The 144,179-nt window shown below is 38.9% G+C and overlaps 1 protein-coding gene and 1 non-coding gene across 12 annotated transcripts; one reads left to right on the top strand and one right to left on the bottom strand.

Annotated features, from left to right (window-relative positions):
• The first annotated feature begins 35,733 nt into the window (after positions 1–35,733).
• Positions 35,734–124,428, top strand: LOC121453278 (casein kinase I). 11 transcript variants are annotated; one of them, XM_041659895.1, is made up of 15 exons: positions 35,734–36,135; positions 53,562–53,621; positions 60,928–61,351; positions 69,144–69,184; positions 73,498–73,567; positions 81,759–81,907; positions 84,061–84,295; positions 96,610–96,695; positions 96,816–96,900; positions 98,930–99,078; positions 99,837–99,932; positions 103,372–103,467; positions 117,020–117,126; positions 117,622–117,645; positions 123,546–124,428. In XM_041659895.1, the coding sequence occupies exons 3-15, from the start codon at positions 61,174–61,176 to the stop codon at positions 123,598–123,600; spliced, it is 1,371 nt and encodes a 456-aa protein (XP_041515829.1). In that variant the 5' UTR covers positions 35,734–36,135; positions 53,562–53,621; positions 60,928–61,173; the 3' UTR covers positions 123,601–124,428. The 11 variants fall into 11 exon arrangements, with proteins under 11 accessions (XP_041515829.1, XP_041515832.1, XP_041515827.1 ...); XM_041659897.1 differs by lacking the exon at positions 35,734–36,135 and adding an exon at positions 36,516–36,608; XM_041659898.1 differs by lacking the exon at positions 53,562–53,621 and having other exon boundaries at positions 98,933–99,078.
• Positions 120,424–120,530, bottom strand: LOC121453723. Its single transcript, XR_005975045.1, has one exon. It is a non-coding gene; the product is annotated as a U6 spliceosomal RNA (small nuclear RNA).
• Positions 124,429–144,179: the final 19,751 nt, after the last annotated feature.

Raw genomic sequence — 144,179 nt, 5'->3', positions numbered from 1 at the left:
ATCATTTTCTTGGTCACATCAATAACACAGTAGCCATGCTTGCTGATCTGATTTACTGTGCACAACATTTCCATTTCATTTCAGTATATCAAAGACATATTGTTCATTTGATAATGTATTTATTTTAGATCTGACATTATGTTCAGATACTGAATATAAAAGGTAGCATTTGGCTGACTGTTGACATATAAACGCTTTAGATTTCAGAGAAGCTCCAGAGTGCTATGTCATGTCTTCAGCATTTCAGAACACAAGGAAATGTATTCGTTAGTTACTGGAACAGAGAGTTGGAGTAGGAGAGTCAGCCTGATGTGCTCAGGAGGTTCCTGGAGAAATACGATGCTGCAGCTAAGGGGCAGCTCTTGGGGGGGGGGGGGGACCCACAATGTGCAGATCCAGAGACATTGATCCTGGCTCTACCTTCAGGAAGGCAGATTCTGGAAAGAACCGGAATCTTGCTGTCATTTTTGATAATGAATCATTTGGTTGCAAGTAACAGAAATGACCTCAGCTGACTCAAATGAAAGAAATATACACTAGAGAAATATGAATAGTCTCAGAAGACAGGAAACACTGAAGACCCAGACTTCAGAAAGGACATGAGCTCAAAGAGAGTTGGCAACTGTATGCATGGAAGCATACACTTAGCAGTGAGGTAGCATCCGTTAGGTACCATTTCTTCTTCCGCTGTTGTTATTCAAACTCTGGGTAAGAGCAAGGGATGTAGCTAGGGTACTGGGCCTTGGGTGGGCAAGTCACTTATGTGATGTGTTAATGGGCAATGGGTCTCAGAGAAAACCTGGGAAACCAGAAGGGCAGGAAAACAGAACCAAAACAACATCAACAATAACAAAAACCCTTATATTTCCAAAAGGTGGCATTTTTCTTATCCCAACTTTTCAAGGCTGTGTCATTCATTGTTCCAATAGCACGCTCTCTTCATAGCAGCTTCATTATGGACTTGACTTCTAGAAAGAACGTCAAGCCTAGTTCAGCTTTGTTTAAACTGTGCTTCCAGGAGTCCTTAGCTTTGGTTTGGCTAACGCCTAATGGTCTGCTTCTAGCATCATTTTTAGGACACAGCCTGTTTCTTTCTTCTTTTCCAGTAAGCATCAACCCTGAACTGCTTCTAGCTAGTCTGTCATCCTAACAAGAGGCTTGGCTGCTTTCCCAAACACCAGCACCTGGCACTTTTCCCTGCTATCGAACTTCCCTGAGCTGTTAGGCACAATCCCTTCCATATTTCACAGCACTGTGCTTCTTCTACGAGAATATTTTGATTTTCCTGGTGGGTCCAGCTAATGACAACTGATTGTCTGCCAAATCTCTCTCTCTCTCTCTCTCTCTCTCTCTCTCTCTCTCTCTCTCTCTCTCTCTGTGTGTGTGTGTGTCTGTCTGTCTGTCTGTGTGTGTGTCATAAATTCAGCTCTTTACATGGTTTTGGCTCATTCATTATTCTATTTCTCTTTTAAAATTTATTTCAGTCAATATTGAGTTGTTACAAAATCCTAAAGAGAGTATATATAAGATTTTAGGAACTAGAAAATAATCAAAAGTACTGGCCAATGCTGGTGTTACAGCCAGGCACAGTCATGTCTGTGCCTAACTTTTTATATGGGTCTGGGGATTCAAACTCAGGTCCTCACTCTCGGATTACAACTGTTCTTATGTACTGAGCCCGCTCTCCCCAGTCTGTCCATCTGATGCTTTTGAACACAGGCTCTGGGCTGAGCCTGGAGTTCATCTATTTGACTAGGCTGGCCAGTGAGCTTCCAGGAAGCTTTGGGCCTCTCCTTGCAACTACCCCTGATAGGTTCATATGCCCTCACTGTGAAACTCAGCTTTGTATTTTAGTTATTTTTATTTTGGAGATTGTAATATAACTATATCATTTCCATCCTCCCTTTCTCCCTCCAAACCTTCTCAGATACCCTTCTCTATTCTATTTCAAAATCATGACCTCTTTTTTCACCAATTGTCATAACATACATATATATGCATGTATATATTTACACATCCTTTTTAAAGATTGATTTCTTTATTATGTATACAGTGTTCTGCCAGCATGTATTCCTGCATGACAGAGCTCTTTTTTTTTTTTTTTTTTTTTTTTTTTGAGACAGGGTTTCTCTGTGGCTTTGGAGCCTGTCCTGGAACTCGCTCTGTAGACCAGGCTGGTCTCCTGACAGAGCTCTTTACAGTTCCGCATGACCAGATTACATTACAGATGCTTGTGGGCTGCTATGTGGCAGCTGGGAATTGAACTCAGGACCTCTGAAAGAGCAGCCTGTGCTCTTAACCTCTGAACCATCTCTCTAGCCCTGACTTACACATTCTTAAATAGATAAATTCAACCTGCTCAGTCTGCATAATGCTACTTATAATTGTATTTTCAGGGCTGACTGTTTGGTATTGGATAATCAATTGGTGTGCTCTTCCCCTGGGAAGACTCTGGCTCTCAGTATTCCTGTTGTTCTTTGTGTGGGGTTGAGGTCTCTTGGGCTTTCCCCGGTCTGTGTAAGATGTTTGTTGTTGTTGTTGTTCTTGTTCAGGTCATTTTTAGGCAGTCATGCTGGTCAGACTTTATGGATGTATCTTCTGACAATTCTAGGAGACACAATTTCACAGCAAACTCCTTGGCCGTCTGCTTTTTTTTTCTTTCTGTTTTTTTTCCAATCTTTTTATTCCCTCTTTCACAATGTTCCATGAGCTGTTTTGTAGATGTATCCACTGGGAATGGATTCTACAAATCTGCATTTTGATTGCCTGTGGTTTTCTGGCATTGCCTCCATCTGTTGCAAAAAGCAGCTTACTTGATGAGGGATGAAGACTACTCTTATTTATAGGTATGATGACAGACCCTTAGAATGTTCTCACGAATCATGCTGGTTTAGTAAAGTGGTACTTGTAGGTTCTCTTCCAAGATACAGGCTTTTAAAAACCCTGGATAGTTGGCTCGGTTTCCAGTATCAAGCATCATTTCTTTCTTGTTGAGAAGACCTTAACTTCAATTAGAAAGCTGTTCGTTACTGACAAGGTATGGATGCCACTGCTGAACCTTAGGGTTGTCATGCCATGCTGCTATTGTTATGGTTCGTAGGAGTCATAGCTGGGTAAGACTTTAGGTTGCTTTCCTTCTTTGGAAGCTTGCGTAGTATCTTCTGGTGTCATGAAAGCTAGTCCTAAGAGAGGAGGTTTTCAAATCAGTTCTAGCTCAGGAACCTTGGGGCCTGGAGTCTGAAGTACATGGTATCTTCAGAAGTAGAGACTTAGGGGCTGGAGAGATGGCTCAGTGGTTAAGAGCATTGCCTGCTCTTCCAAAGGTCCTGAGTTCAATTCCCAGCAACCGCATGGTGGCTCACAACCATCTGTAATGAGGTCTGGTGCCCTCTTCTGACCTTCAGGAATTCACACAGACAGAACATTGCATACATAATAAATAAATAAATATTTAAAAAAAAAGAAATAGAGACTTAGCCTTCCATTTCGGGAGGGCAACCAGAGGCAATAACCTGTAATATTTTGGGAGTCTGATCAAGAACTCAAAAGAGGGCTTCTCATGCTTGGTGTTGGGGTTTTTGTAAGATGACGTTGGGCCTTTGGTGGAAGCACTATCAGCCCAGATAGGAAACTTTAATTTAAACTATATATGTATATTTGTTCACAGACTTGTATTTTTTAGGTACATAGTTAATAACATGATTTCTTGTGACTTTTTTGGACATCCTTATTGTTATTTTACTCTCCGTGCTCTTTCTTTGTGTTTATCTCCTGGCCCCTACCTAGAGCCCCCCCCACTTTCCCCATATCCCCTATCAGATCACTTGTACCCTGCGATTCCCCTCCTGATTGCCCCCACCCAGGCAATGATCCCTTTTTGCTTTCCTGGTTCTTCAATTACTCCTGAATATGTACTCACATCAGCAGATTTAGAACTGGGAGCCTCCAATGAGAAAGAACATGTGACATTTGTCTTTCTGGGTCTGGGTTCCCTGTCTCGATCTCAATATGACTTTCTTTTAGTTCTACCCATTTACCTACAGAGTTCATGATTTCATTTTTCTTCACAGTGTAATAGTATTTCTTAGTGTGTATGTACCACATTTTCACCATCTACTTGCCAGCTGGAGTACACTTAGGTTGTTTCCATTTCCTAACTTGTAAATAGCAGTAATGAACACGGCTGGGCAATCTGTAGAGTGGGATGTGTAGTCCTTTGGGCTTATCGCAAGGGGTGGTAAAGCTGGGTTTTATGGTAGATTTATTTTTAGTTTTTTGAGATTTCTTCACACTGAATTCCAGATTGGCTGGAGGAATTTGCATCCCCACCAGCAATGAAAGAAGGTTCTCTTTCCCCTGACAGCCCTGAAAATACAAGTATAAATAACATTATACAGACTGAGCAAGTTGAAATTATGTATTTAAGAATGTGTAAGCAGGGCCTGGAGAGATGGTTCAGAGGTTAAGAGCACAGGCTGCTCTTCCAGAGGTCCCGAGTTCAATTCCCCGCCACCACACAGCAGCTCATGAGCATCTGTAATGCAGTGCAATGTTGAGTAAGGTAAGATGGAATCTCAAAGTTATTTTGATTTGCATTTCCCTAATAGTTAAGGACAATAAACACTTTTTCATATATATTTTTTTTCTTCTTTGGAGAACTCTCTGTTGAGGTCCCAGCTACATTTTTTTGAACAGGACATTATTTATTTGTTTGATTTTTGACCCTTTGGTTTTTTGTTTGTTTGTTTGTTTGGTTTTTTTTTTTTTTAGTTCTTTATATAGTCAGGATTATTAATCCTCTGTTAGGTGTATGGATGGCAATGATTCTCTCTGCAGAGCTCAGGGTTCTATGAGTGCTGGAGTCCTAGCTCAGGTCACCTTGCCTATGTGTAGTAATAAGGGCGGTGGGGATGCATCCCCAGCACCCCGGCTGCCTGGCTAGCTTATGCCCGAAATAACAACACACAAACTCTATTCATTTAATCACTGCTTGGCCCATTTCTATCTAGCCTCTTCTAGGCTAATTCTCACATATTAATTTAGCCCATTTCTAATCATCTGTGTAGCACCCCTAGGTGCGCTTACCAGGAAGATTCTAGCCTATGTCCATCCTGGGTCGGAGCTTCATCGCGTGCGTCTGCCTGGGAGCTGGGAGCATGGCGTCTCTCTGAGGCGTCTGCTCCCGAGAGGAAAGCTGTGGAGTCTGAGCTCACTTCCTCTTCCTCCCAGCATTCTGTTCTGTTTACTCCTCCCACCTATCTTCTAACCAATGGGGGCCAAGCAGTTTCTTTTTATTTAACCAATGACTTTCCTCCATCACCTATGCACTCCATGGACTGAACCATCTCTCCAGCTTCATCATTCTGTCTTAAAGTACCGCTTTGTCTGATTGGCCAGAATGGGCCCAGAGAACTAAGTTGGAATCTCAGCTCTACTGTGTCCTATGTGATCTTGGATAACTGTTCTTCTTTACATGTCGACTAAAATCACCTATGTTTAATTAAGTTGATGTCACTGTTACACTGTTGAGATCAGTGGACTTCCTTTATGTGATTACTGTTAGCCAATTGTCCCCAGTACTCTGTTGGTCATGCTCAGATTCTGCTTGCTTCATTTAAAGGTAGAATGTCTACAGTACATAAATTTGAATCCTTAAATCCTCTTAAGCTAAATTGGTCTTTTGTTCCTCGAAAAGATTTTAATTACATTTCAACTTATTTTGTGTATTTGTGTGTGTGTGTGTTCTCACACATGAACAAATGTGCATGCCATAGCTGACAAGTGAAGGTCCTATGACAGACTGTGGTCCTTCCATCAAGTGGGTCCTGAGGCTCAAACTTAGCTTGGTGGAAGGTGTCTTTATCTGCTGAGTCAGTTTGTTAGCTCTTGTTCTTTTATTTTTATCTTTTTGAGAGAGGTTCTCAGGTTGCCTAGGCTGACTTTGAACTCACTTCATAACTCCTGATCCTCCTACCTCTGACCTCCAAAGTGCTGGGAATACAAGCGTACATCCCATGCCCAGCTCTAAAACTGGTCTTAAGAGCACAGTCCAGCAGGTACCTAGAGATCCTGACCATAAATAAGAAGCTTTATCCACACTCCAAAATTACATGGTCATAGCAAGACACTAGACTACTTAAACACTGCTCCCATTCCGTCTTCCCTTCAGTCTCCACATGTTCACTCCTGCCAAGTCAATCACCATATTGGATTAGTATTACCCAAAGTACATGCTTCAGTTGAACCATTTACTACGCTAGATTTTTAATCAAAACGACTTCCTTCGCAAAGCTCCTTAAATGTAAGATTCTTATCTTTTCATCTTTAGCACTATGAACATCACACAGTATGTGCTTAAAGAAATGTTTGTTTTGTAGAAGTTATAGAGACAAGATGTAGCCTAAGACTTCTTAACAAACTTTGATCTGAAAATGGCGTTTAAGGATGACTTGTCTGAAAGATCATTGCATTGCTATTTTTAAAAAGAACCATAAACCAATGATCAAACTTAAACACACAAGGCATGCAAAGATCAAATGGTGTCAGATTGCCTTTCTGTGTAAAAATTTCAATTCCTTAGCCCATGTTTGAATTCTTGTCTAATATGGTATTCTGTCATTTTTCTGGTCTCTGAATTTGACACTGTTCCAGGCTGGCCTTGTCTGTTGGCAAGTGGGCTGGAAGAATGCTTCCTATTCAGCCCTACATACTAAGCAGGACCTCCTGACAGGGTTTTTCCATCTGCACCCCTACACTCACCCCTTGTCCCCACCCCCAGATGCTGCCCTGATCTGTGTGAGGAATGTTCTGTGAGCGTTAGCAGATGAAATCTCACTCACCAGTTAACTTGTTTCAGCTGAGATGGATGTGTCCACAGGGATTGCCACCCACATCTCAAATTCTCTGGTTGTAATAGTAATGGTTTCTCTCCCTTAAAAGACATCCCATTTGACTGACAATAAAAATCACTCAGAGCTTCAACGATTGTGGCACTGTCTTGCAAAGATCACTGAGTCTTTTTAAACCAATTTAGAACAAATTCTATAATATGCAGAATGTTGCTTTTGATAAGAGAAACGAGCAGAATTTAACACACCAGATTCTAAGGAGGACATGGTAACTGCTCTAACAGTCCCTGTGTGGGGGTTGATTCTATAGTGGCCGAGTGACTCAGAGCAGCATTTCTCTCTGTGGGTGGCGGGTGGGAAGGAGTGTCTTGTGTGCAGGGAGCTAAGTGACAAACACATTTGTGGCCACCAAGCAGGAATGGCATTTGTAAAGCCCAGGAGCCCAAAACAATCGCACATAGACTGCATACACTTAGACAAGAGCAATCACATGTAGACCGTATACATTTAGACAAGAGCAATCACACATACATTGCACACATTTAGGCAAGAATCCGTAGCGTAGAGCTCACTTCACTATCTAGTTCAGTTTTCTGAACAGCCCAGCTATTCCGGTCTTACCAACCAGAACTCTATCTGGTCAAACACACACCGGCAGTGTATTTAACTTTCCTTTTCTCCCAAACACCTGGACTCTATCCAACACTATAATCATCCAGCTCCACCATTTGGCCTGTAAGCTAGACAAGTTTAGAATTCAACTGGGTGTGGCTTTAGGTAACGAAGCAGGAGCTACTTGAATAAATCTTAAATTTTCTCATTTTTTTTTAAAATTGTGTGCATCTGTGTGTATCTGTGTACATCTCTTTGTGTCTGTGTGTGTGTGTGTGTGTGTGTGTGTGTGTGTGTGTCTTGAGATGTGGATAAGTGAGTGCCTGTGCATCTAGAGTCCAGAAGAGAGCTTGGATCCCCTGAAGCTAGAGTCACAGGTCGTTGTGAGCAGTAAACAATATTTATTTAACAAATATCTAGTGAGCACCTATTGTGCCTTTATGTAGAAAATAAAGCACTAAATTTGGGGACTGCAGAGAGAAATTGGTAACATTCCACTCCTAAAGAGGTTAGATACCACTGACGATGTGATGTGGTCTCTGTTAATTTATTTAAAATCAGAATATTATGCTTATGCATATCTTTCAGATAAAACAGAAAATATAGGTTACTTCCAGCCTTCAAATATACCAATATCGACTGCAGTATAAGGCTACCATACCTAGGTTATGCTAATATTGGCAATAGTAAGTAGGGCAATAATACAATCTCTTTGTAAACTGACAATGTAGACAACGTTGGTTGGATTGTAGCCATGCTTTTTACTTTTTCATAAATTTACAACAACTGATGGGTTTTCTCTTTGCATATAAATATAAATATTCTCCTGGGATTAAAAACTAGTCTAAAAGAACAACACAATGTCTATTTAAGTATTTAATATGGATCAAAAAAGTCTGCCAACCTATCATAACCCAGAAGGTTTTTTGTTTTGTTTTGCTTTCTTTTGTGTTTGTTTGTTTTCAAGATTTCCAGTTGGATGCCTGCTACTGCTAATATTTTTTTGAGCCGGAAGGTGCTAATTTTTTTTTTTTTTATGATTTTCGAGACAGGGTTTCTCTGTAGCTTTTTGGTTCCTGTCCTGGAACTAGCTCTTGTAGACCAGGCTGGCCTCGAACTCATAGAGATCCGCCTGCCTCTGCCTCCCGAGTGCTGGGATTAAAGGCGTGTGCCACCACCGCCCAGCCGGAAGGTGCTAATTTTAAAGCCCCAAACATAATTCCTATTAAAGCATTTTTCTTAAGGATAGTAATATTACTTGGAAATTCTGTTGGCTTTTGAATCAACTTGGGTATGTTGCTTAATGGGTTCAATAACACTAACCAATCCTGTCATTATGATTCTGTTAAAAGGTAGAGAGGTGGTAATTTGTCATCCCTTAACTGGTGTTACACTGAATTGGGAAGTATAAGAATTATTGATACAATACAACTTGGTAAACTGATCAGAGTAATTTCCCTGTGCTTTGACATCCCGTGTGGTACTGAAGTGGGTTAATCCTGAAAATAAGTTAAAGATAGTAAGGGTATCAATGAGGATTCTGAAACTTGCCAATGGTGTATAACTGTGCTGATTTTAAAAATTTCAAGCCCAGGAATCAAATTTGTGTACCCTATTATTCTAGTGTATCTGTCTTAGCTAAAGGATCCAAGAAACTCAATGAATCTTAATGATAAATATTTTCTCATTTAAATGGAATTACAATGAGAAAGTTTCAATAAATAACAGCTGATTTGACCCTCACAGGCTGAAACTGGTCAATCATGATTATATGGATAGGAAAAATAATATGTCTTGTCTTTAAATGCTGATTAATAAGAAAAAGAGGAGCATAGGGCAGTTACAAGAGCAACAGTCACACACGACTCATGACTGCTCATTGCTGCTTTCAATTATTCTATAGCTCATTCAAACAAAGGTGTCTAGGACTGGAGAGAAGTCTCAGTGGTTAAGAGTATGTGTGCTCATATAGAATATCCAGGCTCGACTCCTAGTACTTACACAACGGCTTGCAACCATCTGAAACTCCAGTTCCAGTGGATCTGATAACTTCTTCTGAGTTCAATGGGCTCCTACTCACATGTAGTGTGCATACACTAGGGACCCCCCCCCCAACACACACATGCAAAATAAATAAATAATACTAAAAACTAAATGTTGGTGTCTCATTTAATAGGGAAATGTGGATTATAAAATAATCCATGCATACCATTTCAAACTGACTTTTTTTAAAAAAAAAAGTCATTTGGTTTAAATAGTATCATTACTTACTAATTTTCACAAATTTTCGAAGAACCCCATAATTAAATGTTACATAAACCTGAATTTTTATGAGCTGGCCAGAAGCTACTACAAAGAAAAGAACTTTTGCTATCATTAGTTTGTTCTTCCTCGTGGCCTTTACGCTGCATCAGCTTGAGGTCAATTCTAATGATGCATGAGTCTGTCTTCTTCCTCATCTTCATGTTAAGTTCTTGCTCGTCTATGCTGAACTGAAGTAATTTAAGAAGTCTGGGGATTGACTGAGTCCTCAGGCTTCTATGACTAAGAGTGAAGGTCACCCCCAATCTAGAAAGATGGTGTGGATCTATTTTTCTTGTTCCCTTCCACTAAACAGAGCTATGATCCCTTAAAATGATGTGAAAGATGATCAGAGAACTGTGAAATAAATATAATGAGGAGAAGACAAGGTAGTTTGGGACACCAAGATTACAGAAAGCTTATCATAGAGTATGCGCCAATAATGCGCTCTCTCCAGAGACAAGCCCGTGGCCGGCTGTCCTGTATGTCCTTACACAACAGCGGAGAACTGCCTAAACAAAAGCTGACTTTCAGTCTAGCAAAAGAAAGCAGCCCATGTACATTCGTTTCTTTCCCTGGACCACACTGGAATCTTTCTGACAGCCCTTTGTGGGACTGACAACTGCTCATAAAACAAACTGGGAACTGCCCTTGGAAATCAGTGCTTGAAGAGTCTTCTTGATCACCACTGCATCCAAGCCTCTTCTCGTTGATTAGAAATAACCCTGATGGCAAGGCAGAACTCTCAGGAGAGACTGGGACCTGGTCAGCAAAGTTTATCTGTTCCTATAGACAATCTTTTTACCCACCCAGAGACACCAAAATGGTGAGCAAAGGGGCCAATAGGGAGACACCAATAGTGGTGCTTTTAAATTGAATTAAAACTGACTCTGCACAATCTCTTCATGTAGAAGATGGAACTTTCTAACTTACTTTACAAAGGGCAGCATTGACCTTAGCAGAAAGAGCAATGCCATAAAGTAAATGACAGCAACAATGCAGAACGAAAAATACCAACAAATGCAAACATTCTGAAAAACAGTACGAAGAAAAATTCCCAAAGCAATGCGTTTAAAATGTACACTGTGACCAGGCAGCATTTATTATATAGGCAAGCAAGGCTGGTTAAATATTTTCTTTAAAAAAAGTTAATTTTGTCAGTGGGTAGAGAAATGACTCAGGGGTTAGAACTTGCCACACTTGAAGAGGATCTGAGTTCAGTTCCCAGCACCCTCATGGTGTCTCACAACCATCTATAACTCCAGTTCCAGGGTAGCCCCTGCTCCTTCTGGCCTTCAAGGGCATTGGGCATGCGCATGGTATACAGACATATATGAAGGCAAACCACACATGTAAAAGTAAACAAATCTTTATAATGTTATTTTATCTACTTCATCAATAATCTAATGAAAGATAAACCCCTTTACTTAAACAATGTTGACCTTTGCTATACAGAGCTTTGCAAAAGCATCAAGGAGTCACATTTATTAATTATTGGTCTCAAAGCCTATGCTACAGATATGCCAAAGAGTTCAAGACTATTCCTTATTTTCTCTTCAATCAGATTCAGGGTTTGGGCCTTACGTAAAAGTCTTTGGTCCATTTGGAGTTGAGTTTTGTGCACAGTGACAGATATGGATCTAGTCATATTTTTCTACATGCAGCTGTCCAATTTGAATAGCACCATTTATTGAAGATGCTCTCTTTTTTTTCCAGTGTGTATTTTGGCTCCTTTGTAAAAAATTATTAGGTGTCTGTATAATAATGAAGTTATGTTTAGGTCTTCAATTCTATTTCATTTATCAACGTGTCTATTTTTATGCCAATACTAACTATGCTGTTCTTATTACTATAGTTCTATAACACAGCTTAAAATCTGGGATAGTGATGTTTCCAGCAGTTCTTTTATTACTCAGTATTGTTTTAGCTATACTGGCTTTGTGTGCGTGTGTGGTGTTTCTGTGTGAAATTTAAGATTGTTTCTTCAAGTTCTGTGAAGGATTGTTTTGGAATTTTGATGGGGATTTCACCGAATCTGGAGTTTGCTTTTTGTAGCATAGCCGTTTGCACTTCTTTAATCCTACCAATGCACGTGCATGGGAAATCTTTCTATTTTCCTATGTCTTACTCAACTTCTTTCCTCCATGTCTCAAAGTTTTTATTATACAAGATGGAAATATCTTCCATGCTTGAGTTGCTCAGAGTCCCCCAAGATTTTATATATAAATATATATAGCCTATTATGAAAGGTATTATTTCCCTGATTTCTTTGTCTGTCATTTGTATACAGGGAAGGCTACTGATGTGTGTGTGTGTGTGTGTGTGTGTGTGTGTGTGTGTTAACTATTAACTTGAAACATCATAAAGTTAATGTAATACAAAATTATGAAACTTTTAGAAAAAGGAACAGGAGAAAGCCCTTTGGACTCTTGAGCTAAGCAAAGAGTTCCTGGATAGGCACCAAAACTTGATCTAAAGAAGGGAAAGTTGACCAATTAGACTCCATTAATATCTTAAAAGTTTTTCCTCTGAAAAAGACCCTGTCACAAAAGTGGGAAGATAATTTTGAGATTGAGAGAAAACATTGCAGACAAATATCTGACACAGGACTGGGAGGAATAACATACAATGATGCCTAGCTCTGGGGATGTGGGTCAGAGGTACCCAGTACCGCTTATCCAAGCAAGACTATAAGAATAACGTAAATTTCAGTAGTTGCTGATGATATAATCTTGTAATACCAGCATTTGGGAGTCAAAAACAGATGAATTACCACAAGTTGAAGGCTAGATGGGGTTATATCGCAATTTGAATGAATTTATGTAACATAGAGTAAGACCATGTCTGGAAACCAAAATCTCAATATCTAAAAGCCAATAATGTGATGAGACAACAATCAAAATAAAATGTAGAAGTAGTACCCTACAAAGGCTATGGAGAAAGCAATAAGAGAATGCACAGATGTTCAAACTTATTAGCTTTTAGAGAAAATGCAAGTTAAAATGAAGGTTATCGTTACATATCTATCAGAGTTGCTAAATTATAAAAACTGCGATAACTTTAAATGTTTGTGAGGATGTAGAGAAATTTAGCCTCTCATACACTGGTGATGGGAATGTAAACAGTCCATTCATGCTGGAAGATGTCTTTTGAGAAAAATGACATCTAAACAACCACATGAGTCACAACTATACTTCCAGGCATTTATGCCAGAAAAATGAAGACTCAAGTTCACATTATCCTACGCCTGGTATGTTCACAGCAGCCTTAGTCAGAATGGTTAAGCTTGGAATCAGCCTAGGTGGTTTTCAATAGGCAGATGGTTAAAGCGGTGAACACATAGATAGCATATTATACTACTCAGCGCGGAGAGAAATGGGCTATTGATACATGTAACAGCTTGGATGAATTGCCAAGAAATTATGCCGAGAAACGAAGAACCAATCTCTGATGGCTAAACATCATGGGATTTCATCTATATTCATATTTTATAAGTAGAGACCAGGGACAGGGCCAAATTAAGATAGCTTTCTAGAGGAATGATACCCAAGGGATCCTTCTTTGCTATTTGTTAGAGTTGCATGTAAATATATAATTATCACAATAAAACTCACCTTAAATTAAAATTTCTAAATGATTTACCACAATATTTAGAAACGGAATGACATCTTAGTATCTGTAAGTAGCATTTTTATGTGTTTTTGAGGAAGGGAAAATTTGTGTATAAATTTGAGATAACCCAAATATTTTAAACTTATAATAAAGACCTGTTATATTCAGGGAGAAAGGATCATTTTGAATAAAAAGCATACGTTATAAGAAAAGTACAGCTGGTGGTGAGGAAGGAGAGAGTGGGTGAGCTGACCAATCCTGCAACTACCCAGGCCCAGAACCAGGGTTATGAGCTGGCCCACGCCAACATCTACCCTGTCTGGGATCTACTGGAGAGCGTGAAGGGACTGTCCTCTACAATACAGAGCAATAACAGGATGTCCAGAGGAGTCCCAGTGAGGGCCCAGCATAGTTAGGGTAGCAGAAACCAGAGGCCTTGAACCAGATCAAGTGCTCTGCAAAGAACATTTGCAAGTGAAGACATATGGCTAAAAGTGTCTACTGTGTGACTCACTGTGCCACACTGTAGCTTCCATGATGAGACTGATTTGTCCGTCTCTTTCTTTTATTCATCTTTTTTTTCTCTTAAATTTTGTTTTATTTTATCTTGTGTGGTTGCGAGGACAGAGGGCAGATATGAAGGGATAGAAAAATGAGTGGGATCGAGAAGCATGATGGGAAAGTCACAAGAACAAATAAAAAGTAAGTTAAAAAAGAAGAAAGTACAGTTCTTTCCTACTTTTGTATTAAACCAACTTATGACATAAATAATTGGTACAAGAAATCCTCAGTGCCACCTTTACCCTCTTTAGATAATAGTCAAGGTTACTGTAAGGAAGAGTCCAAGGTGTGCACAGCAGTCACCTGTCCAAAGTTCCTTTAGGAGCTTCACCATCAAGTCTCAAGCACAGCTTTTTTGTTCGTTTTTTTGTTTTGTTTGTTTTGTTTTTGAGCCCTGGCTGTCCTAGAATTCATTATGTGAACCAGGCTGGCCTCGAACTCACAGAGATCTGACTACCTCTGCTCTCAAGTGAAGGGATTATCTTGATGATCTTGAGGCAAGAAGACCTGCCCACTGTGGGTATAACCAATCCCTGGAATGGGATCATGGCTTGGAGAACACTAGCTGAACACAAGCATTCATAACTCCTGGCTTGACTGTGATGCATGTGACCAGAGGCCTCTTCAAGCTCCTGCCACCAGGAGTTCCCTGTCATGATAGACAGTAGCCTGTGTGTGACACACCCTTCTCTTTTCCTTCCTTCCTTCCTTCCTCCCTCCCTTCCTTCCTTCCTTCCTTCCTTCCTTCCTTCCTTCCTTCCTTCTTGCCTTGCTTCTTTTCTCTAAGACAAGGTTTCTTAGTGCATGAGTACCTCTCTCTCTCTCTCTCTCTCTCTCTCTCTCTCTCTCTCTGCTGCAGCATGTATATGAGGTCAGAGGAGAGTTCTGTAGAGTCTCTCTCTCCTTCCACCTTCAGCATGTGTTTTGGGGATCAAGCATAAGTCATCAGGCTTGCTTCATTAGATAGCAAAGATCTTTTTGCCTGATGAGCTAGCTGTCTTATAGATCTAACCCTCCCTCCCTCCCTTCCTTTTTCTTTTGGGATTATAAACTGATTTTAACATTTTCCCTTTCTGATTCCTACCCCCAAACCATCTCACACATTTACCCATCCCCACTTTCCTTCATAGGAGCCCTTCCTTCTTAGATGGCATTTCTGTCAAATGATAGATTAATAGGAATTTTTTAAAAATATTTATTTGTTTATTATGCATACAGTATTCTTCCTGCAGACCTCATTACAGATGGTTGTGAGCCACCATGTGGTTGTTGGGAATTGAACTCAGGACCTTAGGAAGAGCAGGCAATGCTTTTAACCGCTGAGGCATCTCTCCAACCCCCGATTAATAGGAATTTTTGCCATGATGTAATGTGATTTACATTGGTACTTAGTTCTGGGGTTTGGATTTTATTTGTTTCTTTTCTTTAGAAACTTATTTAAGGATTTAAATCTGCCATGGGGGAGGTCTGGGGTGCTAGAAAGATCCTAAACCAGCAGCAATTAAGTAATATTTGAGAGTGCCACGGAGATGAGAAATCACACACATAATGGCCTACCACTCAGAAATGGCTATGCAGCAGCCAGCACTCTCAGCGTGTCTATCTGCAGAGTCAGTGGACAGAAACCCTGTCCTCAGACGTACATAGAAATGAGCAATGGGAACGATGCCAATACAATCTCTCTCCAGACAGCATCTAGTTAGAACCAACCCTAAGAGAATTGTCAGTCCAGAGGAGGCAGAGCAAAGGCAAGGGGCCACTTGGCGTCCAACATGGGAGGATCTTAATGAAGTCACATTTGGAAAGTGTACATGAATATCAGAGGTTCTGCACTGGGTACAATTTCATAGGCATTATAAATTCTGCTTCGCTTTGACCTTTGGCGCTCTCTCTCTCTCTCTTATGGATCTTTTCAAAGCATGCGGCACAGCTTTTGAACTCTTGAGTTAACTGGATTAAAATGAAATAGTTACTTCATTGTCAGAGAACAATTTGACTAATAAGAAAAATAAAAGGACCCTATTTTCAGGATTTCTGCTCTGGAAAAGAACATTATAGGAAGGGACATTTCCATATCCCTTAAAAAAAAAAAAGTAAAGGGAAGAAAGTTCATCTTGGTGAGCACCATGTTTGAGAATTTTTTTTCCTGGAATTTTGTTAAAAACACATTAAACAAACGGTGTGCTATGGGGGTACTGTGAAAAAAAAAATGAAGAATTCCACAAGACGATTAAGGTCACATTAGTAACTTAATCAGCCATTATAGGAATATAACATCGTAAAAATAAGCAAATTCCCCCATTACCCATCTGTCACACAATGGCATGAGTGGAGAAAGATACTTACTCCCTGACACCCCCCCCCCTCCCCGTTCTCAACACCTGAGGCAGGAGGTGGGAGAGCTGGCCCTGAGGTCATCAGAGCAGAAGAGCCATCCCTGGCCCACATGAGCCGCACCACTCAAGAGAGCAGGCCCTGGCAGCACAATAGAGCCAATCCTGTTGTTGGAGGTGTGTGTGAACCAGCGCTAAAGTTGTGAGCGTGGGAAAGCTGTCCCCATTACTCATCTGTCATGTGGTGTGGTGGCATGGGTGGGGGGAAGATGCCCTCTCCCATCCTGCCCATTAACACTTGCAGGCAGGAAGGAGAACCAGCCCAGAGGTCATAAGAACAGGAGAGCTGGCTGTCCCTGCCCCTCCTCAGCTACAGCTTTCGAGAGGGCGGCTCCTATGCCACACCTAGGCAGCACAGCAGAGCTGACCCTGAAGGTGGAGGTGTGGGAGAACCAACCCTGAGGAGTGAAAGCAGGAGAATCGACCCCACCCCTTGCTCATCGCTACTAGGGGTGAACAAGCCAGGGCAATGCAGGAGAGCTCACCATGGTGGTGAGGACAAGGGAGAGTTGGCAGGCTGACCAACTTTGCAACTACCCAAGCACAGAAACAGTTATGAGTTGGCGCACCCCAACGTCTACCCCATCGGGATCAGCTGGAGCGTGTGAAGGAACCGGTCCTGCAGACCCAAAGCTGCAGGATCTCCACAACACAGGACAAGAGGATATCCAAGAGTGTAGTAATAGGAGCGGCGGGGCTGCCTCCCCGGCACCCTGGCCGCCTGCTCGGCTAGCTTATGCTCCGAAATATCAACACACAAACTGTATTCATTTAAACACTGCTTGGCCCTTTAGCCCTAGCCCTTACTGGCTAATTCTGATATCCTGATCAACCCATCTCTAATAATCTGTGAGCACTGGTCTTACCAGGAAGATTCTAGGTCCATCCTGGGTCGGAGCTGAATGGCGTCTGCCCGGGAGAGCAGAGCATGGCATCTCTCTGAGGCGTCTCCTCCCGAGAGGAGAGCTGTGGTGTCTGAGCTCACTTCCTCTTCCTCCCAGCGTTCTGTTCTGTTTACTCCTCCCACCTATATTCTAACCAATGAGGGCCAAGCAGTTTCTTTTTATTTAACCAATGACCTTCCTCCATTATTTCCCCTTTTTTGGTTTAAACAAAAAAAAAAAAAGGCTTTAACTTTAACATAGCAAAATTACATATAACAAAACAGTTATCAAGTAAAAGTTACAATAATCTTTATCATAACTAAGGAAAACTATAACTATAACTAACTATTCTTAACTCCATCAAAGACTCGAGAAAGATAAAATACTACCTAAGCAAACAAGAAAAAAGCAACTTTTAAAACTCTAGAAATGACAGAGACATCTCGCTGCCTGGAAAGTCACCCAAAGTTCCTCTGTACCATTGGGGCATCCATCTTCAGCCTTCAGGCCCATGGTATTCAGAAGACATTTCCATAAAGCAGGAAAATGCAAAGTCAGTTCAGTCACTATCTGTTGTGTCCTGCAGAATGTCTCGCAGACTCTTTCATGAATCAGGAACCCCGAAAGATCATCTCACCGTAGGCAAGTTCAGTAGTCCTCTCTCTGTGGGTTCTCTGTGTCCAGTTTATGCAATAGTCCAGGCAAGAGCAGTTTCTTGCCCAAATGGCTATCAAACTCCATAACGAGCCTCTTCGATGCCCATCTTCCTCTTGAAGTAGATTGGTGCTGCCAGGAGCAGAGTGTCTCATTGTAATGAAAAGTCCTAAGTTATTAAAACATTTAAAATGCCATATTCTAAAATCTTTGAAAAATATGAAGAATACCTATCTAAAATATATCTATGTACATCTAGAAAATCTTAACTAACATGACTACAAACTTGACTATTATGATTATCTATTAACAACCTATATTTCTAATTATACATTACATTTTTAAATGAACTACACAATCACAGTTCCTTAATCAAGATCAGAAACACATATACATATAACAAAATTGACCTTAAATTTAAATCACTAAAACAAAATCCATATCAATGTAAATTATTCATATCTCTATCATATCCCCCTTTAAATGTAAAAGAACATTTATAAACCATATTTGGGAACATGGACACAGTTTTTTCTCTCCAAACTGCTTCCTGCTGAATGGGGGCGTCGTTAATTAGGTCTTTCATGGTATAACCTGTGTGCTAGTTTCATCTCAGTTGGCAGTTGAGCAAAGCAATTTTCTGAAGATGTTCACAGCAACCCTTCAGGAAGACGTGGTCCATCATACCAAATCAGAATAGAAGAAATGAACAGGGTCTCATCCTCTGTGAAAACAAAATAAGAAACTCCTTTCCAAAGCATCATGTCCTTAGATCCAAATTTCAAAGTCAAGGCATCAAAATATCTATGTTGGATTAGTTCAACAGCATTTATAAATAAATATCTTTTAGCATCTGTTGCTCCTTCCTCAGCATTTAAATAATTTAAAGAGAGCATAATAGCATACAGTATCAAAATTCTCTGTGTATTTTCCATCTTTGTGCAGCTTTATTTTAACCTCTATTTTGTTTATTTTTACTTTTAACTCTTTGCTTTTTGAGACAGGTTCTCTGTATCTTTGACCTGAAGTAACTCTGTAGACCAGGCTGTCTTTGAACTCTCAGAGATCCGCTTGTCTCTGCCTACCAGGCATTCGGGATTAAAGGTGTACACTATTACACCTTGAACTCACAGAGATCTGTTTGTCTCTGCCTTCTAGGCACTGGTATTAAAGGCATGTGCTACCACACCTTGAAGTCACAGAGGTCAATCTCCCTCTGCCTCCAAAGTGTTGAAATTAAAGGTGTGTACTACCACACACAACAACTCTCTTCCTTTTTTTTGTTTTTTACTTTAAGAATTTTAACTTTTAGTCTGCATATATTTTTAACACGCTGTAAATCATTTAAAAATTTTCTTTGACACTCTCTTTACTGTATCTCTCTCTGTTTTTCTGACCACATGAGTCTTTAATTTACCAAGCAATCTCAGTAGGACTAAAGCTGTGGCTTTGATGGTTGGATCCAGCCCATTCCTTAGCTTTCCAGCCTCATGGCTGAGGTACTGGCTGTAGCCATGTTTACTGCCACAACTCTATGGCATTTCAAGGTCCCTGCCAGCAAGCAAGCTTCAGCAGCCTGTGCTTGCAAACCGCACGAACCGCCTGCGGAAAAGAGTCAGAGTTTGCCCTGACAGGACAGCCCAGAAAGCCGGCATTTTTAAACGGCGCAGCTTTTTTCCTGCTACAGCTGAAAACCGAAAAGCATGCGTTCAGCTTTTCGTCAACACCGTTTAAGTGTTTTGTGGCAGGATCTCTTAATGAGCTGCAGGGTTTTGCAGCTGAAGCTGAGTCAGGAAACCTCTCTTAGATGAGAGCGCTTGCTTGCCTCTAGCAAGCAGAGTAGAACCAAGAAATTGCTGCTACCAAGAAACCAGGCACAATGCTTTCATTTTGTTCTAGAATTACTTCCCAATCTGTCTCAGGCTTTATGTGGAAGCAGTTGTCCACGTGGGCGCCATTTGTAGTAATAAGGAGCCGTGGGGCTGCGTCCCCAGCACCCCGGCTGCCTGCTAGCTTATGCCCCAAAATAATTACACGGACACTGTATTCTTTTAAACACTGCTTGGCCCATTAGCTCTAGCCCTTACTGGCTAATTCTGATATCCCAATCAACCTATCTCTAATAATCTGTGAGCACCGGTCTTACCGGGAAGATTCTAGGTCCATCCTGGGTGGGAGCTGAATGGTGTCTGGGCCCAGCACTGATAGTGAGCAGAAACCAGAGGCCTCAAACCAAATTAATGACACTTTGCAATGGACACTTGTAAGTGATATAGGGCTAAAAGTATTTACTGTGTGATTCACTGTGTTACACTACAGCTTCCAAGATGAGACTGATTTTTCCTTTCTTCTTCTTTTCTCTAAAATGTATTTTATTTCATTGGAGAGAGGGAGTTTCAAGGGCAGAAGGTAGATATGAAGGGATGGGAAATGAATGGGATGGAGATGACTGACATGAAAGGCACAAGGAATAAATTTTTAAAAAGTTAAAAACATAAGCAAATTGTACATATCACATCTCTGTGCCTCCTCCTAGCCTAGAACCCGCCGTTACCTTTATTGCCATCTCCCTGAGCGTTGGTCAGCCTAGAACCAGCCATTAGCAGTACTGCCACCTCCCTGAGTCCTGGTCAGCCTTTCATTACTATGACAAAATACCCGCCACAGATTAAAAGGAACAGAGATTTATATGGACTCCATATTTCATAGGTTTCCATCCAAGAGGCTAGACCCATTCGCTTTGGGCCCGAGATGAGCTAGAATATCATGGCAGCAGGAGCATGCAGTGCAGAAGCTGCTTGCTTTAAGGCAACCAGGAGGCATGGAAAGAACCAGAGGAAGGCTGCTGAGTGCAGGGAGCCGGACAGAATCGCCATTACAAGATGGCGCTGACATCCTGTCCCGTTGGGAGCTGCGTGTCCCCTGCTTCCTGCATGCGCGGTAGATAAGGGCCCTTGGACCTATCCCGATGCAGTCTGGTGACAGCTGATGGTGGCAACCAATCACAGGGCGACCCGTGTGCCTACTCCCTATATAAGCAGCTGCTTTAGTGCTCTCGCCCCTCTCTCGCTTCCTGCTCTCCCTCAACCAAGAGGCACTCCATTAAAGCGTGATCTAAGAAGAATCCTCGTGTGGTGGTTGTTCTTTCTAGCTGGTCGAGAAGTTCGCCACAACTGAGGAAGTGTACGGACAGCCCCCATGGATCCCTTGCTCCAATCCTGTTCCACCTTCCACAGCTTTGACCACTTAATAATCGGTTCAACTCTGAATCCATCAGTGGATTAACCCATTGACTGGATCAGAGCCCTCATAACCCAGTCTCTTCTCAAGGCCCCACTTTCCCAGAATACACTGGGGTTCAAGTCTTCAACAGTGAGCTTCATATCCAAACCATAAGCCCTGGGCACACGCTTATTGGTGTGCCAAGTAGCTTCTGGATAGTTGTAGTTTTGAGACGGGAAGGTGAGGAAGCCTTGTCTATCTTACAATAATTCCTTACACAGTTGACAGGAGGAAGTCTGTGTGATGGCTGTGACTTAGAAAGCTTTGATACACTTGAATGAGAAAGAGGACATGACCGTTCGTTCCTAGGTATGGTTGAAGAGAAGGCTCTATTGTAGACATGAGGGAGAGAACAGACAGATCTAGAAGGGTTCAGACTGAACAGGGCCATGAGAAGAGTGGGAGGGGGAGAGAGAGACAGAGAGAGAGAGAGAGAGAGAGAGAGAGAGAGAGAGAGAGACTATTTTGAGTGTAAATTCAGCCCCAGGGAATAGTATTTATCTCAAGCAAGGCTTTAGTTTTCTGTGCACTAATGCTCAAGCAGGAATTGTTACTCTAGGTATTTCAAACGGTAGAGGATGAGATGAGGAAAGCTGATGTAGACGCTAGTAATTGTGTCTGCAAGAAGCTGCAGTTGCTTCGAAGCTTGATGACTTAGAGAATGCCCCATTCAAAGGTCACCTTAGCAATTCACAGCCTGCCACAGCTACACTTGTGTGTGGTTTGCAGGGCAGGGAAAGCCAGTGAAGAGATTAGCGGGACAGTGTCCTCTGCACTTAGTTCCAGTGGGGGAGGTTCTTGAGATTCTTGAGGGAGGATATGAACCCAGGAGTGATCTGGGAATTAAGTTGAGCTCTCGAGGTAGGATTAAAGTGGGGTTAATCTCCATCACTTAGATCTGACATAGTTTCCGATGTAGGGATTCCAATGGCTTCCAGCAATGTCTGCGGTGGTTCACTGTAAATCAATCTGAGAGGGCACGAGGTTCTTCAGGATGAGCTCCAAAGTGACCTAGGAATATGTAAATTGTAAAAAGTCTTGAAATGAGAGGTTTTTTTTGTTTTTTGTTTTTTTAGAGAAAGAAACAAACAATATCAACAACAAAACCCACCTATTTCACGGGATCAACAAAAGTTTACTCTGGAAATGATGTGGTTCCAGGAGACTGTCGAAGGTTAATATGGGACCACGCGGAATATATGTTATTAAATATGTGGGTTTGTGGGCATGTGGGATGTGTATGCGTTGGATGATGGTAGTGAATGGATAGCATACAAAACAAATGTGACACTAAGCTATTAATCTATGTAGTGTACAATAAACATAGAGTATTTAATGTGTATAGACCATATATACAATGATTATACACACTACATTCTATAGACTGTGTATTATACCAATGTGCTTTATATACATATGAATTTAGAATATAGGTAGCTATAAACCTATAGTGATTCCTTTTGTGACTACCTCATCCCAAATGAATCTTGGTTCATACTGGCTTTACCGTATGGCGGTGGCCTTATACCACATTAAAGCCTCCTTGGAACATATAATCTACTCGGAGACAGCAGAGACACATATGGGAACGGCACTGCCGAGACCACAATGAAGCAATCATCAAGGAGACAAGCATGTCTGTGGCAAGGGGAGAACAAAAATGAGAGCTTTGTTGAGACAGAATGTCTATAGCATGCCGCACCATTTTGAGACACGCTCTGTGTTTAGGAGCCTGGACTCGGTAACCCATGGTGAGTTCATTTTAATCAGATTTCCAAGGCAGGAGGCCTGACAAAGATTTAAATTGGTTCTCGTATTTTCATTTCCCGGCTCTTAGAATCCCCATTGCTCTTATTTACAGACAAAGTTTCTATATTAAATCAGGGAAAGTTTCTAAAGGCGAAAGTCAGAAACAACTCAGAGGTCTTGGAATCTTAGCACACTTCCAAGGACACAGCTTCCTGCCCTCTGCTCCTCCATGCTCTGGCTGTGACACTGAGTCTCCTCACAAGAGAGCCGACGTGGCACTGGCCGTAGCTGGCAGAACAGAACACGGAAGGTGGGAGGCAGCATTCCCCACAGCAAAATCACAACCTTTATTGAGAGGCGGCCTTGATGAATGGCACTAAATTCTCTGGGGTGGAGGGGGACCCTTCTCTGACTTCATCTTCCACGTGGACTGCAGTACATGAGAAACTGCTTTTGACATTTGGTAACCTTCATTTAGCCCGCTAAGCAGTATTAGTTTTGAGGAAAAAAAAATGGTTATGTAATTCTCTTTCTCTTATATACATGACATTCATTCATATTAATTAAAATATATTCTTCATCAAATCCCTCCCGGGACCTCTCTGGCTGGGCCGGCATGTTGTAGTAGTGTCCATTTGCTGACTATAAGCCTACTCACTGGCTGTCCTTCAAGGTCTAATCTCACCATAGCAGCTGGCGAGATGTTCTCCAATGTAAATCAGATAATATCAAAGCTCTCCTTAAACTGTCCAGAGGCCTCCCTTTACTCTTCCCATTTGTGAGATGGACTGAGAAAAGCACCTACTTGTTGTAGATTTTTAAAAGAATTAAGGAAAGTGTGCAGAGTATTTTACGAGTGTCTGCATACAGTGGGCACCTAATTGATGTACAGGTTTAGCATTGCCATTATTTCTTTGGGGGTGATAAGTTAAGAGTTATTTTATGCTTCTCATTCCTTTTGATCGCTAGAGGTGGTGTGCCAGTGTTGTTAGGGACAATCACAGCATCCCCCAACAAAAATGGCCTCGGCATGTTTAGAGCAACATAGAGAGAGTGCCCTCATTATAAAAAGCAGCCTCCTCTACAAATGGTTGCCCATGCTTGTTTCTTTAGAGTTTAAGCTGGTATGTGTTTTTTTTCTCTGACAGGAACACCTCAGAGTGACGGCACATTTCTCCTCATTGGAGACACCCTCCTTAGACATAGTGCAGTTGTTCTAGAAGACGAGAGCCTCTCTTCTTCAGGTGTCCCTCAGGAAGTCCTACCGTGGAATCCAAAGGTGCCACGGTTAGGTCAAACTAACCTAAGCACTCTTCAAATTTTGAAATACAACTAGCAATTGTTACAAAATACACCAAATCATTACACAAGCAGAAACCTCTATAAATCTAAGCATACATTTGAGACTGTATACACACAAACACACACACACAAGCACACATTGTAGCAAGAAAAATAGAGGCAGAATAAATAAAAGTATTAGAATAAAATTATTCTGATAATAATAATTGAGTTGGAGACTAAAATGCACGTGATAAGCACATGGACTATCTGCAGATTGGAAGCTCCCTAACCTACCAGTTTGTGCACACTTAGGAGTTGTAGTCAGGGGCTTAAAAAAACCAGTTGTTTGAAAGGAACGTAATTATTTTAGGTATTGTCACTTGAAAGGTTTGTTCTTCAGGCCCTCATGATGATGCTACGGTATCACGTAGTGCCATCCTCACAAACATTCCCACAGCTGGTGTGACGGGATGGAATTGAACCTATAATCCCAGCCGAGGGAGTTAAGGCCAGCCTGGGTTTAACAGCAGCCTCCTGTCTCAAACAAAGCAAAGGAACAGCTTCTTACAGCAACTGCCACATTGAGTTTCCGGGGACGGTTTCTTCTGTTCCTCGAGCAGTTACAGTCACAACGCAGGGACACAGAGTGATAAAGCACATTTAGTTAAGGAGTACTCATTGGGCAATTGAAAGTCACAACACTGCACAAGTGAGATATGAGATTTGTCTGACTAAATGTAAGTGTATACTTGACACTAGAAATGGAAGGGTTGCATATTGTTGTTGGAGACAGGGTTTCTCTGTGTAACAACCCTGGCTGTCCTGGAACTAGCTCTTGTAGACCAGGTTGGCCTTGAACTCACAGAGGTCTGCCTGCCTCTGCCCCCCCAAGTATTGGGATTAAGACATATGCCACCATTGCCTGGCAAAGGGCAGCATTTTTTCAAAATCCTCTACAATGATATTTTTCCACTAAGTTTTTTGGTAAATTCAATGTGACAAGGCAATTTACAGTAGTATGCTCAGATACTTCTCTTAATACCTAATGGCAGAGCAGACCCACTAATTTGATAGGCATTATTTTATCAGAGCTTAGATTGTTAAGATTTGGTAGGATAGCTACTATCTAATCTCAGCAAGGCAACTGAATCCTAAAGCACGAAGTAGTTGAAGAGGACACTCAGGGTTGAAAGCAATTTAAAGTGGAAAACAATTTGCCAAAAAAACTCTTTATTGGGCTGGCCAGATGTGTGTCTGGGTCCATTGTGTTGTCTGGGCCAGGGCTGCTGCTGAGGGCCATGGTCTTAATGATATCCGTGCCTCTGGATACTATTGAAGGCCATACCAATGCCAGGGGGCTGGGCCACCACCTGGGGCCATGTTAGATTCAGAGGCCATGCCCACCTGAATGGTCTGCACTGCCACCTGGGGTTATGGGGACATCTGAGCCCAGGCTGCAGACAACAACCATGTCTGGGTCTGTGGTTCTACCATGACCGGGGTCTGTGTTGATGTCCATGGCCCATATTGCTACCAAAGGCTACATAGATGCCTATGTTGTAGGCTATGACCTATGGCCTGTTAGTGTCTGAGGAGGGCCATGCTGCTGCCAGGGTCATGCTGATCTGGGAGGCCTGAGCTGTCACACAGGGTCATGATGTTATCTGGGCTGGACTGCTGACTAGGTGTTAGGAGCTGTGAACCCCCAGATCCGGAATTTCTTGTAAACAACTTGTTTTCCTCTGCTCTGAGACAGCTTGTAGCTGCTCTGAGCACAAGACCCTCAAGAGTTCCTGATGGCAGGGAAGTAGTTTCTGGTGTGTTTGGCTGGGGAGTGGCTATCAGTTAAGGAACCCTATATAAGTTGCCCCTTGACTCCAATTTGGAGAGGTGTTGTATTGACTTTCAACACAGACGCAAGGGATGCTGGAAGCCTCTAGAAGCTGGAAACTACAAGCAAATGAATTCCTCCTTACAGCCCCCAAGAAGGAACATAACTCCGCAAATGTCAGAATTTTAGATGAATGAGAACCATTTGGGTATTTCTAACCACCGAAACTACGAAATACTAAATTTGCATTCTTTGAAGTGACTACTAGGTTTGGGGTAATTTACAGCTGTAAAGAAGTAATATAGTCAGAACGCCAGTCATTAAGAAAACAGATAACAACCAGGTGGGGGTGGCATCCACCTTTAATTCCATCACTCAGGAGGCAGGCAGAAGCAGACGACCTCTGTGAGTTTGAGGCCAGATTAGTGTACAAAGCTAGTTCCAGGACAGACAGGACTACAGAGAGAAACCCTGTCTCGAAAAACCAATAAACAAACAAACAAATAATTAGCAAGTGCTAGGGAAAATACAGACAAAGTCTTAGGGAATATAAACAAATGCAGTCACTATGGAAATCTGTGAAGCTGTTTCTCAAAAAACGAAAACAAACGAACCTAGCCATACCATACCTGGCTATTTTCCTAAGGGAACACCAGTGTTTATTACAGCACTATTCAGAAGAAGCTAAATTATGGAACCTACCAACACGTCTACTAATGAAGGAATGGGAGTTAAGGAAAGGTGCCTTCTACAAAATGGATCTTTTTTTTATCCATAAAGGAGGAAGAAGTTTTATGTCACTTGAAGGGAAATGGATACAGAGATAGAGAATTATAAAGTGAGTTAAATTATTCTCAGGAAGACGTTTTTGTTTTCTAGATGTTATATAGACAGATAAAATCATCTAAGTATGTATGGCATGAAAACAGAAGGAAAACTGACTGGGGGCAGGGGGCTAATAGGAGGTGGAAGGTGAGGAAGGGTTTGGGGGTGCGCAGTGGCTCTGCTGAATGTATAGCATACACCTGCAGGAAAATGACCTTATGACACCCAACAGAATAAAATATAAAATTTTAACAAGTCACTTTATATTGACAAGATCAAATTGCTATCATTTTCTTTCATCTATGAATTGTAATCCTAGGATTTATTACAATTTTTATTACTATGCTTAGTGTTTTATTTTGAGTGTAGTAATACGAAACCATTATTAACACTTAATTACATGCAAGTGAATTTGCTGATATCTGGAAAAGTATTCTAAAACCAGATTTTCATTGCAACCTTGACCACGATTTGCAGAACACTGTTTTCACACCTCTTCTAGACTTCCAGTGATAAACTAATGTGTAATCAAAAGAAATCAGAAGTATGTCCAGGGCTGTATAGCCTGTTTGTAGCACAAATACTCTACAACTGGATTGTCTTAAATATTCCCTAACAAGAACTGGTTTTGTTAGGGAACTTGCAAAACTAAATCCAAGCAAACCAACAACTTGCTTCCCCATCACCAAGTGTCCAGATGGCAACAAGAAATTTAAAACACATGTCAGGCACTGGTGGCGCATGACTTTAATCCAAGCACTTGGAAGACAGAGGCAGGTGGATCTCTAAGTTCAAAAGCCAACCTGGTCTACAAAGCGAGTTCCAGGATAGACAGAGCTACAAAGAGAAACCCTATCTTGAAAACCAAAGAACAAAACAAACAAACAAACAACCAAGAAACAAAAAGAAAAGAAATAGAAAAAGACACAGAACTTAGTAAACAAGCTGATTTTTCTTTTTGTTTCCTTTTTAAAGATTTATTTTACATTTCATTTTCTATAATGTTAGTGTGTGTGTGTGTGTGTGTGTGTGTGTGTGTGTATGAATGCAGGTGCTTGAGGAGTCCAGAAGAGGGTGTTGGATCCCCTGAAGCTAGAGTTACTGGTGCCTGTGAAACTCCTGATGTGGGTGCTGGGATCCAAACTCAGGTCTTGTGCAAGAGCAGTATATGCCCTTAACTGCTGAGCCATCCCTTTTGTCCCCATTGATATTTCTTGGTCAGCTAGACCATAACCTAGAACAGAGGCCATAGGCAACATAAGGAAATGGGATATTGGACTGAACTGGCTTCCATTATTGTGAACATACATTGATAAGCATACACTAATACATATGAAAGTAGCAGTTCTAGAAAAGCAGCAAGTGTTGGCAGTGGGTCGAAATGTCTGCTAGATCAGGTGACTCAAGCTGGCAGAACACAAACCTTAGGTCCCAGTCCAAAGGGTTAGGCCTGTAACTGGTAGGGTTTCAGGAAGACGCTGAGGTAGACTGCCTGGTGACAGGATGCAGCTGCATTGGAGCACAAAGCCTTGGCAGGGTGTGAGCAGTTTTGTCAATTATCAGAACACAAGCCAGAGTCCAGAGGGACGGGTGGCAATTAGAGAGAAGCAAGGCTGAATTCAAAAGTTCACAGGGCGGTGTCGGAGCAGGCAAAGGGAAGCCAATGCTTGCTCCTCTCCCTTTGTCCCTCCCCAACCTTATGGCGTGCCTACGGGGGCAGGGCCCTCGCTGCTGAGCAAAGAGAAATTGGGGAAAACAATCATCCAGAGGAAATCAGAGTGCCTTTAGAAATGATATACAGGTGGGGGTCAGACAATATTCCATAAATGTTCACATACATGTATGAACATGGAGACTAATAGAACCTGGAGCAAGTTCAACTGATGTTTTACCATGGGTTCCAAGAGTTTAAGACCACATATCCAGTTCTAAGTTAAAATGTTACTGTAGGGAATACCTTGAAACTTGCTATTTCCAACCTCCAATTACTGTTCGAGTTGGGTTGGAAAAGAGAGATTCCTTGGGGGGCCCTTGTGTCATCTGACAATAGCTGTCTATTTAGTGCTTACTGTATGCTGGGCAATGTGGTAAGTATATTACAGATTTATCATTACATTTAATCTTTCTGGTGTCAGGATGCTATAGGTATTACTGGCCTACTTTGCAGATCAACTAAGGTCAAAACTATTTAAGTAGTTTGTGCCAAGAAGGACTATAGAAGGAATCTCAGAAGAGGTAAAAGTCCACAGTCGCAGAAAGAAAGTCAATGGAAGTAAGAGTTCTAAGTATCTTCTTGCACCAATTTTAACTTTTGTTGGACTTATATATGTTCAGTCAAATAAGAAAACAATGCCCCAAGAGAAGTAGATGAGAGGATAATGAAATAAATAATAAAGAGAATAAAGAAATGCCAAGAGTTTAGCAGTGTAAATTGGTGGAGAGAGGAATGATATGAACACCGGGAATATCCAAGTATGACAGAGATTAAAGAAACAGAATTAGACAAAGAGGCTGACTTCCTTGTTTGCTGTTCAAAGGGCACACGAAGTTCACCCTGCCTTTGGCACCAGTGTAACCCTACCGAGCAGAATGATTTAACAATGGCGTGTGATGATTCGTTTCGAAGCGTGAAGCAGCCTTACCCAGTGATGTACGTTCAGGTCGAAACAGGAGCTAGTGAAGAAAAGTTCCGTGCAAACTCATACCTGCTGTGGGCTGGCTGGGAGTTTAGGAAAGGCTGCAATTTTATTTAGGAAGGGAAGCTCAAGAAGTCCCGTGCTCCCCACACAGCAGGTGTCAGGCATACCGGTGAGTGGCAGAGCTCAAAGTCTACTGTCCGCAGAGCTCAGCTCAGAGGCAGCAGGTGCAGCACAGCCTGCTTCTTCCTCATGGGGACTGACCAGCCACCTAGTCTTGTTTAGATGGGGCTCGTGAGCTGGCGTGGGCTCCTGAGATGAATGGAGGGAATATGATTCCAGAATCAGAGAAGTCGAACAGGGAGGAACAGAGCAGAGATAAATTATTGAGAGACCATCTAGAGAAACCAGGATTTGTGTGTTACCCAGAATTCAAGCTATCCTGCAAACCATTAAGAAAAAAAAAAGACAGCTTTAGCTAACTCTTCCATTTTCTACAAAGCAACATTCTCTGAATAGACAATCTTGTTTAAAAGCTGCCAAAATTTAGGACTCTTAATGGAAAAAAAATTAGATTGCCTAGCAGGAGACTTAGCCACTCTTTTTGGCAAGACCTTTTTTTTTTTTAAAAGGCATTTGTGGTGGTTATAGATTTTCTTTATTGAAGTGCTTTCTCTTAAGTATATACTCTTTTCCTCCATAAGCTGTTTACATGGTAGTCCAAAGGTAGTGTTTCTTATTTACAATGTGTCTGCCCTTTAACTTGTCTTTTAAAGATGAACGACTTCCTACATGAGATGTGTTATTTTGAGGAGTGCTTGGGAAAGAATTTTGTCTTTCCAAAGTTTATGTGCTTACACTTTAAATCCTAACACCATGATGGTATTTGAAGGTGGAGCCTTTGGGAGGTAACCAGCTTTAGTCAAAGTCAGGGTGTAGAGACTTCAAGATGGGATTAAGATGGGGACAAGAGAGATCACTGTCTGTCCCCGTCCACACACAGAGGTAAGGGCATTTGAGGACACAAGAAGGCACGAATCCCAAAGTCTAGACAAAAAGCTCTCTTTACAACTTCGCCTCCCTGACAGTTTGATGTTGGAGTTCCTGGCTCAAAAAAATGTGAGAAAATAAATTCACAATTTTAAAACATTCAACTTGTTATATTTTGTTGTGACAGCCTGCCTTAGTCCATTTCCCATTGAATAACGGAGCACACAGTCTGAGTAATTTATAAAAAGATCTATTTGATGTCTTAGTTGGGATTACTATTGCTGCGATTAAACATCATGACCAAAGACAAGTAGGTGAGGAAAGGTTTATTTCACTCACAGTTCCATATAGCAGTTCATCATCAAGGAGTCAGGATGGAAACTGAAACAGGGCAGGAGCCCGGAAGCAGGAGCTAATGCAGAGGCCATGGCGGGGAACAGCTTATGGGCTTGCTTCTCATGACCTTGCTCAGCCTGCTTTCTTATAGAACCCAGGGCCACCAGCCCAGGGATGGCACTACCCACAATGGGCTGGGCCCTCCCCCACTGATTACCAATTGAGAAAACACCTTAGAGACGGATCTTATGGAGGCATTTCTCAACTGAAGCTCCCTTCTCTCTGATGACTCTAGTTTGTGTTAAGTTGACATAAAACTAGCCAGTACATTTGGGTTCATAGTACTGGAGGCTGGATCAGGAGGCTTAGTGGCAGAGGGTGAAAGGGCCAAGGTGCACGTAAAAGAATGGACTTGCTTTATAACAACCTGCTTTCAAAGTAAGTCATGCAGTTCTGTGAAAGAATTCACCCAATGTACAAAAGGCATTAATCTGCTCTAGGAAGCTCTGCTCCCATAACTCAAATGCCCCCCATCAGGCTCCACATCCAATGTTTCCCAAACTGTGGTTCAGCTTGAATTAAGAGAAGCCCCCCCAAACTGGGATTTTATTAAACCTTTCCGAAGATCATTGTTCTAAGGTATAATAAAGTCTCATGAAAATTTTGTGATTGCCGTAGAGACATTTTTCTACCTACAAAATATTTTTTAAGATCCTTTTCAGGATGGTAGAAACCAGCCATGAAATAGCCGGTGTTTCCTGAGCCCTGAGGGCGTCTGAATCAATACTCACCCCAGACAGGCACTAAGGATAGACCAAAAGCTCCAACTTGGCGAACTTCTAAGTTTATTGGCCTTACTTATATACCATGTCTGAGGGATTGCTTACAGGTGTGTGAATAATGCTCCGCAAACAGCTGTACCACCAAAAAGTCTCACCCCAGCATAGGTGAAACTTTCACTCCTCTATTTAACTTCCCCCACTTTATATATTCTGACACCTACTGAGAACAGGAGGGCATGTGTACGCCCAAGCTGGGCACAAGTACCGTAGGAAGGAGTGACTGGGATGGATGTCTAATGACCTTCCTAACTCCTTTCTTCTATAAGGGAACATCCGGGCCGATCTTTTTAAAAGCTGATTCTTTGAGAATTTCACATGTGTGCTCTGATCATTTTCCTCCCCGGGTACCTCTTTTATCCCCTCCCATTCCCTCTGGACCACTTCTTCTCAAAAAGTCCCTTCTATACTTCCATATTTTCCCCCTCTTGATCCCCTGAATTTAACTAGGGCTTTTTGCAATGAGTAAGGGAGGGAACTTATTGGAAGGTGGACAACTTGTCATTGGCTATACCACTGAAGGGAGAGTAAAAACTGCCTCCCCTTCCCTCAGGAGCCAGTCACTACAGATAAGTCCTCTGCAAGGGATGGGGCCTGATGAGTCCCTCCCCCATCTGTGATGGAACGTTTACAAGCTTGATCATGGGCAGGTCCTGCACAGCAACCTAGCTGCTTGGAGTTCCTGAGGGCAATGGCCATACTATGTCCAGACCACAGCGTTTCCCAGCATCCTTCTTCATCCTCCAGCCCTAACATTATTTATGTTCCCTCTGTGATATTTCCTAAGCCTCAGGCATGGCGTAGACGTGTGTGTGTGTGTGTGTGTGATGCAGATGTTCCATTTAGGGCCCAACCATTAACAATCACTTCTCAGCACTTTCACCAGCTAGGAATCTGCATGAACCTCTACTTACTGAAAAAGAACTTCTCTCACCAAGACTTAAAGTAGCATTAACCTTAACCTATGGGTGTAAACATAAATATTTCGAAGGCGTTTGACACCATTTCAACTTAGCAAAATGACAATGGGAGGTAGATTCCCTCCTCAAGCCTGTGATGTCACCAACCAATGGGCTTTTGTTGAGGTACCCAGCACGAATTCCCTCCTGGGGAGAAGGCTTTGAGTCTAGTGAGAAAGTCAGTACTGATCCCCCTTACAGTTATGCCGCTATTGTATTTGTGGGCACATCAGCAGGACAGTCCGGCTTGTGATGTGCAGGGACCCCCACTGGGTATGACTGGTGAGGATTATCTCTTCAAGCAGCCTGCATAGCACCGCCTGGCTCTGTGAAAGGTAGCAAGAAGGAAGGAAACTTCCATTCCCGTTCTGGTTGGTTTCTCTGTGTCCTGCAACCAAAATGTCTGCTATCCTCAGCAATGAGATCTTACCTTAGTCCTGGTGGGCGATCCACAGAAGGGAAACAGGTTTGCTGTTTTGGGAGTCTCTGGGGCCTCCCTGGTCAACACTCATAGTGAGTATCACAGGGACTGGCTCAATTTTGTGGACTGCATGCACATAGTGGCAGCTGTTCAGGAGACCATAGTAAGGTCTGTTATGCTTAGAGAATAGCATTCCACAGCAATTGCAGAGGAAATCTGCTACGCAAAACTTTCCCATAGCTTGAGGTAGCTGTTGTCTGTATGTGACTGACATTCTCCCTGAACTTTCCCATAGCTTGAGGTAGCTGTCGTCTCTGTGTGACTGACATTCTCCCTGAACTTTCCCATAGCTTGAGGTAGCTGTCGTCTCTGTGTGACTGACATTCTCAGGGAACCCTTACCTTTGCCCATCTTGATTGCAGGATTCTCTGCAGATGAAGTGAGGAGAATGCGTTTTTTCTACTCCCAAGCTCTGTTGTTACAGTGTCTCATTTTGTTTTCTTTTAGTTTGACTACTTGATTTTTCTTAATTACATCTCTGCCCCAGGTATTTGACCCTAAGGATAATATTGAAAAAGAAGTAGACTAGTTTTATTTGGGAATTCCTCAGGCTTTATCCTGGTCAACCACCAAATCACCGTGGCAGCCTTCTGATTACAGGTAAATATGTGGGAAAAAAAAAAAAACCCCAAAGGTGTCACCTGGTTTTGCTTTGTTTTTAATAAGCATCTTAATCTCATAATTTCCTGCTTATAACTAACCAGGATCCCTCTTTCTTCTGCTCGATACCTCATTTCTTAGGGAGGAGGGAAAATGGCCAGTTTTGCTTTCCACAGTATCTCTCTCTCTCCCTCTCCCTCTCCCCCTCCCTCCCTCACACACACACACACACACACACACACACACACACACACAGAGCAAAGAATTGGTAGGAAACGGAGCTCTTCACAAAAGAGGAATTTGACAAATGAAAGTTTTCAGTGTGCTGTGAAAGACTCTAACTACTGAGCACATAACGGACAGTGCAGGAGTAACAAAGAATCTCAGCAGTGTATATGTGCCTGGAGAACGGCAGCGTCAGCGTGAGTGACACAAGCCAACTGCATTGGTTTGCAATATAGCAGACTGGAAAGCACACACTGTCTGCTTTGTTGAGACGTTATGTTCTGAAGAGCGTTGTTGCGATGTCTTTGGTTTGGCTTTCCCCCTGCTAATATAAACTATTTTCATACTGACGTTGCTTTCTTCTTACAAGTTATTGGAAGAGGCTGAAAATTTAATTCCTATCTAGATTTCTTGCTAGTTTCAATTCATGAGTTTCCAGTCAAATGTCAATGAAAAATACTTAAGTGTTAGAAATCTAAACCTTCTCACCCACATCTAATTAAAATATATTTAATCCACATATTTACATTTGTGGCTTAAAAGGGTTGGCATTACTTATCGAAACTTGGCCTGGCCTGGTGAATTACTCAGGCCTGTGATTCCAGCTACATAGGACGTTGAGGCAGGAGGATTACAAATTCAAAGTCTGCCTTGGCTACAGAGTGAGTTCAGTGCAAGCCTGGACAATTTACTGAGACTGTCTCAAATAACAAGAGGGCTTTAGATGTCTCACCTCAAATACAACGCTTATTTATCGGAGGTAGAGAGCATATGCGGAATGATTGGGCGTGAAGGACAATGTATTTTGTAGGCATCTCTCTTCCATTTATTGAGAGAAGTTTTACTCCAACACTTTTCTAGTACTGGGTCCTTGGAAGATCAGTTTTCTAGGCGATGGGATATGTTGTGCGAGGAGATAATTACCTGTGTCTGAACACGTATACATCTTACCTGTTCTTCCAACACACCGGTCCTCTGTATCATGGACTGAACTTCAGAACTCCCGAATGCTAGGTTATTTTCTTTCACTAAATCTCAAGCCAGTCCCAGCTCCCTTAGCGCCAACGTGCCATCTACCTGTCTCAGCCTCCCCAGTAGCTGGGATTACAGGCCTATGCGGCTGCGCCTGGCTGTCCTGTATTACACAATGATGCTGTGTTACTCACGAAGCAGTGCTTAATAAACAATATAACCCTCTGCCCTTTCCAAGTGGCCAGAGTGGCCTGGGAAGTGGATTTTCGTTTGAGCTTTACAATTTAACGATTTGAGTCACGTTTAGAGTCCAAACTCCTAGAGCTTCATTTGGAAAAAAAAAATGGCAATAATATCTATGACACAATTTTCGCTCAGGGGATGGTGACCTGAGCTCGCAAATGGGAACCACAAACCATTTTTCTAAAAGCACCCCGAGTTCGTGGTAGAGCACTTGGGGGTCAGGAAGAGGAGACCATCGGCCTGGTCTTGATTTGCTGGCATTGTTCAAGGCCCTGCCACCCTGGCTGAGCACCGATGCCCTGAACGCTCTGTCCCTTGATTCTCAGTAGCATTTCTAAAGCTCGCCTAGTTCTTCGCAGACCTCGCTTTGCCAGCCTCCCACGGCTTCAGAGAGAAGCCACCAGGGACCTACAACCGCTCCCCTCCCGCGCGCTGCTCCTGCGAAGGCGGGGCGGGGCGGGGCGGGACTTCAGACTTTCTAGGTCGTGTCAGCCAATGAGCGCGTGGCCTCCTTTCCGGCCAGCGAACCGACCAATCCGAGCCGGCCTGTGTCATCTTCGGCTCCACTCGGCTCTTTTCGCCGCTGCGGGCTGCTTGGGGGCCTCGGCCGCTGGAGAGACGAGACGCTTTCCTTTTTTTTTTTCTTCTCTTTTCTTTCTTTTTTTTTTTTTCCTCTTTTTTTCATGTGTTCACTTCCGGGTCCGGTGCCGCTCCGGATGCTCGAGGCCGAAGGATGTTTGACCTCCGGATAAGCGAGGCGCCGCCGTGCATTCATTCCCGGTTGCATCGGTGGCCACAGCCGCGGCCCGGACGGCGACTCGGCGCTCAGCGGCGGCGGTAGGTGGCGCCGGCGGCGGCGCGCCGAGCCGGGAGACGCGGGCCCGTCCTCCTCAAGCTCGCGCCTTCCTCTCCCCGGCCTCGTTCATCTCCTGCGGCCGCCGGCGGCGGGGATGTGCCGGCGCTGACGGGCGGACGCGCGCGCCGGGCCGAACCCGCTGCTCGCGGCTGCGCCTCTGAGGTAAATCCGGTCGGCTGAGGCCCGCGGGCAGGCGGGCGAGCCAGGGGCGCGGGCGGCGGGGCGAGGCCGGGCCGGGCCGGGCGGCGCAGGGGCTGCGGGCCGGGCCGGGGAGGGGCCCTGCGGTCGCGCGGCTGCCCGAGCTCCGGGGCGGCGGGGAGGTGGAGGCGCCGGCGGCGGCGGTGCGGAGCAACTTCCCTGAGCCGAGGCGGCGGCGAGGGACCCGGTGTGCCGAGCCTTCCACCGACTCGGAACTCGGCCGAGCCGTTCGGGGAAGGCAGCGACGTGCCTGCCGCGGGCTCTGGGGTCGGGTTGGTGTGTTTACCCGCCCGCGGGGGAGGAGGCACCGCGGTTCCTGGGTGCGCGGTGTTGATGGAGATCCTGTGTGCTGCTGGAGTCGGGGGAGTTCGGGCTGTGCCGTCCACGATCACTCCTGTTCGCCCACCCCGTGTTTCAGGACGAAAAGTTAAAAAAGGGTGAGGGAAAGTCTGAGTGGCAGCAGGCTACTGTTGCTCCAGGCTGGGCATGAGTTGTGGCTCTGTTGGGATGAGTATCCGGGTTTAGGTCAGTGCCCCGTGGAGCAGTCAGTTCAACGGGTACTTAGTATTAGAAGATGAAATACCTTTAAAAAATAAACGTACGAAGACAAACTGTTTTTATTCTTGCAATTGCTTCTTGTGATTATACTTGGCGTTTGACCACAGGTAGAGATATCGAACTATGAAAGTGGAAATAAATCAAATTTAAATGTGTGCTTCTTTGAGGAATCTTGGCTTTCCCTGTAAACCCAAGGTGGGAGAAAAATAGACACAAAGTTGTTTAAGAATCATTAAATTTAGACGTGAGACTGGTTTAAGAAAATATATTATGACAGAAATCTCATGCTTTGCTTGCTATACATTCTTAATTGCTTATTTTTGAGATGTGCTTACAGCGTTTTATAATGGTTACTTAACTTTGCTTTCATTGTGGTTCTGCCCTAGGATAAACTTCATATTTTGTATATGAGCTTTCCTAGCTGCTCAGAGATTAATATTATATTTATAGGCACTGGAAGAATGGTGTTATCACGTACGTTGTGTGCCTTTCTCCTACATTCTTGATAGAATGGTATAGATAGTTTTGCTTTAAGTGAGCTTACATTTCTGGATATGTATCATGTAGAAGGAATCCATACAGGACTTGGGAACAGAAAGATTTTATTTTGTTTTATTTGTTTACTTACTCATTTTGGGCTTTTGAGACAGGGTCTGACTACATAGCATGGGTTGGACTTGAATTCATTGTCTTGTCGAGGCCTCTTGAGTGTTAGGATGACTAAATAGTGTTCCGCCGTGCTCTTAATGTTGGTATAGATGAGACTTTTTTTTGACATTGTGCTGTATCTTGAGGAATGGTTATTGATGATCTATGTACATCCATGACCCCCCTTTTGTCAGCTTAAATTTGATGAGTTGTGTAATTATTGACATTTTTAGTGTTAGATTTGCAAATGTATACCGCAATTCTTCTAATGACAAAAGTCATTTGTTGCTCTTTTCAAAATCAAGTACTGGGATTAGAATCAAGCGATAATCTAATGAACTCATACCCCCTACCACTTGATGTTATTAGAAGAATGGGTAGAAATATGAAGATGACCGAGACTCTAGCTACCTTCAAGGGAGAAGCAGGCATGGTTCAAATAATTGCAACCCAAGCTTCCTGTAGGTTTTATTAGAGCTGGATGGAAGCATGGGGTGCGTGTGCAAGACACTAATTTGAAGGGAGTTAGGAATGAGCGTGGGGCTGTGACACTGTGTTTGGGCCTTAAATGTTTTCATGGGCACAGGGGCTGAGCACTGTCACATGGCTGGGTGTTAGGGCACCTGTTGAGCTGGCTGCAGAGCTGCTGTGAAGAGGAAGCTGGGAAAGTGGGTGGAGAGCAGGCCATGGCTGTTCAGAAGGCCTTGTGTTTAACAGTGAGTCAGCTGGAGGTGTGAAGGTTCAAATGTGTCTCTTCTGTGGTGACAAGAGGTAGACACAGAAGAACTGCTGTGTTTAAGAAAACAAATTATAACCCAATGGTTAGCTGGCTGTCATCTGTGCTACCGGGGGGGAAGCAGATGCATACAGTGGACATCAGTTTATACATGGCTTTATAATTTTTCTTTACTTACATTTGATTATGGGTGTGTCTGGTAATCTGGTAATTGGTTTTACATGAAATAAATAAGGACTGTAAAAATGACTCAGGGAGAAATGGGAAGCTCTCCAATTATTTCTGTGTTCCCTCTGATCCATCCTGTAATCTTTTTCCTGCTGGGAACAGAACAGATCATTTCTATGGTATAGTTTTTTTTTTTCTTCACAGAATAGAAAAAATATTGTTTTAATTATAAAGGGCACCCCCCCAAACAAAATATACAGTTAAATAAAGGGAGTGGTAAAATATTAAACAACACAACACAATGCAGGCCATTGCATAATCTGTTACTGTGAATACATTTGAAGGTGAGATTTGCAGAGAAAAAGGGTCATGAAGAAAAAAATCTACGCACGAAGAAAATTAACTGTAATAGTAAGATGATAAAATGAGAATAACTACAGTTCCAGGTAAGCATATATGATGTTTTTGTCATCCTTTTATTTTTATTTTATTGGTTTCGTGCCTGTATGTGTGTCTGCATGAGTGTGCTAGATCCTGGAGTTACAGACAGTTGTGAGCTGCCATGTTGGTACTGGGAATTGAACCTGATTCCCCTGGAAGAGCAGTCAGTGTTCTTTACCCCTGAGCCATCTCTCCAGCCCATTTCTAGTCATCTTAAGTGTCAGCAGACTCTAAAGTAATTTAACCCTTAAATCACTATCAAAGTAGTGCTTAGAAAAATATCACCCTCACACCATCAGTTTCTGAGTGCTTGTAGAAAAGTTACAGTGACGGTTTTTTCCCTCAAATTTCTCTCTTAATATTAGAAAGACATTGTGACTGAATTTATATTATCTTGAAACCTCCCCCTAAAAAACAAAAGCTACAATTTACTTTTAAGACCACTTTGGACTTTTCTGGGGGCTTCAGTTAAATGATGGGACTCCCCTTATGAGAGCAGGGAAGTCTAGGTGATTGTAAGTAAGCTGTTGAAAATATGTCTTGGGAATAACAATGTGTATTTGTATCCCTTTTTTCTTGACTCCATAGTCACCACTATTGTTTTTCCCTTCAACTTTCATATTCTTTTTCTTTTTTCAAGCAGTTGGCATTTAGTGATATTATTTGATACTGTTAGTATGTTCCAGTATTGGCTCTTTAAGAAGGAAGTTAGCTCTTTCTTTGGAAGTGGCAGTCTGGGGATATATGTCTTTTCCCAGTTGCAAATAATCTATAGGCTCAGAAAACAGTTTCAGTGACAAGCATTCCTGTTGTGTGGATCCACAAGACAGAATCATACTTGGGGTCTCATTTTTTGAATCAAGTATGCGTAATTTGTTAAAGAGGAAGGACTCTGGATAGCCTGGAACTTCTTAGAAAATATATAATAAAACCTGGGGTTATAGCTCAGTGGCAGAGTGCTTGCCTAGCAAATACTGAAGGAGAGAGGTGTATGTGGGATTATTTTAGATACTCACTGTTAGGCCTGTTTTCCTAACTCACTTCCCAAAGTTGGGGTTGAGAAACTGTATGTGTTTGAAGTTCCTGTCTGTTGTGGGACCTGGGGTTATTATGTTTCTAGACTCAGTCTCTCACCTTAGCATTTCAAACAATGAGTATTAGTGTGCTAGGGGAGAAAGAAATACATTTTGGCCAACCTAGTTTGAATTAAGTTTAATAAATTTGTGGCTAAATCATATCAGCTTTTATTTTTCTAGCTTTCAGTGGTTTAAGACAGAAACATTGCATCAGTTATATCAGCCTTTTCTCTTTAACTACTTATGCTTTTTTCCTCTAGTATAGTAACATCAGACTTGAAGTTGTGCTTAAGTTTCTCTGTGTTTAGCCAGTTCTGGATTGCCTAGAAGAATCTTTGTGTGTGTGTGTGTGTGTGTGTGTGTGTGTGTGTGTGTGTATGCGTGTATGCTTGTGTGTGTGTTGGGGAGATGAGATTGAGGGTTGGGGTTGACTCTGCTTTTATGCTCTTCATTGAGATTGAGCACATTGTTGTGAAAGTGCCAAGGTATGATGCCATATAGGGCTTCATTTCAGAAATTGCTGATAGGTATCAATTGTTAGAGGCCTGATTGGTGTATAGAATAACCAAAGACTCTTGGGGAGGCTCATTATAGGAAGATTGCCTCGTAAGTGACCTCTGCTTGAACCCACTCCTGAGCTTAAATGATACTTTCTTCTCCCTGAAGAAGTAATAGAGCAAGCGCTGCATGCGGTGGCAGTAAGCTACTCGTTTCCTCTCGAACTTTCATTCCTACCAGTTGTCCCTCCCAAGAATCATTTGTGTTTAAGCCTCCACAAGCCATCGGTAGCAGTTACATTTGCTTTTGTAATCACATATTGCAGTAAAACCTTGTTCAGCAAATTCTGAGGTCAGAAACCTGTGTGTATGAGAACCATTTGACTGCGTTGGAAAAAACAGTGTAGTAAAACCAATTACAGTTGAGATATGGGGGAGGGTGAAATGATTTTAATCCAGGACAATTTGTAAAGGCCCCATAGGAAGGCTGCTTCAGTGATGTGAGAGGCAGTGCTAGACTGCACTGTAAATAGACCTTGTTTTGTTTTAGCTGCGGTAAATTATTTAGTGCCCCTGAGCTTTTTGTTCTGAAGATAAAAAAAGAAATTCTCTTTAAAGCTAATTGACATCTGTTGATAAATAAGTCAAAGAGGACCCTACTAAAATCTAATCTAATTACATCAACTTTGAGACTTCTTTAGTAGCTAATGACTGGTTGTTTTTTTTTTTTTGTTTTTTGTTTTGTGTGTGTGTGTGTGTGGTTTTTTTTTTTTCTGCTTGTTTTTTTGTTTTTTGAGATGATTTCACTCTGCAGTGCAGGTTAGCCTGGAATATGTAGCTCAGGTTGATCTTGAACTTCAAATCGTCCTGTCTGTCACCTTCCCAAGTGCTAGGATTATAGGCTTGAGCCACTTTGCCTGACTGCATCTTCTTCCAAGACACAAAGGAAATTCTGGTTTTCCTGACCCTACCAGAAGGTCATTTCTCAGAATGCATTGTTTAAATATCTAGTCATGTGATTGCATAAAGTAGTGCAAACTACACTTGGTCAGATTTCCTATGCTATTTTTCAGGTTTTTTGCAGTATCAGCATTGGAGTAGAGCCTTACCATTTCAGTAGCTCTTCAAGTTGAGTAGGCACTGGTAGGGTGAATTGGTAGGGGCGAGGTTGTTCTTAGAAAGTAGAAATAACACGCCCTTGATGTGTATCAGGAGCACTTGAATGTGGTGCAAAGCATGCTGGTTTGATGGCTGAAGATTGCTATGCTGACCTGCCTAACTTAGCTCAAGTTGAAAAGGAGAATTTGCAGGTAAAATAAAACAAGGTCCAGCTTGAGAATGATACAGGGATATGCTGCTTATGTGGGATGCACTGCTTCAGAAGGCTGAAATGCAATGCACAGCTGTGTGCAGCTTGAATTGGGAAGGCCCAAGGCTGAGTCTTGTTGTTTGCCTTTCTGTGACTTTGCTGGCTCCTATCTGTGCTCTCAATACATCCTTAGACTGCTCTCAGATCACATTATAGACTCGCATCGGCAGAGGAGGGGGTGGAGCTTGCTTGCCTGCCCTCTTTCATCTTGTCACTCCTTTCCAAATGAGAAAAACCTTAGCACTGGCCCACCAGTATATTTTTTCTTCATATTTTATTGATCAGAATTAATGGTGCACCTGTTTTATCCAGTTAGAACAATGAAATAGAGTTACGTTTGGTGTCTACTGGTCAGGATATACCCCTTGCTCTGCAGTTACACAGGGGAGAGAGAATATTTTGAAAATAGCGTGAGAAGGAAGGATGGGGAAATGAATATTAGAGATACAATCAATAGTGACCATTACTACTTGTTTTGAGACTGAAATAAATAATGCATGTCAATACACTTTGAACTCCACAGCGTAGTACAGATGCAATGGATGAAAACGACTCATGTTGCTGTCTTAAATGTACTCTGGGCTGAATATTCTTCAGTACTAAAAATATTGCTTGTTTTAAACTGGCTAACTTGACGCGCTAAAAGAGGCTATCCAAGTAGTAAGATTTTATGCTTTACATGGCACTGTTGAAGCTATTCTGATTTCAAATAAAAAAAAAAACATGAATACATTTATTTAATTATTTACCAAATTACTGCCCTCTGGTCCTTGTTCAAAATACTGCCTACACCTTTGATCTCAGTAGACCCCTTTGTTCCTCACCCCAAGTGGAGAGTAAGTGCTCTGTGGAAACAAAGTGAAACAAGGAAGTCAGACACACTTGCAGTTGTGCAGTCTCAATGACAAGAAGAAAGGGTGGTTTCTTACCAAATTTGAGAACAGGAGACTCAGTGGGGGGTGGGAGGGAAGGCGTGGGAGAATCACAGTTTTAAAATTGAGTGAGTCATGGGGAGGTTGAGTGAAATATTGATGTCATGCGCTTGATTAGTAGAACTCTCATCTCCAAATTACTAGTGTCATCGCCTTCTGACCTACAGGTGGGAGGCCATCAGAGGAGTCCTGTCTGCAGTGCTGGTGAGTCAGCCCAGCCTCTCTAGGACAGGTGCTGTGTTCTCAGTATTTGGAGGCAGGCAGCCGAGTGCTTTTTTTCTAAATAACAGATTTTTTAAAAAAATTTCCCTTCAGATAAGCAGCAGTAATGAACACGAGTGTATACCTGTGCGTCGTACACTCACTGAATCTCAAGCTTGACCTGTTTCGGTGAAAATGGGAAGCAGAATGAGGATATAACTAACCGCTTACATATTTTCATTTTGAAGAAAGTTGTATTAGACTTTTCCTTTCTTCATTGTATATTAAAGAAAGGCATAGATATATATGTGTGTATGTAAATATATTCACCGTTTATTTCCCAAAAGAATATGTTAATGGAAGTTATTTATAAACTGACATTTAGAATTATTTTTACTTTTCTTCTTTTAGTATATTTCTGTATTTGAATTTTCCATTATATCTGTGTATTTCTTCATCCAGTGTACATATGTATGTGTGTATGTAAATGTATGTATATGTGTGTATATACATGTACATGCATTCATATATCCTTTTTTGAGTAAAGAGAATAGATTTCTAGTAAGGAATGTTTTCTGCCAGCTTAGAATTTTTACACATAATTGTATTACCATTATGTAATACCATGAAATAAATGTTCCTTGAATATATTGATACATATTTTTTTGATTCTTAAAATTGGATACATCTTAAAAGTTTTGAGTTGTGTGTGAGTGTGTGTGCACGAGTGTATGTGTATGTATGTGTTCATGTGTGCACGAGTGCATTTGCTTGTGAGTGTTTTTGTAGAGGCCAGAGTTTAATTTCAGGTACCCTCCTCTCTCTTCACCATTTTTCATTTTTGGTTTCTTGAGACAGGTTTCTCTGTGAAACAGTCCTGGCTGTCCTGTAGTTCACTTTGTAGATCAGGCTAGATCAGGCTGGCCTCAAACTCTCTGAGATCTGCCTGCCTGTGCCTCCCAAGTGCTGGGATTAAACGCATGCGCCACCACCGCCTGACCTGGCTTTTTTTTTTTTTTTTGAGAAACTACTTTATTTAAATATTTTTAAAACGTGCGTTGGCGTTTTGTCTTTGAGAGGGTGTCAGATGCACTGAACTGGAGTTACAGACAATTGTGAGCTGCCCTGTGGGTGCTGGGAATTGAACCTGGGTCCTCTGAAAGAGCAGTCAGTGTTCTTAAATGCTGAGCCAACCATCTCTCCAGCCCCATATATTTTGAGGTAATATCTGTTACTAGATCTGAGCTTTCTATTTCCGTTAGGATCCCCTGGGATCTACCTATCTATGTTACATTCCCTCCACCACCACCCCATACTGGGATCACAGGTTCGCACTGCTGCCATGACCAGCAGTTTTACATAGGGCTGGGTATCTCATCTCAGGTCCTCATGCTATTGCAGCCATCTCCATAGACCTCTGAAGTTTTAAGTTAAAATTGGCCATGTGACACCTTTTTCATATAAATGTATGTTCTAGAAGTAATATGTTTCATACACAGTATTTTGAAATGATTGTGTTGTATATTTTTTAGATTTGTTTTTGTAAGAGTACTAGACAATGTATTAGAATGTGATATATTTAGAGCTAAAATTGTGTTCAGAATTTCCTTTGTGAAAAGGGAAGTGAAAATGCTTTTTTCCCCTTATACCCAGTCGGTGTCATGTTTATTTTCTATTTCTTTGAAATACTTACTCTACCAGTGAGTATTGCACCTTCATATGGTAGGCGAATATGTTTGGTAAAGTAGTGGAGAAGAGAGAATATTCATCCTGTCCCGTTCGTCTTATGTATGGCTTATGCTGTGCAGACATATGACTGTGAGTCCTTATAATGAAATTGTAATCAGGGATTGCCTGGCACCAATGTGCAGGTGTAACTACAGGCATTAGTGTTGGATAGGTGGCATTTGTTGGTGCAAAGGTTTATAAAGCATTATTTTGTATTCATTCCTGGGATCTGAAAGTAATAATACCACCCATGATATTTCCTAAATCTAATTCTTCAAGACGTGGAATCTTGTGATATCAATTTTCATTCAATCAAATGGTAGATTATTTTCTGAGTTCATTTCTAGTATGTGAATGTCAAGATATATTGTGGCTAAAATATCTTTATATAATTGATAGTCTATAAATGCTTATTGCTGATAAGGTATTAAAATGTCACCAGTTTAAAAAGTCATTCTTTCATATATTTTCTGATCTGTTGAAAGTTAGTTGATTAAATGGAATATGTATTGTATGCTTTGCTAATTATCTTAATACTGTCCTTATGAAAGTTTTTTGTTTTGTTTTTATTATTTTTGAAGAGCAGACAAATAATTTATGAGCATTTAGGATGAGAAAATCAGTATTGGGCAATAGTGCTGCACACCTTTAAACTCAGCACTTGGGAGAGGCAGGTAGATCTCTGTGAGTTTAAAGCCTTTCTGGTCTATAAAGAGATTTCCAGGACAGCCAGGACTGTTACACAGAGAAACACTGTCTCAAAAAATCAAAAAGCAAAACAAAAATCCACCAAAAGTCAAATAAGTAAAAATGATCTTATTCTATATATTTTTCCCCTGTCGTAAGAGAAGAAAAGTATATTTATAAGACTGTGTTTGTAGACCTGAGAGTGTTAACACTTCGTTAGTAGATGAGTGGAGAGAAAGGGCCCTGGAGAACATTTTTCTACCAGTGGCGCTCAGCCCAAATCCCTGTTAACATTTTCTTAGGATGTTACCCAACTAATTTATATTTGAATGTGGTGATTGAGCCAGAGCATTGGCATCTTTTAGATTTCTTTAGGCTATTCTAGTTGGCTGCAAGGTTGAAAAGAACTGATTTCTTCCTTTCCTTATAGACACCTTTACCACTAAAAATCATTGCCTTCATGCTGTCATTTTAATTGGGGATGAGGTATGGAAATGGTAAAAGAAATGCGTGGGAAGGGCATGGTGGTTCATGAAGCTATTGTCCCAGTGTGCACGAAGCCAGTTCAGGTGGATTGCCCTGAGTTTGCGGCCAACCTGGTCTAAAGAATGAGATCAAAATAAATAACAAACACACACATAGACCCAGCTATTATCAGAGGATCAGATTCAAAAAGTGACTTCTCATAGCATTGAACCCAGCTTCCTTGGTGAGGCATATTTATTTCACATTAGTAATTTTTGATAAGCATAGCATCAAAGCTAGAACATTTAGGATATCCTGTAAAGCTTTCTAAAAGGAAATTTATCAAGAAGAAATTAGAGCAGCAACTAGGGAGTACTCTTGGAAATATTAAGAATTAAGGAATAAAAACACATCTCTAAAATTATCTTTAAAGAATGCTTGCTGATTAAAAGTTAACTCATTTTATGTTATATTAATCATATTTACAAAATCATTGGGTTGTTTTTTTTCTTTTCTTTTTCTTTCTTTCTTTTTTTAAGGTTTTGAGACAGAGTCCTGGTTTATAACCCAGACCACAAACCCTTGAATTTCCTTTCTTAGCTGCTAAGTGCCAAGATGGCAGGAGTCTCCATGGGGACAGAAGAGACTTAAGTGGACCCATAGTAGACTCTACTTCCTCCTCCTCTTTTGTATCAGGGCTAACAAGTACCTCTGGAGTTTTCCTCAGCAGAAATATTTTTATCTCAGTAATAATATATTCATACTATATTGTCTGTATTGAGTATAGTTAGTATATGTATACACATTAATACACTATGATAATAATAGATGTGTATAGGATTATTTTGTCATTGATGACTACTTGAGGTCCTTTTTTGTCTCGTTTGATGCTAACTTTGGCTCAGGAGTAACCTTACTCATTTTCAGCTCTTTTGGTCTGACAGAATGGAAGCAAGCCTTCTATTTATTTATTTATTATTTATTTATTTATTTTGTGTGTGTGTGGGGGGGGGGAGGACAGCAGGGCTTCTTTGTGTAGCCCTGGCTGTCCTGGAACTCAGTATGTAGACAAGACTGGCCTCAAACTCAGAGGTCCACTTGCCTCTGCCTCCTGTGTGCTTGGGTTAAAGGTGTACACCGTCACTGCCTGGCAAGGGAGCAAGCTATTTTTATTATGAATTCAGTTCAGTTCCAACACACTCTGCATGGTGGCAAGTTTTTGCCATTATTCCACACATTGTAAGGATTAGATTTCTAAAAACTACTCTGATATTTAAGAATTTGTGGTGGTAGCCGGGCGGTGGTGGCACACGCCTTTAATCCTAGCATTCGGGAGGCAGAGGCAGGCGGATCTCTGAGTTCGAGGCCAGCCTGGTCTACAAGAGCTAGTTCCAGGACAGGAACCAAAAAGCTACGGAGAAACCCTGTCTCGGGAAAAAAAAAAAAAAAAAAAGAATTTGTGGTGGAGAGCTTTAATAATCTATACATAGGATTTGGAGAACATGTTATGTGAACGTTATGAATGACTTTTGGAGATTATTTTTAATTTGGTAAAATACTACAGTACCATAATAAAATCAACATGTAATAAGGAGTAACGAGCACTGCTTCACAGGATTGCTGTTTGTTATTAATAATTTTACTATGCAAAAGGTTCTAAAATATATTTTTTTATTTTTGGCATGAATTGACTTGTTTTAAAAATGCAAAATCTGTTCTGAGATGTTATCATTAGTATTCTTAAAATTCTAAGCTATGTATATGGTGTGTGTGTGCATGTGTGTACATGTGTGCATGTGTTATGACGTGTGTTTGGAAGCCAGAGGATAACTCTAGAGTTAGTTCTGTCCTTCTAGTTTTTGTGTGAGTCTGGAGTTCAGGTTGCTATTTCTTCATGACAAGGTCTATTATATGATGAGCAGTCTTGCTGGTCCTTTAGATTTTTTTTTTCAGTGTTGGGGAGTCAATCCAGGGTTTTGTGCATGGTAGGCAAGCAGTCCACTGATGGAGGAAGGTCATTGGCCAATAAAGAAACTGCTTGGCCCTGTGGGCGGAGTAAACAGAACAAAATGCTGGGAGGAAGAGGAAGTGAGGTCAGAGACTTGACAGCTTTTCCTCTCAGGAGCAGAAGCCTGAGAGAGACGCCATGCCCCGCTCCCGGCATGAAGCTCCGACCCAGGATGGACTAGGCTAGAATCTTCCCGGTAAGACCGGTTCTCACAGATTATTAGAGATGGGTTGATCGGGATGTGAGAATTAGCCAGTAAGGGCTAGGGCTAAAGGGCCAAGCAGTGATTAAATGAATACAGTTTGTGTGTTGTTATTTCGGGGCATAAGCTAGCCGAGCAGGCGGCCGGGGTGCTGGGAACGCAGCCCCACCACTCTTATTACTTCAGTCCACCAGTTTACGTATATCCCTAGACCCTTACTTCTTTATCTTATGTATTTGTAGGTTTCATTATAGATTTGGCAAATGTGTGGTTTTCTTTTCTTATTCAGTGTGTTGTCCAGTCCTTACTGGGGTGTGTGCAGACATTATACCACCTGTCGAAAGTCCTGAGACTTTCTGAAAACTAAAAAAGGGGCTGCAGAAACTTTGAAAGAAGTTGTGTGGTTGTGGATGGGTTTGCATCTGCTTCTTAACAGAAACTACTTAATAGGAATGTATGTATATTACTTCCCTGGACAGTTTCAGTAGGTGCTAGTTAATATTTTTTACTTTCTTTCTTGTAAGTTTATGATCATCAAAAGGACTTTATTTTAATTTGCATTAGTTCCTTTAACAGTTATTGAAAGTCCCTCCCCTCACTGCTTTTTTCCTGCTTTCTTTAGTCCTTTCCTTACTGAGTAGCTAACCCTGGATCTTGGGCCTGATGGAGGTCCCAGATGCATAGTGTTGGTTAGGATGCTCAGTATGGAACCATTGAAGAAGTCTGGGTATTCAGTTGCTCTCTGGTCTCCAGGACTATATCAAGGGTTTTGCAAATGATAACGTCATGTCAGAGCACTTACAGGAAACCCTCTTTTTATACATTTTGACTCTGCCTCAAACCTCCTTAATGACAGAGTCAAGGGTGTGGCTGTAATGTCTGTTTTAGTTTCCTTGAACTCCTTGATTTGTTTCTAAGTCACTGTTGTAAATATCTTTATACCTGTATTGACGCCCCTTTCCTTTTACTTTCTTATTCTTATCTTCTCTGTTAGCTTTCTTTTTCCCTTCTCTTCTTTTCTTTGTAATCTCATTTATCTCTTAAAATGGTCCTTAAGAAACTTAAAATTGTGGCATTATGTATCTCTCTCTCTTGCTCTAAATAAAGGTCAGAAACAAATCTGGATTTTAGTCGTGTAGGAACTTGCCGTAGGGGAATGACACTGGTTGTGAGATGCGGTGTTCTGTGTGTATGCTCTTGCTGTCTTTTCATCTGGAAGGGTGTGGACCAGTGAGCACTGCTGTCATGTGCTTGTTCCCTGTGCTTCTGAGTTTTCTAAGATACCAGGCTCTTGAGGTGCACATTCAGCGCGAGCATGTTGAACCTCGTAGATAGCCAGCTTCTGTACTTAAATGACAAGACCCAGAGCTTACAGTGTGGTTCTCTACACTTGGCATGTGTTGAGAAAGCACTGTACTTTTGTTTTAGTACATAGTATACTTTACATTACTGCCCGTTTAAACATTCCATGTCAAAAACTGTCTTATTTGATTTCTTCATTTCTGTTTGTCCAACAGTAGGCCTCTAATGGCTGTGAATTTATTGGATAAATGGGTTGTTCCATCTTTTTATTGGGAAGATCAATTTGAAAGATGATGTGAGTGTGCGAACATGCACTTATGCACACATGGGTGGGTCGGTCCTGTCATCTTCTGAACCTGAAACTCTCCTGTCTGTGCCTCCCACAGCACTGACTGGAGTTACGGGCCCATGGACTCACACCAGCTTTTTATGTGGGTCTCGGGGATTCAAACTCAGGTCCTTGTGCTTGTGCAACAAGCAGTCTTACTTAACTGAGCCATTTTCCTAGCCCTTCAGCTATTACTTTTAAAGTTTTATTTCTAGAGTAAGCTTTTAGAATTATTTAAAAGAAACTAACATCTAAGAGCTTTTATTGTTTAAATAAGGTTAGTGCATGTATGTTGTTATCTTTAGTGGTGGTTTTTAAGTGCTGGGGATTGGATATGGGGCAGTGTACATGTAAGCCTGTGCTCTTACCCTCTTTTTCCTTGTATTGTGAGGCAGGGGCTCATTAACTAAGTAAACCATATATCCTTGAACTTGTAACCCTTCTATTCATCCTGTCGTGTTGCTGGGATTTTTAGAACAGACTTCTAGCTCAGCTTTTTTTCCCTTTTTGGATTGTAGGATTTTGGAGAGTCAAAAATTACACTATTAAAGACTTTTGATCCATGTGATACTGCATTTTTTTGGATATTGCATTTCTTGAACTGTAAATGCCTTACAGCTTTATAATCATTGTTCCTTCCTTTTTTTTTTTCATAAAAATGGCTATATGAATTATTACTCCCAAATTTCTGAGAACATTTTCAATGATTTGGTTATTCTTTTAAGCAGTTTTTAATGTGTGCTGTTATTGGGAAGAGAAGTTGAGTAGCATGACTTTTGCTTTTGAGGACATCAGATTAAAAGAAATTGGGGTATCTTTATACTAAATAGAAGAGCAAAACATTGTACTCTATGCTTCCTTAACATGGACAGTGAAATGCAGAGGCTTGATCGGATTCAGCTGCAGATGTTTTGCTTCTTTTGGAAAGACGTGATCATTCTTCTTATGATCTTAACAGTCATTCCTCATCCTTGTTTAGTTCCATTATATTCACCAGGAGTCACATATTGGTGGTATTTAATTCTCATTCCTTATCCTTTTAATCCATTTAGTAGATGAAAGTAAGTGTGTGTGTGTGTGTGTGTGTGTGTGTGTGTCTGTGTAGGCCAGAGATTGTCATCTGGTGTCTTTCTTAATTGTTCTCTATTTTTTGAGTGTCTCTCACTGAAGCTGGGTCTCAGGATTTGGCTAGAATGGATGGCTAGCAAGCCCTGCCTAGGCAAGCTGTGCCTGCCTTCCTAGTGCTGGCATTACAGGTGCATGTTACAGTTTCTGGTTTTAGTTCAAAGAGGGTTGTAGTTCAAAGAAGATACTGGGGCTTAAACTTTTATTCCTGTGTTTACATAGAAAGCACTGTCCTAATTAGCTTTCTCTCCAGCTCTGGAATATTTTTTCTTTTTTTTAAGCCAAGGTTTCTCTCCCTGTGTTGCTCAGGTTGATCTCCACTTTAAGATCCAACCTCAGCATAGGATTACAGATGCAAACATATAGCTTTTAATTTGCGTGCTGGCGATCTGAACCCAACTCCTTGCTTGTGTGACTGAACCATCTTCCCAGAATATGGTGCAATACTTTCAATGAGGCAGTTTTCATCAATTAGAGGAGATTTTTACTGTCTTTCGAATATTTGAGGATTCTATAGTTGCAAATTTTTTTGATGGCTAACCTTTATTTGTGACCTGAAAATGAACGCTCCTGCTGCTATTTCAGTGAGTCACAAGCAGACTCATACAGAAGGTAGGAAAAACTTTGATCTAGTCAGTGTGTGTGCCAAGCTGAGGTTAAATAAGGCTACTCAGTCTCCTGGTTTTGCTTTTCATAATGAGTCCTTTCCTTTCCCTTTTCCTTTCGTGATTTTGTTTAAAATGACCCCAGACCTACTGCTGAAGAGCTGAATAGTATTCCCAAGCAAAAGAAAACTGGTGTGTTGTGGGGAGGATAAGTACTTAGTTCAGGTGCGGGTATAGATATAATGTTGTAAAGTGTTTCAAAACAGAAATATACATGAAATAAGTTTGTATATTGATTTGATTGGTTTATTGAACTTGTGTGACTTAAGAAAGAGTCTGAACAAAACCCTAAATGCATTTTTCCTAGGAATAGTGGTCCAGTGTTTGATTATTTTGTATTTGCATTGACCTGATAAACATAATTATTGTGAATCAGATGTTTTTGACTTTGCTGATGAACAGGAGAAAATAATTTTCAATGAATATAAAAGGCATGTTTGAAAAGTTGTAGGTCATGGAAGAACAGATAATATTCACACCAATCCTTCTGCTTGACTCCCCTATATCTACCTCCTTGGTCCCTTCCAATTTCATGTCCTCTTTCTTTTTAAATAACTCACCAAGTCTAATTTGTGCTGCTCATATACTCCTGGCTGTAGGGCCAGCTACTGGAGTGTGGCCCACCTACCAGGCCCACACCTTTAAAGAAAACTGACTCTCCCTCCCCTAGCAGTAATAAGTAGGCAGCAACTCTTTGGTTAGAAGTGGAGGCTGTGAGACTCCTCCTCCCTCTATGTTATGTTGGCTGGCTTGATCTTGCAGTCTTATTCAGGCCAACACAGCTGCCTTGAGTTCCCAGAGCAGTGGTCTTTGTCATGTTTCAAAGGCAATTTCATGCTTACACTCCTCACCTCTGGTTCTTACACTCTTTCTTCAGCCTTTGGGGCATGAGCAGGAGCGTGATATTCCTCTCCTGTTTGTGGCTGAGTGCTCTACTGACACAGTCTCTACTCTGATTGGTTGGGAGCTTTGTGCTTACCACTGTCTACTGCACAGATGAACTTCCCTGATGAGGTTTGAGGGCTGCAGAGAGACGAATTCAGGGCACAGTTCGATACTGTGTCTGTTTAGCAGAATAACAGTAATAAATTCATCATGGGGCTTGTGAGCTCTGCAGCTGCAGATTCATAGCCGTTTATGGTACCAGGTATGAGTTTTCTCTTCTGGAGGAGACCTTAAAACCAAGTAGAAAGCAGCAGGTTACCCTTATTGTCCCTGCTGTGTACTTCTGAATGTATCTTGCCAGACCAGTTGTTACTGTAATTCAGAGGGTTCTGTAGTAGGGGAGGTTTGTTGGAGTGTTGATCAAGTCAATTCTGGGACTAGAGAAGTAGTTGATGAAGTGATCAAATACTCCTGTTTCATTTCCACACTAATCAACCAGTGGTTCTGATGGCTTCTAGCTCACCATCTTACCTGGAAAGACAATTCTTAAATGGTCAGAATATGAGTTTGACCTGCAGTTCTCCATATATAATATAGTAAATGCTTAAGGGACAGAGTATTTTACAGTTCTCCTAACTGTTGAACTGGGCGGGCCTCAGGAAAGACGTATGAGTGCTCACATGTGAGGGGCCGGAGACATGGATCTCTCCCCCCACATACCCTTTTTATTTATACAACTGAAAATCTCATTAAACATGATATTTTGGCTGGGCATAGTGGCTCATACCTTTCATCCAGCACTTGGGAGGCAGAGACTAATGGGCCTCTGTGAGTTTGAGGCCAACCTGATCTATACAAGTAACTTACAGGGTAGCTGGGGCTATGTAGATGACTTGTCTCAAAACAAAACAAACAATGACAACAAAGAACAATGCGATTTTTTCTTATTACATATGTGCACTCCATTTTCTTTTCTATTAGTGTCATCTTAAATAACTGCGATTTAAGATCCATTAAATTAGTTTCGTGAGTGACTAGTGGATTCCACCTAATCCACAGTTGAGAGAATATAAAAACTAGTTAGTAATCTCTTTTTTCTTTTAGATTTCTCTTCCTTTTTTTTTCTGTCCTTTTTTCTTTTCCTTCTTTTAGGTGGTCAGTTTCAAAGGCTAGACAGTTCTAGATCTTCATAGGAATGTATAGGGACATCATTGAAATCAAGTTTCAGAAATGCTAAGTAATTTTAGATGATAGATTCTAAGTCATTTGAGACTTTTTTTGTAGTATGTAATTAAAGAAATTGATTTCCATATTTTGACATTACAGCTAATGATTTCACTTTAAAAATAAGTGTTTATTCCTTTCTTAGACAACTGCAGTTGGAGTAATGCCAGACACCAATAACTGGGACACCGGCTGCTAATATCAGGTGATGTAGTGGCTGACCGTCTCATCGCAAATATCTCCACTCATTTCAATTTCAGAGACGCTTGAAGATACATATTCTAATACAGTTTTTTGATTGAGACTGAGTAAAGTGTTTAATACCCCAAATGAACTGTTTTGTAATAAGTACATAGTTTTAATTTTCTACTTTTGAGAATTTTATACATGAATATTTTACATAATTTTCACTCTTTCCTCCCCCTCCAACTCCTCCAGTGTCCCCTTTACACCTTTCAACTTCGAGATCTCTTGATTATTTTTATATTCATATGCATAAATACACATACATACAACCTGGTGAGTCTATTTAGTATTGCTTATATAAATACGTATATTTTTATTTCATGTAACAAACCTGTGGGAAAATAACACTGTCAGAAATAAGTTTTGAATATAAAATTTGATATTAACTTTGTTGCAATTTTTTATTTGTAAATTATGTTTATTAGAGATGCATTGAATAAATCTTTTTCTTTTTTTACTACAGCAATATTTTGATAGTATAATATTTTAAAATTATTTTAAAAATCTAGAACTTCTCATTGGTGTCTGTTTGGCCTATGAGGCAGAACATACGTACACAGATTTATTTTCAGACTGTTTTTCTGTTTATCTAGGTTGTATGTAAGGTCTTAAATGATTGAACCATGCAGATTAGTCTGATTTTCCGTTTTGAAGATTTATTAGTGCTTGTCAAATACAGTCAGATACAGTCCTCTTATGTCTGCTTACAGCCAGGTAATGCTAATGTTCTCCAAATTGAGAAGCTCTTTTTTAGTGACTATCACTATATCAAAGTTGAAGCGGTTCATAGAAATAAGACGATTTTCATATTTGCTCCTTCTTTAAGATAACTTAAAAGCATCCTTTTGACCAGTTCCCTGTCTTTTAACATATATTTTGTTACCATTTATATACACTCACATAGCTAATTATGCTTACTAATTTTAGTTAGTAGAAGGATTAAGATTTCAGTTAAAGGGGACACATTTGTTAAAAAAAATTACAGTAACCTCGGGCATTATAAATACTTTGTGTTGTGAAAAATTGTGAACAGGGTGTTTCTGGAGCACAGCTCAGTAGCTATGCTACCTAATCTGTAGGATCTACTGGTTAGTCATGTTTTCTTTTTTTAAATATGTTTTCTGATTTTTTTAAAAATTTATTAGATTTTTAAAAAATACCATTCCAAGTTCCCACTCCCTCCTCTTTTCCCATTCCCTCCACACATCCTCCCACCCCACCTCCATGTAATCCTCAGAGAGGGTAAGGCACATTGCCTTGTGGAAGGTCCTAGGCCCTCCCTACTTTGTATTTTTTGCGTTGACTGTTTCTTTGAACACATTCATAGTTTCACTTTTGATTGCATCTGGAAGTATAATGAGAACTACAGCATTGCAGCACTACAGTACTACAACACTACAGCACTACAACACAACAACACGACAACAGTACAACAGTACAGCACTACAACACGACAACAGCATACAACAGTACAGCACTACAACACGACAACAGCATACAACAGTACAGTACTATAGCATTACAACACCACAGCACTACAACAGTACAGTACTACAGCACTACAACACCACAGCACTACAACAGCATACAACACTCAGTATAGTACTACAGCACTACAGCAGAACAGTATTATATCCCTACAGTTCTATAGTACTACAGCACTGTAACAGCGCTACAGTAGCACTACAGCACTACAGTACTCCAGCAGTACAGGAGCAGTACTACACTGCAGTTCTTTCTTTAGCTGTTTTTTAAAAGCAACTGGTATTTAATTGGACACAGTGAATCATATCTAGTCACAAAAGTGCCTTCTGTGTGACTACTAGAAAATGCAGAAATAAACTTGCTCTGTGTGGGCGCTAAACTGAACAGTATGTAATATTCCTTCCTCATTTTCTTACCTAAATAGTTTTTAGGCCTTTTAAAGTATGTCTATTGAAACTGTTCTAGATACTTAAAAAACATAGTTGGACTTTCAGCTGCTGGTATTATTTAGTATTTAGAAGAGATTGTGTCTGAAATTTATATATCTATTTTTCAAGTGTTAGGGTTGGGGCTCAGGACCTTTGCGTGTGGAAAGCAAGTACTTTAAAAGAGCTGCACCCCCAGCCCTGTTTCTAAGAAGGTGTTTAACAACAGTTTAGGGAGAAAATGAAAGTAACCTTTTTAGTTGTTCTTTACATTTTAAAGATTGTATCATCATTTGAAAACTATGGATTCTTTCGTCAGAAAGATGGTGAGGGATTGTGGATTTCAGAGTAAGAAGTCCTCTCCCCTCACTACTGTTAAATTTTGTGTTATTTTTCCAGTATCCGCTGAGGAGAAAAAAAAAGTTTATTGACCAGAATTGTTAACAAAAAGCTTCATTTATCAATGAATAATATGTATAACTGTCCTAGCTCCAAGCATGGTATTAAATTTGGGGGATCATAAAGTTACATATAAGAAACTGTATCGTCAAATACTAATACTGCTTGATGGGTGCTGTCATAGAGAAAGTTCTACCACTATTTGGTTCTGTCCTGAAATTTGGCAATCCTCCTTAGTCTTTTAGGTGCTAAGATTACAAGCATGTGCCACCATGCCTGGTTCTCCTGGAGATTTTGTGTATGTATGATGCTTCTTTGTGTGTGGCCATGGTGCCTGTGTGGAAGTCAGCGGTTCACCTTTGCCATTTGCCTTTGCCATTCTACCTCGTTCAAGATGGGTCTCTTTACCTTGGCATAACCAGGCTGGTTAACCCTTCTCCCCGTAAGTGCCTGTGCTGGGTTTTACATTGGTTCTGGGGAATCCAAACTCAGGTCCTAAAGCTGGTGGAACACGTGCTTCTTCTATACCCGAAAGTCTTAGTTTTAAACTATTTTAATTTCTTAAAAATAGTTTTAAAAATAAGAATTCTGTATTACAAGTTTATGAATTGTTCCGGGAATGTTCTGAAGTGAGTGAGGTAACACAGGAGATGTGTTAGTTTCTTAGTGGTCATTGTTGTCAAACTTTGACTTGCCCTCCCTACCTGTCATGAATGATTGATTTCCTAGTCAGTTTCCATGACTTTGTTTTTATCTATTCAGAAAATTCAGTTTTGGGAGTGGACTCATTTCCAGCATTAAAAAACCTGTTCATTTTTTAATGGCTTCATTTAGAGCTAATTTACTGCTTCTTGCTTCTCTCCTGACTTCCCAGTTTCAGGTGTGGGCCTATTTTCTGGGCCCCTCTATAGGGAAGGAATTTAGGGCTGTTTCTTGGTCTTACTGTCCTCCATCCTGTTGCTGAATTCCCTCTGCTAGGGTTCATAAGGGATGGAAGGCTATGAAAGGGAGAGAGTAAAAGCTCTTTAATTTAATGATACTCTGTTACTTTCTATTTCTATTGTGGAACAGTTTGTGTTCTTGGAAGATTTCCTATGCACCTCTTGCACAGACAGAACAGTCTACAAGTATTTCTATACACAATTATGCATACACAGGCTTTACCAAAAAGAAGCACATTAAGTAACTGAGAGGAAGGGAAGGGCAAATAGGTTGAGGAGTGAGAAATGTATAAATATCTATGGAACATTTTTACTTCATTTGTGGATTATTTGGTTTCTTATATGTAGAATATGGTTTTGGATAGCTCACTGTTTAAACATAAATGAAAAGCTATATATCAAAAATACATAAATTTTCTAAAAGAAAATAACTTTCTTCTAAATGGAAAAAAAGCAGAGAAGGAATTTTGTTTTAAAAATTTCAAAAGTTAATAGTTAACAGCTAATTAACTATTTAAAAGAGCTACATTTTAAGGTAAATTTTATGTAAATTTATGTAGTAAGGGGGATATTATAATATAATTTGAGATATTTTGCTAAATTTTTGATTTGTGAATGGGCACTGTTTTTTTTTTTAATATATTTAGTAAGTATACAATATTCTGTCTGTGTGTATGCCTGAAGGCCAGAAGAGGGCACCAGAACTGATTACAGATGGTTGTGAGCCACCATGTGGTTGCTGGGAATTGAACTCAGGACCTTTGGAAGAGCAGGCAATGCTCTTAACCGCTGAGCCATCTCTCCAGCCCTGGGCATTGTTTTTTAGTATTTATTTTAACTTATATATATTTGTGTGCACACTTATGTGGAGGTCAGAAGGCAGTTTATGGGGGTTGGAGCACTATACTGTTACCCTCTGATCCATTCAGTCAGCCCAACTATTATTTTAAAAGCCACATTTTGAGGCACAATGTACATGTAACACCATGCAGAGGTTTCAAATGTAGTTTTATGCATTCACAAGTATATATAGCTGCCTATACTCTTAATGAAGGTACAGGATATATGCTTCCACAAGGAAGTTCCTCCATGCTATTTTCTAGTGAACTATCCTTCACCTGGTAAACCTTGGCTTTGATTTCTAGTCCTGTAGCTTAATTCTGCTGGTTCTAGTATTTCTGTGACTTTAACTCATTGTGTCTGATGTCTTTCAACCTACTCATGATTCAAATGGTATTCTGTTATATGAATATGCCAATTTGCTTATTTTTTGTTGAGAATACTTTAATTTTATTCAGTTTTGGCTATTATAAATGAAGTTACAATAAAAAATTGGTGATAGATCTTTCTGAATACATTTTTTATTGATAGGTTATAGGATAAATAAACGTTTTCCTTTATAAGAAACTGTCAAACTTGGTTCCTTGTCATACCGTATTGTGCTTGTACAGAAATTAAGGACAGACATGCTTGTTCTTAATTTCTGCTAGCATTGCTACTGGTAATCTTGTAAAGTTTTCCATACTTATGAGTATGACATGATACTTTTATGCTTTTAATTTGTATTTCTATGGTGAATATGATAATCAAGACTTCATATATTTATTGGCTATTTGCTAACATTCCTTGTGGAAAATATATTTATTTTTTGCATAAGAATAGTTTATTATTTAATTGTAGTGTATTAATGCATATTCATAAATATATGAACTAATTTTCCATAATTTTTGTTTTTTCTCTCCAGCTCTATTAACTTTTTATTTTATTTTTCCTTTATATATCACAAGCTTACAAAGTTATTTTCCTTTATGGTTCTCATTTTTTTGTGTTTAGAGGTATGATTCATTACATACTATTCTTTCATGGTTTGAATCAAGGTTCTTCCCCCCCACACACACACAGATGTATAGTTGTTGTGACCCATGTCATTTTTGAATCGACTTAATGTCTTAATGGAAAATCAGCTGGGCATCTGTGTGGCCCTGTTTTGGACTCTGCTCTTTCACTTACCTATTCTGTAGTAGCTCCACATTGTCTTGATTACTGTAGCTCTCTAGTAAGCCTTGGCATTAGGTGCTGTATATTTAATTTTGTTTTTGTGGTTTGAGATTATTCTAGATTCTGCATTTTTACAATAACTTTAGGCGCAGTCTTATGTTAGAAAACAGACTCACCAGTTTTTTGGGATTGTGTTGATTTTATAGATATTTTTAAAAGCTACATTTTGAGGTGTTCTGTTCTTCCTTATTTTATTATGGAGCCCAGTAAGGGCATTTCAGACATGTATCACCACAGCCTAGCTTGACACTGTTATTGCAAGGCGTGGAAGCCTGCTTGGATTGCTTGGACGAAAGTAGATGTTCATCTAATGTAGCTGCCGGACTAACTGTAGAGTTCACATGTATTTGCTAGCTAAATTTTTAAAGGAAGTATGTGATTGCTCTTTTAAAAGTCTCCAGCACCTTTTAATGCTTTAGTGGTTTCATCTGTATATTGGAAAACTCAGTGCAGGTAGCTAGGCATGGTGGTATATGTAATGCTAGAACTTGGTTGGGAGTCTGAGTCAGGAAAATTGCAAGTCTGAAACCAGCCTGTGATACATAGTAAAACCCCTGTCTCTAAAGGAAACTTTTATATGCCTATCTTCTCCAACATCTCTTAGCCTTGTGAAATTATTTTTTTTAAAGCCTTAGTTTGAATGTTACATAAAAATTATTTTTCTTGAGAGATCCAAAGACCGTGTTTTTGTACTATCAGTTTTGTGACTCTTTCCTATATATATATATAAAGGATAATAAATATTTGAGTAAATGAGAATATACTTTTAAAATGAAAACATACTTTTGAAAAGTAAAAATTAAGTATACAAGAGTGAAGAAAATAATTAAGATTTAAAATTTTTAAAATGTGTGTGTTGTTTTTGTGCTTTTAAATAGAATAGCTATATTAATTTCTCAGACTTTGAGTACCTGTTTTTCTTATTACAGTAACTTTTAAATGGGAATGTCTGGTCTAATCAGTGGATGCTGTTTTATGAAACACTCAGTACCTTTTCTTCTTTGTTGTTTTAAAACAACCAGATCCCTGATTTTTAAGTTTTGTGTTTGTTGGGGATAGGGAGATGCTCAAGTGGAAAAGTAGCTCTTGCACAAGTGTGGGGTCCTCTAAGAAGCCAGGTATGACGTGTGCCTCCATAACCCTATCACTGGAAAGGGGGAAAGGGACATGGGCAGGGGGACCCTTGGAGCTTGTTGTCCTGTCAGCCTGGCTAGTCCATGCGCACTAAGTATATGTGTGTGTGTGTGTGTGTGTGTGTGTGTGTGTGTGAGAGTGTGAGAGAGAGAGAGAGAGAGGTAATTAAGATAGACACCTGTGGTGACTTAAATGCGAATGGCTCCCATAGGCACAATTGTTTGAACACTTGGTCCCCAGTTGGTGGTTTGTTTGGGGAGGTTACAAAATTCTTTGGTGGTCTAGCCTTGCTGGAGGGAGTGTGTCACTGGGGGCACGCTTACAGAGTTTTTAGTCTTACCTTGATTATAATTTGTTTTCTCTGCTTGCTACTGCAGTTGAGATATATAATCTCTCAATCTCTGGCTTGGGCCGCCTGTTGCCTTGCATTCCTTATCTCTGTGGCCAAAATAAACTCTTCTATAAGCTGATTTTGATTATGATGTTTTATCATAGCAACAAAAACTAATAAAATATCTGATTTCTACCTCTGGCCTCCATACATACTTGCATATATGCGTGTGCCCATATGTTCATGATCATATAAACATTTACACACATATATTTTATCACATGTACACTCAGATTCACAATTTTTAAAAAAAAGTTAAATTTGTTTTTTGTGACATGTTGTATTAAAGTATAGGTAAAAATTAATGGTTCATTTAAGAGTCTACTGTGCTTTGATTTCTGGGGCCTCAACAGGTAACCTAAGCTTTTATTGTTCACTTTCCTAAATATATATGTCATCTTTGTTGACAGTTTTCTCCTTTTAATGTCACAGCTCTCTATCAAACCAGCTTCGATCCCTGAGAAGATAATTTTGAAGACATACTTTGCTGAGAAGACAGCTGCGAACAGTTGTCCGAATGGGATGAACACGCCTCAGCTGACTGACTATCAGCTGGAGTTTGAACGCTAACGCTGCTCATCGGGTACTCTTACCTAGTGATGCGCCTACTCTTACAGTGCCCATTTCATTGTGCTTGTCTTGATTAAAGAATTCAAAGTGGAGTACCGCAAACTTGATATGGATAATAAAAAGAAAGACAAGGACAAATCAGATGATAGAATGGCACGACCCAGTGGTCGATCAGGACACAGCACTCGAGGAACTGGCTCTTCTTCCTCTGGAGTTTTAATGGTTGGACCTAACTTTAGAGTTGGGAAAAAAATTGGATGTGGCAATTTTGGAGAATTACGATTAGGTAAGACTATTTTGTTTGTTACATTATGTAAAGATACACTTGTAAAGAAATACACTTGTAAGACTACTTTCTTGCTTTAGTGTTAAGTTCCTTGTGTATACATTGGGGGCTTTAGTTGAACCATGCTTTCTCAAAGTACTGGTTATAAAGAATATAGGTGTTGGAAATTTCTTATTTATTTGTACTTTCATTTGTACGAAATTTCCTAGTATCTAGATGTCTATTTGTTTGAGATTAACCATTCTCATTTCTTAAGAATGTGAGAAAACAAGAAAAAGTAAGTTTAAAAGATCATGCAGGGGCTAGAGAGGTGGCTGAGTGGTACTAGAGCACTTGCTGCTCTTCCAGAGCACCCGGGTTTGATTCCCAGCACCACATTGCATCTCACAAACACTTGGGACTCCAGTTCAAGGGGATCCTGTGCTTCTCACTTTCTTGAGCGTCAGGCTCAAGTGCATAGTGCACACGTGTCTGTATGTATGTATTATGTATGTGTGTATGTATATGCAGGCAAAACATTCATACACATAAAAATAAGTAAATAAAATTTTACAAAGGCCATAGTTTCCAGTAAGTCTTTTGTTGTATAGTATATTTTTGGGAGATATTTAGGTTCCATTTTCATATTTCAAAACATTTAGTAACTGATCACTTTAGAGTCATATATGTGGCTTAAAGTCAAGTTAAGATACTATGTAAAGTTAACTTTTACTCGTTATAATAGCTAGTTTCTCTGCACCATTCTCCCCTTTCCTTTGCCCTACTGTGTCTAAGGTAAGGTTCAGCATCATTTCTTTAACAAGGATCTCAGAGTTATCTACCTACTCATGCTGTGATAGTTTGGGAAATGCTGTGCTTATTGACGCTCCTAACGGTCCACTCCAGGAACCTGACACTCCATAGGGAAGGCACTTGCTGAATGCCACAGAGCAGTTCAGTGACAGATTTAGAAGTGAAATTCAATCTTCTTACTCGTAGTGTAGTAGAGAAGCTGTCTCCATTGAAAAGCAACAAGGAATGTGGCAAGGTGTCACAGCAATCAGTAGTAAGGTAATTAGGCACATTAAGGACTTCCTCATTGTCTCACCAAGACTATGAACTTGAGGGGAAAAATAGCCTCACAGTTTTCACTGGGTCCCCTCTTTGTTGAAAATAAAATTATTTGTATATTTCTACTGAGCTATTTCTTATTATTTTTTTTAAACACCCTAACTTGTAGTGTCTCTTCTGTTTCATTTGTTTTGTGTTGCTACTGAACATTAAATATAAATGAAGAAGCAAGCTAATAAAAGCTAGTGACATTCTTGTACATAACTATAAACAATGTAGTTGTTACATTTAGTAGGGATTAAAATCTTTGAAAGGGCAAATATTTTGTGGCTTATTTTTTAAAGATAGTGTTCTTACTTGGGAGTCAGAGAAACTAGGTTATTTACTTTCTGTCAAATTTGAGATTATCCATCTAATTCTTAACATGGATTATATACTGAAAAATGTTCATGGATCTCTTTCTAGGTTATTATAAATATTAAATTTAGAGTATAATATAAAAAGCTAATACAATATCTATATAGTGTTGTAGGAGGCCGCTTGTTTGTTCCTGGCTGCTCAGCCCTGAAATAATCACACAGAAACCATGTTATTTGCAATACTATTTGGCCAATAGCTTAAGTTTATTTCTGGCTAACTTATATCTTAAATTAAACCATCTCCATTAATCTGTGTATCACCATGAGGCTGTGGCTTACAAAGTAAAGTTGTACTCTGGCGGAGGCTACATGACTTCTCTCTGACTCCGCCTTCTTTCTCCCAGCATTCAGTTTAGTTTTCCCTGCCTAGCTCTGTTCTGTCCTGTTCTGCTATAGACTTAAAGCAGTTTCTTTATTCATTAACCAATAAAAGCAACACATAGACAGAAGGACCTGCCACACCAATATAGGCTTTGGTTGTTTTTATTACAGTTTTTTATATAATTTAGAAATAACTATTCTTACAATATACACTATGTATATGTACGTATTCATATAGAACAATTTTAGTGGGCCAACTTAACCAGAACAATATGAGACATGGTATCCATGATCTGTATATTGAAATTATACTGTATTTTGTGGAGCATTCCCTTCTGTGTATCTGTGAATGAGCAAAAGTAAATACAATGTGCTGGCTTAGGATCTCTAATCTTATCCAATCAAGTGCCTATGTAGATTCTAAGTGTGTTGTGTTTGTATGTATGATACTTACATATTCATTTAAAGTATTATATATATGTATATCTTGAAAAGTCAAATGAGTACTATAATAACTTATAGTCTGAGACTTTTCTTGCAAAGACACAATTATATGAAATTCTAATTTGGTAAACCAAGAGTTTATTGGTAATTTTAGTAGTCTGTGTGAGAGGCCAGTATGACTCCAAGGCAGCTGCATCAGTGAAAAGCCCACCCTATGTGGGTGCCAGCTCAGAAAAAGTTGCATTTCCAGAGATCTGCCTAACTCATAGGCAGCTTGACAGGTTGGGAGCATGTCCTTCTCACAACTCATGGATGAGGGAGTCCCTTCTTTGAGCATCTGTTTTTTGCTTTCATAAACTTAACCTTGGGGAGGGACCTTGTGAGTTTGGAAGCTGCAGCTCTAGGGTTTAGATCATTTACTTCCTGAGCTTCATGCTTCATTCCTTTCTCCAGGAGGAAGTGTTTCCATATATATCAAATAAATAGATTTTTTTCTTTCTATGTGTGCCATTGTTTTGTGGATATCTAAGTATTTTCCATATATATATATATATATATATACACACACACACACACACACACACACACATATACACCATGTCCATATACATATACAGAGCTAAGTTAGTCATTTTAATTTTTCTTACTCAGAGACCTCTGAGGGGTTTATTACTTTCTTTTCAAAGGCCTCCATGGTTTCTTTGTTTATAAAAAAGTTATTATAACTAAATTTACTGAAATTACAGATGGTGTGAGCCACCATATGAGTGCTGGCAATTGGTCTCAGGTACTGTGGAAGAGCAACCAGTGCTCTTAACTGCTGAGCCATCTCTCCAGTCCTGCTTTGGATCCTTAAAGTATTTTTATTAAAGTCACATTAATAAAGCATCCTGAACATTTGATTTACTATACTAATTTGTATGTGTGTGTGGTATTTGAGCAAGAAAGACTATAAGATTTACTTTTTATAGGTAAGTGGTTTTCAAGAAAGGTACTAATTTTCAACAAGGATGCTCTTTCTTTCTTTCTTTCTTTCTTTCTTTCTTTCGTAGAGAGCTGTCTCTTACCTCGTAGGATGCTTTACCTGCCCAATACCTCTTTGATACCTTGATGTTGTAACTTTACATAGAACTCGAAGATACCCCCAGCCCCATCCCATGCATAGTTGCACCAAGGAGAGAGAGAGTTGTCCATTGCTGGAAACTCTTCTTACAGGTTATTAGTTTTTTCGTAAAAGGACTGATTGAGATTAAAAACCACACAAAGTTGTAAGCATTAAATTTAATTATGTCAACATTTTAAACATCTTTATTTTAAATGATAGGTCAATTTATTTGCTGTTTTCTTTTGTCTTCATCTGTTGTCAGTACAATTTGCATTTTTTGACTGTTGGTAGATAGATTTCAAGTTTAAACAACAATTCAGAATCCCTAGAACTATTTTTGATACTTAACAAATACTTCAAACAAAGCTAGCCAAAATAATAGGATTCTATTGTGTATTTAAAATATTTTTTTGTATCTTATGATCTTTAGACATCTTTTAAAAATAATTAAAATTCTTTAACAATTTCATGCATATATGTAATGTATTTTGATCCCCACACACCTCATCGTGTCCTTTCCAAGTGCCTCTGTACTCTTCCCAGCAGTTTCCCCTCCTACTCACGGTTTTCATTTTAGAAAATGCCCCTACTGGGTTTGAGTAGAGTGCCTTTGTGTCCGTGCCTGTGTGGGGTCATTTACTAGACATGAACAGCTTACCAGTGGATGCGTCTCACTGAGCAAATGCTCTCCCTTATCCTAGCTGCTGCCACCAGTTCCTCAGCCAGGGATGGCTCCTCATGAGTCCCTCCCACTCATGCGGTCATGCTGATGGTTTCAACTTGTGCAGGTCTTAGGAAGACAAGCTCAGTTGCTGTGAGTTGATGAGTGTCGTTGTCATGTCATGTCCAGAAGGCAGCATTTCATAGCACTCTTCCCAATTATTAGGTTCTTCGATCTCTGCCTCTTTTCCTCCATGTCATCTGAGCCTTAAGGCTCGGGGGAGTCATTCTCAACAGTTACTTGATTTCACTTAGTTCAGCCACTGGCTTTAATTACAGCTTACTGCAACATTAAGGATCTCTGAACTAATATTGATACCAGCACTAATTTATTGAATGAGTTGGGCTCAATTGAAAGGTGAGGTGCCTCAGATCCCTCTGGCTCTAGCACTCTATCGGTGTTGTGTAGGGGAGGGGCAGGTAAGAGCCCCTTGTCTGAATTATCCAAAGGTTTCTCCAGCCTCATTGTCTGGTGAAGTTCTTTTTTAGTGAAGTAAAAGAACCAGCAAGCATTGTCTTGACTTTTATTTCACAAGTTTCAGTGCAAAGGCTCTACCTCAGCCCCTATCCTCTCCTTTATTTTGTGTAGGAGTTTTGCCTGTCTGTATGTCAGTGCCCCAAGTATGTGCAGTCCTGTGGAGGTTAGAAGAGGGTGTTAAATCTACTGGATTGGAGTTACAGATGGTTTTAAACTGCCATGTGAATCCTGGGAGTTGAATTCAGGTCCTCTGAAATACCCAGAAGTCTTCTTTGGATATGTTAAAAAAACAGACAAAAACAAAAATCCATCTTGTTTGCGGGGCAGCCTGTGCCTCCTATAGTTGGTATGTTCTAAGGAAAAGAGCAATTACTAGAGACTTAGGTAGGGGCATGCCTTGGGTATGTGAATTGAATTATCCAATCTCCAGCTTGAGTGTTTTTATCTGTCTCTATCCCTAGGAACAGTATTCTGTACCATGCTTTTAGAGACAAGCCGTCTACCCAAAGACCATTGGAACTGTGGATACATGTCAGTCCTAATCTGTTTATCTTGTCCTGCCTTTCCCCCAAAACTGTAATAATAAAGGCCTTTGCCTAAACTTTTTTTTACGTCCTTGTTTTCTGTCACCTAACACAAACAGGCTGCTTCTGCAGTCTTCTATGGCAGTAGCCTTTCTAATGCTGCAGTGTTTAGTACAGTTCCTCACGTTGTGGTGACCACCAACCATAAAATCATTTCTGTTGCTACTTCATGTTTGCAATTTTGCTACTGTTATGAATTGTAATGTAAATATCTGTTTGTTTTCTGATGGTCTTAGGTGACTGCAGTGAAAGGGTTGTCTGACTGTCCCCAAAGAGGTCGTGACCTACAGGTTGAGAACTACTGCCCCTGGCTTTCTGAGAGAAAGATAATTATTTCCTGAGCTTCTCCTCTGTTTTCTTGTGGGTGTGTGTGATTGACATTACATTAAAAAAAAAACCCTTAGAAATATTGCTTTATGATACTGTACCTTTTGGCATAATTAAGTTTCAATAACTCCTCTTAGTTTTGCTTTTCTCCTTTTATTCCCGTATTGCTCACAACTCCTTATTTTGATCTTTGGGCTTGGAAATTATTGTGCTGGAAGTTCCATAAGCCTTATATCTCCATTACGTAAAGATTTGGGTAATTTTATTATTTTTATGTTTATTGACTTCTGCAAAAACATTCTAAAACACTGGAAAATGTAAAAATAAAGACTAGACAGTGGGGCTGGCAGGATGGCTTCGTGTAGCCTTAATAGGATTTTCTATATCCTTTCTATCTTACTCATACCACACAGACAGGCAAACACAGTTGGTGCACCATTTGCTTTTGTGTGGAACACATATTGATTAACATCTAACTGTAGGACTGTGGCTGTACAGTGACAAGACTGTATTGTTTAATCTTCATTCATATTTATGACTGTGATCACCACACTTCAGCCAGATCTCTAATATTAACAAGGATGATGCTCTTTTTAGGATTCAACTTCTCTCTTTCTTTCTTTCTTTCTTTCTTTCTCTTTTTGCTGTGACATATAAGATAAGACTATATGAAAGTCAACAAAAATGTTGGTATGTTTTGGTTCTGTGGGATCTATATTTAGCCTTTTGTCTTTTGGATTTTTCCTGCATATATTCAGAATAAAATTTATATAGTTATGAAGAAATGGTAATACTCTGAGGAAACATATTTTTCATCTTTGATTCAGTTGTAAATAGGATACCAGTCTAAAATCAGGTCACTAACAGTCTTCACTCAGGTTTCCCAGAGGGCACCTACATTTTCATACATAACGAGTTCCTAAAACTGTGCATGAAAACATTTCTAAATGTGAAACTAGTTGCTTAAAAAAATAAAATATTCTCTAAACTTTGAAAAATAGTTATGTAGGCTTGGTTTGTGCGTTTCAGAATAAACTTGGTTTGTGCCTCTTTTGGTATTTCTACTGGGTTAAATCTGTCAAATATGTTGAGGTTCTGAGATCTATGCTACTCAGCTTTAATGTGAGTGTTTCCCCCCCTAAGCTGTGAGGGCAATATTTAGGATATGTCTGTGAATACTCTCTGTAAAGACAGCGGTACATCTGGAGCTCTGAAAGGTCAGAGGGTCCTGTGCAAAAAATGCCGTGCATGAAGGTTGGTAAACTGCCTGTTTTGTTTTTAGTAGTCACTTTCTGGGTTTGAACACAAATAAATCATTCTGTTTTCATTATTATAATTATTCATGCCTAGAAATTAAGAAACAACTTGGCTCTTTTTTTTATTTCATTCTTTTTGATGTGCTTGCAAAGATACATGTTAATTGATATTTCATATTACCCTTCTAGCCTTATTAACTCTCAAATTCTCCAAAGTGTTCTTCTGGGGTTGTAGATTCTGACCATTGGAATTTTCTTAGCTTATGGCCAACACAAAGACAGTTGTAGTTTATAAAAATTGTTTGCATGTTAGTGATGTTAAGCCTGTGTTCCAATATTTACATACCTTTATATTTAACATAATTTTCAGTATTTAGAAGTTTAAAGTATTTCATGTAGCCAAATATGTCTAAGATCCTGTTCTTCATGTTTTCTTACCCGTAGAAAGGTCACCATATATATTGAGATGATAAATATTTTTTATTTCATTTCTTATATTTAACTATAAATAATTGGAATTAATTTGTTTGTAAGTTAAAACACTAATAATTTTTTTAAGATAGTTAATGAGTTTTTTGAGCCAATTATTGATTAGTTTTCCTTATTTAATTTTATTTTAAACATATTCCAGAGTTTTTATATATCTGATACATATGCTGGATTAAATATGTGGTCTGTTAGTACTATATTTCATAATGGTTTAAAAGAAAATGATGGATGGGTGAGGTTTTATATTTTATATTTTTCTTTTATATAAGTATTCTGCCTTAAAATGTATTCAGTATTCACTTGAATATTGGTTATTTTCTAAGTTACATGCAATATTACAACAGTCAGAATATGTTCATTATTATAATGGATAATATATTTACAAGTACAGTTTCTACTTGGAATCTAAGTGAAATATTAAATACATTTGAGTTGCTAGTAAATTTAGCAATTTCTTTTTCTTTATAACTGGATGTAAAAACTTTTGCTATTTAAATGTCTCATATACTTTTTTTAAAAAAAGAGTACAGGTCATAAAAGTTATGTAAGTTAAATTTAAAAGTATTAGCAGGATCTGACTTATTTCTTCCTTTTTCAAGGGAAAAATTTATACACAAATGAATATGTGGCGATTAAACTGGTAAGTTCACTATTATTTTTCTACAGTTATTTCCTTTGATTATCAGCTTATTAATTTTTTATCTTTACATTTACAATTTTGGTATTCATCCAAGAAGGAAAAATGTTTGCATGACTGACCTTTTGTTCATGTCTCTAATGATGTGTAAAGTGTCAGTGTTTTCTCTGCATGACAATTCTGTTTTTACTTTGGCAGCATTATGGAAGTGAAATTTGTAGTTTGGCAGTATTTCAGTGGTATTTTTAAGTGGATAAAAGCAAAATTTTTCTTTCTGATTCAAGCATTTAGACAAAAGTGCCTTTAGCATTTAGGTTTGTATTTGAACACACACTTCCAATTATCTTCTAAAGTGTTTCTACTGGTGTTTTGTAAATGTACTAAAGCTGGTTGTTGCTTGGCTTTCAAGGATTTAGAAAGCCATGAGTGGTGGTAGTAAGGAGGACCGTCATGTAAAATTCCATGTGCTCAGTGTCACAGGTACAAAGTAGTTCTCTGGAAGAATTTGCACGCAGGAATTATTTTATTCATTTATTATTTATTCACTCATTCATTTATTTATCTATCATTTATTTAGACAGAGTTTCTGTTTAGAACTGACTGTTCTAGAACTCACTATGTGTACCAGGCTGGCCTTGAGCTCCACCAGCTTCTGCTTCTCAAGTGCTGGGATTAAAGGTGTGTTCCTTTATGCGGCACTAGGAATGGTTTATAAGGCATATTTTCTCGTTGTCAGTCAGGTTTCCCTGAGGTTCGTGTTGGCTTAATGTTCACATTCTCCTTACTCTTGTCACCCTTGTCCTGAGAGTGTAACCTGTGTTGCTAGAGCAACTGTTAGAGGAAGAGGCCATGAGATGAAATGCAAGCTTTTGAACTGCCATGGAAAGTCTGTCTTGCTTGAAGTGTCTTTGAGCGTAGGCCTGTGTCCCTTCCTTTTACCAAAATGAGTATAAGTGTCGTGCTGTGATGCTGCCAGGACACAGGGGTCTGGCACTTGACTCACCCAGATGAGTTCTCCCTGACTTCAAGGTCAAGTCCTTGACTTTATAATACAAACTCTGGTTAGCTTCTGTCAGGGTAGTCACTGTTTTTTTTTTTTTTTAACTTTTTTTTTTTTTTATTGAGAAAAGGAGAAAAAAAACCAAATTTCCTCCTCCTCCCAGCCTCCCATTTCCCTCCCCCTCCTCCCACCCTTCTCCCCCTCCTCCCACCCTTTTCCCCCTCCCCCCACTCCTCTCCCCCTCCCTCTCCAGCCCAAAGAGCAGTCAGGGTTCCCTGCCCTGTGGTAAGGACCTAGGTCACTGTTGTTTTTAACTGGACTTGTGATAATCAGCCATGAGATCAGTTACTATAATCAAGCTCTCAGAACTGTCCTAGTTGGGAACATAAATTTTTAATTTTTGATGAGAATTTTTTTTTTTACTCTTAAGATCTCAAGTGCCCAAATGAGTATAAATATTGTTTTATTTTAAAAATATTTAAAGTTTATTCTTTATCCATGTTATAAATGTAGACAGTGTATTTCGATCATATCCATTTTCTTCCCCTCTGCTCTCTTTGCTTTTTCCGGTATGCCCACTCCCACCTCTAGTCCCTGAAAAAAACAAAAAGCAAAGGTCACTGAGTCCAGTTAGTGCTGTCTACATTCTTGTGAGTGTTGGGCTGTGTACTGGGGCTTGGTCAACCTGTCATGTCCCCACCCACCCCACTCACTCTCCCTCCTCCAGCAGCCATCAACTGCCAATGGATCCTGCATTATGCATCCCTCTGCTTTGTCCATGCTGCAATGTTGATGGGCTTAGTCTTGTTCGTGAAGGCAGCCTTAGCTGTTCTGAGGTCATGAGTGCAGTGGCCATGTCATGCCAGTAGACAGCATTTTATAGCACTTCTTCCCCTCTGCTGATTTTTAAATTCTTTCTGTTCCTCTTTAGGAATGATGTATTCCTTCAGGTTTTCAGGAATAAGAAGGAAGTTTGAGGGGATCGATCTAGCTATTCCTTTTAGGGCTGAATAGTCAGTGGTCACTTACTCTCAGCACTTTGACCAGTTACTTATCGCTGCATTAAATAACTTTCAAGGGCTACATAGAAAGCCAATTTAAACAGACAAAGGAAGTTAGTATATAGGAACGACAGTAGAGAGAGTCAGCATTCAGGAAGTGTACAATATTTGAATGGGCATTCTGATTGTTGGAATTGTTCTTTTTTCTTCTTCACATTCTAGCTCTTTGTATGGCATTGGAGTTGGAGGTGGTATACCAGGAAAGAAATGTGTGGTATTCTGTACTAGTGATGAAGCAGCTGTACTTAACAGCTGTGTGCAGAGGGAACAGAAGCCACCGCCAGGCTGACTGCTCCCTGTCTGGTTAATTTATCAGGTGTAACCCTCAAGTCCTGTCATTTTCAAATTTGGAACTTGTTTGTCCTGTCCCTACCACTGGTGCCTTAGAAAATGCAAATCCGGTCATCTTCCAATCTCTATATATACATGAACATATAGCACTTTTTGTTCAGTGTATTTTGTGTATTTCTCTTTTTTATTTTTTTCCTTTGGTGAGGTGGAGTAGGAGACCTTTCTATTACTCTGACTGTTTTTTAGGCAGGTTTTTTTTCTAGCCCAGGCTGGTCTTGAGCTTGCTATACAGCTGAAAATGACTTTGAACTCTGGATCCACTTCTGCCACTGTTCAGGTGTGCACCACCATACCCAGCCTGTTTGTTTTTTTATTTTTAAGTGCAGTGATCAGCATTACATACAAAAATTATTACTAATACTCATAATTTACGGTAACTGGGAACATTTTTACTTTTGTATTGTGAGGTAAGTATGGCCTGTAGTCATATTCTCCCTAAATTTATTGAAAGTTAGAAAAATGCTTATATTTTGGTCTGTAGTTTACCAGTTTCCTTGTGTGTGGTTTGTTTTGTTGATTTTGTCGAGTGCAGTAGGTGAGGTGTAATTTTGTTTAGAACCAGCCATAAAGACAGTCAAGTGGAAATACTATGTTTATATACTTTTAGACACATCTCATTGCTGTATTTTGGAGAAATAAAGGCACTGTTGGATATTTTGAGAGCAGATCTTAGTGTCTGTAGTTCTGTAACAGCTTACAGGATGTTTACTTTTGTCTTTTTCCTACTTCAGATCGGTAGCTTGTCTAGGTGTTCCCACTCACATAGTAACCAGCTGTCCATGGCTACTGTAAAGGTCATCTGTTGGTAATGTGACTTGCACTACATGGTGGTTTCCTGACATTGTGTTGTTGCTATTGAAGTACAGGATCAAATTGAAATTACTAAACTAAGTTAGGGCTGGTTCCTGTTCTTTTTACCTGAAGCACATCAATCATTTAATTTCAGTTGTGATGGTATAAGTGAATATTATGTCGTATCTTACGGTTGTATATTTTTAGACAGTCAAAATTTATGGATAATGTGATATGTGAAAGGCACTGTTTTCACTATTTTATATATTAAATTTTATATTGTGCACACACATATGCATGTATATATAGAGAGGAAAGGAGCGAGGGAGCCATAAAAAGTTTTAACTGCATTTTGCAGACGAGGAACTGCAGTATACAGCAAAGTTAACTAACTTTCCAAACCACACAGCTAGTGAAGTGGGAAGTCAAAGGTTTAAATCTAGTATAACTTGGTTTCAATCTCTGAGCATTTAACTACTACTATTATTGCTTCTCAAGATTTAAGCTTACCATTTTCTACAAATAATCCTTTTGATTCTAAGTTTCTAGTGTATTTCTCTCTCTCTCTCTCTCTCTCTCTCTCTCTCTCACACACACACACACACACACACACACACATATGCCTACTGTGCGTCTCATTCTTGAATCTGGTTTTTGCTTGTGATCGTCACTGCCCTCCACCCCATCACTGCTTATTAGACCTTCTCTCTGTATTGTTCAGATCTCTAATGATGTGAAGTATTTACTTTCTCCCTCATAATGCACTTACATAGTTTTTCTTTTAACTTCTGTTTCCCTTAGTCTCTTTGTTCTTTTGTTGTGCTTACCTTTTATTGCAGAAAACTGTGATTTTAATTTAATTATTTTTTTTTAAATCCTGTTGGTTCCTCTGATAGCTGCTCAAATGCTTACTTTACATATGTTTACAGATGGTATCAATTTATTGAACTTTAAGTACAGTGTTGATTTTTATATAGATCTAGAGGAATAGAGATACCTAGTAGAATATTATAGTGTATGTAAGTTGATGCTGAAGTTTAAAACATTTGGAATTAGACACTAGTGGTTTGTCTTAACTGAAATGTCTTTTGTTTATTCAATTGTTTGCCTAGGAGCCCATGAAATCCAGAGCACCACAGCTGCATTTGGAATACAGATTCTACAAGCAGTTAGGATCTGGAGGTAAGTTATATGAATTTTAAAATTTGGAGTAACACAGATTGTCATAACAATAATACTCTAGTTTTAAAAATAATATTTTAAATTTGGTTACAGAATCTTTTTTTTTTTTTTTAATTGGGGCTGAAGAAATGCTATAGTGGCTAAGAGTGCTTCCTGTTTTTAGCGGACCAGAGTTCCTAGCACATATGTCAGGGGGGCATCCCCTGCAGTTCTTGTTTCGGAAGACGGTGTGCATTGTGTGTGCATGTGGAGGATAGGGGATGGCGTGTAGAAGGTGGTGCGCTCTTTACCTTGTGTGTCCTGGGAGCTAAACCTAGGTTGTTAGGTGTCACCAACCCCCTTTTTGGCGTGACTTTTGCTATGGTCCTAGCCATGGCAGGTTCGCAGTCTCAAACGTTCCAGGGTAGGGACATTGGGATTAGAAATGTTGGTAGGAGAAACAGAGAAAAGAAAGAAACACAGAGACACAGGATAGTAATGGGAGGGCAACTCCACGAATACTGGATGCTGAGTTCTCTCTTCTGATTTCTGAGTTTGCCTGTGTTTATTTTTCATACACTTTTATGCACCAATACAAAAGAGCTAGGGGAGAAGGCAACAGATTGCTTTAACAGGACACAAAGTACAAGCAGAACAGTTCTTGCTTTAATACTTGAGGCATCAAGTCATTATTTTTTGAGTAAAGCATTTGATGTCTGGTGCAGGGTACACCCTAGACCAAGTATCCTGTAGGCATCCACTCCCTATGTCAAACTTCCTATTTCAAAAGAAGGAGCAGAAGTATGTTTGAATTTTCTGACCTTTGGTCAGGGTGGAGCGGGTCTATGACTCTGGGCCATCTTAATGTCCAAAACACCAAGTAGCCACACCCTAGGTCAGGATATCTTGTTTTATAGCCACACCTGCTGTCAACAACTTTGAAAGAGCAAAAATAAGCTCAGACTCTCTGACCTTCAGCTATGGAGAAATAGGCTCACATTTCTGGAATCTTCTTAGTTAGGTTTGTTGGCAGATGCCTTTACTGCTGAGCATCCATACTGTTAGTCTTTTTTAAGCAATATTGCTGTTATTATAATAGGTGTAAAAATGACTCCATAAATATATCCACATAGTGAGCCCTGGAGCCCATAGTTAGCATATAGCAGACATGTGAGATTGCAGGGTTATCCTGGATGTTGTCTAGGTAAGCCCTCAGTGCAAGCCAAGTATCTTTACTAGACATAGACAGAAAAGGGGAAGACTGTATGCCCATGGGGGCATAGCTTGGAATGATGTGAATGAACTAAAGTATGCTTGCAGTCTGAGATTCTGAAGGAGGCCCTTCAGGTTCTCAGGCTCCTAGAGCCTGCAAAGGGAGCATGGCTCTGCCTTGATTCAGCCTTATGAAACTGATTTGAGACACTGGCCTCTAAGGTGTAATACAATTATTTTTTGTTATTTTAAGCCATCATATTTGTAATAATTTCTCGATAGTAGGTAATGCAAATATATTTATATATGAAGTTCTTAAATCTCAATGGGAATAGAGATTTTTTTCATCGACAAATATTTATGGTTAAAATTTCTACTATGTGTTGCTTGTTGCATTGTCTTCACATTGAAGCTCTCAGTGCTACTTTTATTTACTCCTATTCTAATTGAAATGATTATTCAACAAAAATAAATTTTTGTTTGTTTTTCAAGACAGCTTTTTTTTTTTTTTTTCTTTTTTTGGTAACAGCTCTACCTAGCTGTCCTGGAACTAGCTTGAACTCACAGAGCTCTTCTTACCTCTGCCTCTCTAGTGCTGGGATTAAAGGCCTGCACCACTACTGCCTGGCCTTGAAGTGTATTTTTATAAACATATTTATATTCTAGTTTGTAGAATGCCCATTTCTTCAAATGATACACAGTTTGCATTGTTCCCTCACTAAGAGCATATGCAAATGAGTAGTCCTTGCAGTGTTAGTAAACTTTGCATTAATGAATGTATTATAGATTTTTATGTGGTGTCCTTTCCTATTTCTTCTGCCTAGTTTTGGTTTGAAGTCTGTTTCGTCAGATATTAAGGTAACTAACTACGTCTGCTTGTTTTTTAATCCATTTGCCTGGATACCTTTTTCCTTCCTTTTACCCCGAGGCAGTGTCTATCCTTGATTTAAGGTGTGTTTCTTGGAGGCAACAGAAAAATGGATCTGGCTTTCAAATTCAATCTGCTAGTCTGTGTCTTATCCCTGAAGAATTGCTAGTTAGTTACTAATGAGTAGTAATTATTAATTCCTGTTATTTTGTTATGGTAGTGTATTTTTCCTTTTTTTCAATTTTATTTTTTTTAAAAAAGAAAGCAATTTTTTTAAAAATTTTATATACCAATCCCAGTTCCCACTCCCTCCCTTCTTCCTATCCCCCCCATCCACTCCTCAGAGTGGGTAAGGCACATTGATTTGAGGAAGGTCCAAGGCCCTCCCTACCATATCTAGGCTGAGCAAGGTATCCATTCAATGAGAATGGGTTCCAAAAAGTTATTACAAGCAGTAGAGATAAATCCTGATGCCACTGCCAGTGGCTCTTCAGTCTGCCCCATACAACTGTCACCCACATTCAGAGGGTTTTGTTTGGTCTTATGCTGGTTCCATCCCTGTCTGCAGGAGTTGGTGAGCTCCTATTAGCTCAGGTAAACTGTTTCAGTGGGTGTCCCCATCATGGTCTTGACTTCTTTGCTCATATTATCATACCTTTCACTCTTCAACTGGATTTTGGGAGCTCAGCCCAGTGCTCTGATGCAGGTCTCTGCCTCTGTCTCCATCAGTTGCTGGATGAAGGTTCTATTGTGACACTTACATATAGTTATCAATCTGACTGCAGGGCAGGTCCAGTTTGGATACCTTCTCCACTATTGCTTAGGGTCTTAGCTGGGGTCATCCTTGTGGATTCCTGGGAATTTCTCTAGTGCCAGATTTCTTGCTAGCCCCGTAATGGCTCTCTCAATCAAAATATCTCTTTCCTGGCTTTCCATCTCTATCCTTCCTCCATCTTGACTATCCTGCTTTCTCAAGTTCTCCTGCTTCTTCTCTTCTTCTTCTTCTTCTTCTTCTTCTTCTTCTTCTTCTTCTTCTTCTTCTTCTTCTTCTCTTCTCCCCTTCTGCCCTTTCTTCTTTCCCCACCTCTATATTCCCAGTCTTGTCAGAAGATCTTGTCTATTTCCCCTTCCCGGGAGGATCTATATATTTCCACCCCTTTAGGGCCCACCTTGTGCTTAGCTGCTCTAGGGTTGTGGACTATAGGCTCGTTACCCTTTGCTTTACAGCTAGTATCCACTTATGAGTGAGTGCACACCACGTTTATCTTTTTGAGTCTGGGTTACCTCTCTAGTGTGTTTTTCTACCCCTCTTTTTCAGTTTTTTGAAACTTCTTTATTGAATCTTTGGGGGTTTCTCATCATGCACCCCAATTCTGTTCATCTCCCAGTTCCTCATATCCCCTCAGCATCCCTGTTGCATCCCCTCCCCCACAGAAGAAAACAAAACAAAACAAGCAAACAAAAGCCAGAACAACAGCAACAACAAAACCCTAATAAACCAAAGCAGAATAAAAACCACATCAGAAACAGAAAAAACTCCACTTCTGACTCTCTGTCACCTCTTCATCCGTCCTGATGATCCTGGGGACTTTGGTGTGTCATATAGTATACTCCTTTGTCTCTACCCCTCTTTTGATTAACAGATCTGGGATTATTTGTTCTTGTGTTCTCCTGGATATAGTTCTTCTTCAGACTTCTTCAGACTGAAGTACCTTCTGGGGAACTGAATTACTGGGCAGAAATTGCTTAAATTTGTTTTTTATTGTATAATGTTTCCTTATTCTGATGATTGTGATTGATAGTTTTTGCTGGGTACGGTAGTCTAGGCTGATATCTGTGGTCTTTTAGAGCTTGTAGATCATCTCTCAGTTTAGGCTCTTCTGGCTTTCAGAGTCTGCGTTGAAAAGTCAGGTGTTATTCTCATGGGCCTCCCTGTGTATGTAATTTCCTTTTTTCCCTTACAACTTTTACTATCCTTTCTTTGTTTTGTACATTTAGTGTTTTTATTATTCTGTGTTTTAGGGACTTTTATTTCTAGTCATGTCTATTTCGTGTTCTGTATATACTTTTTATACCTTTGGTAGGCATCCCTTTCTTCAGATTGCAGTAATTTTCTTCTATGATTTTGTTAAAAATATTTTTTGTGCATTTGACATAGGTTTCTTTTCTCCTTATTCTATACCTATTACTAGTAGGTTTGGTCTTTTCATAGTGTCCCAGATTTTCTGGATGTTTTGTGCCTGGTTTTTGTTGGTTTGTTTTAGATTTAACATTTTCTTTGTCTGCGATAGCTGGTCTTCAAGCTCTGAAATTCTCTCTTCCATGTCTCGTAATCTGTTGGTGAGGCTTACCTCTGAGGGTTTTGTTTGATTTCCTGAATTTCTCATTTCCAATTTTATTTCAATTTTGGTTTTCTTTAGTGATTCTATTTGTTGAATACTACTGTTATGTTTTGATTTGTTTTCATTGTTCCCTTCAATTCTTTGTGTTTTCATGGTCTTCATTAAGACATTAATTTATAGCCTCTTTAACATTCGTGAGCATATTCTTTCTCTTTCTATTGTCTACTTTCTAGTTATTTTAAACTTACTATTACTTGCATGAGGCTATTATCACATCTGTATTCATTGTGCACGTGGAATGCCCTCTTCCAGTGGGTGGCCTAGTGAAGCCCTAGCTGAATGCACCTGCTTTGCAACACATTCCCTGCTGCCACTTGACTCCTTTCTAGCAGGAGTGTTATCGTGTTATTAATAAAAACTTTGAATGTTTTCAGTATTCATATGGAAAATATTGTTTCTCAAGTGAGTGGCTTGACTTTTTGACAGGTTCTTTCAACTATGTAGATCTACAAATTTGGTAATAGCAGTAGTGGCTGTTACTAAAATTATAACTTCACGGTATTGTCTTCTAACACGTTAGGGAACTCCCTTCCTTCTTCCTGGTGCCCACTTTGCCTTCTCAATCTGTACTTTGTGAAAAAAATCATGACTTCTGTGTTCTTTCCATGTTTCCATCTGGTTATTGACACTATCAACGTATACCATCTTTTTAAAACTCCTTGGTTATATCTGCTGTAAAATGAATGTAGAGAATTCTATAATATGTGGAATTTTAATTGTACTTTTTGCAAAGAATTTTGGTTATTGTGTAAGCCCTGTATACATCAGTGATGTCTAGAATTAATCTTTTTCACAGAGTTACTTGTTGGAGTAAGGCTGCTCGTTAGTTTCTGCTTGCTTAGCCCCGAAATAATCACACAGAAACTGTATTAATTAAAACACTGCTTGGCCCATTAGCTCTATCTTCTTATTGGCTAACTCTTACATATTAATTTAACCCATTTTCATTAATCTGTGTATCGCCACGTAGCTGTGGCTTACAGGGTGAAGTTCCCAGTGTCTGTCTCTGGCAGGGGCTGCATGACTTCTTTCTGATTCCACCCTTCTTTCTCCCAGCATTCAGCCTAACTTTCCCTGCCTACCTAACTTCTGCCCTGCTGTAGGTCCAAAGCAGTTTCTTTATTCATTAATGGTAATCACAGCATACAGTTACCTGATCATGCTTTTCAGAATCATGTTTTAGCAAACTAAAGAAATTATCCAGGTATAATAACACATGCCTATGATCCCACCACTTAGAAGTATGAGGCAGAAGAGTCACAGGTTTGAACTCATCATGGACAACATATGAGGCCTGATCACAAAACAACAGTAAGAGGAAATTTTAAGAAAATCTGCTTTCTCTGTCCTCTCTTTCACTAGTGCTGCAGTGATGAGAGAACTCATGGCACCAGGAAGTCTCTTAAGTGGCACATTCCAGTCACTGGGGCCTGAGGGTCCTTTGTACCTTTAAGGTTTTTGAGAATCTCAGAGACCTTTTGTTTGGATTGTGTTGACTAAAATTCTAGTAAATATTAAAAAGTTCCCAAATGGCCATTATGAACACAAAGCAAGAATTCTATCACTGAGCTATATGCTCAGCCCAAGTTTTCTTTTTTAAAATATTGCACCAGGACCAGGTATGGTGACTCACACTTTTAATCCTGACACTGAGGATGTAGAGGCAGGTGGATCTGAGTTAGAGGGCAGCATAATCTGAATAATGAGTTCCGGGCTAGGCAACACTAGATAATGAGACCCTGTCTTGACAAACAAATCAAAACTAACAAAAATTGCATCAGTGTATTTCTGTAAACAGCCCAGGTAAGACCCCAGCTTCTCAGCCTGCCAGAATTACAAATCTGTAACACTTATTTCCATACTGTGAAATTAAGTATCTTGTGAGCTGAGCAGAGGAGAGTGGTTTATACTCTGAAGGTAGTAAAGGGGAGGCAGAACAGTAGACAACACATGACTGATTAACATCTCAAGAACAATTGCAGTGGGTTTTTGATCCTACTGCACGTACTGGCTTTGTGGGAGCCTAGGCAGTTTGGATGCTCACCTTACGAGACCTGGATAGAGGTGGGCAGTCCTTGGGCTTCCCACAGGTCAGGGAACCCTGATTGCTCTTCGAGCAGATGAGGGAGGGGGACTTGATCGGGGGAGGTGGAGGGAAATGGGAAGCAGTTGCGGGGAGGAGGCAGAAATCCTTAATAAATAAATAAATTAAAAAAAAATCAGATAATGTCACGTCACTTTGTGTGAGGATTAGAGCAGAGGGAGGGAATTTAAGCACAGTGCTGAAACTAGCCCATGTAGAACATTTCTCCTGGTTTCTTGAAAGGTCAGTTAAACAAGTCTTATATTTGTTAACATGGAACTTTATCTTGGATGACTCCATTTTGATTGTTCTCTTAAAGCATGGTTGAATAGAAGAGTTCAAATTGTACGTTTTTGACTTGTTCCCAGCTGTTGGTGGAATAAATTCACTCTCCATTAAGTATGATGCTAGCTTGTAGTAGATCAAAGGTGTGCTTATTAGACTTTACCAGCTTATAATCCAAATTATGCTGAGAGTTGTGTTAAATCTTTCTTTTGTATTATAAAAAATGATTTTCCCCCATTCTATTGAATGTGAGTTATATTGGTGGATTTTAAAAATGTAACCCAATTTTGCATTTCTTAGCAGACTCTTTGTGGTATCTTACTTGGTTTTATATGTACAATATAGTCCTATAAGTCATTCCCATTAAGATGTCATCGTTGACTAAAGACAGTGTTGACCCTTAAGTATTTTTTTCATTTTGGGTAGCATTTGAAAAACACTGACAACAAAATACTAACCATATAGTAACCCCGATTATTGAGACTTTATTCAGAGATTACTCTCTACAGCTTTATTAGAAAGTGGGTGGTGAGTTAGAAAGAAGTAAGAAACTCTACATTCTGTCCATTTTTATATCCTATATAGTTGACAGACTTTGATCTAATTTACTTACCTCTTACACTTCAGGAAGAACAAACTAAAGAGTGGAAATGTTTTACTATAGATTGTTAAATTGAGAACATAGAGATTAGTAATTTAGTGCTGCTGGGATCAGATAAGGTTAGACCCATCTAGACCTGCACTCTGCCTTTTGATTGACTTAAGATTTGCTGATAGGGACTGTACGTGTGTGTGTGTGTGTGTGTGTGTGTGTGTGTGTGTGTGTGTGTGTGCGTGTGTGTGTGTGTATTATACTTCGCCACATACATATCCCTAACTATAAGGGTAAAAGGGTGAAGTCTTAGGAATTTCCCATACTTAAGGGAAGATATTTGGGTTGATCTTGGTGAGATACCAAGCATGGAGTTATTAAAGACAGCAGTGACTACCTAGTTCAATAAAAGTAGTAGTATCTTTCCTACTGTTTAAGCCTCTCTTTATTTAGTCTCTAGAAATAGAAGGTTAATAAAGCTTAGCAGGTGAGAGTGTAGAGATATAATAAAGTACTTTTTGTATGGTTTCAGAGACACAGCTACTCTACAGGTGTACTGGGGTACCATGTGCACATCGAGGAGTGAGTTTAGAGAAGAAGGAGGTTTAATCAGAAAAGATGTTTTTTTTTTTTTTTCCTCCTGGAAAAAAATAAATTTACTGTTAAAGTGCTTAAAACTAGGAAAATTAAAATATTGTTTAGGTTTTCCAGGTAAAAGGCTTAGTATATAAGATGATGGAATTATTAAATAACTTTTTCTTTTTTCCTAGATGGTATACCTCAAGTTTACTATTTTGGCCCTTGTGGTAAATACAACGCTATGGTGCTGGAACTGCTGGGACCTAGTTTGGAAGATTTGTTTGACCTATGTGATAGAACGTTTTCTCTTAAAACGGTTCTTATGATAGCTATACAACTGGTAAGTAAAGCAGGGTGTTGGAAGTTGCTTGAGCAACTACATAGTTCTTTGATCACAAGTTTCCCCCATTCCTCTGTCTTTCCCTCCTTTTGTCCCTTCCTCGCTCTATTTCCCAGTCTCTCTATATATTTTGATTATTTTTTTAGTCTCAAACTTCTATATAGTGTATGTTGGTCTTGAACTACTGAATTCCTGCCTCTGCCTCCTGAGTGCTGGTTTTATAGGTGTACATCATCATGCCTGGTGTTTATAAATTTAAGTAAAAAGTTTTACTTAAGCTTTTTGACCTTTTCATATGGAACATTCGACTCATATAATAGAAATGGTTTTTGCTTTTTATTTTGTCTTTCTAGGATGCATAGAATGTAAAATTACTGAGTCAAGTTCATTTTAGTTGTATCTAAATTAATATTTTAATTGCTTTAAGGACAGGATGCATACTTCAAGGGTTGGTGTTTTTATAATACATGTAAGATGAAAACTTTGAACCTTCAGAAACAGAGATCTTAATCTTGGAAGTTGACTTTTATGACCCAATAAAAGAAGAAAAGAGTTAATGAGCAGTATACTTCAGTATTTAAATTTCTGGGAACCTATGAGGAAACATTGGAGATGAGCTTTAGACAGTTTTGACATAAATGCAATATAAGGATGCTACAAAAGTCCTGAAATTGTTTTACTCACATAGTTATTAATTCTACTCCTAGAGATTTATGTTGGAAATATTTAGGTCCCTTATTGTTTTATGTACAGGTGTAGATAGAATTGTAAAATAATGACTAACACCTTATGGTGTGAGCTAACAGGGTGAATTAGGTAACAGTCATAAAGTCATATATAGCTGTTAAAAACTGCATTAAAAGAATTTTTGTGACCTAGAAAGTGCTCATAAGATATTGTTAATCAAGGCATGGTCACAGGAGTGTGAGCCACAGTTTGTTAATAAACAGATTGGAATGGTCCGTAGACTCTATGTTGACATGGCACTAGTAACCAGGTTTGCCACAAATGGAACATTTGCCTTGTATCTAAAGTTCTGTTCTTTTGTATGGTAAACATTGTTTGAGAATCTGAAAAATGGTTAATATAAATATGATGGGGGCGAGTCTTCTGTTTTGTGTTAATTTCATTGGTTAAATAAAGAGACTGCCTTGGCCCTTTAATAGGACAGAAAATTAGGTAGGCGGAGTAGACTGAACAGAATTCTGGGAGAAAGAAGCTGAGTCAGGCAGTCGCCATGATTCTCCTCTCCGAGGCAGACACAGGTTAGGATCTTACCGGTAAGCTACCACCTTGTGGTGGTACACAGATTATTAGAAATGGGTTAATCTAGATGTGAGAGCTAGCCAGTTAGAGGCTAGAGCTAATGGGCCAAGCAGTGTGTAAAAGAATACAGTTTCTGTGTAATTATTTCGGGTAAAGCTAGCTGTGTGGAGCTGGGCGGGAACGCAGCCCACCGCAGCTCCTCACTACATAAATATGCTATATTTATTGTTTATTTATTTATATATAAATATAGTATGTGTATATATGGTTGATACAAATATTTGTGTTTATATTAATAAAATTAATATATGCTTTATTATTATAGTTGAATTCAGCATTTTCCAGTTTTAAGATTTTAAAGTGTTTAATGCTAGGAAAAATGAAATCTCTTACGAAAAAATACTGAATAATGTTAATTTTTAATGCTAATTTTATCAGGTAAAAAAATCACATTTTTAAGTTTTATTTGATTATAAAAATTGCCTGAATGTTGAATTGAGGAAGAATAATGTTAACTTTAAGAATGTATCTTTAGTTTTGAATTTAAGGTTTTTATTTTTAATCCATAAAGATTTTTTTTAAACTTTATAACCTAGCATGAAAATAGTGATTGAGTTTGACTTGCTGCTAGGAAATGCATTCCTAAAATCCAGACACTTTCATTTATCTGTGACCATAGCAGCAAAGACAAACATTTTAAGTCATAAATGGATATATGCTCTTTGAGGAACTGAAGATTGACATCTTTTTGACTTTAAAGGGTTGAAACAATTTCTAATTGTCTTTTTATAATGTTACTTTTATTATAAAAGTTGTCATGTTTTTGTCATGATTTTGTTTGCTAGTGAAAATCTAAAATAAAAATCCTTTTCTCTTTTTCCACTAAGATTTCTCGCATGGAGTATGTCCACTCAAAGAACTTGATATACAGAGATGTGAAACCCGAGAACTTTCTAATAGGACGACCAGGAAACAAAACCCAACAAGTCATTCATATTATAGATTTTGGGTTGGCAAAGGAATATATTGATCCAGAGACAAAGAAGCATATACCATACAGAGAACACAAAAGCCTTACTGGAACAGCTAGATACATGAGCATAAACACACATCTAGGCAAAGGTATGTGGACTTGGTGCAAGTATGGAAGCTAGAGTTCTGCTGTGTCAGCAGTGTAGACTGCGTTTCAGGGTTTGCAGATTAAAACAGCTCATACTGTAGTTCTTGTTCACCACATGCCCATAGTTTTCTTTCATTTATATTTTGATAATACTTTAAAAATAAGGTCGTGTATATGGTAAATGTTTTCTATGATAGCTTGAAATGCCCAACCTTGATACAGTTAGGGAACCCATTTGAATATTTCTTAATGATATGAAGTAATGCCCAATTTTATTATAGCTCCTATACAGCTTGCCAGGTTAGTAACAACCTTACTAATTGGGTATAATGCTAATAACATTAGAGCTGGTACTAATGCTGGCTAGAATATTTTTCTTAGCTGTATGGCTTTGGACAAATTATTAATTTTAAAAATACACTTCATATGTGTATAAAGAGTAAAATATCAACCATATAGTGTTTTTATGTTTTTGTTTGTTTGTTTTTTCAGTTCAGGATCATAATTGCTACAGTGTATTATTTGTTTTATAGCTTTAGTCATTTTTTAAAAATTCAAGTCTGTGTCCTGTCCTTTCTTCATCTTTCTTTATAGGTTTTAATAATTTTTCAGAGCAAGGGCATTATTTTAGAATGTTCTTGGTTTGGGTCTCTTAATTTTTTTCTTGATTAGCTGTTGGCATGCATGTTTAATACTCATCTATGAGGAAGCATGGAAGTCTGGGTTTTTTGTATTGTGTCAGGGTCATTTGGTGTGATATCCAGCTGGGTCTTTTCAGTTATTGAGGTGATATGTGCTTAGTTTCTCCAGGAAAGTATATTTTCCCTTGACAGCTAAAAATCATGTTGTATGTAGATCTTTGAAGTTACGTGAGTATGTGATTCTTTGAATTTTTTTGAGATACGGTCTAACTTTATAGCAGGAGTGTAAACTAACAGTAGCAAAATTGCACTTATGAAGTAGAAAATAATTTTATGGTTGGGGGGTTACTACAACATGAAGAATTGTATTGAAGGGTCACTCCATTGGGAAAGTTAAGAACCAGTGACATACAGTATAAAATAAGATGTCAACTGGACCCTAGGAGCTGTCCAGTCAACATCCAACTTCCAGTCTTTGCTTCACCTCCACCAGCTTTTCTCAGCTTACCTGGTGCAGACTGCATGTCTTTGCTCTGCTGCTCAACTCTGAATTATAGCATTTGGCTTTGTTGCTGGCAGTCTGCCAGTTAACTAGCCTCATGGTACTTTCTCCCTTAAACATCTGTACTGTGAGAAATGGCAGTCTGCCTCTGCCTTGAAGCACAGCTTCAGACATAAAATGATAAAAGAGGCTTTATTGAGGTAATATTTTTGGTGAGTCCTTTCAATAGCAAACTCTCCTGACAGGTTAAAAACACAATTTGGTGTTCTTCTAAAACCAGTCACACCCATTTTTGCATGTGCATTGTCTGAGAAATGCTCATTTCATGGGAACTGTTACAGACTATTTCAAAATAGCTAACAAAGTTTCACAACCATTTTATTGTAAAATATGACATCACTGCTTCCTTATGGGCTAATGTTTTTTTTTTCTGTAAACAATGGTACATGTAGCAGTTTTCTATTTGTAGAAAAGGCAAAGTAAGTTTTTGTCATTGTTAGGAAAGGCCTTCAGAGCTTGGGAGAAGTGGCTTTTAACTCTTGTAGGAATGTACAGACAGCAAATGCTGTAAGATTTACTTTTCAAGACCTACTTAGCAAGTCTAATATAGATGGGTAATGAGGAAGTGCTTGTTTGCCAGCACACATGAGTTCTAAAGTAGCATGTGTTTGGATGCACTCTGTACATTCTGTCATATTGTGATGCTGTGGACTTGTGTATTTCATGCTTCTTAAATTTAAAAGTACATGGCTTGGTGAAGAGTGAGAAACCAATAAAAAAGGAAGAGGACCGAGAGAACGTGACTCTTGAATGTGATTTTTACTCTATGTGTATCTGCTTGAAGCCTTCTCAACATTCCCCGGATCTTAACAACCCAGTTTTCTCCATATCCCTTCTCCTTTCCTTCTTTTCCATGCTGCTCTTTCCTTCCTTCCATTTTTTTTTTATTTCTTTTTCTTTTCTTTGCTCTTGCAGTGCTGAGAGTCAAACTCAGGCCCTTGCACCTGCTATGCAATTGCTGAATTGACGAACTGCCTCCCCAGCTTGTTAGTGATTACCTTTAAGGCATGAGTAATTGTTGAAGAGAGGCCACTTGTTTGTCCCAGCCACCCAGAACCGAAGTAATCACACAGAAACTGTATTAATTAAATCACTGCTTGGCCTATTAGCTCTAGCTTCTTAATGGTTAATTCTTATATCAATTTAGCCCATTTCTATTAATCTGTATATTACCATGTGGCAGTGGCTTACTGGCAAAGATTCAGCATGTCTGACTCCAGTGACTCCATGGCGTCTCTCTGACTCCACCTTCTTCTTCCCAGCATTCAGTCCAGTCCTCTCTACTTACCTAAGTTCTGTCCTGTCAACAGGCCAAGGCAGTTTCTTTTTTTTTAATTTTATTTATTTATTTTTATTATTTATTAAAGATTTCTGCCTCTTCCCCGCCACTGCCTCCCATTTCCCTCCCCCTCCCCCGATCAAGTTCCCCTCCCTCATCAGCCTGAAGAGCAATCAGGGTTCCCTGCCCTGTGGGAAGTCCAAGGACCACCCACCTCCATCCAGGTCTAGTAAGGTGAGCATCCAAACTGCTTAGGCTCCCCCAAAGCCAGTACATGCAGTAGGATCAGAAACCCATTGCCATTGTTCTTGAGTTCTCAGCAGTCCTTGTCCGGTTTTATCCCATGCTTTTTCAGACCCAGGCCAGCTGGCCTTCGTGAGTTCCTGATAGAACATCCCCATTGTCTCAGTGTGTGGGTGCACCCCTCGTGGTCCTGAGTTCCTTGCTCGTGCTCTCTCTACTTCTGCTCCTGATTTGGACCTTGAGATTTCAGTCTGGTGCTCCAATGTGGCTCTCTGTCTCTGTCTCCTTTTATTGCCTGATGAAGGTTAATATTCAGGAGGATGCCTATATGTTTTTCTTTGGGTTCACCTTCTTATTTAGCTTCTCTAGGATCACGAATTATAGGCTCAATGTCCTTTATTTATGGCTAGAAACCAAATATGAGTGAGTACATCCCATGTTCCTCTTTTTGGGTCTGGCTTACCTCACTCAGGTTAGTGTTTTCTATTTCCGTCCATTTGTATGCAAAATTCAAAAAGTCATTGTTTTTTTTTTTTTTTGGTTTTTTTTTTTTTTTTTTTTGGTTTTTCGAGACGGGGTTTCTCTGTGGCTTTGGAGCCTGTCCTGGAACTAGCTCTGTAGACCAGGCTGGTCTCGAACTCACAGAGATCCGCCTGCCTCTGCCTCCCGAGTGCTGGGATTAAAGGCGTGCGCCACCATCGCCCGGCTTAGTCATTGTTCTTTACTGCTGAGTAGTACTCTAATATGTATATATTCCATACTTTCTTTATCCATTCTTCCATTGAAGGGCATCTAGGTTGTTTCCAGGTTCTGGCTATTACAAACAATGCTGCTATGAACATAGTTGAACATATACTTTTGTTGTATGATAGGGCATCTCTTGGGTATATTCCCAAGAGTGGTATTACTGGGTCCTGGGGTAGGTTGATCACAAATTTCCTGAGAAACCGCCACACTGCTTTCCAGAGTGGTTGCACAAGTTTGCATTCCCACCAGCAATGGGTGAGTGTACCCCTTTCTCCACAACCTCTCCAGCAAAGGCTATCATTGGTGTTTTTTATTTTAGCCATTCTGACAGGTGAAAGATGGTATCTTAAAGTTGTCTTGGTTTGCATTTCCCTGATTGCTAAGGAAGTTGAGCATGATCTTAAGTGTCTTTTGGCCATTTGAACTTCTTCTGTTGAGAATTCTCTGTTCAGCTCAATGCCCCATTTTATAATTGGGTTGATTAGCCTTTTACGGTCTAGTTTCTTGAGTTCTTTATATATTTTGGAGATCAGACCTTTGTCAGTTGGGGGTTGGTGAAGATCTTCTCCCAGTCAGTGGGTTGCCCAGGGCAGTTTCTTTATTCATTAATGGTAATCATAGTGTACAAAGGGGAATCCCACATCACCTCCCCTTTTCTGTTTAAATAAAAAGGAAGTTTTAACTTTAACATAGTAAAATTACATATAACAGGTATCAAGCAAGACTTACAATTACAATATTTATAGCTACTTTATCTTTTATCAAAGCTAAGGAAAACTATAACTATAAATTCTTCAACTCCATCAAAGACTCCTGAAGGATATATTATTACCTAAGTAAACAGGAAGTACATTGTAAGCAGCTTCCAAACTCTAGAATTGACAGAGACATGCACTGCCTGGAGAGTCACCCAAAGTTCTTCTGTACTCTTGGGGCATCCATCTTCATCTGCCGGCCCAAAGTATCCAGCAGACTTTTCCTTGAAGCAGGAATTTTCAAAGATAGTTTAGTCACTTTCTTCTGTATCCTGCAGAATGTCTCGCAGACTCTTTTATGAAGCAGGGACCCCAAAGGAGGATCTCATCTTTAGGCAAGTTCAGCATTCATTTCTCTGCAGGTATTGCATGTCTAGCTAAGCAGTTGAGGCAAGAGCAGGTTTTTGCTCATATGACTAAACACTCCATAAGGATCTTCTTCGATGCTCGTCTTCCTCTTGAAGTAGCTTGGTGCTACCAGGAGCAGATGTGTCTCATTGTCATTAAAAATCTTAAGTTTTTAAACATTTTAAAATGCCATATTCCGTAGTGTTTTAAAGGTTTGAAGAATGCCTATCCATCTGAAATATATCTCTATACATCTAGAAAATCTAACTAACATGACTATAAGCTTGATTATTATAAACGATTATCTATTAACCTATATTTCTTAATTATACATTACATTTTTAAATGAGCTACACAATCAGAGTACCTTAATCAATAGCAGAAATATACATATAAGAAAATTGACCTTAAATTTGTATCAATAAACTAAGATTCATACAATGCAAATCTCTATAACATATCCCCCTTTAAATGTAAACAAACAATTTTAAACAATATTTAGTAATATGGGCATAGTTATTTCCTATGGTAATAGTACTTCCTGCTATTTGGGGGTACTGCTAATTAGGTCTTTCGTGGTGTATCCTGTGTGCTAGGTTCATCTCAGTCAGCAGTTAGCAAAGTATTTTCTTTGTGGGGGTGTTCACCGCAACCTTTTGGGGGCCTTGTTCCCTGAGACCATATTGGTCTCGAAGTAACCCACAGGTTTTCCTTTTCTGTGGAAACAAGAAAACCTCTTTTCCAAAGCAACATATACTTAGACCCAAATTTGGAAGTCATGATACCTTTATAATATACATGTTGGTTTAGCTTAGCAGCCCATACAATGAAATGTCTCTCTGTACTTAGCTCATTCATAGTAAAAAAATTCAAAGATAACACAATAATATACATAATCCAGACTTTCTAAGAACTTTCCATTTTTACATGGCTTATTTTTCTTTTCTCCTTTTAATCTATGACTATCTGTACTCTGTCTCTTTAACGACCTTTTTTCTTAAACCATTTACTTTTTTAACTCTCTATACTCCTTTTCTTCTCTCTCTCAAGCCTATGTACATTTATTCAACACTGTGTCTCATTTAGCGTTCTTTTATATCTGAATCTGTCCTTATTGTGTTATCTGTAATTCTTTACTGTCCTTTTAAAATGGTAAGCCCTTCTTAAAACTTAAGCTGCTGCATTACTAGGTCAAATATGGTGCTGTGTGCTTGCCCCACCCAGTCTAAAACTTAAGTTTGCACCATTACACTGATATATAGGGTACTGCCTGCTTGCTCCATGGCAGAGCTTCTTGCACCTCTGAGCCTTGCACCCCATCTCCAGGCATAAACCTGGTCCACGTTGCCATCAAGCAAGTTGCAGCACATTGTTCACAAACCCCATCCAAATACTTGGTCTCCTGAAAGAGCCAGAGGTTGCTCCGGCAGCACATCCCAGAAAGCCTGCATTCCAAAACGGCCCAGCTTTTTTCTGCAGCTGCTCCTGATTCAGGAAAACCTCTCTTAAGGGAGCTGCGGCAAGCCACCAGCAAACAACAAAAAGCTGTGTTAAACTCTATATTTTTTTTTAGTCTAGAATTCCTTTTCAAGCCTTCTCAGGTTTTACATGGATTTAGTTGGTCACATGGGCGCCAGTTTGTTGCAGGGTGGTCACTTATTTGTCCTGACCGCCCAGAACTGAAATAATCACACAGAAACTATTTATTAAATCACTACTTGGCCCATTAGCTCTAGCTTTTTATTGGCTAACTCTTATGTTAATTTAACCCATTTCTGTTAATCTATATATCACCACGAGGTCGTGGCCTACCAGCAAAGTTTCAGCATGTCTATTTCCTGTGGCTGGCTCCATGGCATCTCCCTCATTCTGCCTTCTTCCTCCCAGTATTCAGTACAGTCCTCTTTGCCTACCTAAGTTCTGCACTATCAAAACACCAAGGCAGTTTCTTTATTCATTAATGGTAATCACAGCACATAGAGGGGACTCCCACATCAAGTAATTATTTCAGTTGTTTGCGTTTCTCTATTTACATGAAAATTCAAAATAGAGTCTTGGTTATTGGACCATTTTATAAACATTTTTCCTTTTGAGGATTAGCAGAGCATCATATTTAATCAGAAAGAGGTATTTCCACCTTACTATCGATGAATAGTGTAAAAACCACATTAAATAGCTTTTTATTTTTATAATATCTGTTGATCTTAATATGGTATAAGGTCATTTATGCTCAGAAGACAGACAGGGTGATTTAGTTATATTTTTGTCTATCTACTTATGCCACTGTCCAAAGTGAACACCTCATAAAGCCGTGTGACAGATGCGGCTTTCCACTGTGACTTGTTATTTTTATGCTGACTTGTTTTATGTTAGCTCTAATTAAGTATCGACTGTTGAATAGCTTTTTAAAGACTTTTGCTTTGAGGCTAATTGTTTTAGTTTTTTGGATCACTCTTCTTCCCTTTTATATCTTTCTTGTTGAAATAATTGAAGTTAAATATTCTCTCTCTCTCTCTCTCTCTCACACACACACACATACACACACACTAATAAATCTAGAGAAAACACATATTTTTATTTTTTGTGACTGTTTTTGGCTTTGAGTTTTATTTTGTCTTATTTTTACCTTGACTGTACTTTAATGAATTCTTCATTTCTAAGTTTTAGAAATTTGTATAATAAATTATGACTTTGAGGGAAATACCCAATTTCAAGCAGGTTTTTTCAGTTAAGTACTTTAGAAGAAATGTAAAAGAACCTAATAACCTGTGAGAGATCTTTTTCATGAAACAGAACTCTTGCAAGCTTGAAGGGTGTTCCTTAGTTACTCTAGTTCAAAGAGAAAGCTTTCTTGTGACTTCTATTATTTCCCACTTGGTGACCTTTTTTCTCAGTGTCACTTGGTAAAAGAACACAAAGAAAGCAATTATGAAGGTAGAAGGGGTTTAGGTTAAGTTTTAGTAGTTGGCTTACTTTACTAGCTTTTATTTATGGCTTGAATTTATAATGCCTTGTAGATTATGAATCTAATACTATCCTTTGGTGGAGTGATACAGGTGAGGTCACTGTATGATAGAATAGAAGTGGTTTTTTTGTGCTGTTTCTTTAACAAAGAATCCTATTGTAAGGCTAAAATTATATATATTATGTGTATGTATACATATGTAATATAGTCTATGTGGACGGGGTGTTGTGGTGCATTATAAAGGCCATAGGACAATTTAGGGGAGTTAGTTCTTTCAAGTCTTTGTCAGCATATGCTCTCTCTCTCTCTCTCTCTCTCTCTCTCTCTCTCTGTGTCTGTCTCTCTCTCATTCTGGTAAATTTTTATATTGATAAATTTGTATATTTTCTGAGTTTTGATACTATTGTATAAAAATGTTAGTTTTTAAATTTTTTTGATTGTTCATTGCTAGTATAGAAATCTGTCTGATTCATATATTGATTTTGTTTCCTGAAACTTTGATAAACTCACTAGTTTGCATATTTTACAGATTACTTAAAGTCTTCTGCATTGTTTGTTTATATTGTTGATAAAAATAGCATTTCTTTTTCCAAACTGGACAGCTTTAAAATTTTTGCTATTATACTTATTATTTTATGCATGCATATGTGTGTGGGGGTTGCGCATGTCATAGTACTCATGTGGAGGTCAGAGGACATCTTTGTGGGGTTCATTCTCTCATTCCTTTATGTGGATGCTAGAATCACCAGGGTTGTTCCATTGAGCCATCTTATTTGTCCCCAAATACACTTCATTAATTAAATGATGTTTTTCTTGATTTTTTTTGTACTGTCAAGAATTTTTCCATTGGGTATGGTGGCACAGACCTTTAATCCTAGCACTTGGGAGGCAGAGGCAGGTGGATCTCTGTGAGTTTGAGGCCAGCCTGGTATAAAAAAAGAGTTCCAGGACAGCCAGAGCTGTTACATAGAGAAACCTTGCCTTGATAACACCCCCCTCCAAACAAAAAGAAAAAAAAAGAAATTTCCATATAATAATGAATAGAGATAAAGTAGTGGATATTTTTAGTTTTGGTCTTGACCCTTAGACAGTGTTTCTTATAATTTAACTTAGGCCAAGTTTATTGGCAGTAAGATTACAAAGTCAAGTCCTATCTAGGCTAATAAGTGTAAGTTCAAGGTCATTTTGGAAAAGTTTATGAGAACTGATTTCAAGTAAAAAGCAAACAAGGGGAGAAAAAAATGGAAGAAGAGCTGGGAGTTTAGCTTGTCTTGTATCCCCAAGGCCCTAGGGACCATACTCAAGTACTACATAAAATGAGTGAAAAGACTAAGAAAAAAAAAAGAATGTTACAGGTTTTTCATAGTTGTCTTTTGTTGGGCTAAATAAATCTCTATAACTTATTTTGCTGAATTTTTATTTAAAACAATGTCTTATGGTGCTTAGGATCAAGCCGAGATCAAGCTGGGAAACAGACAGTCACTGAGACATTACTGTGGTTGCTGAGAATTTTTATGATGAATGCGTGTTAGATTTCTCAAATGCTTTTTATATCTCTGAGATGATCATACAATTCATGGCTTTTAAATTTTAATTACTAGTGTGTGTGTGTGTGTGTGTGTGTGTGTGTTATATGCATGTTAGTGTGCAAGTATGCAGTACATGTGGAGTCCAGAGCAGGTCATCAAGGCTTTCCTTTATTGCCTCATGATAGACTCTCATGGAACTGAACTCTTGCCTTTTTAGCTAACAAGCTTTTGGGGACTGTTTGCTTCTGCTTGTTTCTCCAAGTGCTGGGTTGCAGCAGTGGCAGCCATATGTGTTTGCTGGGAATTCAAACTCAGGGTCTTGTGCTTACAGACAGAGCAACTACTCTTATTACTGAGCCCCCATAGGTTCTTCCCCAATTTCCAGAGATTTACCCTTGAAAGTTAAATTAGCTTTATATTCTAAGGGTGAAGATTACTTATTCAGATAACATCGCAGTTACCTTCTTAAGAATTGTAAGCTTGCTTATGAGATATTTTCTATAGTTTTTGTAGCTTGCAGTGATTTTGTGTTTGAAACAGTATAATATGATGGGTTGAGAACTCTTATTTCTAAGAGTTCTTTTCACATGATATTTCTTGGCTTGTAGTAGAATTTATCAGTTGTCTTATATTTAGATAAGGTTTCATTTGTAAGGTTGTATTAAAATATTTAATATCTAATTATATATACATATACACACATATAAAATGAAAAAATGAAATGTCTGCCCTGGCAATGCTGAAGCATGCATGGGCAGCTCATATATGGCAGTTCTGTTGAACTTGTTCATACTGGCTTTCATGGTCTAAGTTGATGAAGATGACTGACCAGGTCTCTTCCTCAAGAGGGCACCAGATCTCATTACAGATGGTTATGACCCATCATGTGGTTGCTGCTGGGAATTGGACATAGGACCTTTGGAATAGCAGGTACTGATCTTAACCACTGAGCCATCTCTCCAGATATACATACATACACACATGCATGCATATATACACAAACATATATAGTATATAATACACATGCACACACATGAATGAAGACAGATAACTAGTCAGAATATAGAGTCCAGAATATGAACATAGATGATCAGCTGAGTTTTGAGAGTAATGCAAAAACAGTTGAGGGGGCAGGGAAAATCTTGTCAAAATTTAGAATAGCCAGATTATCATTATTGACCAAAATGGATCTATTATTTTACTCTATACTTAAAGCAAAAACAAATCTACTGCAATGTGTATAATAGGTTTAAATATGAGAACCCAAACGGTACAATCTGTAGTTAAAAAAATAGAAAATCTGTGGTCTCAAGTCCTAATCAGAAATTTTTGAATTGGCCATAAGCCAGTAGGAATTGTAAGAAGGAAATTTAGCAATAAATTAATACTTCGTGAAAATACAAAACACACACACAGTTCATCAATGATTTACAATAGTAACATTTGAAGTTCAAAAGCATCAGTCATCAGTAAAATACTGTTAATCCATAGTAAGCTTATATGTCATAGCGATCGGCCTGGATAAAATATAAAAGACTGATGATACTAAACTTGTAAAAATCTGGCAATCTCATATTGCTGGTGGAGATCGGAAATGGCACAATCTCTCCACACTGTACTTTAGAACTAGTGTCCTATGAAGTTGCGTATGCACTGCCACATGATGTTGTGATGGATTCCTCAAGTTGAATGAAAATGAGTGGTCAAAGACTCAGGATGTTCATGATATCTTCCTCCCACAAGAGCTGCAAATTTGAGCTTACTTAGGTGAATAGGTGGATTTATTGTGGTTGTCTTCATGAAAAGCAATAAGCTCTTGATGCATGGAGCTCTATACAAAACATGGTGAAGGAAAGAATCCAGATAGGAATCTGTATTGTATAATTCATACCGTATGAAAAGAATATGATCTGTAATGACAGAGCAGCGAAGTGGGATCCTCAGGCTAGAGGTTGGAGGTGGAAAGGGAAATTAATAGCAGAGCTATTTTAAAGTCTCCGAGAAATTTCTTGATCGTAGTGATAGTTATGCAGGTGTGGTGTCAAGGGTATATTTTACTACAGTGAGCGAAGCTTTTCCCTCTAGTAATTATCAAACCTGACTGCACTTCAGTATCACCTACTAAGCTTTCCAAATGCACCTACCTCTGCTGCACCATACACAACAAGTCAGTTACTAGAAGAAGCCAGCTTCTTTGAACTTGTGAAAGTTCCCACAGTGCTTTCAGTTCTCATCTGGAGTTTGTAAACAGTATTTTCTTTATATTACTTTTCCTCTTTAAGTCTCCGAGACCCTAAGCCATTTTACTGGGTTTTGAGAATAAAGAGCTCTCCTATAACTTGCCGTCTTGGAAAATGATAGGCACTGATTAACAGTGTAAGCATTATTTGTAAATTCAAGCAAGTGCTGTGGGAACGCAAGGTTCATTTTGCCGTAGATCAGTACAGGGAAGTTTGTTTTTCTGGAAACATTGAGCATTGTTCAGTTAATACACTATAAGATGGCTCATTTGGAAAACTTATCTTGCATGCTGCACTTTCTTAAAGTATTTTTCTTCTCATTTGTATTGTCGTATTTTAAAAATCAAGGAATCTCAATTTTTCAGTGACAGTATTGAAATATTTTTGTGTCTCTCAGAGTCTTAGTCTGTTACTCTCAGTCGTTTATATTCTACATATTTTATTACAAAAACAAAACAAAAACCTTAAAATGACAGTTGTTCTAGTAGCACTTGGGGAAACAAATAATAGTAAAGGAGTTATTAATGTTGCTGTGTCTGACATGATTGTTATGTGGTTGCAATACTAGTTCTATTTATTGTTAATAGAGAATATGTGAGATGGAAATTTTGTCCTTCTATTCTGTGTTTAGGAAATTCAGAGTTAATGATAAGCATTTTCAGCTCCAGGGTTTCTCAGACTCTGTAGCATGTTCTGCTCAGACTCTTTAAGATGGATCTATAGGATACAGAGATCTCAGTTTGACCATTTAGCCCCTTTTCCATTCATTCACCTCTAAGTTCCATGGATAGGCATGTAAGTAGGTAAATAAATTTTCGGTAGCACTGAAGATATCATATGGCATATTTTAAAGATGATGATCTGTAGAAAGAATTTATATATGATTTTGGTATTTATAAATAGTAAATCTATATTTTAAATTTATGTCATAAATTTAGAAATAATCTTCATTTTCGCATATTTCACTGGTAAGTGAAAGTGAAATTTCCTATTCTCCTTTATTTCAGAGCAGAGTAGAAGAGATGACTTAGAAGCTTTAGGGCATATGTTCATGTACTTCCTCAGAGGCAGTCTTCCTTGGCAAGGCTTAAAGGTAATTATTTTTTGTGTTTCTTTATTGGAGTTCATAAAATCTTAATGTGTATTAAGACCTTCTGTTACAACTAAATAGTTTTTAAAACACCACATTCTTGCACTCCTCTTTCCACTTTAGGCTGACACATTAAAAGAGAGGTATCAGAAAATTGGCGACACGAAACGAGCCACACCAATAGAAGTGTTGTGTGAAAATTTCCCAGGTAATGGACAATGATAAACTTCATGAATTGAAATGTGCTTATGCATAAAGAAGGCTAAATTTCATTGCTTAAGTTTATAAGTACTTTTTTGTATACATTGAAAAGCAGGAGCACTCTAGAAATGTGATTTAAAAGTTGTCAACAATTACTGCATAGATCACAGAAAGTTTGTATATTTGTTCCACAAGATGACATTATATGAAGAAAATTCCATCTTTTAATTACCTGAAGACTGACTAAAGCCATGTTTCCTTCGATGATTCATTCTTAATAAGTTGAAATACATGCTGAAGAATATGTGATATCATTTAGTGCACTGTTAGTTGTTTGAATCTCAATGTCAAAGTTGTTAAAAATATTACTTCTATTTTTAAAGTACTATAAAATCTTACTGATTTTACTAATTTTAGGGAAATTTTATATTAGTGTATACATTTTGAAAATAATTCTCCTCTAAGCATTTTTGGCAACTCAGAAGCAAAAATAAGGTTTTTTTAGTCCTAAGTTAAGAAATGGTTTGTCAATTAAAATTTTATGTTTGAGATCGAAGCTTGTTGAGTAACCCAGGCCTGTCTGCGGCCTTGCTTTATTCTCTGGTCTGGCCTGGGACCTGCTGCCTTCTTGCTGCAGCCTCCTGAGTGGCCTGTACCACAAAGCTTAGCTGTTGGTAGTTACTAAATAGCTGATGTTGCTTGCATTGCAACATGAAGTATAAAGAAGATTAACTCATTCAAGATGGAGGTCTTATATCACTTTGTATTCATGGCTCTTCTGTGTAATGGTATCATGATAATAAAGTCAGTGTTCTGAAAGAAATAGCATATGTTTCCTTATTTAATGTCAGTAAACTTTATTTTCTCTCTTGATATAACTTCTATAAATGGCAGATTAAGCAATATTGGTGACAGACCTAGAAGTTTAGGTCTAGATAGATTGAGTGACTGTATTATGAAGCGTATAAGCAATTTTCCAGGAAAAAATGGAGGTGCCAGTATAATTAACCCTATAATTACACAGCAAGTGGAATAACAAGAAAGTCTCTCTTTGAGGAAAGTCACCAGGGCACTATGTTACACTGTGAATTAGTGGGATCAGAGGAGCCGCGAAATCTTCATGTCTGAGATTTCAGCACTGGTAACCTACTGTTTCTTTGTATAATGTTGGGATACTCTTTTTTTTTTTTAAAACTAGTTAACAACTTTACCCAGATTTTTGTTTTTCTTTACTTTTAAAATTATAAACTTAAAAGCTGGATGGTAGTGAGGCACATCTTTAATCCCAGCACTCGGGAGGCAGAAGCAGGCAGATCTCTTGTTTGAGGCCAGCCTGGTCTACAAGAGCTAGGTCCAGGATCGGCTTCAAAGCTACAGAGAAACTCTCTCCCGAAAAAGCAAACTAACTAAATAAATTATATATATATATATATATATATATATATATACACACACACACACACACACACACACACACACACACACACACATAGAGATTTATTACCCAACTCTTTGATTAGAAATTAAAAGAAAACTCATTGTGTTCTTGCATCAGATTTTTTGAGATGATTTTGCTTGTTTTGCCAGTTCATTTGATTAAATATGGCTCAAGGTGACGATTAGAAATTTTGTTGCATGTTAGTAAGTTAGTATGTATTGCTAATGTGGAAGGAAACACAGAAAACTAGTTCAGATGCTTCACGTGAGCTAGTTCACAGTGAAGTGGTTTGAGTAAATTTTAAAATATGCATGAAGTATGCCCATGATTAGATAGTTGTATCATTGAGCCACTAATTCACCCTCTAGTACAACTCAAGATATCTATTAAAAAATTTAAAAAATGTTTTAACCTTTGGTAATAAGTGTTGCAAACAACTAAATGACTCACTTCCTTTCCTCTTGTTTCCATTCTCCCTTTCTTTCCCCCTTTTTAAATTTTTCTATAATTGAAAATTTTAAATTGAAATAGGATTATGTTAACTTTTATTGAGTATTATAGAGATACGTAGTCAGAATAACTTTTATTTCCTTTCTAGAAGAAATGGCAACATATCTTCGTTATGTTCGAAGGCTAGATTTTTTTGAAAAGCCAGACTATGATTACCTAAGAAAACTTTTTACCGACCTGTTTGATCGCAAAGGATATATGTTTGATTATGAATACGACTGGATTGGTAAACAGTTGGTAGGTACTTTATGCTGCTAAAGTAAAAGATTATTTATGGTATTTTAAATAGTACAGAATATTTCTATTGAAGATTGAGAACAGTTTGTAAGGAATTCCTTTTATTTCTTATTTGGGGACATTTTTGGGGGATCATCATACTTGGAATTTTATACAAGCTCTGCTACTGGATTTCCTGCTTTTCATAAAAGGATGATGAGTTATTTTGGACTTTCTATCTTAATTTGTTTTTAATATTAAATATGATATTTTATATAGTATTATGGTATTATAGTATTGCTACTTCTCTATAGTAACCTATGTTCTGCTTTGATCAAAATTAAGAATTTTAAAAGCTTCTGAGTCAAAATATTAAATATCTAATTTCGTTATTTAAGTAGTATTTTTAAAATTTGTAATAATGTTTTTTATTTATATATTAGCATTGGATATGAGATTCATAAATACATTTTTATTTTTAATGTGAGAAAGTACCTTAAAATTAATAAAAACAGTAGAAGACCCTTCCTATATACAAAAGTCAGTACACTGAAAAGTGTTTAAATGTCTTAAAAATACTTTAAAAAGTAACTGTGGTCTTTTTACTTTACTCTAAAAGCTTTTATCAATTTCTTGAGAACAGTGTTGCTTCTTAAAGACTTAATTTACTTAGCAGTATCATTTATTGATTCATTGATTCTTTTAAGCAGCTAATGAAACTGTTGTAGATGGGACTACTGAAGCAGGCCATTCCAGCAGTAATTGTTGTTTTCTTGTAGCCTACTCCAGTGGGTGCTGTTCAGCAAGACCCTGCCCTGTCATCGAATAGAGAAGCACACCAACACAGAGATAAGATGCAGCAGTCTAAAAACCAGGTTTGCTGTCCTTTGGATATGAAATCTCTACTTTCATTATTGAGATGCGCATTTTTCTTCAATGGGTCACACATTATACACACTTGAAAGGATTGAAAGTACTTGTGTTTTCAGAAAACTTTTAGTTTGCCATTAATTTCAGAATAATTACCAGTTCCTAATTCATGCTATGAATTAGTCAAAACCAAGCAATGTTTGGTGCTGTTAGGATGGAAGTTTTAAAACTATACCAGCTTTTGCTCTTTCTCTCTGTAGTTAATTCATTGGGTTATTTATTGAATTTCTGCTGTTTAAAGTGATTTTTTTTATTCATGTGTTGAGAAATACAGAGGCAAAAAAATAAAATAAAATAAAATAAAAACCAGTCTATAGAAGTGCTTTAAACTGAGTGACTGAGTGGTGCTTAGCAAGAACTCATTTGTCTCTGGAAGCAAACGAACATGAATGTGTTTTTACTCTGCATAAATTAGTTTCCTAACCCTTATTTTCTCACCTATTAAGTAGTGGTAATACATGCTAACTTCTAGAATAAAATTTTTAATTAGAATTCTAATAGGATAAAATAAAATAGAATATAAATTTATTCTCAGTAAATCTGAACTCAAGGATGGTGTTTGTTCTTATGAATTTTACATTAAATATACAGATAATTTTGAAGTAGAGTAAACTGTACCACTTGGAGTATATGCTTGGAATATACCACTTGGAAGATATGCTATATGCATTTCCATATCTAATATAGAAAATGTTGTTTCTTGTCATGAACCTGCAGAGTAAATGAACTTCTTTTAGGTAAATAATGGAATAAAGACATCTTAAGAGTAGTGAGCAAGAGACAGGAAAAGAGAGGAGAAAAGAGAAAAAGGGGTGGGGAAAGAGAAGAAAGACAACAGAAAAGCAAGAAGCTAAAAATCAAGAGATTATTTGTTTGAGGAGTATAGGTCAGTCTAATTTGCTTGGAACAGAGCATAAATTAGAGAGAAGGTATGTAAGAGTGATTTGAAATAAGAGTAAGATCGAGAGTGAAGAGTTCATGTTTCCTGGGGAAAGGCATGGCAGCTGTTGAAAAGTTCAGCAGTTCATGTCTCTTTTGCAAGAAGATTCTCTTTATTTAGATTCTATCTTGCCTCTTTATTTTCACTTCATTTATCCCATTAAAGTCCAAGTAATGGCTAAAACAAGATGAAAACTAAAGGATAAAATACACCATTCGTTAAAACATATAGCTGGACAAAATGCTCACTTTAGGGCATAGTTAACAATATGTATGGTATACCTGATTTAGAAAGATTTGGTTTTAGAGTTTGACACAGAAAAAAAAAAAACCTCACATGAAAAGTCGCATGAACTAATTCAACTATAAGTAGAGTTAGTTGATAACTTGAACAATCTGACGCGATAACTATGTAAGTATAGGGCTCAGAAGTTGAGAGCTGGTGTTTCTGTTTTCTAAACTAAAGTTATTTCTTGGATGTTCCTGGAAGAGTGTCAGTGATTGATACTCCCTAAACTCCTATGCCCAAGCTCTTGTAGTAAAGCTTTGTAGTAAGGGCCGCCTTCAGTGTTGAATTGCTTCACAACTTAAATACTTTTAAGCTTCTAACTTTCTACTTATGACAGACATAGCTCTTTTAATATAAACTCTCTGAGGGTGGGTTCTGTATTTTCTTTGTAGTTCTTTTTGCCCCAAATGCAGGGAAGATTTTCTATGTATGTGTAATTTCAGTAAATCCTTTGGGATAGGGCTGTGTATAGGATTTGAGACCTGAATATACAGTCTCCTTGTTAAAGAAAAGTTACGTGCATAGAAAAAGTTCAAAATATCCATGCATCAGTTATGTTTTTGTTTTGTTTTGTTTTGTTTGTTTTATGACAGACCCCATGGTTCACAGTCCAAAAGAGGAAAAGCATGAGTTCATTAAAAGGGCTGAACATTGTAATGACTGCAGACAGAGGCAGTCAGTGGTTCAAGTTCAGGGGAGCTACAGTTACATATAATATGTTAGGTACGTGTTAGTGTTTATAGAAGGAGTTCACATAGGTTTTTAATATAGTGTTTATGCAGTAAGAGTTCACATAGGTTTTTTAATATTTTCTTACAGAGGTCTATCACCAACTGCCACAGATACCTGTCTTGATTTTAGCATCTTTTTCATTTTCAGATTTGGTTTCCTATAATTTATTTAAATGTCAGCTCCCAGTCCACTAATTCTGGCTGTGCAGTTAGCGAATGATGAAAAGACAGAACTCTCACAGTGGTTTTGATGGTAGACTTCATGCCATGGCCTATGTAATTTTGCACTATACAGTTTAATTTAGGAAGCTTACTCCCAGAACGTTTTTTTTTTTTTTCATGTCCTTCTACTTATATTTAACGTCTGTTCCAGAAAGGGTTACTCTGGCTTCCGGTGTACTTAGGCTTCCCTTAGCTGAGCATACTTGGCACTTTGTGGCAAGATTTTGTGGAATTTGGTAGAAAAAGAAAAACAGCACTAGAGACTTTAGGATATTCATAGTTAGTGCCAGGATTTTGGTAGCGTTATTGAAGCTGACTGTGGCTGAAATTGCCACTGTGCTCTTTGCTAGGTCTGTGACCTCAAGACAGTGTTGAATGTCAGTGTCTTTATCCATGAAATTCAGATTTTATCTAAAGTTACTAATTCAGAACCAAACTTTAAGAACTCTCCTTGTCAGTATTTTCTGAGTGTTCCTGAAATAGAGAAATTGCAATTAAGAAGCCATTCTGATTTTTACTAGTCTAATACTAGTAGCCTATTCTTATTCCCATAGAGATTTACCAAGTGATCTCAGAAATTCCAAAATTTTCAGTCTGTTTCATTAAAGAAGGCTCTTTAATTAGAACCAAGTTTTTAAAAAAAATTAAATCCACAAAGAGATTTTTAAAAATGTTTTGTTATAGTCTCATAGTATTGTGCATAGTGCTTTTTACTTTTCAAAGACCTTTTCTGTTTTCTCCTGTTATACCTGCAGTAGAAACAGAATACAATAAAAGAGAGGAACATCTCCTAGGATGTCAACCTTTTAAGGATTTTTCTTCTCACATTGCTAAAAGTAGTTGCCCATGGGAGAAGCTCTGTGGACTCTGTAAGACAGTGTGGTGGCTTGTAGTGCGCTCATGTCACTCTGCTCCCTGGCTCTTGGATAATTCGCTTATGAACTTGTGGGATCTATGGCTTCCCAAATTTTTTACTTCTAAAATTTTTTGGTTCTAACTTATTTTTATTGCTGACCATTATTCAATTTATCAATAAAAAATTATCTTTCATCTTCAGAGATAAATAACTATGTATGATTCAGAATAGAAAGAATATTTTAAATTTCCTTTTTTACATTTGTTTTGTATATTATAAGGATGAGATGTTTAACATATTGGGTTTTTCTTCTTCCATGCATGCCACATGCATTAAATAAATGGCAGTCGGCAGACCACAGGGCAGCTTGGGACTCTCAGCAGGCAAATCCCCATCATTTGAGAGCTCACCTTGCAGCAGACAGACATGGTGGCTCGGTACAGGTATTTTCTGATTTTTGCATGAGTGATTATTCCCCAGATTTATACAACTAACCTTTTTTTGAGCTCATGGCATGATACTCTATCCTTATGAAAGCTTGTTGCCGAATTCTATCCATAATTCTATTTCTTTGTTACTTAACCAAAACCAAGTTAACATGGTCCAGGAAGACCACCAGGGATGCTACACTTTCGTGTGCCGTGGTTTACTTTTTGCAAGTACATGCAACAGTATTTAAGTCATATTCACGGCAAGTTAGAAAAAAATGAGTGTGGTTAAGTATGCATTGAGCTAGATTTTTAAATGTGAAGTTTAATATTTTTATTAATGCTTTAAATAAAACATTTACAAAACTCCCCCCCCCCCTTTTACTGACTTTGCTTCCTTCAAGTTTCATTCATAGATATCTGAACGTTTTCATCTGTACTACTTGGAAACATGGCCCTGTTGGCACTGCTGTGCTATACACTCATAGATACTCAGTAAGCTGTGGTTTCTGCACCTTTAAAGCACATCCGCCAGCAGCTGCCCGCCACTGTCCTGGCAGCCAGGTGTAACTATTTAGGTTTGATTATGGAGACTGCAGCCTTATAGGGCTTTACAGTGGCTCCTTAAGCCAATCTGAATACTAGCTCAGAGTAACTGATGACTTCTGTCGCAACTTCTTTCAATTTGAAAGCCCTATGTTTTGGTTTTGTTCCTCTGCATATTTCTGCTTGAACAATTTTCCATATTTGATCAGTTTTGCATTCTTTTTAATACATTATTAATCAACATAATCTATATTGAATCATTTTTATTTAAATTCTAAAAATCAGTTCAAAATTAAGTCTTAGGAGCTATCTTGTTTTCCTCACTGATACATTTTAAAGTATGTAACCACCCATTTATATATAAAAATATATAGATTTTTAGTAATATGCAGTAGAAATATTTGAATAGTTACATGAACTCAGGAGTGACAGACTCAGGCAGAAGTACCTGAATTCATATCATTGGAGAAGCTAAGTGAGCAAAGTATGTTTAATCTGCATAAAATGTTTACCCATATTTTTGCTTGCTTCTGAGTCCTTTTTTTATGCTACATGTTTTGCTAGTGCTCAGGGAGATCTGCAGCAGTGAAGGCTCTAATAGAAATCTGTCCTGCCATTTATAGGGTCACTTTGAATCTGTTTTCCTGGTCTGTGGCTCCTCTTATGTGTTTCCCTGGATGGATTGTTTTGGTGTTGTTCCATCACATTAGCAGTAGTGCTGTTTTCCCTTAGAGTGCTTGTACTTTTTTCCTGTCTCTCCCGAACTTTTCTGTCTGTTGAGACTCCTTCCAGCTTCATTCTATTCTGTGTGATCAGTTTACCCAGTAGAATTCTAGTAGGAGAATGAATGCATAGATCAAAATAAGAAATTATGCTCTTTTTATTGATTTCTTTTCTCTCCTATCTTTTTTTTGCATTTTTTCTTTTTCTTTTTACATCTCTATCAGTTTTTCCTTACTCCACTGTCTTTTCAATCATAATCTGACTTAATACAGTAAACATTTTCAAAAGCTTAATGAGTAATTTACTAACACCTCAAGTATGTCAATGCCAGAATCGTATCCCACTGCAAAATAAAGAATGTATTTAATGCATTTGCAAATTATCTTATGCACATTCAGAATTACTTGAATTATTATGATTATATATACTTAGACTAATGAAAATGTAATTAAAACTAATGAAATGAAAGAAAAGTACCTAAAGGCTAACTACTGTGATTATTATTATTGAGTACTATAGCTGATCCTTAATCAGGGTAGAAAGGGAAGCAGTGTGTTATTCTCATGGTCTTATAAAGGGAAGTGCTACAGAGGTTTTTAAGAACCTTTTTTAAGAGGTTTGTTTTGGCCTCTTGAAGGATCAAATGGTGTGTGTGTGTGTGTGTGTGTGTATAAAATCTTAGCACATTAGGCAAGAGCTCTAACATGATGCTGCAAGCCCAGCAGTTATATTTGACAGGCTTTTCCTAGTCAGTGATAACCCCCATTACTGTAGTTTTTTATGTGGAACAGTGAAGCACTATTAACATTCTAGGCTGTTTAGAGTTGACCATGGTGGAATTTCTTGAAGTTTTGACTTCAAGAAAGATAGTGTTTATTTCTGTGAGTGTGGTGATACACGTGTTCAAATGATTGTGTGCCCATTTGCATATATGTAGATGCTGAGCCATATTCCTACTCCTGATGATCTTTTAATAGATGCTGAGTAGCAGAGTCTAAACTTGAACTTTCTCCTGTCCTGATTAATTATAATTTAACAGACAGATATACATGTTACCAAAATGATATTGTTGTTGAATACAATTGATTTGGTTCAAATTTTGTATGCTGATTATTTATCAATAAAAGGAGGAGGATATTAACAATATTTTCACCTTGATTTTGCTGTGAAAATTTTGTAAAAAGTATTTTATATAGAGACTGAGATTTTCAAAGTGCTAAGTACAATTGATTACTTTTTTAATCAGTGAAGTTATATTTTATTCATTTCCTTAAATTGAAGAATAAAGACATAACCAGGAGAAAACGTTAAATTCACTTTTTCTTTTTTATATTTAGTGAAATATGTAGCTATTTATTCAATAAACTCTTTCTGCTAGAAGAATGAAGAATAAATTAGTATATCTGAAGATGTTATTTTGAGTCTGTTCTTGCCTGTGTATGTTTTGGAAAGCCACTGGATTTAGTGTGCCTATCTCTGTTAGTCCATAGAGCCATTGCAATGGATATGACTGGGAAAGAGATGTACCCATTCATAATTTTGGCCCTTTATTATTTAGAAATATTTATGTAAGTTACTGTTACGTTGTTACATACTGTTAGTTTGTGTTAGTTACTGTTAGGCTCATGAAATGAAAAGAAGAATTGAGAGACAGGAGACTGTGATAGGTAGTTAGCAGAGTGCTAGGAGAATATTCAGAGAAACAAATCTAAAATGGCCTGAATTAATGATTCAAATTTTCATGTAAAAATACTCTGAATACAAAAGTATCAGTAGTGATTATCAGCTGAAGAAGGCTGTAGGGGAAAGAGGAGTGTCTCAGGCAGAGAAGACAGCACGCATATAGTGGGTGAGGAGAGAGAGACACTCAAGAATTGAACTCAGTAGATAGGGGGGTTGGTAAGAATTGAAACTGGGAGGCCCGTGGGTTGTAAATTGTGAAAGATATAATAGTCCTTGTTATTAGTTTTGAATTTTATTCTGAAGATACTGGGGAAACATAAAGAGGATTATGTAAAGCTAGTCATGGTGGTGCATGTTTGTAACCTCAGCCAGAGACAGGATCCCTAGGAAAGCTAATCAGCTAGACTAACTGAATTAATGACCTCTGGATTCAGCAAAGCACCACTTTCTCAACAAAGAAACTGGAGAACAATTAAAAAGATACCTGATGTCAACTTCTGGCCTCTAGATATGTGGGAAAACATATACACAATCATGCACACCACCCTCATACATGCAAAATACACACATACACACACACAATCTAGTGTCTATGTCTATCTCATTTTCCTGGTTTGTGCATTTGGTGATGTGCATTTGTGATGGTTACATAGGTGGCTGCTATGTAAGCATAGGGTCTCAGGTATCTGTAGTATTCTAACTCAGATTCCTGTAGGTATATACTTAGAAGTGGTACAGTTAGATCATGTGCTAATTCTATTTTTGATTTTTGAAGAACATTCGTCTTGATTTTTACATTGGTTGCACTACTTTACTGGCCCCCTAGAGGCGTATAAGGGTTCCTTCCTCCCGAGCCCATCCTTACTAGCTAATGTTGTTGGGCTTTTGCTTTCTTTTTCTCTGTTTTTTTTTTTTTTTTTAAAGACATAGTCTCACTGTGTAGACACAGGCCAGCAGCCTCAAACTCTCATAGATCTACCTGCTTTTGCCTCCACCATGCCTGGCCTTGTTTACTTGATCCTGGTGGGTTCAACTCAAGATGAGATGGAGTTTTGATGTGCTTTTCAGTCACTGCTCTCTGACAGCTAAGGGTACTTTTTTTGGTACTTTTCCTATGTTTATTAATCATTTGTATTTTCTTGTTTTTAAAAATGTCTTAATTTGCCAGTTTATTGATAGAATGATGTGAGCTTTTGGTTATTAATTCTTTTAGGTTTTTTAAAATATAGATTCTAGATACTGACCCTCATTCAGATGCATAATTGACAAGCATTTTCTCCCGTAGACTCTCTCTACTCTGCCAATTTTCTTTTCTATTCAGAAGACTGGCAGTTACTGGATGTTTATTTCTTAAACTGTTTTCCCTTTCTTTCCTTGTGCAGTTTCATGGCTTTAGATTTAACATTGTCTTTTAATCCATTTTAATTGATTTTTGTGCAGAGTGATTGATATATATCTATTCTTATTCTTCTGCATGCAAACAAGCAGTTTTCTAAGCACCGTTTATGGAAAAGGCTGTCTTTACCCCAGTGTCTGCTGTGGCTGTGTAGTATAATTTGACATCTGTACCCCCACTGCTCTTAGTGCTTGTCATTACTGTGGTCATTTGAGGCCTTCAAGCTTCCGTATGAGTTTTAAAACTGTTTTCTCTTTCTGTCAAGACTGTCATTGAAATTTTGTTGGAGATTACATTGAACTTGCAACCTTTTTGGTCATATAACCATTTTTATAATACTGCTTTTGTGAATTTATGATTATGGGAGTTCTTTCCATAGCTTCTTAAATTTCTTTATAAATTTTTCATTGTAGTTTTTCATCTCTTTGCTTAGTTTTATGACTAGATATTTTTGCTTTGAAGCACTTGTGAATGAAGTTTTTTCTTTTTTTCCCAACAAGTTTGCTATTGTATAAAAGAACTACTGATTTGAGTTTGGATTATGTACCCTGCTACATTGCTGAAATTGTTTCATAAATGTAAGAATTTCTACTAGAATCCTTGAGGTCTTTTGAAGTATAGAGGAACTCTGTTGTCTGCAAGTGGGGGTAATTTGATTTCTTCCTTTCCTGTTTGTATTCCTTTTTATTTTTTTTTTTTAGTTGCTGTATTGATCTGTCCAAAACTTTAAGCACTGTATTGAAGTAGAGTTACCGGACATCTTTATCTCATTTTTAGAGGAAATGTGTTTAGTTCTTTCATAGTATAATGTTTGATATTTTTAGTTTTTATGATGTTGATGCATGCTCCTTCTATTCCTTGTTAATTCAGAAATTTTAATATGAAGACGCAGAACTATGTTAAAGGTCTTTTCTACATTTAGTAAGATTGTCAGTGATTTCTTTTCCCAAGTATATTACGTATAGTGTTGCATTTATTTTATATGTATGTAGTAAATCTTTCATACATTTCCTGTAATGAACTAAATTTAATCATGGAGTATTCTTTTTAATATTTTTCAATTCAATTTTATAAGTATTTTATTGAGAATTTTCACATGTATGTTTATCGAGGAAATTGATTGACATTTTCCTCCTTCTGATGTTTCCTTATCTGTTTTTGGTATCTGTAACATTTTCTTCAAAAATTAATTTGGGATAGTTTTTCTTCCTTTTCTGTTTTAGAAAAGTATTTGAGAAACACTAGTGTTCCTTTGTTCTTAGTTCTGGGAGAATTCGGCAGCAGTGAGTCTCTCCAGTCCTGAGCTTTTCTTTGTTAGGAGACTATCTCTGCTTCTATCTTGTTGCCTATTTATGTAGTTTAAATCCTCTTGATTTAATTTTTGTAGATGATACTATATAAATATAATTTACTCATTTCTTCTAGACTTTCCATCATTTTAAAATAGAGGTTTTCAGAGCATTCCCCAAGGATTCTCTGGATTTCATTGTTATTGTAATGTTCACCTTTTCATCTCTAATTTTATATTTTGCTCTTCTCTTTGTTTTGATTAATTTGGCTAAGGGTTTGTCAATCTTGTTTATATTTTCAAAGAAGCAACTCCTTTGTTTCATTGATACTTTGTCTCATCCTTTTAATCCCTTTTATTACTTCTTATCTCAGCTGAAGCTTCTACCCAATGGATGTTTGGTTTGTTTTCTTGATCAAGTCCTAGAAATCTTTCATGTTGTTGTCATGCTTGGCTTATCTTTTCTTCATTTATGTTTGAATGTAGTATTTCTTCAGCCTTTCTCTGTTCTTTCTCCAGCTTTACTTGGTCTGTGGTGATGTTTTCTACCATTTACCTGAGTTCCGGAGTCCCCATCACCTGTCCCCACTCATACTCTGTTCCTGCTGGCCTTCTTGAAGGTTGCTGATTTTTGTGTCTGTATATTGGATTGATTTTCTTACTGTGGATTTGACCTTCTAGGAGTCATTTGTTGCTTTTAGAAATAGATTCTGGATTCTTTGTCTGACATTTCAACTGTTTCAGTGGCTTATGGTCTCCTGGATTCACTGTGCTGCCTTGCCTTTTTGTTTGTCTTGTGACTGCTGTGTCTGCTGCTTATCTCTGCATTTGTATTTCAGGTTGTTCTTAAGGAGCAGCTCCTTTGAACTCAACCCAGTACCATTCAAAGAGTAGAAAACATACTGATGTAAGAGCAGCAGTTAAAAAATATATGTGATATAGAAATGTACTTAATATCATTAAAGCCCCCTGATGCACACTACCAGTGACCGTAGTACAGAAAATGGCAAAAATAATGTAATGTTCTGTAATATTAAGGGAAGGAAATAGAAAAAGAAGATAACAGAGGAGAAGCAGGGTTAAATAAAAGAGGAAAAGGAAGAAGAGGGAAGACTATTATGAAGAAAGTGGAAAGAAGAGCTAAAAACATTTTTAATAATGAGAAAATGTATAAAGAAACTAAACAAATGTAAGAATTATTATTAAAAATAAAAGCATAAAAGCCCTTTTTAAACACATAAAGTAAAATTAAGATACTGCTGAAAGCGTAATAAGAGGGAAATGGAGAAGCATAGAGGGAAGAAGATGGAATCTTAGAGTACCTTTGTGGGTCCTAAAGTTGGAGTCATATTTAGTGGTGTAGCCAGTTGTTAGTTGCCCATACTCTTGCAAGTATCCTGTAACTCATGTTCCCATAGGACTCCAATCCCCTCCCCCCATGCCAAAAAAGACATGAATGTAGGAGGTCTGGCTGGGAAGAGGAAGGAGATGAGCAGAAGTGGGAGGGGAACGAGAGTAATAGGAATGAATATGATTAAATACATTATATAACTGGGTAAAAATGGCATAATGAAACCTGTTTTATGTCTAATTAATATATGCTAATAATCTTTAAAAATATAAATTAAAGGAAGATAAATAGATTTTTCCCAGTTCATAAGAGCAGAAGTTTCATCAGAGGACACAACATTAAACCCAGACACAATTTGAAAGGAGAAGAAGGAATTAAAATATGGTTGTTGGGGGAGTGGAAGTAACAGGAATTGTGAAGGTTATTGCGAACTAACCTGCTTGTAGGTGGCCATTCAGTAAAAAGCTAGCTCACTTAAAAATAATGGAATTGGTGTCTTCAGGAAGAGGCATGAAGGTGGGTGGGAATCTATTGAAACTGGAGAGTCGCTTTGTTTGTTTGCTTGTTTTGTTTTTTTCTCTCTCTTCTCCCTTCTGAGTTGTGCTGAACCAGGACTGGATGAGTGTGAGGTTACCTGACAAAACTATTTTTCCTTTTAGTACCTTCTTTTCTTTATGTGGCAGGAGACTCTGTTAGCCATCTTAGCTTTGCACTTTGTGAACCACACGGATTCTTTTCTGGTCCCATCTGTTTTATCACCCTTTATTGTCTAGCTGTTCGAGTCAGAGATATCTCCGTAGTGTACTAGGGAGCTGGAGAAGCAAGCATATCATTCAGACCTACACAGCTAGACCAGTCTCCCACTGTTTGCTTGTTTATTGAGACATGTTCTCTTTTTTTTTTTTTTTGTTTTGTTTTTTCGAGACAGGGTTTCTCTGTGGCTTTGGAGCCTGTCCTGAAACTAGCTCTGTAGACCAGGCTGGTCTCGAACTCACAGAGATCCGCCTGCCTCTGCCTCCCGAGTGCTGGGATTAAAGGCGTGCGCCACCATCGCCCAGCGAGACATGGTCTCTTTATGTAACCCTGGTTGTCCTGGACTTGGATACATTGACTAGGCTGTCCTTGAACCCACAGAGAATCAGCTTGCCACTGCCTGTGCATACACCACCACACCTGGAAGTTTGTACTCTTTGAAACCTGCCCAGTATTGGGTTCTGTCATAGGTCGCAGATTTAGAGTTCTCAGTCCTTGTGGCAGTGAACCTTGTGGCAGATATGTGGTTTCAGAGGCTAGCTTATCAGCTGATGACTGGCCTGAGCTTCTTGGAATTCCCAGTAATTCTTAGGTGATAGGCAAGTTCTTAGTGATTGAGGGTAGTTTACTGGCCACCATACCCTTTGCTGCCCTAGCTGAGGTTGCTGACTCTTTAAGACTGTCTGCTGTAATTATCCCTCACTTAAAGTTGTGTTGGGTTAGTTCCAGGCTCCTCCTGGACTATGATTGCTCCTTGTTATCAGGCTCCCAGGGTAATTTAGTCTTAAACACCAGGTTGCCTCTTAAACTGATATCTGGCCTCAGCCCTCTGAGGTATGGGAAGTGGAAGAAAGGACCTCTTCTACACTGATAACTTGTTACACCAGAGGAGTCACTATCTAAACTCTGAAGTTCTTTCAAGGCTTGTGGAGACTGTGTACTTGTTCGTTGGGCAGGGTTGCTGGTTTCTTTTCGCCAAGGTCTCTGTCTCCTTGCTTAAGTTTAGATGGCACTTCTGTGCCCCTCTTTCCCTGGAGAGCTGTTCAGGGTCTCTGTCCCTCCTCCCCTGGAGAACTTTGCAGGGCCTTCCTTTTGCTGCATCTATGTTCAGTATTGGTTCTCTGATTTTGTGTTTGCAGTGTTCTTCCACTGTATGTCTTTGGAATGTAGTCTAAATTTGGTTACCTTGCCCTGTCTTCACCGTGTCACAAAGAAGCAGCTTCAGCCTATCCGCTTACCCTGGAAGCCTAAAGATTACTTTGGTAAAGACTTGATTAAAGGGAGAGAAGCATGAGTCAGAGACACAACTATGAAAAGTCTATAGCTGAAGCTGGGTGTGGTAGCTCATGCCTATAATCCCAACACTTAGGAGGCTGAAGGACGATTGCCACAACTTTAAGACCTACAGTCTGTGTTTCAGGTGTCTTTAAAAAACCAAAAAAGTCGATAGGGCGTGGTAGTGCTAATCCAAGTGCTCAGGAAGCAGAGGCAGATGGATCTCTGTGAATTCGAGGCCAGCCAGGGCTACACAGAGAGTTCCAGTACAGCCATGGCTGCTATACAGAGAAATCCGGTCTTGAAAAACCAAATTGAAAAACAAAACAAAAAAGTCTATAGCTGAATTACAGGAATGAGTAGTAGAGGTGAGAGAAATGGAAAGATTTGAAATATAATAGAAAGTAGAATTTAGTTGATCTGGGGGCTAGGAATTAGGAGCATAGTTGCCATCCCAGTTTGATGTGTTCCTACCTTGTTGATCAGGTCTCTAAAACTAGGTTTTAAAATATCCTGATCTTAACAGATGGTAGTAATCTCCATTTCCATTGTAGCTGAGCCTTTCATTGTGGTACATCTTCATTTAGCTTGCCACCACTGAAAATGGATTCTACAGTGATAGTTGGCAACTATAAGCAAAAGGAAGAAGAAAAACCTTAAAGATACTTACTAGTGTGCTGAATGACCTGATTGCTTGGGAATTTTTTACGGTTGGAAGTTTTTAATTTGAGCCTAAGGAATGATGTATTTTTGAGAATCTAGGCCAAGACAGGTATAGAATCACAAATGAACATGCACAGTCAGGTACTGCTAAGAAAAATGAAATAATGATATAAATTGTTGTAATAAGTAGTCTTATGTCTTCACGTATTTAGTGTCGGATTCAAATACAGATAATACTAACATAAAAATGATGCAAACAGAAGTATCCTGTAGTAGCAGCAAGCACACGTGGCTAAACAGAAGAGTGATTTTCACTTGCAGACAGCTCTCAGTTGTGCTTATTATGTATGTGAGCTTTCTAAAGACTTTTCTTTTCTTTTTTTTCTTTCTTTTTTTTTTTTCCGAGACAGGGTTTCTCTGTGGCTTTGGAGCCTGTCCTGGAACTAGCTCTGTAGACCAGGCTGGTCTCAAACTCACAGAGATCCGAGTGCTGGGATTAAAGGCGTGCACCACCATCGCCTGGCCCTCTAAAGACATTTCTAAAGCTAGTCTTAGTCTTCTGTATCAGGCCATTAACAATTCAGAGTTATAATGAACAAAATTGAGTGACTTATAATTCAATCTTCTCTCCATAGTTTTCTGGGGTACCGATATCTGCAAAAGAGTGTTTATGGAAGGATGTAGTTATTGTTTCTATTATGTAAATAGTTCCACACTCATTAGTTTAGGAAGTTTCCTGGTGAGTCACATTGGTATGAATCAGTATGATTCATTTATTATGATCTTCTGTTTTAATAACATTTTACCTATCCAAAGATTTGAATACTCAGAGAAATTTGCTACAATTGCTGTCTCTTTTAGTGAAAGTTAAATTGAAAATATGCCTTATTTTGATGGAAAGAATAAAAACTGCTTGTGGTGAATCATACTTGTGGTCCATGAGAAACCCATTTTACTGTGGTATCATCTTTTAAAATGACAACTATCAATTATTCTCTAGTTTCCAGAGTATGTAGTGATTTAAGTGTTTACTAGCATTGGTTCAGTAAACTCTGAAAAATATTCTTTTAACTGTATCTCACATATTAGCATGGTTTTTATTGAATATTCTTAGAGAATGCTGACATGTGTTTTAGTATTTTTGATATAGTTAATGGATAGCTGGCTATCTGATTCATTAATATTGTAAGCCTGTGGTATACACTTGGTAGCCATGCCTTTGAGAAATAAAATAGAAACCAGAAAGGGAGTAGTATAACTATTTTTTATGAATTTTTATGTGGAAAGTATTAATTTTGCTTTTGAAAATCATTGCCCATGAGCCAGACATAGTAATGCTAGCAGTAGGGAGGCAGAGACAGACTGGACGGTACAGCAGACTCCTCTCAACCCTCTTCCCATAGATCTTTGGTGACAGAGGTGCTGCTTTGTCTGAGGCCTCCTCTGTCTTATCTGACTATGAGAATGGCTTTTGGAATTGCTAGTGGGCTTTCTTCTCCTGTCCTCTGAAACTTTGCAGTGGAACTGTAGTCAATTGCTTAAAATACTAACTACTATGTGGTTGGTTTCCTTTCTCCCTCAAAGTTGGAATGTCAGAGCAGAATGTCTTAAAATGTCTTTAAGCATTATAACAGTAAATTCTAAGATACCTGATTATATTCTGAAATGCCAAACTTAAGATCATCTGTCATTTTTATAAACTTCCCTGAAAACAAGTCAGCCTGAAAAACTGATACTTCAACCTTCTAGTTTAGTCATAATTCTCGAAATGTCAGCTAAATAGACCAATTTTTTAGAATTTGATATGAATTTTTTAAAAATGTATTTGCTTAGTTGACTGATTTGGGCTTCCCTGTAGCATTGTACCTTTATTTTTCCTTTGTAACGTACCTCTTCAAACGCCGGCTGCTAGTGCTGATGGCCACCACTGCTTGATCTCTAGCTATATATACTGGCCATTCCAGCCCAACAGTTAAGTAGACACCATTTTCCATTTCATAGTTGAGGACCCCAAGATTTAGCAAGATCAAGGTATCTTTCTCATGCTTGCTTAGCTGCTAGTGGTACAGCTAGTTTTGGATATGAATCCATCTTAATATAGACTCTAGATAAGTCTGTATAGAGAGAAGAGTGATCAAGTGATGCCAACAAATACAGAAATTGTGTAGGAAAATGAGGAATGAGCAAAGCTTACAGAATACATTTTTCAGACTTAACTAGCTGTTTTCAAGGGAATTCTCAGTTTGAAAGCAAAGACAGAGTCGACCGGACGATGATCAGGCGAAAGTGAATGGGTAAACTGTAGGGATAAGGGAAGCGTGAGGTGTGGCCAGCTTTTCCAATTTAACATTAAGAGGAAAGAAAAGAATAGGGTAATTAAATGAGCGTGTAGGGTTATGGATAATTTAGGAATTTTGTTATTACAATCTTAAAAGTCTTAGAATATTATTCATGATGGTTATATTCATGTATTCCGACAAATAAGTAGAGTGTTCTGTGTCATGTTATTAGAGAGCAAGATGAGATTACTGCTCTCATGAAACATTGGTTTTTTTCTTTGTTTGCTTTTGTTTTTGTTTTTTTAAGACAAGGTTTCAGCTTTGGAGCATGTCTGGAACTAGCTTGTGTAGACCAGGCTGGCCTCATACTCAAAGAGATCCACCTACCTCTGCCTGCCAAATGCTGGGATTAAAGGTGTGCGCCACCACTGCCCAGCATGAAACAGTTTTAATAGAGGCAGATTATTAACAACAAAATAGATAAATCAGGAAATAACATCAAGACAAAACCAAAAACATATGAAGAAGCCCAGTGTGGTATGTGGCTTTAATTCTAGCACCTAGAAAGCAGAGGCATACAGGTCTCTGTAAGTTCAGGTTCCAAGATAGCCAGGGCTACATAGAGATACCATATGTTGAACATAAAAACAATTGAATGAAAATCAACACAAAAGCTTATACAAAGAGTCAAAAACAAAATGCAGCATTAAAGACTGTTTCTTCATGGAAATTTTAGGCATATGCTATCCCTAGGTGTCTGGCTAGAGTTAGAACTCTAGCCAGTGACAGTGGACAGTGCTAAGGCCTGACTTGTGTGTTAGGTAGAAGCAGCTGAGCTAACGAGGTATTAGTGAGTTAGGCAGACAGTATGGAACTGTAGCATGTGGGGTAAGGAATACAGCTTTTTATTATAAGTTAAATGAGAAGCCAAGGTTTGGGACTTTTCAGAAGGGAATTATCTCAGTGAGATTTTCTACCTCAAAAGGAGCACTCTGGTTGCTGTGTGGATAATGTATTTTACTTGTAATGCAAGTCAGAGCAGAAGACTAATTAATAGGCTTTTTGTTTGTTTGGGTTTTTTGTTTGTTTGTTTGTTTTTTTCCCTTAGGAGAAATCACATGGTTTTGGTACTGGAGTCCTAACTGGTAAAAGAGGTAGTGAGAACTCATTAGATAGGATATGTGTTTGGGGCAGTGTCCCAGAGGACCTGCTTACAGATCAGATGTGGGACTACACACTAAGCTGTATGGATGGATGGTACTGTTGTTTTTTTAAAATGGGCAGTGTGAGTTGGAGTCCCAGTGATAACAGATTACAGGAGGGGAAGTCAATCATCTGTAATGTAATGTGCCAAAGAAGATGGGCACACAAGAGGAACTGATGGAAACTTCAGTAGAGGAGGTAGTGTCTAGAGAGAAGCAGAAAGTAGAAGTTTTAAGATGGAAAGGAATTAAGTCAAAAGCACATGTTGGATGGCTTTGATCTACTAATTATTTTGTGTTTCTCATATTAACTTTCTAACTTAAATGCCTTAATCTTTACTTAGTATATAGGATTATGTGTATATGTTTGATATACATAAATATTCTTTCTCTCTCTTTATTAAACAGGTTGTAAGTTCTACAAATGGAGAGTTAAACACAGATGATCCCACAGCAGGACGATCAAATGCGCCCATCACAGCCCCTACAGAAGTAGAAGTGATGGATGAAACCAAGTATGTTTTGCTTATTTCATTATTTTTTTTTTGGTTGGTAACTTTGCATTTATGAACTTTATAGTTACATACAATTATTCCACATATTTTTTTCTGTAGGGAATAGAGCATACAAAAAATGATATAATTGATTATCTTAATCACTGTTTAAAGTGCTACTACTTTAGTGAATACTTTCTTAGTACAAAAATTGTAATTTAGTAACTGTGCTCAAATTTTCTTTTAAACTTAATAGTACATTTTTGGCTTTTAATATTAGGAACATTGCATTATGTTACTGCTGTATTTATTACTTCTCTATAAGTGTAAGTACTTGGCACTATAGGATGATGCATTTTTAATGTTACTTTATGATTAATTTTTAAGATGTAAATTATAGTGATGCTGCTTGGAAAATTAAGCATGCAGAACAATGTGACCACTTAATTATGGGATATTTTTGATGATCTCTCTTCCTCTCTCCCTTTTCTTTTCTTTTTGTTTTTCTGTGTATAGCTGCCAGAAAGTATTGAATATGTGGTGAGTTCTCAAGTGTAGGCAGGCAGAAATAGCTCCATTGACTATAATTGCAAAATTTTAGCACCATTTAATATAAACAAACAAACAAATTCTTAACTTAGAAATTATAATTGGTAAAACCGAAAATTAATTGATGACAATAACATTAGCTCTGAAAAGCAAGAAATAATTGTTGAGGAGCTGTTTTGCCTGCTGCAGCTTTCTTTTCTTTTTCTTTTTCTTTTTTCTTTTTTTTTTTTTTTTTGCTTTAAGTTACATCGTTTGGGGCACTTTTTAACTGCATAAATGATATGCCAACTGCTTGTGCTTGCGCATTTGTTTTATAACATGGGAGTTTTTATGTGTTATTTTAAGTAGAAGGCTAAGTTTTGAATTAAACTTTACATTTCCCTGTTTTCAATTTTTGAATACATATTTTCCCCCTACAGTATTACTAAAATCTTATTTCGTTTCTAACTAGTAAACATCCTCTAATGGTTCTTAATGATATTCTTCCTGGGAGAAATGGTACTTGATTTTAGTTACCTTCTGGTATTTGCCTACAGTTGCAATTCTGTGTTTAAGTGCTTCTCTTATTTTCAAGACAAAATTCGAGTCAGCTTTGCAGTGAATAAAGCTGTAAATGTTCAGTTTTAAAGCCTCTCAATCATTTTACTTGCATCCGTAAGAAACACTGATTTACTAGCTGAAAACTGAGAAAACTATATATTTTAGGTATGATGCTAAGGACAGTTATGACATAGGGTGGTTGTGTGGTACTTTTTAAGGCTTGTTTCTTTTTTCATAAAATGCTGCTAATAATATTCACCTCATAGGGAGTCGGAAAATAGTAGCTGTGGTGAGGCTCAGTTGTCTGTCACATACAGGGACTGTGTAGCTATTATCACACCTATTTATTTCCTCATCAGTCGCTGCTGGTGACCTTCTCATCTGTGCTCTTCATAGGCTGTTGCTTCTTCCATCTCTGTCCCACAGTCTTGGTTAAGCCTGGGTATCTGTGCTCACTTCCTTCCAGAGAGTTACTTTTGATCTAATCTATCCATTATCCATTTGTTCATTCAATGGTTACACTGCTGAGATTTCAGTTGCATTAGTAGATATTAGTACAAGGTAAAACTTGAAATTTGTAAAGAAGAGGATCACTTCCTGACTGAAATGTGACTTTCAAGAATGACATAATACATGGTTCACTTAGTTGTGATGCCTGTGCGCATGTGTGCAGATAGATAGGCTGGCTTTTCTCTGCAGAGGGTATGTGTGTGCAGATAGATAGGCTGGCTTTTCGCTGCAGAGGGTATGTGTGTGTGCAGATAGATAGGCTGGCTTTTCTCTGCAGAGGGTATGTGTGTGTGCAGATAGATAGGCTGGCTTTTCTCTGCAGAGGGTATGTGTGTGTGCAGATAGGCTGGCTTTTCTCTGCAGAGGGTATGTGTGTGCAGATAGATAGGCTGGCTTTTCTCTGCAGAGGGTATGTGTGTGTGCAGATAGATAGGCTGGCTTTTCTCTGCAGAGGGTATGTGTGTGTGCAGATAGATAGGCTGGCTTTTCTCTGCAGAGGGTATGTGTGTGTGCAGATAGGCTGGCTTTTCTCTGCAGAGGGTATGTGTGTGCAGATAGATAGGCTGGCTTTTCTCTGCAGAGGGTATGTGTGTGTGCAGATAGGCTGGCTTTTCTCTGCAGAGGGTATGTGTGTGCAGATAGATAGGCTGGCTTTTCTCTGCAGAGGGTATGTGTGTGTGCAGATAGATAGGCTGGCTTTTCTCTGCAGAGGGTATGTGTGTGTGCAGATAGATAGGCTGGCTTTTCTCTGCAGAGGGTATGTGTGTGTGCAGATAGGCTGGCTTTTCTCTGCAGAGGGTATGTGTGTGTGCAGATAGGCTGGCTTTTCTCGGCAGAGGGTATGTGTGTGTGCAGATAGGCTGGCTTTTCTCTGCAGAGGGTATGCATGTGTGCAGATAGGCTGGCTTTTCTCTGCAGAGGCATTGGAGGGTAAGGGTGAAGAAAGCAATGGGCTTGCTGTTCCTGAAGGGACTGTTCTCCATTCCTTGGAGGATTGTGTCCAGATTTCTTGATATGACATCAAAACCCTTCATAGCTTGCTTACTCTTACTATTTCCTGTTTCCCTCCAGCCTCAGTGTAATTCTGATGTTTTGTCTTTTACTACTGTTTCATTAATCTGCCAATTGTTTTTCTTTATACATCTCTCACATCATGATGTCTTTCTTAATGTATTGAAAATAAGACATTTTTTAACTTTAGATCCCCAGTGGTTAAAATAGAAAACCACAAAAAAATTATTAGTAAGTAATTCACTAAAGCAATTTACCATGCCCGTGAAATATATTATTATATAATACAAAGAAGTAAGGTTGAAAATTCTTCTAAGTGAAAGAGGCAGAATAATGCCATGAATTATATAGCTCCACTTACATAAACTGTGAAAAGGGCAGTGGTAAAAGTATGGCAAATTAAGTAGTGGTTGTCTTTGGCAGAGAAGAAAATGGGAGGGACTGATGATAGCAGGGTTCCTTGAAGGCATTGGTTCTCCTGTTGTGGTGACTCCCACCATAAAATTATTTTGTCACTACTTTATAAATGTAATTTTGCTACTGTTATGAATTGTAAATATCTGATATGCAGAATGAATGAGGCGGCTCTGAAGTTAGGTAGTTATGGTGTCTGTACAATTCTGTAAATAGACTATTTGTCTCTGCATTGTACACTGTATGAGGGCAAATTTTATGACACGTTATTTATATGTGTTATTTTTTTAAAAAAAAAATATGGAACGCTTCATGAATTTGCTTGTCATCCTTGCGCAGGGGCCATGCTAATCTTCTCTGTATCGTTCCAATTTTAGTATATGTGCTGCCGAAGCGAGCACTATATATGTTATTTAAAGTCATAAAATTATATGTGACTTTATTCTAGTTGAGTTGCAAGAATCCTCAGAATTTCCTGTTCTTAAAGCTCTTCATTAAAATTCTCTTTAAACAAGCCAGGCAGTGGTGGTGCACGCCTTTAATCCCAGCACTCGGGAGGCAGAGGCAGGTGGATCTCTGTGAGTTCGAGGCAGCCTGGTTGACAAAGAAAGTTGCAGGACAGCCAGAGCTGTTATACAGATAAACCCTGTCTCGAAGAACAAACAAACAAACAAACAATAAATAAGTAAATAGGAAATCCAAAGATAAGGAATTGCAGTATGGGTGTTAATTTTAAGGTAAAATATTTATTTGCCAGGAAAATACTAGTTATCATAAAAGGTATTTTTGCATATGCTCTTTAAGCCGGCGCTGGAGAGACGGGCTTCTGAAGTCCTGAGTGGGTGGTACAGGCTGGATGCAGGAATAGTCTCTACCAAAGGTGATGCTGATGAGTCATTGTAGAAGGCATAGGGAAGAACCTCAGATCCAGGCAGGAAATCATGCTTCAGTTTGATTGAGAGAAGTAATAGTGTGTAAGAAAGTGGCAACTTTTCGCTCATTTGATGGGCAGTTTCTGTAAACTCGCTATTACTAGCTTCTTCCTGGTGTGAAAAGGTAGTAGTAAGTCAAAGAATCTTTTCAAAGGAGCAGTAAATGCAGACAAAGACTGTGCTGTGAGAACAGCCTCCTTTCAGATTGAGTGCCTGGAAGCAGAAAAGAAGTGAGAGGGTGATTTCTTTATCACCAAGACTGAATCGGCTTGGTTTCACGTGGCTTGTATCTTAAAAACCAGCAGGGGTTAACATTTTAACTTCCTCCTTTAATGCCGCTGCTTTGTGGGCCCATGCAGTCATAGAGATGTATCAATGCTGCCCTCTGGTGGTAATTGCTTTAATAGTATGCCATCCTAGTTAGTGGGATTTAGTCTAAAGTTATGTGGACAATGCTTTGATGTAGTTTTGAATTTAGAGAACCTATGCCATTAGAATTTTTCTTAAAATTGTATTTAGTTTCAAGTAAATGATTGGGCATACTTTCTTTATGCCATAATACTCGCATTAGAAAGAAAGGTTTTTTTAACAAATGGAAAGAACTTTCATTACCTAAAGACAAAACCAGAGAAATAAGCGAAGCATCTGACTACAGCCCCAGTGTGGACGAGCTAGCAATAACAGCGTAGTTATCAAAACTTGAATTGCATTACATTTCCCATTGTAAAAAGCTTCTGTGATATAAATACCTTTTTAGTAGAAAATTTTTGAAGGAATATACTTTGGGGCTTGAAATGTCAAATAAGAATATATAGAAACACTTAAATCAGGAAGGAACAGGGACTTCATATTAAACAGTACTGAATTTTCATTGAAATATTGCTTACATTGAATATTTTAAATATGTGGTCTGTTTCTTTTATATTTTTGGTTGTGAGCCTATCCTTTAGTGGCCGAGCCATCTTTCCAGCCCTATTTCTTTTCTTTTAAATAACTCCCCCCCCCTTATTTTACCTTTTACTCTGTGGATGTTTCTTAGTAATTGAAAGATTTACTTGATAATATTTTACCCTGTCTATTTGAGACAGGGTCTCATGTATTCCACACTCAAACGCTGTGTGTCAGAGGTTGACCTTTAACTCCTCACCGTTCTATCTCTACCTCCCGCTCAATTTATGTGACACTAGTGACCCTAAATATTGAATCCAGGGCTCTGCCCACTGAGCAGGGTCCCTTTGTGTTTCTGTATTTGAAAATTTATGTATCTGAGATTTGAGAAAGTATTTTGTGCATATAGTTGAAAGTAAACGGGACTGGTTTTCTAATTCCTGAAACAATCTTTTATACTTAGTTTTTGTTTTATGGCAGTAGCTCTAATTTAGGCCCGTGAATATCCCCCCCCCCCCTAGGCCCATGAATATTTCCCCTCTCTCTCTCTCTCTCTCTCTCTCTCTCTCTCTCTCTCTCTCTCACACACACACACACACACACATACACACACACACACATACACACACACACACATATACACACTCACACTCCCCTCTCCTGCTCATTTCAGCCTTTTCTGGGTGGTTACTGCAGTGAGGTAAAGTTTACATTGTACGTTTTTACTTAGGGAAAAAAACAACGATTGAATATATAGTTTTTGAATTTTATATTTTAAAAAACATTTAAAACAAGTTTAGAATATATAGTTTTGAATTATAAAATGAATTCACCTTGGCTGTGCTATTTTACATGTTAAGTATAAAATTACTTTGATAAAAATTAAATACGTTAAAGTAAGTTTTGACTCTTAAAGAGCCAAAAGGGTAAAAGCAGGTAGATAAAGAGTTTAGAGTCATTGTCAGCTATATTTGAGTTTGAGCCTGGGCCATTTGAGAGTCTGCCCTCCTGCCTTCCCAAAAGAAACCTTAAAACAAGTGCCAATCTTAATGTTGTACTTAATCTGTTTTCTCTTTCTCTTGATAAATATAGTGGGAAATATTGTTAATCAATTATTTTTTGTTTCGCTTTGCATTCTAAACTTATTTCTACTAAAATGAAGTAGGGTCATTATTGCCTTTGTAACACTGGCTTCAGGAATCAAAACTACCAGAAAGAAAGGGAGCAGACTATGTAGATGAACCTTTATAACAGCATTGCACACCGAGACGATTGACTATCCTGAGTGAGATGGGGACAGCAGATCAGTTGAGAGTCGGAGCACTGTAGTTCTTCACCTCTCAAAGCAAAGCCTTTTAGACTTACTGGCTCCTTCTTATGTTACACAGAATGTCCTGCTATCCCTGAAAGGCGTGCTGATAGGACATAGTCATAATAGCTGCCATCGGGTCACTAATACCAATGCTTCGCTGATGTGCTCACTGTCTATCCTGCACGAGCCTGTTGCTTTTTATGACCATTGAAATCACTATGATAAATTCAGTGTCTGATAACTTCAGTGTTTTTCTAATAAAGAAATGTTTTCTTCATCTGCAGGTGCTGTTGTTTTTTCAAACGAAGGAAAAGGAAAACCATACAACGTCACAAATGACTGGACACAGAGATCCTGGGGAGTTACTTACATGTTCATATGCTGTCTCGTGATTAAATCATCTCTGTAGTGACCACATATATTTTCAAGGACTCACTCTTGAAACAGAAATGTCATACTTTCACATTTCATTTTGTGGTTGTCTTACATTCATTTCTCCTCCTAATTTAACTTTATGGAAGCTTTAAGATTTTATCAGATATGAGAGCTTTGCCCATCATTGAATGGAGTGGACCAATGACGTGGTATTGATGAACACAGTTCCAGAGGACATTTTTCAGAACCTCTTCTGTTACAGAAAACAATACAGGTGTCTAAGTGTCAATTAATTGCACCTAATTTGATTTTTTATGTCTTATATGAAAGCATAATCAAACAGGAATTTTTTTCCCAATGGATAGTGCAGCAGACAAAACAGTTGCCCAAATATTAAAAACAGCTTTCATGAAAAGTTCCTATTTTGTGACATCTGCATTGATTTCAGTATGACTTATGGTACTGTTATTCATGACTCATATTGACATTCTCTCTGTGAAATCAAGGTACAGTCACTGCCCGGAGGTACTGAGGGGAAAGCACTATGGGACTGTCAAGCGGTGGTGGTAAATACATCAGAAGAAATGTGGGAAAAAGAGCTCAGCTTCTGTTGTTCCACTGTGGTCAGTACAGCTGCAGAAGTGGCAGGAGCACCGATTTGTATAATGTCATTCTATGCTTCCAAGTGATAATGTATGTTAGATAGAAAAAAAATGAATGCTGGAGAAGTAATGTATGTTGGAGTTGGAAAAATACACTAAGGAAAGGAAATAAATGTGAAATTTACTGCAGTGTGTAAGGCTGGAGCCCCTTGAAGCCTGCTGTTTGATGGCCGCATCTCCCAGAAGCAGAAGTCTGAGGATGTGCCATACAGTGGTGGCTGTTTGCCATGTAGTTCTTCAATTAAAGGAAAGAAACATACTCCCAGCAGAAACCACTGGGTCACTCTGCTGCCCTCTGTGCACAGTAGTCTCTTGTATTCAGCTTTGCTAGTTCTCTGGACTCTCCTGTCTTGAGCATCGTGTTGATGATGGGAGATTGTTTGGCGAGGGTGGGCCAGGTGCTTTGCCTCCATAGCTTTCACAGTGCTGCAGACGAACAAGGAACAGTTCTGTTAGTAGTAAGACCTTCCTTTGCAAGTGTGCTTTGTTTGAAGCCATAGAACACAGGCATGCTTCTGTTTCTCAAGAGTGAAAACAAAAGACTGACTAGGAAGATACTGTTGATCACATCACACATCCTCTTTCATTTATGACATTGTTGCTCTGTCCATGAAGTCTCTTCTCTGTCGTAAGTGTGAACCTTCAGGTATGCTTATTTATTTTTTGTCTCAAGGTAACATTTAAAATATATATTAAAGGAAATGAATCCACCTTTTTTTTACTTCATTATTGAATTTGCAGGTATTTAATTGTATTTTGTAATTTATTTTTCTTATTAGCCAAAAGTTCAATGAGTTGCTTTTGATGAATTGGCACCCATATGAACATCGCGAATCAGGACATTGTTTATCATTGTTTTCTTCTAATCCAATGAGCAATCTTTTTTTCTTGATTTTGAGGACCGATATTCAACCTAGAAAACGTTTGCTGTATATTTGGTCAGCAGTTTCCATTCTATTGATATACTGTCATGATGTCCAAACTTCAGGAGTTAAATACTGAATTTTTGGTTTTGTTTGCTCTGAGCAAGGTAGATGGATGTTTTGGCCATTTATAATGTGAAACCACTTCTTTACAGTATTTGACCAAATTTGTGTGTCTATGATATTTGTAAATACATGCGATATCTGTATTTCTTATCATAAGCCTATTTAGTTTTATTCTCAGTAGGGTTTTTTGGACTGTACAGTGTTTATATGATCTGAACTCCTTATACATAAGAAGGTGTGTATATTAATCCAATTATGGACTTAAATATTTTAAAAGTATGAATACCCTTATTTGCTGCAAAGGCCAGTGTGTAGACATTTGCTTTTTAGCAATATTTTTAAGTGCTCCATTTTAGTGTCAGAGAATAAGTCTTTGGCACACAGACTGGTCAGTAATAGGTAATGCAGGTATGTTCAGGTTAAGCCAACGATGATTTGCATTTTTATGCTTCTTTTCTGTCAACACTAATGAAGTCAACATTGCCTGAATGTCTGAATACTGAAACACAGCCCTGTTTAAAAGTATGTAACTGAAAAAGAAATAAATAAAGGTAGTTTTTTTAAACTCGCTCTTTCCCCTTTCCTCTAACCATGAGTAAACTAATGCGATAACAGAAAATTAACTTCTGTTGGTTTATTTTTGTAAGAGGCAGAAGGAACCTGCTTTTGTTATGTTGTTTCTGTTTTTTGTTTTTTGTTGGAACACAGTTGTAAGGAACACAAAACGAGAAGGATCTAAGCTTGCTTTGTTTGCAGTTTTTAATGTATATTTGTTTCTGAGTTACTTAGTAGAGCAATTAGTTAAAGCTGTCTTCTAATAACTTAAGGGAATAAATAATGATTTTATTCCTTTTTTAAAAATGAAGTCATGCTATTTATGGAAGTTTGCTGTTAATTAATTTTAAGTGAATAAAGTCATTGCAGATGGGGAGCATATATTTGCAACAGTAATTGGACTTCTCATTATGTTGGCCCTTGAAGCAGTTTTACCAAATGGTATTGCTGGAGTCTTGTTTACTGTAGGATGATGTAGGGAAGATAAACGCATGACTAATATGTGCATCGAGCACCAGAGACTTTAAAAAAAAAAACAAAACAATGAGAATAGAAGCCTGTGGATCAGGGAGATGATTCAGCAGGTAAAAGTGCTTCCTATATAAGCCTGAGAGCTTAAGTTCAAATCCTGAGAACCCCTATAAAAACTCAGTTTAATTAAGTTAAGCATGCACCTGTTACCCCAGCATCGTGTCCTGTAGTGATTGGAGGATCACTGAGGCTTGTTGGCTACCAGTCTAGCTCCAGGTTTAGTAGACACCTGCCTCAAATCAGTGTGGAAAGTGATGGATGGCACCCTCTGGGTTCTGTGTTTGTTTTAGTTAGGGTTTCTATTGCTGTGGTGAAATACCATAACTAAAGCAACTTGGGGAGGAAAAGGTTTATTTGGCTTACACTTTCGCATCACTGTTTATCATGGAAGGAAGTCAGGGCAGTAATGCAAACAGGGCAGGAACTTAGAGGTGGAAACTGATGCAGAGGCCATGGAGCAGTGCTGCTTACTGGCTGCTTCTCATGGCTAGCTCAGTCTTAGAACCAAAGACCACCAGCCCAGGGGTGCCCCCACCCACAAAGGACTAGGCTCTTACCCCATCAATCACTAATAAGACAATGCCTTCCAATTGGGTCTTATGGAAGCATTTTCTTAATTGAGGTTCCTTCCTTTCAGATGAATTTAGCTTGTGTCAAGTTGGCTTAAAACTATCTAGCACAGTATGTATGAGTGGGTGCCTCCACAACTCACCTATACATACAGCACACACAGCACATACATACACAGAAGCAGAGTGATCTGAGGAAGACACATGATCTTCAGCAGGCTTTATCTAGGAAGAGCAATGTGGGTTTAGAGTGGATTCTAGTCTCCATGACTATATTTGCATTAGTAAGACTCTTTCGCCTGCAAATGATAAGAACTCAACCTAACTTAAGTAATAAAATATTTAACTGTAAAGCTCAGTAAAACTGGCTCCTGAGAGTTAATCTTGCTGTTCAAATGGACACCGCCCTTCTCTTGTGCCATCTTACTGTCTTCACCTTCGGCTTGAGGGCAAGTGGCTGTTCAGCAGCATGAGACATTGATGCTGCTGTCTTGATAACCAAATGAAGACAGAACAGTTCTGTTCTCAGCAGGTGTGACAGCTTTCCATGTTCACTAGAGTCAACACCTATGGACACATAGCTGCTGTTCCCCTGATGGTTGGACCTGAGCCGCAGGTCCATGTTTAGAAAACACTTGAGAAGTGACACGGGAAAGGACAGTAAGACGTTTGACCATGGTTACATCAGATGCTTGGAAAACAGCAACAAAATATTCACTGTGTTTAAGTGAGTAAATGTAAAAATGGGTATGAATGGATGCTCTAGGTACATTAGGAATGTGAAAGAGTAGGTTGAAAGAGAAATGCTCCTGGTTTAGACTGAGGTGTTCCCTGGAGGGAAAGGAAAGGTAATTAGTAGGTAGATTCATTAGTTAGATTACTGCTCATGGGAACGGAAGTGTGGAAATCAGAGATAATGAGCTCCAGGTATCTCACTTTTTAAAAGATGGTGACGTATTTTATTTAGACATGAACATGGAAGGGGAAAAGATGAGAAAGGCCCCAAATTTGGTGTGGGATATGGTAAATTTGAGGTGTATTTAGTATATTCAGCGAAATACATGATAAAAAGTACAGGATATGAGTCAAATATAGAAGAGATATAAATGTAAAAATTATCTGCTTAAGCATGGTTATTGAGGCCATGGTAGGGATTAGATCACCTGATTTAGAAGAAAGTAAGCTAGGTTCGGGTCTCCTATGAAACATGAACATCTTGATAAGTGATGTTCTATTCAACACATGCATTCTCTTCCTTTGTGTGACATCATTTTGGACAGGACTCGAGGCTTACAAATGTGTCTCTATTGTCATGTTTAGTTGAGATATTTGGAAATAGTTATTAATTTTGTAGGGGAGTAATAAGAGAACAGTGTAGTTTGGGAATGAGTTAATGATTGGCTGAACATAGATAATGTATGCAGATTTGCTAGTATTTAACCTTCTATTTGGCCTCCAATATCAAAAAAAGCATTTGCTTTTTTTTTAAATATTTATTTATTATGTATACAATGTTCTGTTTGTGTGTCTGCCTGCAGGCCAGAAGAGGGCACCAGATCTCATTTCAGATGGCTGTGAGCCACCATGTGGTTGCTGGGAATTGAACTCAGGACCTTTGGAAGAGCAGGCAATGCTCTTAACGGCTGAGCCATCTCTCCAGCCCCAGCATTTGCTTATTTCATTGTTCTGTTTTTGTTTTTAGCTGGATGGTCATGGTATACCAATAGGTATCAATGATACTAACTTTTGAACTTGTAATATTTATTTAATACTATTGTGGATTAAAATTCTTCCTTGAATTCTTTACTATTTTGCTTCAAATTTTGTACCTTTTCCTATTTTATTGCAAACTTTGTAGTGCCTGTATACACTGTATACCACTGGCATAGCACATTTCCTAGCCTGCTCGCCATTGATCCTGCACTGTGACCTGTATTATCTCATTGGTGTAAGGAAACTAATGTGTGAAGCCTGGAGGGAAAAGATAGGGGAAGTTAATAACTATGAAGCAGTGAAATACCGGTGCCCTCTCTCCATCTGAGAAAAACAATAGAGCACAAAGGCACAAACTCAGGTTTTTTTTTTTTTAACTTTTTTTTTATTGAGAAAAGAGAAAAAAAAACAAATTTCCTCCTCCTCCCAGCCTCCCATTTCCCTCCCCCTCCTCCCACCCTTCTTCCCCTCCCCCCACTCCTCTCCCCCCTCCCTCTCCAGCCCAAAGAGCAGTCAGATTTCCCTGCTCTGTGGTAAGTCCTAGGTCCTCCCCCCTCCGTGCATTTCTAGGAAGGTGAACATCCAAACTGGCTAGGCTCCCACAAAGCCAGCACATTGCGCAGGATCAAAACCCCGTGCCATTGTCCTTGGGTTCTCATCAGCCCTCATTGTTGGCCATGCTCAGAGAGTCCAGTTTTATCCCATGCTTTTTCAGTCACAGTCCAGCTGGCCTTGGTGAGCTCCCATTAGATCAGCTCCACTGTCTCAGTGGGTGGGTGCTCCCCTCGTGGTCCCGACTTCTTTGCTCATGTTCTCCCTCCTTCTGATCCTCATCGGGACCTTGGGAGCTCAGTCCAGTGCTCCAGTGTGGGGTGGGATGGGGGTAAGGGGAGATGGGGAAAGAGGGGGGAGAGGGGGAGAATGGGGGGGAGCTTGGGAAAGGGGGAGGATTGGGATGAAGGAAGGTTGGATGGGGGAGCACGGAAGCACGGTTCTTAGTTAAAAGAGCCACCTAAGGGTTGGCAAGAGACTTGAACCTAGAGTGGCTCCCAGATACCCAAGCCGAGGTCCCCAGTTAGTTCCTTGGGCAGCTGAGGATGGGGAACCTGAAATGACCCTATCCTAGAGCAATACTGACGAATATCTTGCATATCATCATAGAACCTTCATCTGGTGATGGATGGAGACAGAGATAGAGACAAACTCAGGTTTTAATCTTAGCATTATCGGTTTTCAGAGTTTTATAAACACATCTTCAAATGTTGCTAACATAGTGCATGGTTGTATTTGAAGACTGGTTTCAGGTAAAAAGGGAGTCTCAAGTCTCTTAGCTGGTATGTTCCCAGTTAGCCTTTCAGGACTGTGCTGATGGGTTGGTTAGAAGAGTTCAAAGCTTATTTTTCCAGGTACAAATGAGTATAACATGACTATAGAGCTTAGTTAATGTTGAAAATAGATGACTAGTTTGTCTCTGCCTAGCTTTTACCAGAGCCACAAGTTAATAAATTATCTTCTTTGTGAGAATGTATAGATCATAACCAAAGAAAAGGACTGTAAACATATTATTAGGCAATATTGCTGGGATATGAAATTTTTTTTTCTTTTAAGCCATGTTCTCAGTTTATAGCCTAAGCTGGCCTTGAACTCATGATCTTCTTGCCTCTGCCTCCTGAGTGCTGGGCTTGTTACCATTGCCAAGCATAAAATAGTTTTGTTAGAACAGTTGTTCAGAGGGTATTGGTTAGGTTGTAGTTTCTCTTAATTGGAAATCATTCTACACCTATTGCCTAGGATGGATTGGCAAACTTTTAGGGGAGGATAAAGTTTAGACTTTATAGGCTAAGAGGCAAATTCATGACTTTTACATACTTATTCAATTAATATATATATACATGTTTTATTGGTGAAATTCAAAGTATGTTAATACTTGAATTCAGTTTTGTTTGTAATACAGGTCTGCAAATGATAAGCACTTGTTTATTATTGAGGAGTTGCTATTTCACTTAGCTGGAGTTTAAATTTGATCATGACAATGAATCACTTTCTAACACAGCTGTCAGATATGCTCCCCTTGATTGTACTGTGATGTTGGTTAGGTATGGAATGTGCCCTGTACTTATGTTGGAATTCAGACACATAACTGGTTGAGTTCGGAAACTGCAAGCACTGCCATCAAACAGCTGTTTAGGAAAGTTGCTGTTCTCAGTTTTCCTTCCTGACAGAATGTACAGATCTAGTAATACTTAACTCTTTACTAGTTAAACACAAATGTTTCCACAAAATAACCTAAGCATAAAGTAACTATCAGCTTTAGACAGCCAGCAGTCTCAAGCTTTGCAAATGTATCCAGTAGTTTTCCCTGCTATACACATTTCTGCATTATCTATTGCAACATCAATTTGGTACTTTAGGTTGTACCAAATTGATGTTTTCTCAACTTCTTTGAAAATACTTTCTTTTACTTCTGTTCAATGTATTCACAAAATGGATCATTAAGTCACTTTGATCTCAGTATCACCTTCTTAGGTAAAGAACTGGGCAGTATTGGTAATACCTATTGACTTAAGCCAAGGAAAACTACTCAAAACCAATTGCCATGGTTTTGAATCTACGATTAGTGACCACAGTATCTTCACAACTTCCTGCTGCAAAGCATTAACACAAACATGTTCCTTTTCTTTGCCCTTTGCAGTCAAATACAATTAACTCCATTTCATTGCTGTAGCTTTCTTTTTTTTTTTAAACAAATGAGCTACCCAGGAGGTTCTTTGATTTTATATCTCTCTCACACCTCTGTGCACCCAGGGTGAAATGCTCTGCTCTAGTGTTCTAATTGTCCTAATTATTGCTTTCCTTGAAAATATTGTGATGAGTGCTTACTCTGGTAAGATAGAAATGCATTCTTTTAATACAGGTAAAGTGTCATTGCAGAATGAACACAATGCTCTGCCGTGTAATTGTATTATAATCCACATTCCACTGTGCCTTAAAAGTGCAATACTTAAAGATTACTTTTTTCCATGATGAATATGCACTGGTAATAAAAATATGCCTGACAGTGTGTGTGGCGCTTGAAGTAGTTTGAATTATAGTCATTACTGAGACTTACAGTGTTTTCAACAGCAGTGCAAAGCCATGAAAGTGCCACATATGGTCTCCATCACAACTATTCAGCTCTGCTTCTGTGGCACGAAAGCAGCCGTATATAATATGTAAATGAATGAGCATGGCTGTGTTCCAATAAAGTTTTATTTATGGACACTGAAATTTGAATTTCATATAATTTTTATGTGTTTTGAGATGTTCTTGTGATGTTTTTCAACTATTTGAAAATTTAGATATCATTCTTAACTTATGAGCTAACCAAACACAGGATATGGGCTACATGGGCTTGCAGATCACATTTAAAGGATTTGGACGCTTGAGGAAAATTATGTTTTATCTAATTGAGAGACATTGCTTACCGAAAGGTGACCCTATTTTATGTAAGAGAAAACGGCATTTTGGAGTGGTACCAAGAATTACAGTGTAAAGAACATCCCTAACGTGGGAGCCAGGAAAAAGACAAGGTAAGCCAGACTTGTGTGTGAACTTAGATGAGAAGCAGTGGTGATCCTGAAAAGACAGGTCCATTTATGACATTAGAAATCAAGCAGGTAGCCTCTCCTGCATTAGATGAAGGCCCCTAACCTTCATTTCCTGCCACAGATAAATTTGGATCCAGATTTCCTTCAGTTTTCAAAAACGGCCAATTTATTTTTCTTAGCTTAGTTTTCTCAACTTAGGTTGCAGATGACAGCTACTTTGTCGTGTGGTTCTGAGGCTCAGTGTGCTTGCCGTGTCTTAATACTGAGTACAAAGTGCTGTTGCTCTTCGGGGTGAGAATACGGGTTGGTATTTGTTAAATGCTGGCTTGGATTAAAGTCATTATGCCTCTCTGTTTATTCTCTTGGTCATTGGCATATCATACTTCTCATCTAGTGATACTTAAAAAATGATTAATTTTATACCTTGTTAAGTTGCCCCGGGCCAGGTCACAGGAATCCTATGTTTAGGGCACTATTTGGCTACCATACCAGTAATGGAGTGTGTCAGTGCTCTTTTGAGACAGTGATGACCCTTCACCCCTTGGTCACGTATATGTGCTACAATCCAGGCAAATGTATGACTCCCTTTCCCTACTGTTTTCATTGTTCCATCAGGGGAGAGAACGTTCTTGGTCCATGTTTATCCTAAAGATCACCATTTCTATTTCTGACATGGATAAACTGATCTTCCACAGACTCATTTACCAGTCTGTAGTTGTACATTCTCCCTTTCCTTCTAAGGAGACAGTTTTATTTCTTGTCTTTAGTCTTTTTCTTGTGTTCCAATTGCCACCTGACGGTCTCTCAGGATGTGTTTTTTGAGGTGGATCTGAAGAATTCATTGACTTTTGAAGTTTGTTACCCACCAGTGAAAAGTCTTTTTTTTTCTTGCCCCCACTCTTTAGATGGAATATTGTTCATGTTTTAAATAAAATCAGCAGAAGGAAACAAAGCCAAGTCTAGGGTTACAGTTAGTCAGTCCTCAACCTTTGCTTTACTTCTGGTGCTGTGCATAGTTTATAAACCCTGGTAAATCCCTGCTAATTGGGAAACAGAAATCACATCACTTCCCATTAAGTTGCTGTATAAACTGTTATTTTTCATTTTTGTATACATTTTAAAATCTGAGCTTATTGTAGAGAAGGAATACTTTTTCATTTTGCAAGCTTACTCTTCCCCTTTTGGGATCATTAATTATAGAATTGAAATCAGAGTTGTGTTTTTCACTAAGAATCATAAATGTTAAGCTGAGGTGCTAACATTGTCTCAAGACCAAACATTTCTTGATCAGTCATTTCCTGTGTGTGTGTGTGTGTGTGTGTGTGTGTGTGTGTGTATTCTAAACTAGTAACCTCAGCTTTTCCTTCCTGTGTTTTCTGGGAGGTTGGATTTTAACATTGTCAGATTTCCTGGCCCTGGAAAGTTAGAGGTTGGGTGTATCTAGGTCATTCCAGTTTTCTTTCACTAACATTTACATTTGGTAATTTTGTGTGTACGTGTGTGTGTGTGTGTGTGAGAGAGAGAGAGAGAGAGAGAAAGAGAGAGACAGAGAGAGACAGAGAGAGAGAGAGAGAGACAGAGAGAGAGACAGAGGTGGTTCTCTCTACCAACCTCCTACCAATCTAGGGATTGAACTCCGGACTGTGTCATCTCACTGGCCCAACTGTTGTCTTTTTTTTAGTGGAAAAATTAACAGTTAAACAATAAGAAAATGATTCAAATTCTTATTGACCTGTCATGATTTAAAAATATGAAATTAAAATTTTATGTCATAAGGTAAGTTTTAAGCCAAGCCCACTTTAAGCCAATCATATTTGCTAGTTTAGACAGATGGAAATTTTTATTTGTGTATATGTCTATATGGTAATATCCATAGAAAAGCTGCTCTGGAGGGAAAGTCCAATTTTGTGTGTCTTTTCCCCCTGCTTCTATGTTTATAGTGAATTAAATGTGTGGTGCTAAGAAGAAATGGTAGTTTAAAGCCAAAAAGAAAGTGAGAGTACATCAGTAAGCAGATCAGTAACATCTCTCCTTTGCTGATCTCAAGTTTCTCCATACGGATTTCATTGGAAGATACTGTTTTCTTAGAACAATTAAAATAGGCAGATTTATATATCTTTCCTCTACCTTTGAAGAGAATGCTACTGAGTGCATTATTATTATCTAGCTCTCTGTGATAGTTAATAGTGATAATTAACTTGACTGGGTATAGAATCACCTGGAAGACCAGCGTCTGGGCACACCTAAGAGGTATTATCTAGATTGTTAGCCTTGGGGCATGCCTTTAAGGGATTGTCTAGATTACTTTAATTGATATTGAAACTGTGGATAACACCATTTCCTTGGGGATCCTGTGAGTACAAAGGAAGGAATGAGCTGACTCTAGCCCTCATTGCGCTTTGGTTTGTGGTTGTGGGGACAACAGGGGCTGCTTTGGTCTTCTTTTCTTGCTGTGATGGACTACACCCTCAGACTAGGAGCCAAAATAAGCCCTTCCTCAAGTGCCCTGGTGTTAGGGTTGGCTTGTTTGTTTGTGTTTCTCACAGCAATGAGAAAAGTCGCTGAGACACTATCTTTTGAGATCACAGTCACCTAACAAATACTTCTCTTTGTCTTTTGGGTCTGGGTTACCTCCATATTGTTTCTAGCTTCATCCATTTACCTACAAGTCTCACAGTTTCTTTTTTCCTAATAGCTGGCTAACAAATGCGTCACATTTCATATCCATTCAACAGCTGTAGACACCTGGGCCATTTCCATTTCTGGCCATTATGAATAGAGCAGCAATGATTATTGGTGAGCAAGTATCTTTATAGTAAGATGTAGAGTCTTTGGAGTATATGCCCATGCGTGATAAACTGTGTCTACTTTCACCTTTTTGAGGAGTTTCCATGCTGATTTCTATAGTGGGTGTGCCGTGTGCCAGTTTTCATTCTCATCAGCAATGAAACAGTGTTTCCCTATTCCCATGTCTTTGCCAGCATGTACTGCTATTTGTTTTATTGGTCTTGGCTATTCTAACTGGGCTACGATGAATCTCAGAGTTATTTTAATATATATTTCCCTTATGGCTAAGGATGTTGAAGATTTTTAAGTGTTTCTCGGCCATTTATGTTTTATCTTTTGAGAACTTTATATTCCATTTTTAAACTGGATTATTTACTTTATTGATGTCCAGTTGTTGGGTTTTTTTTTTTTTTTGTATATTACAGATATCTGTATCTAGACTACTCAACCCTCTGTCAGATGTACAGATGGCAAAGCTCCCAACCCGTTTTGTAGACAGCATCTTTGTCTGGATGATGATGTCCTTTGCCATACAGAAGCTTTTCAGCTTCATAAGATCCCATTTATTAATGGTTGATTGATGTGGGGTTCCTCTCTGTATGCTGTGAATGTTTTATTGCCATTGGTCAATAAAGAAGATGCTTTGGCCTATGGCAGGGCAGAATAGGGCTAGGCGGGAAAACTAAAATGAATGCAGGGAGAAAGAAGGCTACAAAAAGATGGATCCTGTTTTGTAGTTTATTAATCTATGTTTTTCTTGGGGGAAGTGAGACATTAACACTGAGAAATATCATTAAACAGTATTCATTAATTCTTGCAGTTTTGATGTAGTGGTGTTTTTGCTTCTTTGTTTTAGACTTCTTTTGGTTAACTGTTCTAGAATTATGCATTCCTTGTATTCTCTCCTGTGTATTTAACCTCTTTAGGCTGAAGATTTTCTTCTAGTGTCCTCTGTAGAATTGAATTGGTGGATATAAATTGCTTCAATTTTGTTTCACTGTGATATCCTCTCTTCACCATGTGAACAGATATCTTTTCTAAACAACACCAAGAAACCAGCACAAGTATTTTGTGATGCTAGCGCTCCCTGGAGCTCGCCATTGCGCTCTCTCTCTCTCTCTCTCTCTCTCTCTCTCTCTCTCTCTCTCACACACACACACACACACACACACAGAGTGGGGTGGGGTCTTGGTAAAGTAAGGGCTCAAATAAAAGTAAGTCCGGGCTGCCATGGTGACAAGAGACTGGAGTCCTAACCACAGGACAAGCCCACTCTTTTCTCTAGCCTCACATCCAGGTGTGGGTCTTGCTGAGACAGACATCTCTGGAAAGATAAGCAACATATGCAAATAAATACTGTAAGTGCTTCAGGACGGTAGGGAACCCAAGAAACCAGTAAGCTTAACACACACACACACACACACACACACACACACACACACACACACACGCTTTCCAAACATGTACACAGAAAAAGGCCAGAAGTAGCTGATCCCATGCCCATGCACGTACGGGCTGTATTAGCTGGACTCTGTGGATTATTTTAAAAAGGAAGGGGATGTTGAGGGGAGGATGTGCTGGGGGAATCGGGGGGGGGGGATCATCTACTGGAGCATGGGCAACTTAGCAGTGGCTACATCCCCAAAGAAAAATGACTCTACTTCCTTCAGGAGCCATCAAGAGCCAATAGCTCCTCAGCTAGGGGTAGGGCCTCATAAACCCACCTGATTCTACCCACAGAATACTATAACTATCCTAAGTGCTGGATTCTGTCTCACTCTACAGAGCAAAAAGCCCAATCTCTGGACACGAAATGCCACCCAGCTCCACCCTGGAAAACCCTACCCTCAAAGTTCCACCCCTATAAAAGCTCTATATAAGCCCTGTATACTGTTCAGTTCGCTGCTGTTTCTCACTGGAGTGGAGGCAGCCACTCTCCTGGTTTTTCCCTCCCAGTAAATCTCTTGTGTGAGGTTTGTTTTGTGGTGTGACTTTGAGGTATTCCTTAGCTCCCGGCTGCCAGGATACCTTTCCATCCAAGTTGTAATGCTTACATGCACTGTGGAAGTCAGTGTAGAGGTTCATTAAAAAAAAAACAAAACCACACAAACAACAGGAAATTATCATGTGTTATTAAAACAATCCTGGATCCACACCAGAGGAACTGTCAATATTCTATAGAGGTCCTCTCCTCGCACATATGTGGACATGGCTTCAGTATTCACAAAAGCTAGGGAATGGAACCAACCATCAGCAGATGAATGGAGAAAGAAGATGAAATATATACAAATTATATACACAAAGGAATCTTATTGGGTTGTAAAGAAAATGCAATTATTGCATTTGTATGAAAATGGATGAGACCAGAGATAATTATATAAAACAAAAGAAGACAGATTCAGAAAGACAAACATGAAATGCTTTTTCACTTATGTGAAGATATTTCTCATTCTTTCTGAAACAGGAAAATAGAAAAGAGTCTTTTCTATAATAGAAAGAACAGAAAGGTATAAGGGAGGGAGAGAAAGAGGTAATAGAATGGATACATCATAAAAAACAAATATCATAATTAAATATATTTTTATGTATGCTAGCAATATTTAACAATAAACAGTATAACCCCAATATTATGTTGGCATCTCAGAGCCTTGTATAGGGCTAAAATCAATAAACACTTGTTTGTTGATTTGTTTTATTGTAGAAGCCTAATGAAAAAGAATGCTTTTCAATTTCTATAGGGAGCAGATAGAATTGAATTTTGTTAGAAAAAGGAACAGAAAGAAAAGATTGATTGACAGATGTCCGTTAAACTGGAAATATGATCTTGCATCACTACAGAGAGTGAGATGGCTGATAAAGAGGTGGACCATTCTTAGACTTTAATATATTACAATAGCTTCTTTCCTTATAATTATACATATATTCACTAATCTGTAACTGAAAATATGTATTATGGATATACTTTAACATCCATAACAGATTTGGCACTGTTGGTGAAATGTATACAGATTTTCTATTGATTTTCCACCATCTGTTACTGGAATCATGTCTGTTTTGTAGAGATCATAAGGAAGTCTGGAGTCCATCTAGGAAGTGACAGCCTGTAACCTTTGAGAGGCTTTCTAGAGAATTTTTTAGAGACATAAATACATCTAAATTGCAGCAATACCCAGAGCTTCTCTCTTTCCCTTTCACCAAGTGGAATGAACCATCACCAACCGCCCTAAAACCGTGCCATTGTCTTCAGCTATAAAATGTCTCCGGACTTCGTAATATGACTCACAAACATTCATGATTGAGTGGTTATGTCATTCTCATGTGAGCTATACTGTGGCTTAATTCGTTTGGCTTCAGTAAAGCATATGTGATATTATAACTCCAGGTTCATTTTTGTCGTGCTGAAACGTAAGGACTTAACACACAAAGAATATACAAAGAAGATTGTCTGATAAGTGGACACCAATTTCCATGCAATATAAATATACTGAATGGAAATTTTTTTCTACTCAAAAACTTGGCCACCAAAAAATTATGTTGATTATCGACTCCTGTATTTAGGGTCCTCAGACAACACTACATAATTTCCATTGTTTTAATTGTGCCTTGAAATCAAATCCAAGGACCTACCCTCAAGTAAAGGGGACCAAAATTGCTAAAGACATCAAGTTCTATAACTTTCCTAAGACCTAGCATGTATTTTAGAATATAAGAAAGGGATATAATCCTTCTATATTCACAACCCAGTTGAAGACTAGTGGGCCAGTGAGAGGGACTCTGAATAGATAATGAATGAGAGTAGGGATGCGCACTCTCATCATTCGCCCTGACAACAGGTTTCAGCTAACTACTTATATAATGTACTTTGTTGAGACGACCATAACCAGATAGCTCTGTTAGCCCGGAATTCATGACGTAGATCAGGGTAGCGTCAATCTCAGAGATCCGCCTCACTCTGCCTCCTGAGTGTTGGGATTAAAGGCTCATGTCACCGTTCCTGGGTCAATCAAATATTTGGTTTTTATTTTACTAATTATGTTGTCAGTCAACATAACTTCTACATATTTTTGTTTGTACCCATAGACAAGAATTACTATAAACGTTGATCAGAGAAGCTGTTTGAAAGGTGTAGCCCAAGGCAGAGGTACATAATTAATCAAAGTGTTGAGAAGGAGACACTGAGTGCTCGGTCCTAATGGGACATCAGTATCATCCTCACCCCCTACTGAGGCTCAGGGAATGTTCCTGCAGGGGGAAGGAAAGGGGAAGAGGCAGAGGATGGAGAGGAGCGCTGTGACATGCTGTCTTCTGGACTTGTTTAGTACACAGAGAAGCTCACAGCTGCCACAGTCAAGCTGCCAAAATTCCAGCATCGGTGGGAGTGGTGCTCTCAAGGCCCCGCCTCCTCATGAGGACGTATTGGCACCTAATACCTGTTTTGGGAAGGAGAATTGTTTGGTTTTTTTTTTTTTTTTTTTTTTTTTTTTTTGGTTTGTTTTGCTTTGGACAATGCGGCCACTAGTGGGTTTCCTGTGTTCCAATGGATAACTTGTACACATACTGGCATTATAAATTGAATTTAGAAGACTGTCAGAAGCTTAATAGAAGGCCAATGAGAAATCCTGTGGGGTCATCTGACTTCTCAAAATAACATAGAAAATCAAATAAATTATTTTACTCAAGAGATTAATTTGTTGATTAAAGAAGCATATACATAACCATTTTATGAATTAACTTATTGGTTTAAAAAAAGGCTTTTTGACTTAAAATTACTGTATATGCTACAATGTACATGTTACAAAATTCTTTACAGTATAGAACACAAGAAATAACTCAGTTAAAAAGGCAGAGGATAGGGAGAACAATGTAGACAAACAGCTAAATGACAAATAGGGGCAGGTGCCACCACGAGCAACCAGCAACATATTTAAATTACACTGAACGGCCTAAAGACACAACACATCTCATTTTTCTTTGCAAGAAACTGCTCTGACCTTCACAGTCCTGACATCACAGGACACGTTATTGCCCTGGTTAACACTCCCACATTTTTGACTAGCAGAGAAGCCAGTACTCAGCAGGAATAAACATAGGCATTGTTGGGAGGGTCCCCAGGAAGAGTGCATCTTAAGCAGGAACCCAAATGAAAGCGCTCCTAGTAAAATGGAATTCCTAACGTAAAGGTCAAACCCGCCTAAGAGAGACTTCCCGTTAGTCTATGGGGTTGAAATACCAATTCTCGTTTTGTCTTAATAGTTAGTGATGCACGGTAGCTGAGGTGACGGGTTTTGGCTGAGTGCAGCCTGCAGCATTATTTCACGCTTGATTCAGCAGAAATGTGGATGACGTCTGTAGGACCGTGATAAATGACCAGATTCCCTCTTCCTGAAGCTAAAATGGATGACTAAAGACATCATCAACAAGATAGGCTGTCAAAAGATAAAATAGTACACATACTTTTTAGCAGTGGTGTATTAGTGAGGGTAGTGTGGAATACTTTAACTTAAAATAGAAAATTATCAGAAATGCTTATTTTTTTAAAATTTGGCACTGGATACTTCAAATTGATGCCTCAGAAAGGTTTTTTTTTTTTTTTTCCTTGTAGCAGACCATGTATGAAGACCAGGAAATCCCTAATGCCATGTCCAGAATGGTACATGAGCATCAAAGGTGGCCCACATCCTTTGGACTTACTAACACACTTTATACTAATTGTGCCCTGACCAAATGTGTGCATCTCTCAAACATATTGAGCCCCAAGTCTATGCTAGTCACTCTTCTAAAGATATAGAGAGAAGGAAGACCTGGTTCTTGCCTGCAAAGCTTTGAGGAGAGCAGGGATACAGGCCACAATCTTCAAGATCCTTGCTTTAATCCACTTACAAGGCCCTGTTGCCCTAGAAAATAAAATTAGCAGTGCCGAGAGAATTTGAGATTGTGCGAGAGATCCTATGAGATGCCACCCAACCATGCCACAAGGGAAAAATGGAGGAAGCTTTATACAGTGTGAGGAGCAAAGCCTGCCAGTCCCTGGGCCTGTTTTTAATTTTGTAAAATATTTGGAAACTGTTACCTGTTCTTACCTCTTCTTCAGGTTCATAGAAAGAATATTGCTGGGTCATGTGTGTGAGTGCTTGGAACACGGTAAGAGCACCATGCTTTTCCTGAGCTCGGTGCACACGCTTACTTGTTCGTTTGTTGATTTCCCTTCTTTTTCTGGCCTAAAAGCCATGGATTCTAAAATCTGAGTGGGAAAGGGAAAGGTAAGCAAGTTTTAGACACGGTTAGCTCTCTGGCTAGCTGTAGGAAGCTCAGTGATATTGCTATGCACTCTGGATAAGGAAGATGTGTATTAGTTCCTTCAATTGTCGCTGTAGCAGTTACAAGACTTGCAGTCAGTGGATTTATTACTTCTGATTACCCCGAGTCAGAACCCTGAAGTTTGAAGTCAATTTTGCAGGCTACAGTACTGGAAGTGGGGGCTGGTTTCTACTGTAGGAAGCCTTTGAGTGGGGAATATGTGTAAGTGCTACAGTTTTGAAGGGAAAGGGATCCTGGCAAAGATATCCTGGCAGTTGGGAGCAGTTGTGGAATACCACAAAGTCACCCTGCACAACAAACCTCCAGTTCTCACACAAGAGATATTGGGAAAGACACGGGAGGGTAGCTGCCTCTGCTTGGAAGAGAAATAGCAAAGAACTGAACAGGAGGCAGGTTTTATATAGAGTATCGTGGGGTGATGGGTGGGGGGCTTTCCAGGGTGACAGGAGATTGGTGGGTTGTTTTTGATATTTATTTATTAAAGATTTCTGCCTCCTCCCCACTACCGCCTCCCATTTCCCTCCCCCTCCCCCTACCAACTCCCCCTCCCTCATCAGCCCGAAAAGCAGTCAGGGTTCTCTGCCCTGTGGGAAGTCCAAGGACCTCCCACCTCCTTCCAGGTCTAGTAAGGTGAGCATCCAAACAGCCTAGGGCTCCTCCAAAGCCAGTACGTGCAGTAGGATCAAAACCCATTGCCATTGTTCTTGAGTTCTCAGCAGTCCTCATTGTCCACTATGTTCAGCAAGTCCGGTTTTATCCCAGGCTTTTTCAGACCCAGTCCAGCTGGCCTTGGTGAGTTCCTGATAGAACATCCCCATTGTCTCAGTGTGTGGGTGCACCCCTCGCGGTCCTAAGTTCCTTGCTCGTGCTCTCTCTCCTTCTGCTCCTGATTTGGACCTTGGGGTTTCTGTCCAGTGCTCCAATGTGGGTCTCTGTCTCTGTCTTTTTTCATCGCCTGATGAAGGTTAATATTCAGGAGGATGCCTATATGTTTTTCTTTGGGTTCACCTTCTTATTTAGCTTCTCTAGGATCATGAATTATAGGCTCAATGTCCTTTATTTATGGCTAGAAACCAATTTTGAGTGAGTATATCCCATGTTCCTCTTTTTGGGTCTGGCTTACCTCACTCAGGATAGTGTTTTCTATTTCCGTCCATTTGCATGCAAAATTCAAGAAGTCATTGTTTTTTACTGCTGAGTAGTACTCTAGATTGGTGGGTTTTTGTGCCCCGTTTTTTTTTTTTTCTTTGAAGAGTGGAACTTAGCTGCCTGCATCCTGAGGGGTTGAAAACAGCCGTTATGGGCATTAGAGTAGGCTAGGGGCAAGACCTGGCCACTCACACTGCATGCCCCTTCAGCATCTGGAGGATGATGACATTTCTGAGCCTGTCTCTGAGTTATGTTACGGTGATCACATTAACTTTTCCTCTCTCTGAGATCTTCACTTCTTCTTCTAAAGGATGCTAAGACTCCCAGGTGTCTCAGTTACTGTTTAGTTGCTATGATAAAACTCAGGCCAAAGCAACCAGGGGAAGAAAGAGTTTCGGTTTATGACTCTTAAGTCACACTCCATCACTGAGGAGAGTCAGTCAGGGGACCCAAAGCAAGAGCCTAGAGGCAGGAAGTGAAGCTGAGATCCTGGAGAAATGCTGCTTATTGGCCGGATCAAGTTGATAAAAAACTAGATAGAACAACAGGCCCTACCTGGTTAAGATCCCAGTTAATTATAGATCGTGATCTTTTAATTTAATCATATCTCTAAGTCTCTGTCATTGAAGAGACACTAGCTGACTCGCCCATGTGATTCTGGCAGGCCTTGCCCTTGTACCTCATTCGCCCTCTGCCTTGCTAACAGCCATTAGATTCCTAATGCTAGCCACCAAGGTCTAGTCCCTTATGTGGCCACTTCCTCTTCTTGAGGCTGACCACTAAAGTCCAGCTATCAAATTGTTGAAGTCCAGCAATCAAAAAGCCCGCTTTGGCTCACTTAATTATCATGCCCAGTTAAAATTAAATACCTCATCCTAACATGGGGTTCCTATTTAGCCTTTATAAACCTCTGTTTTCCTATGTGCCACATCTGACTTCCCTCTTAAGACAAGAGGCAGTCCTTCGTCCTTCCCTGAGGACAGATATTCCTACCCCTCTCCCTTGCTCCCTTCCCCATCTCCCTCATCCCTGTTTCCTGTCTTTGTCTCTTATTCCCTGCCCTTTGTCCCTCTGGGACAAATAAATCTCCTTTGTGATGAGAACTTGGTCTTTGAGTCCTGAGCTTTTCCTCTCAATCATCATATAAATTAAAATTGATAGCCTCTGGAGAGCACCATGTGACCCTGTTTGAGCCGTTATCCAGTCAAGTACCAGATGGAAAGAGAGAGGAGAGCAGCATTGTTTGTGGTGCTGCTGTGTTTTGTCCTTGATTTCTAATTGCTCCTAACATGTTTGTTCCCTCGCACATAAATGGGGCTGCTTGATAAAAAGAGAAGGCCACTGGGGACATTAAGCAGTTGGCACTTTCGTGACTTCCTGGGAGACATAAACAAATGCCTGCTCACTCCAGATAGAATACCATCAACAGACCAAAGTAATGATGCCACAGGGGTGCAACTTGGCCAACAATGAGTTTATTGATCTTACAGTGTGTGTCAGGGCAGGGAGGTTGCTTCTAGGAACATTGGTGCCTCAAAGGCAGCTGCATCACAAGAAATCATGGGTGAGGAGCTGCTGCAGCTGCATTCCTAGAGCTCCTTGCAGAATTGCTGCAAGGATTGGCTGGTCAGAGTCTCGTCTCCCTGGCTATTGCTGCTGTTTAACCCCTTGGGTGGAGTCTTA

Source organism: Microtus oregoni, unplaced genomic scaffold (assembly GCF_018167655.1).
Source record: "Microtus oregoni isolate MIOR12 unplaced genomic scaffold, Mior012 000011F_ref0000422, whole genome shotgun sequence".
Classification (NCBI taxonomy): domain Eukaryota; kingdom Metazoa; phylum Chordata; class Mammalia; order Rodentia; family Cricetidae; genus Microtus; species Microtus oregoni.
This window is presented reverse-complemented; position numbering and strand designations above follow the sequence as displayed.

Bases quoted from the DNA above. Each gene is read 5' to 3' on its own strand.
- LOC121453278 (XM_041659893.1), top strand. From the start codon at position 61,174: ATGGATAATAAAAAGAAAGACAAGGACAAATCAGATGATAGAATGGCA. The intron at 84,296-96,609 runs GTATGTGGACTT...CCTTTATTTCAG, and splicing joins AAACACACATCTAGGCAAAG to AGCAGAGTAGAAGAGATGAC. The intron at 96,696-96,815 runs GTAATTATTTTT...TTTCCACTTTAG, and splicing joins TTCCTTGGCAAGGCTTAAAG to GCTGACACATTAAAAGAGAG.